Source organism: Anguilla anguilla, chromosome 18, assembly GCF_013347855.1.
Source record: "Anguilla anguilla isolate fAngAng1 chromosome 18, fAngAng1.pri, whole genome shotgun sequence".
In the NCBI taxonomy this organism is placed as follows: domain Eukaryota; kingdom Metazoa; phylum Chordata; class Actinopteri; order Anguilliformes; family Anguillidae; genus Anguilla; species Anguilla anguilla.
Window position 1 is genome coordinate 14,985,593 of NC_049218.1, and position 144,179 is coordinate 15,129,771.

The 144,179-nt window shown below is 39.0% G+C and overlaps 4 protein-coding genes across 10 annotated transcripts in view; 2 read left to right on the forward strand and 2 right to left on the reverse strand.

Moving 5' to 3' along the window:
- Window positions 1–4,932: 4,932 nt before the first annotated feature.
- Window positions 4,933–106,187, reverse strand: hpse2 (heparanase 2). Of its 4 annotated transcripts, none has more exons than XM_035400902.1 (12): window positions 105,786–106,187; window positions 99,064–99,218; window positions 94,096–94,257; window positions 57,931–58,104; window positions 56,564–56,735; window positions 42,382–42,429; window positions 36,886–36,970; window positions 31,791–31,897; window positions 31,089–31,203; window positions 21,560–21,714; window positions 15,427–15,573; window positions 4,933–7,126 (listed from the first exon to the last, which is right to left on the reverse strand). In XM_035400902.1, the coding sequence occupies exons 1-12, from the start codon at window positions 106,049–106,051 to the stop codon at window positions 6,964–6,966; spliced, it is 1,749 nt and encodes a 582-aa protein (XP_035256793.1). In that variant the 5' UTR covers window positions 106,052–106,187; the 3' UTR covers window positions 4,933–6,963. The 4 variants fall into 4 exon arrangements, with proteins under 4 accessions (XP_035256793.1, XP_035256792.1, XP_035256790.1 ...); XM_035400901.1 differs by having other exon boundaries at window positions 21,560–21,705; window positions 36,877–36,970; XM_035400899.1 differs by having other exon boundaries at window positions 36,877–36,970.
- On the forward strand, window positions 46,834–52,130 carry LOC118218310. 3 transcript variants are annotated; one of them, XM_035400896.1, is made up of 5 exons: window positions 46,834–47,098; window positions 49,329–50,415; window positions 50,521–50,676; window positions 51,125–51,217; window positions 51,545–52,130. In XM_035400896.1, exons 1-5 carry the CDS (start codon window positions 46,989–46,991, stop codon window positions 51,869–51,871), a joined length of 1,773 nt encoding a protein of 590 aa, XP_035256787.1. In that variant the 5' UTR covers window positions 46,834–46,988; the 3' UTR covers window positions 51,872–52,130. The 3 variants fall into 3 exon arrangements, with proteins under 3 accessions (XP_035256787.1, XP_035256789.1, XP_035256788.1); XM_035400898.1 differs by having other exon boundaries at window positions 49,593–50,415; XM_035400897.1 differs by lacking the exon at window positions 46,834–47,098 and adding an exon at window positions 47,105–47,186 and having other exon boundaries at window positions 48,880–50,415.
- Window positions 106,188–119,854: 13,667 nt separating the features above from the next.
- Window positions 119,855–129,436, reverse strand: got1 (glutamic-oxaloacetic transaminase 1, soluble). The gene is made up of 9 exons (XM_035401112.1): window positions 129,145–129,436; window positions 125,860–126,041; window positions 125,218–125,341; window positions 124,643–124,755; window positions 124,411–124,515; window positions 123,592–123,742; window positions 122,457–122,622; window positions 121,514–121,656; window positions 119,855–121,194 (listed from the first exon to the last, which is right to left on the reverse strand). The coding sequence occupies exons 1-9, from the start codon at window positions 129,251–129,253 to the stop codon at window positions 121,055–121,057; spliced, it is 1,233 nt and encodes a 410-aa protein (XP_035257003.1). The 5' UTR covers window positions 129,254–129,436; the 3' UTR covers window positions 119,855–121,054.
- Window positions 129,437–142,937: 13,501 nt separating this feature from the next.
- The window catches only part of nkx2.3 (NK2 homeobox 3), a 7,778-nt gene continuing 6,536 nt past the window's right edge, over window positions 142,938–144,179 (forward strand). For both annotated transcript variants that reach the window (XM_035399712.1, XM_035399714.1), the window contains exon 1: window positions 142,938–143,075. The gene's annotated coding sequence lies outside the window, so the exon portion shown is untranslated. The remainder of the gene's footprint in view (window positions 143,076–144,179) is intronic.

Consider the following 144,179-nt stretch of genomic DNA (forward strand, 5'->3'; position numbering starts at 1 on the left):
ATATTTTTGATTGATAGTTAGAATCATGCAGATTGTATTTTATATTGGTGCGTTAACATGTTATATGATAAGTTGCTCTTTGGCTGACACTTGCTGTTACTTGCACTTGCTTTAGTCTTAAACTTGATGGGCAACGTGGTATACAGATCTAATCATCCACATCTGGATTGTCATGGAAACCAATGTTCATTTCTTAAGTAGGGACTTCTAAAACTGGGTAATGCAATTAGATATTAAGCACAAAAAGACCATAGATTGGATATGCCTGGATTAAAACAGAACATTTGCATTATCCTCTTTCCATCTCTGAATAAATATTTATGTCTTTTTGAATCCCACTTTGGTCAGAATTCCCATAATGGCTGCAAGAATCCAATATTGCTCGGCATTTGCTAATCTGCTCAATCAGTTTAGGGCAGGGTGACACGCATGCGAGCCATATTGGAGCCGACTACTGTATACACTGTGTAAACATCGCAAAATCCTCCATCTTGGCTGAAGGCGGAATAGAGCCGCCATGCTCTAAATGGTCCCAGAATATAAACAGTTTCACGCTAGCTTTGGTTACAGTTATCATGGTTAAGGAGAGTTTGTCACGCAATGGTAGCTTGACTCTGTGCAGACCTCTAGACTGAGGCACAGTACTGCTTAATTGTCTGAAGAAAAGTCAAGCAACAATCAAGAAAAGTAAAGCAACGATGACAAAAAACAGAATGAAACGATGCATGTTTTGAGCTCCTGTGTCTTAACACAGGCTTTGGCTGGAAATAAATTTAGACAATTCATTAGTGCAAGCATGTTATGCCAACGTGTATAAACTCTGTACGCTTTCAACTGAATCAAACTACAAAATGACCAGGACAGTTCAATGTACTCATAATCATGGCTTTGGTTATTACATTTTATTGGTTAATTTATGCAAACGAGAAGAATATAAATAAGTAACATTTATGGAGATTATCATGGTTATGCAATAATCTCACATTGATGTTTTCGACAGTTCCAATCCATCGCATAGGGAAACATTTACTGATAATATTTTACTGAAATAATATTACTAGTTAACCTGAAAGTTAAGATTACACATACAGTTCCATTGAAACTTGATTAATATGACATTTTCTCCAAAAAATAAATGTAAAGCATTTACATTTATTGTTTAGTTTGAAATATTAGTGTCTCTGATGTCAGGTATCCAGCAGGAATTTGGTAGCAAATTGGAAATTGTTACAATGATAAATAATACATTTTATGATTTATCATTGTAACAATTTTTGTATTTATTACCAATTTTCTACCTTTCTGTGGGCCCAAGTGCAGAGACAAAAGGCAGGGACCACCATTCACCATAAATGGTGAATGGTGATTAATTAAGAAAAATAAACACAGGAACTAAAACACAGGTGAAGAATAAACCAGGATACAATGAAAACTACAAAATGACTGGAACTAGAAAGTTGAACAACGAGAAACTTGAGAAATCACAGCAAGCAACCTCAAGACAGAAGTTGTGAAGACTGAGCTACTAAGGAGGACACAGAGGCAATGTAAATACTTAGACAAAGAGCAGGTGAAAACAATAATTACACAATCGATCACAGACACAAAATCAGTTCTGCCCTCTGGACAAAATGCATTTTTTGACATGTCTATACTGGTTTTTAAATATTGATTTGAAAAACAATATTTTGACAAGTGGCTCTCTAGATTACAAACTAGTGGGTTATTTATCACATTGAGAGGATGTGCGCTTTGTCATTCGGTGCATTATCCTGCTGAAAAAGGATCAACTCAGGCCATAAAGAGATAGACATGGTCAGCAACAATGCCTAAGCATGCTGTGGCATTCAAATGATGGTCAGTTGGTATTAAGGGGCCTAACATGTGCCAAGAAAACAATCCACACACAATTACACCACCAATTCTAGCCTGCACTATTGACACAGGATGAATCCATGGGTTCATGCTGTTTGCGCCAAATTTTGACCCTACCATCTGCATGTCACAGCAGAAATCAAGATTTATCAGACCAGGCAATGTTCTTCCAATCCATTCATTCAATTTTGGTGATGACATGCCCAGTGTAGCCTCATCCTCTTGTTCTTAGCTCACAAGAATGGAACCCGGATGATCTTCTGCTGCTGTGGCCCGTCCACTTCAAGTTTTGATGCATTCAGATGTCCTTCTACACACCATTTTTGGAAACAGCTGTTATTTGAACATTTGTTGTCATTCTGCTATCTTGAAGGAGTCTGCCTGTTCTCCTCTGTCCTCTCTCATTAACAAGGTGTTCTCGTCCACAGAACTACCATCCACTGGGTGTTTTCTGGTTAGCACACCATTCTCTGTAGAGACTGTAATGTGTGAAAAGTTTCTGAGATGCAGGAACCACCATGGATGGCACCAACAATTATACCATCATCGAGGTCACTCAGATAACAGATCTTGTTCATTCTAATATTCGATCAAACAACAACTAAACCTCTTCACCCTGCCTGCATGCCTTATATATTGAGCCATATAATCTGCTGTTTGGAGACCAGGCTATTTGCATTAGTGAGCAGGTGTACCTAAAAAAGTGGCCACTGAGTATATATACGTATATAGTTTCTTAAAACTGTGTTGAGCCATATCTTTCGGTTCTGCTCCTTGATCCCTCCCCCATCCTCCCATCCCTGCTCTGCCTCTCCTTGAACCCGTTTCTCTTCTGAGACACAGAGATGAGGCTGGTGTGGGTTACCCTCTCTCCGACTGGGCCCAGACTTTGGGAATTTCAGAAACATAGCTGCGGGGCTCAACATGCGCGAGTGTTTCTCATCAGCACTGGCCTCATGACATTGCCCTGACAAGACAATGCTTTCGCCAGCCACAACAAAGCCTGGGCGCAGCTGCCGGGAACATCTGCTGGGCCCCAGCTCAACCCTTGGCTTTCCGGATGGACTGCTCTCCCGCCCCCACCCCAGCACCAGGCCAGCAGACGGCCCCTTTGAAGGCTCTCTCTCAAACTGAAGGGACATAAAGCCTGCTCTTTGAGTTTCTGATTGCCTCGTACTGTCACAGTTTATTTCTGATCTGCTTTATGCTGCAGCGCAGGTATAAATCACAGTATTGTGCTCTCCTTTTATCCTTTACTTCTCCCCCTCTGAACATGTGCTCCGACGTACCGCTCCAGCAACCCCACTCCCCATTAATCCGCTCACGTACACCCCCACTCCCTAAAACACCTCTCCTGTATCCACACTCCCCAGAACACTTTTCCCAAACCAGCACTGCCCAAAATGCTTCTTCTGTAACCACCCTCCCCAAAATGGCTCCCTTGTATCCTTACTCCTGTAACCCAAGAGATTGACATTAAGCCTGGCCCATGACAAAAGGTTATAATGCGGCCACTAGAAATACAGCACTCATTGCCTGAGTTGGACACCAAATTTTCTCTGTCAGAAACATTCCACAAACAGACATTAAATAAACAAGCATGTCTACTAACGAAATCATATGTGTATAGTATTCCTGAAATGTAAATCTCTGACCTCAGACTGCATTTGTGTGCCATGACTGTCAATTTGGATGAGACCCAAAGTTTTGGAAATTGATAAATGTTTTGAAAAGTTGTGGTAATTCATATTTGTTTGTCTATGATTCAGCTGGCAAGCATTCATATTTGCAAATAACAGATGGATTACTTTTTCTTGCCAGCAGATGTAATGTGCTTTGAATGTGTAGCATTTTGTGTGAATGTTTTTGTTTGTGAATATCAGAAAGTCTTGAGAGCATTTTAATTTCACCACTGCCATAGCTCCATGAAGGACCATAAAGTACAAGTGCAGTGCTGTCTTTAGTATTTTTGCCATATGCCATAGGAAGGGTAAGCCTATGCAAAATTAGAAAAATAATAAAATCACATCAGAATTCACGTTAATTTTGCAAACTTTGTGCATATGCACAGATTGTGTATACTAGCTAAGCTACTGTATATAGTCTGTCATCTAAAATAATTTTTTCCTGGCTGTAAATATGTTTGAAAGTAACTTGATATGCACTGAATCTGTATTTGAATGCATTTTGGAGAAATTCAGCAACCGTTTCCAGCAACGAATAAAGCCAGGAATGAGCCTATTTTCTGTGGATAAAGTTTGTGATGTAATCATGAAAAATGAAATGTGTTGAGGTTGTTCAAGTGCGGTTATGAATTTTTATATTTGGCTTGTTTTATGCTTAATGATTGCTTTCTGGTGGTATTATCAATGTATACAACACTACGCATAGACTCCCGCAAATCAGAAGGCTTCTGATTGGTCAAAACATTAATATACTAATCCAATCAAACCATGTTACATTAAGTTCTACAGTACATAAGCCAAAAATATAAAACAACAGACCATGATCTCCAGAACTGTCAAGCATATGAAATATATATATATATTTTGAATCTCTAAATCTCTTGTAATCACAGCAAAAATGTATTACCTCATTGCTTGTTGTCAAAGAAGTGGTCATTCATTGAAAAATTTTGGAATTTGTCAAAATGTGAATGAATAAGTTCTGAATTAAAAAACTGAAACTTGATCCACAAAATTTTGATTATGGCCACCAAATTCAACGACCTGGTGGCCTGGGTGGCCAGTGGAAAAACATCTAAGCGTCTAACTCTGACCCGCCTGTTCATTTCACCGTAAGTAGAATGATTTGTCCGTCAGAATGTGGAGTGCACTTTATTGTTCTCACCTCAACGTACTCACATACAGAAACATTCTCTGAGTTTCCCGTACTCCCTATGATTTCTCTCATGCTTTCATTTATTGCTGTACACTTTATGGGAAAAATGAAACTGAAGGTCTCGTGTAAAGATAAAGACTTAAATTCATGAAAATGTTTTATTATGACTGTATACATTTTTACAAAAAATAATTGTCCACTCATAAATTTCCCAAAATAAAATAATGTTCTTTGAAACAGAAAATATGAACAACTCCACATTAACAATAAAAATATTCAGAAAAGAAGGATGTTCACCATTTAACACATTTGAATGCAAAAGCTCTGCATTAAGCTGTCCCTTCCCCCCTGACAGACAGCTCAAAGTAAAATCCATAACAATGGAGTTTGCTGTATACATATATACCCTCATTTGAAAGGTTAGACAATTTGAAGTGGAATTTAATTCTCTCAAAAGGGTAGAATCAATTTCACCATTGCTTAGAAGTTTCAAAGCAAGCAGTAGTGTAATATAATGGTTAGGGAACTAGGCTGGTAACAAAGAATACATATTTTATTCTGGGGTAGGATACTGCCATTGTTCCCTTGAGTAAGGTACTTGACCTGATTTAAGTCAGTTTTTATCCAGCTCGATAAATGGATACTACGAGCAAAAAAGTAGTGTAAGTCGCTCTGGATAATAGTGTCTGTTAAATGCCTGTAATATAACATAATGCATCTGTCCCCCCAAAACAATTATTGTATAAACATAAACATTTATTTAAATTAAAAATATATGAAATTAAAGATTTCAAGCACGCATCTCCCATCTATTATATGCTTTTATATACAATACATATTTTAATAGGATGATACATGCATTAGAAAAAAACTGTACAAAAACAATTTATACTTAACATTTCATACGTACCCTTTAACGAAAGCTAGCAGCACCGAGTAAATAAGCAGGGGCTGTTACTCTGGGTCTGAGTAACAACGAGAGCAGTCATTACAGTGAGTTACAACTGGCCTCATTAGCCGTGTAGCTCTGGTTAGCACATACACATACATATGATATATACACAGATATTCTTAAAGCTTTTTTTGACTGAAATATAATTTAGGAAAACCAAACATTTACAGCATTTGAGGAAAAAAAATCACAGAATGACAGATGTCCTCTTTGTCCTGGGTACCCAGGCTTCTCTTCCACATTCCATGCCCCACACCCCCCCTGAGGCCTGCAGAATTCCCATCTCCAGGCTCCAATCAGTGGTCCGTACTTCAAATACATAATACAATTCATTTGAAAATACAAATATTTAAATTCCCTTACTATATTTGATCTATGTTTGCAACATACACACAGAGCAATTTTCCCTCACTTTGCATCTGAATGACTCAGGACCTATGATGTCATCAGCTGTTTTCTGTCAAACCAGCTCACTTCAACCCTTGGAGCAAGGACCACCTCCCATAACACCCTGTTTGAGTTTTGTGTGGTATACATACGATTATGCTGTCCTTAAACAGATGCAACATCATTAGGCTGGGACCACACTGCAGCTTTGCGCTTTGAAAGCAGAGCTCAGTCCACCACAAGTAAAGAAACATTTTTCACAAAGAGAGAGGGGAAAAAAAGTAAAATATAGTTTTCAGTGTCATATCAAAAATAATCATTTTGGTGCAAATGATCATTATTTAAAAAGGCTTGAAAATTTAAGTGACAGCTGTTGTGCTAGACAAAGCCGGGATGTACAGCGCTGAGAAAAAAAAGACGAGTGTGGCTGCTGGTTTTCTTTGCAGGCTGATGTCCCCTTCTGCTCCTGCCAGAGGGTCCTCTGGAGGACACTGGGAAACTGAACAGCTTGGAGGGTTTGCATCCTGCAAGAGCAGTATCCACTTTAACAGCCTCTTTCATTCAGCTGGGAGTTACAGTGTGGCTGTTTCTGAGGCACAGTTAAATGGGTATCTGCGGCTTTTTGTCTGCGGTGCGCCACAGAGGAGTTGAGCAGACTGGTTAAATTTAAAGAAAAACTAAAAACAAAAAAAAAGAATGGAGTGGCCGGTTGTGATTGTATTTACCACAAACAATGGATAAGGCGGAAGTGACTTTCGACCTCAGGATGTAATGAAAACATTCACCAGACTGGCCCATGTTTCAAAATGCATTTAAACACATTTACGGAGAGAAGCAGGACAGTGAAAAGGTACTCAGTGCAGCCCTGGATTTGCATGAAGGGCAGGCCTTTCTCTGTGTGGATGGCGTTATCGGCGGCAGGCATAGGCATTGATGTTCTTTATGACATAGAAGCCGATGGCCATGGGGGGCAGGGCTATCGTCCGGCCGGTGCGCAGCATCTGTGGCTTCAGCTCAGGGAACGTCTCATCATCCAGCATGACTAGAGGCTCCCCATTCAGCTGCACAAACCTGCACAGAGACGGACAAGAATACAGCTCTTCATTCAATCAATCAACTCGTCCATTTGAATCTGCCTGCACAGTACAGTTCTCCATTCAACCAATCAGCCTCTCCATCTGAACCTGGCTGTGTGGAATACTGGTGTAAGGGTATTTCTGAGAAGAAAAACACATATTTTACTGTGCAATGACCATTTTCAAAGTATGAACATCCACAGGACTGGGGAAAGGGTATAATTCCATTTTAAAGTACAGAATGTCCTTGACCCTCATAAAAATTGAGTTACATAAACCTGAACACAGATGAACTGTGTCAGAGAAACTGGAAAATAAATATGGAAGGAGGGAAAGATCAACGTGAGGTAATGTAAGCTTACAGAAGAGGAGTGGGGACTTGGGGAAACTTGAAGCGACTCCTAGCAGGTACAAAAACGAATAATATTCAAGATACAAGGTTTCACATGCAAGCATGACACCCCTGGGCGAATTCGTTAACACAACCCAGGAGCGTGTGCTCTCTACACCAGCCGGCGCAGCCGAGACCAATCCGCTTCTCCGGTGGACCGAATGCTACACAAGGTCTTCACAGTACTGTGCTACTCTGTAGTACTTCACAGTACTATATGCTTACTTATGCATTTTTACCCAAATATTGTACAAATATTGTGTTTATCAAACAGTTATTATTTCAGCTGTAAAATTACTTTACAATCGTTTTCATTGATCTATAATATAATTTCTTGCGACCAGAAATTTCTTTGGGTATGGAGTAAAATAGGGAAGACACTGCTTTAAGAAAAATGTCAATTTACTGCCAAATTAGAACATATTTTAGTTTAGTATTTATACAATGTTAATACTTTTTTTTACAATTGAAAGCCAATTTGCTTTCAGGAAGAATAAATTGTAACAGTGGGAAACTTTGTTTTTGTATCACAAAAAAGAAAATAAATGATTCGTTCCCCATTATTTGAGCAATATGCTCCCCTATCTGGGGCAAGAAGCTCCCTGGGGTAAAAACTGCCACCTGGTAATTTTTACAGACTTTATATTTTAAATATTTGGTTATTAACAACATGTCAAAGCTGGTGTTTACACTTACAACAGCCAGTATTTTAATTGGATAACAAAACAAAAAAATAGCAGTGAAAATATTTTCAAAAATATTATTAATTTCATTTTTATTGAGTGTGATTTGTAATGCCGAGTTCAGCATAGTACAATATATGCTTCCCCGACAGGGAACAAAAATACATTGCTGGGTCTAATGCGTCTTTGTGACTGTATCCACAAGAAAATCAAACTAAATACTTATGGTTTATTTTGACTGAAAATTATCCCAGGGACTTTTTGGCCCAAATCATGAAACTTTGTTTTCACCTGAGAATTCTCTCTCAAAATTAAAAAAAAATCTTTCCTTATGAATCCTCTGTATACACTATAAAAATACAGCTTTAAATAAAAAGAAGTCAATTTTTCAATGACAAAAATGTAGTCAGATTGCACTAATATGATGAGCCAGATGAAATGTCAAAATGAAAAAGAGCAGATATATTTAATAAATGTGTTGACGTGAATCTTACCCCTGGGGTAAGAATCTTCGCCCATCTTACATTAATTTTCAACATATGTAGTGGTCTCAGGAACATCACCCCTTATGCAGCTCAGGGACTTGCTATATTAGTAAATTAAATGTTTTTGGTTCCATATACAAAGCTAAGAACACAGAAAGAACATAAATGCTTGCCATGCCAAAACCTTCTGGATTTGAACCACAGCTACTATTATGATACAGAAAAAACGAAACACATATTGCACATCTCTCAAAATAAAATTTCAACTACAGGCACATAGAGAAATCAAATTAGTTTTGTATGGCAATGATCTAGGCCCTTGTGATTTTCATCCATATCTCACTGGAGGGCGCTATTATCGCAAAATTAGATTTTTCAGCAGAAGACATCATTTAGCAACATGTATTTTACATTATAAATCCCTGAAGCAACTCTGCCTGGTGCAGTAGCTTAAAACTGCTAGTTTTTTGTGTCTCAAATATCAATTTCTAATAAATAAAACTGGTCATTTAAAAATTGACCAGGTCTATTGTTCCAGTCTAAAATAGACATTTCAGTTAATATAAATGGTGTACTATCTTTTCATGAACAATGAGTTCATACAACTAAACATTTTTACAATGATTAACACTCTGAAGTGAAAATTGCTGGTTTTTCTGGCATATCTATAAATAATGAAAGTGCACAAGCTGTAAATACATGCTCAATACAACCTTAAAATGACCACACAATGCCATCCATTGATAACACCGCCATCCTATCACGGTTCTCTTTGCAGATAAAGACAGACACACAACCCATCACTGCCATGTGCAAAAGTAATACAATTTGTCCTTTGATTCACTTAATTTAACCCTGCTACTCCCATCTTTCAAAAAAGCCTGCTGATAAAAGCAATTGTGGAAATATGGAAATCATGACAATGAATCAGTGGGTGCTGTTGCATCTGCACATTTCATCTGAACGTACTCACTGATCTTTCCGATAGGAACACAAGACCTACAGTGTACCTGCTATTGTCTTAACTCTGCTCTCCAGTTTCCTCTGTTCTATGGCCAGGGATGCTGAAAAAAGTATCCCAGGTAAACATCTTTATAAACCACTTCTGACTGCTTTAGTTAGATTTATCAAACTTTGGATATACATCAAGACCAACATTTCCTTTGATCTAAATACAAGCTATGCATGTGCTAAAATTTTGTCTGGATTTGATCGACTATACTGCCGCTAACTGACGTGATCATCTCATGCTACCTGCAGTGCTCCATTGTAAACCCTATAGCCTGCTGTCCTCTGTACCTGCGTGTCCATGGTTTGATGTGTTAGGATGCTGTGACACTTCAGAAGTGACACCAAAGAGCCTGCTTGTTGATCTCTGCAGTCACTTTCTTGCTGAGGATTTATGTTGGCCAGTTCAAAGAGCCAGACAAAGTATGTAAGCACACTTTGCACTGTGCCGCGCACAGGGAAAGGGGAGTTCGCATTTCCTTTAAATATGATGTAAATTACATTAAACTCCCCTAATGGTTCCATATGTTTGTGCTGCAGCGGCCCTGGTTACAGATGTGGGCATGTGTGTGCACAGATGACCTGACAAGGAAAACGTAACACAGAGACCATAAATAGATATTTTTCTTACTGAACTTTGCAAGACTATAACATTTTTGATATAATATAGTGCATAGTTATGCAGAGAGCAGACAGGCAGAACTATAAATATATTTGTAGATATTTTTCTCTACCTTTCCTTTCTGACTGATCATATTGGCCTTCTTTACATACACAATAAGAGTCAGAATGCTGGCTGCAGTTGTATCTTGCAGGTAGTTTCATAAGTACTTTGTCAACGCTGTAAATCACATTATGAAGGCTACTAAAATAAGTATTTTTTTTGTTTGTTATGTCAACACAAAATGAGGGGGGAATTTGATTCCGTTCTCTTTTAAGTTTCTGATCGGATCTGGTCAGCTTGGTTATCTTGACCGTCTGCTACAGGGTGGGAGGTCAAGAGCAGACGAGTATAGAGCTGGAGATGAGCACTGCACACAGCTTTCAGTAATCCCCCAACATGGGGCTCTCCAGCGGGAACAAACACAAACAGATTCACTGCACTTAACGCATTGCTCAAGTGTTAATCCAGATTGCGCCATCATAATATTTCTTGAAAAGGCACAGAATGTTAGAAGGCTGTTTGTTATACATACAATATACAGGATTTTCATAATAGTGTAGAAAATTACAGTGATGATGCAGAATGGAAAATGTAGCTTTCATCAATAGCATGTGATCAGTCACCACCTGTCTGGTGATACCTGGCTAGCTAAACAAGAGACTAAATATATCATGGGTAATAACAATGGGCCAGTCATTGAAACACTGCCAAAGAGTATTTTATATTGCCTGTTTCTTCTTTTTGAATTTTGAATACGTGACCCACAAGCCATTCACAAGGAATGGTCAAAAGGTTTTTTTTTTTTTTGTATGAGCGAACAAGCAAGCAAACAGCTACGATATCATACCTGCCACAGTGTCAGCTTAATGTCCATGAATGACTGTTTAGAGGGCAGCGAGTCTAATTACAGTTTGACTACGTTTATAGTTTAGCCTCTGTTTAAAATATAATTCAGTAGTTTGCTATCCGTGATGAAAAAAAAAACATGCCGTGAAACCATTTTGATAAAGAAAGTTTATGACAATGCCACTGTAAAATGCTCTAAACAAATAAAATTGAATCATACTGACGTGATGGGAAACTTTTGCATACTTTTGTGGCATTGTACTTTTTCTACTTAAGTACATTCTAAAGCAAATATGAAATATTGGATTCAGTTCTGGTGGGATCTGTATTTATGTTTCCTTTACATCTCTATGAGTTTTTAAGACTGATACAAGGTCCCTTTCACATCACACCAGTCATTAAGTATTTAATGGGCATAAAATAAATGACAGATCAGGACTGTCAATTTTTTAGTTAGCCTTTGAAGTGTGTCTACAAACCCAGCAAAACCTCACAGTCTCTTCTGTCGAACACCAAATGTTACATGAGGACAATGTCATACTGTTTAATGATTTTCAGTCTTCACTAAATTGTTTGTTTGTACAATTTCAAACTTGCAAATCTGTTCAATACAACAGTCTCAAGTTTTACACTATACAGAAAGGGGTCCTTGACAATGCTTATGCATTTCTAAACAGAGATGAAAGAGTTCCCTGGTACATGGATTTCTGCTTGTTGTGGTCTGTTTAGGTACTCTGCTGAGAATAGTTTTTGGGGAGGAGGTTAAACAGTCACCATTTCTGTGACAAGGATTTTCCACAACTGCAGATTCTGACACACACACACACACACACACACACAGAAATTGTCATTGTATCTCTGCATTGTAAAGATACTGGTTCTTGGTAATTTCCTTATTAATTTTCTGTTACCCTTTATTACAAGTATTACTATTTATAAGTTATTAGTATAACTATTATTACAAGCACTATTCACTTCTGTTGTAGGAAAAATAAATTATCTGGTATTTTATGTTACTGTATACTTCTTTTCATTCTGAAATTTTCACAATATTAAAATTGTGGGGGTAAATATTTTTCAGATGAACATATACATTCAATTTTAAACATTAATGAATCAATGAATTATATATCTAACTTTAAAGTACATATGTATATCGCATATATTGTATACTGTACATTGTTTCACTCACAACAATGAAAAACAAGAACTTTTGAAAAATTCTATAACATATTCAAAAAAAAGTCTCAGGTACCTGAAAACATTTGAAAATTACAGCCTGGAACGCAGAATACCAGGCATCCAGTTTTCTGAAAAGGGACCTTTTGATGTTTTTGCCAGTCAGTTGTGTAATGGACAATGACAACAACTTTGGGGTCTGTGTAACACCTATCAGTTCAATTTTCTATCTTCCCCCAGTCAATAATGAAATACAAAATCGGTTTCAATTTATGGATTACTGATTTTATGACAAATATATATAGAACATTGAAAGTATGGTTTTTTCCCATTGTTTTCTTTTCCCTAATTTTAGTTTTCCCCCTTTACAATTTTTACAATGAGATCACAAAAGTTTGTCCAGTTTTCTTATCTAATTAATCCATTTGATTGCTGTAAGGTGGTGTGACTGGTGAATTCGATGTCCCCGGGCCATGTTCCAAAACAAATGTTTTCTACTTCGTACTCACTCCCCCTTGATTGGAGGGAGAATCCCTGAAGCGACTTGGATGTAAGATGGCCGTCACCACTAAGGGCATTTAATTCCAAATTAAGCGAGTGGAGGGAGGATCCACACTCACTCAGTCTCTTTATTTAACTTCCTTTAATGGAGCCAACAAAAAACACGCCTCTGAGTGGTGATATTGCCCAGAATGCACTGCGATGCGACCTTCTAAGGCTTCCAAGACTTTAATTTTAATTCACGCCATCTTTCTTGGTATAATGTCAGATAAGCAAACTTACAAATGTAAGAACTGTAGTAACATCTGGACCTTGTAAATTCTTAATAAAAGTAGCCTCTTACTTCCTCCTCCATGAATAACAGCACAGACATTCTTCTCGAGGGGTTACAGGTTCATTAATTACCATATAATCCACCTTCAACACTACAAACAACCTAAATCCTTACAGTGGAATTTCAGGATTAGGGTTAAACCTCAAAAACAGAGCCAGGAGCTTAATGAGGTGTCACAGTGAGTTCCAAACATCTCAGAGCTTATGGCTGTGAATGGCGATAAGAACATGCACTGTAGCAGTACATGCACTGTAGCAGGGAGCAGGGAGCAGGGAGCAGGGAGCAGGAACCCAAAAAAATCCATACCAGTCCTTGAAGCTATGCACAGTACGCACAAGACGAACTTGTGCATGTTTATTATCAGCTTAATATTTTGTACTGTATGCTTTTAAAAAAAATCCTCAATATAAAAAAAGAAATATTTACATCCAAAATGCAAAAATTGGATATAGATCCAAAAACTTTTTACATGCCATTTTTACTTAACTATGTGCAAAACTTTTGCAGTCATACTCTCAAAATAAAAATGTGGTGTCATCCTATTCTTTTCAAGAAATCATGTTCCCGTGGATGCAGAGATGCACTTGTTTATCAGGGGAGAAGGGACACCCTGCCCAAAGCCCAGAAGGAATGCAACCATTAGCTAGCTAATGGCCATTAAGACATTCTCAACACGAGATCCCCTATCAGCACATTGAGTCAGAAAAAAACCAAAAAAAAAGCAGAGGCACATGCACAAGCATATCTTGAGGTCTATCTGTACATGTGTCTGGACATAATTCCATATAAAATGTATTGCAATGCATGTACTGCTTTTCCATGAAACATCCTCTCTGAAATTCTGTTGCAGTCTTCACTAGCATATACTGCTGGACAGTAAGCCTCATCACTCTTGTCCATTTCCCTCTGACTAGAGGGATTTGAATAGCAAGTAAATGGGAAATGTGTCTGGATTACTTCACCTTGGGGGGTGCCATTTATTTAGAGCAGGGCTGCTCAACCCTGTTCCTGGACATTTACCATCCTGTAGGTTTTCACTCAAACCCTAATGAAGCACACCTCATTTAACAGCTAGAGATCTCATTGAGTGGCTAAATAGTAGAATCAGGTGTGCCAAATTAGGGTTGAAATTAAAACCTACAGGACGGTAGTTCACCCAGAACAGGTTTGGCCAGCCTGAGTCAGTGGGTTTGCACTTGTTTTCGTTAGCTGTACTTTGCCTTTCTTAAGATGACAATCCTGAACTATGGTCCTGTTTATATTTGCATGGAAGAATGTCCCAGGCCCTTTCCCTAAGTGATTACAGACTATAAACAGCAGATCCGCCATGTTATCTTAACCTGGGTCCTCCTCAGCCTCATTTTCAGGCTGCTCCTCTATTTAGGTCAGTGCTTGTGAAATGGGATATTCCATTAGTGCTGCAGTTTCATATTGTTTCAGAAAACAAGCACAGAGTTCTTAGGATGGTAATCAGCCCTTCCTGAGCCTGTGAAGGGTGTGATCTCCATCAGATTTGAGCTAAGCCCCCCAAATGGGATAAGAACAGAGCCCTCCCTTTTTCGCACAAATGTTCAAGTTGTGATTGCTAAAGCTGGAAATTGAGACAAGTCACGCTCGTTAGGGCCAATGATGGGAGTTGCTCTCTGGTGAACCCCAGTTCAGGCCTTCCGATCCAGTAAGAGCAGGGGAACAGAACATTATGGGCTCAGATTCACATAAAAAATTCCACACCTACACCGATCAAAACGGCTCCCTTAATTTTACTTTTCTTCCAAATTGGAATGCCCAGTTTTGCATCATGCATAGCTATTCTATTACTGCAACAATTTGCTTAATATGTCCTCAAGGAATGATGTCCTGGCTTGATGTAAAAACTGATATTTATCTTTATAATCAAGAATGAATGGTTTGAAATTAATCTGTTGGTATGTATATTCTCTGAAAACAACGCCACTGTACAAGTTTCTTTGGAGTTACTCAATTTGTATTTTCCTGCTTTAGACCACAAATCCATAAATGCCCCTTTAATTGTCTAAATTATTATTCATTGCACATAAAAACTGAGCCAAATAAAAACATACACTAAAAATGAAATAATATATAAACATAAAAAAGTCAACTATCCCATTAAACTCTTGGGTGTGGCCTGGCTGTTACAGTACCTTTTCTGTATGCAATTAGTTTAAATTAATAGATGTACTTACTTTGCCTGGAGTCCATCTGCTCCCAAGGGCTGCAACAGGTACTGATGAACTGTTTTGTTGCGCAAGGTCCCGGCTAGTTTGATTTTCTTTCGTGACCGGTGCAGATTAATGATGTAGATGGTTATGGATCCTCGCACATAATTATGACTGTGAGATGAAAAGGGTATTAAAATGTCAGCAAAGGAAAGAGGACAAATACAGCACACACTCTCTACACACACTGTTACAAGTGTCATTGGCAAACAGCTTAGAATATCCTATGTCTCTTTGAGGACTCATGCAAAAGGGCAACTTGTGCATCAGCGTCTTATTTGCATGGGAATTAAATTAACATACATGCCTTAAAATGGACAGGAAACTATTTGTGAGGCTGACAAAAGCATATAGACCAATCCATTTCACTACAGGTGTTTTACAGTCACATTACAGTCATGGGCCCATAATGAGTAGGATTTTAAAAAGTATATTCTCATGGCTGCATGGGCAGATATACAGAGAAATTGAGATTTTATTAAGCCACACCCACTTCAAAATCCTTTTTATTTTTACATCTCAGGCAGTGATGTAACAAAGGACTCAAACTAGCCAAATTACATGAACAAGAACAATGACTGATGGCCTGTCAGTCCATCAGTCATTGTAGAGGTCTAGCCAACTTAGTAACAATTATAGCAATTGCACAGCCGTTTAGTGAAATGGTGAACATAACTATCTAAACAGACAAAAGAAATACAATCTCCTTCTGATTCAGACAGAAGACCCACTTCTTCTTAGCTATAAGAATTAACCGTGCCTGATGACCACTCCCTGAATAACCACAACATAAAAATGCAAGAAGACAAAGAAGTTTATTTAAACAAAAAGAGTTGAGGGTAAATTTATGTATGAATACAAGCATATGTGTAAATGTGTGTGTAAGTAGAAAAAGTAAAAATGTCAGGACAAATATGAAAAAAACACGGACTAGCCAAGCCCTAGGCCTTGAAGGAGAAAAAACACCGGAAGCACTCGAACCAAAAAAGAAGCAACTTCCGAGGCCTGGGCATCGCAGTCTTTTAAACGTGAGGGCCCAGGTGGCTTCAATCAAATTAGGTGATACCAATCAGGTCTAGAGGAAAGACAGACACACGTAACACCTTCAAATTCAAATTTAGGGATTCCGTGCTTGGCAAAGGTGATGTTTTATATTCCATGCATTTTGGAATCATTGATACTCCTTATCATGGAACTTTAAAATTCATCACCAACTGTAAACCATTGCACCCTGTATGCTCGGGTTGCCTGGCCTGTACTAGGCACCCATAGAAGTCACTGGTACTAAAATTATGACTAAACTATCTGAAAAATGATTTGAAACTTGCTAAGCTGATCTCTTTAAATATTTTTAATTAAAACATATTGTGCAACATACCATATTTATGATATTCATTTTCACATTTTTGCTGTGTTTCGATGTAGGTTTTCTGTTTGTAACTTTGTGCATTTGACTTGAGGCTGCTGCTGATGATCAGCACCATGCAAGCCAGCTAGTTTTGAATACCAGATACAGTGAAATAAAAATAGGTATAATGTGGAATAAAAAACTTGGCCTGTATAGTAGCTTCACCTGTAGTACTAATGCGAGCCAGCAAATGTTCACTATTATCATAGATGTAGTGTCTCTAGCTATGGTCACTCAACATCTAACTCACTACAAGTTCTCCTTAGACTACACCTCAATCTTGTGCACATCCCAATTAAATAATCACCTGAAGGCCGAACAAAAGACTCAAAATTGTAAGGCCTTTGTGTCAAAAAATTAATAGAATATTCTACCTCTTCCATCTCCATTGTAGGATTCACCTAGTTGTACGATGGAATGTAGCAATCTCACTCTAAGGACTAACTTATGCAAAGTCAATTTTTCATTTCAATCAAGTTTTTGAGATGGACGTGGCTGATAATGTTACAAAAATGAGTTAAACTCTGATTATATGCATTTATTTTTTAAATGGACAAAATACAATTGCCAAATAATTTTCCCACACATTATTTCACTGGGAGTGCTAACTTAAATGCTGAAACTAAACTGTCGAAATTCCCAAGTAAATCTCCCCAATTCTTCCTTCCTGTGGACCACATTTGGCTGGAGAGAACAGGCTGTTCATAACGCTTCTAAATGATTCTGCGAACACAATGGGTGGCGTAAAAATCTGAATCCCCTTAATTCCAAAAGAACATGCGAGTGTTATTCATAAGAGAGAGAGAGAGAGAGAGAAAGAGTTTACTCAAACTTGGACAAGTTCCATACATTCCAATTGCATCCAGTGATCTGTTATAACTTCCTATAATGCTAAACCTATTCTTTATTTTTGGAGCACAACAGCATTAAACATTCAATCTGTGGTATTTGACAGTTTTTCTTGGCTGTACTTCTTGCAAAAAAACTCTCTTGTCATGGGCACAGAACATGCTGCTTTAAACCAAGCACTGCAGGTTCAAGCTTCATCATGTTTAAGGGTTGATTGTAGCAATGAGATTGGCAGACCACAGCACTTAAATTACATAGACAAGAGTGTCTGAACCGTGCTCTGCTGTTGAAGTGTTGGGGACTATTGGGTATTAGATAAAGATAAATATCCAGCAGAAGATAAGGCAAACATGATAAAATCCAATAAGGGCTCTTAACACAAAGGCAAGAAAAACAGTGCCGTAGTGAATACCACATGTTTTGTGTGGGACCAGTGAGTAAAAGGTCACAGCTTGGCTTTTGTCAGAGGGGCCAGCTCGTAATCTCTCTCTCCGAGAACTAGCACCCAGGCCAAGCTACTAACACTCTGGCAAATAGCAAGTTTCAAAAGACCTCAACAAACTCATAGGTAGAACTTAGGAGACTAAAACTGAAGGTTGAAAACACAGTCAATCGAATAAACATTGCTTTTTATTTCCTTCTATTTCATATCCTGGATTCATGTAAAATCCTATCCATATATCTAAAGCAAGGAGAGAAAAACTTTAAACCAAATGAGCCTTAAACATTAGCGCTAGGCGTTTAAGCACACATTAAGACTAGGATCTGTATTAGTAAAATGTGTAAGAATTAGATTATAATTTTAGCTCATTGCAGACAAGGTCATCTATGATCCCAGATAAGCACTCTTACACTGAAAAGCTTTAGAAAAGCAAATAAGCATGAGGGCCTATTTCATCCAAAGATGACTTGGGAGCTGGCCGGGACATCAAGATCATATCTCCGAACTTTTCCATCAGTTTATTCCTGACTCTACGGGTGGCTGTTGGAAAGAAACACATTTTCATTTGGGTTGGATAAAGTGAGGGCTGTAGCCAGCAGTGTTTCTGGGTGGTAGACTGCATGAGGGGTTTGGGAGACGACCTTTCCCCACTGATTCTTCTTATTGTTGACAGCTGTATGGCTACAACACCAGCTTCCAGATATCCGCAGGTGCCTGGCGAAGCACAATCTATCCCCACACCACCCACACAAACACTCCCCTAGAACTCACTTCCATTTTGGGTTAAGCGCTTGCTGCTGCCCTCTTTCTGCACAGATATGTATCTCAGAGACACATGGACAACATCTGTCCATCACACTGGTGGAATACAGGACAGCATTAGCATCACCTTGTACACAGGCATAAAAGCATGGTGTGACTACAGTAGCTTAAATTTGTTGCAGAGAGCAGCAATTAGTCTTAATCTTGCTCGGACAGTTGAACACGGAGGAGAAATCATTGTGGTGCTTTAGGATAAAGGGATGAACCAGGGAAGCTGCCCCTGCTGTAATGGAGAAGTGGCTGGAGGCAGTATGTCTGCTCTGGTGCTGACAGCCTGGCCGCCCCGGCACAGATCTCTGCGGTTAACTGATAACCTTCAAAGTGGATGGTGGCACTTTTTATCTGGTCTGGGGACAGACCTGGTTATTGTTTCCCCCAAGGCACTGGAAGTACCTGAGATGGGATGAAGGCGCAGGCTACTTTTCAGCAGTTCTTTGACATGAGAAAGAGGCTGTGCACGCTTGATAATTGATACTGGTTAAGTTTTATGGCTGTGTGTTCTGAAAGGCCAGGTGTCTGAACGCTGTTATTTATGCATCTCTATTATAAGCAGATAAGAGCCCACGCATTAAAGCTGTTCCAGACTGAGATGCGTTCTCAGGTGTCTGGGGAGAGAAATAAAGTACTGTAGTGGATGTTTGCTGGACAGGACATGGTTTTGAAAACTGCTTTAATCTAAAAGAAGACCTATGGCACATTTGCTTTGGAAAGCCGCTGAATTGCATTCCGGGACTGGAGGTCCCTCTAAAATGGAAAGCTTACCGGGAGTTCCCTGTTCTGTTTAATATAATGAGCCATTTACACTGTAGTAATGTACACAGATTTAGTAGACACACCTAACCAGAGTGACTTGTAAATATCAACAGGGGAAAGGTACTAGCCACTCAAGAAAAAAAAAAAGCTAAGGCGTCTCAAACTTTCTACAATAAACCTGCCAAGATCATTTTTTCCACAAGATAAACAGTGTATGGCCAATGAAAGCACATGGATATTATTTTCAGACTCTAAGGGCCCTATTTTCGCAGTCAAGGTGGAACGGCAAAACCAACAGTAAAGCACAATGCTTACAAATGAAGGCATATACCATTTGATTTTGGTATTTTTGTGACTAAAAACAGTTGTGCACCGGCAGTGCAGCTGTAAAAGGGGTTAGTTTAAGAGGAATAAATAACGTGGTGACAGAGAGATATAAATTATGTGCCAACGTGGTGGAAGTTTGGTTTGAAGTATTGTTTTATTATTGTTTTATGTCATTTGTTTTAATCATTTGCAATAGTAAAACTTGTTTATAGACTGTACTACTTTTTGACTTTGCCACACTATTTAAGGGACACAATGCATATTGTCAACTTCCATTATATTTAATTGAAACTCTATAGCTATTGTAATGAATAAAACCTGTAAGAAGCCTGAAACAGCATGCCATGCACCATTATGCCTTATCTATATAGCTGTGACATAAAAGGGTCTTCAAGCATCAAATCAATTTAAATCCAATAAAATAAATCTTCCATTTAAAAGAAATGTAAATGCAATCAAAATCAACATTAGGGACAAGAGGGATGTCTCAGCACTATTGCTAAATGATACAATTACAAAACAAAGTGGTGGATATAAAGTTGTATATAAACTGAGTTGTAGTGAAATGCAAGATGCACTTAAACCATAGCTATATTCAAAGAATGACAAATATGTAATCTCCCTGGATTATTGAAACAGCTGTACAGGGTTCATTAGCAGCACTTTCAGACACTTACAAAAACATAAAACACTGGAAAGGAAACAACCGATTCAAGTCTTCTGCAACTGGAGTTTTCAGAGAGCAATTTTGCCTGAGGAAATGGGTCAAAACATATTACTGCTCCTCTGATTTATATGAAACTGGATATTATTTATTTGTATGTTTTCTGTTGTACACATTTTTACTGTTTAATCCTGTTAGGTAGCATACTTTAAGACTGGGCTCTACCAATAAACTTTGCTTTCTGACAAACAATTTTCAAAAACAGCCAATCACTGAAATGGAGCATTTTCATAAAGTATGATGTTGGGGAAAAAAAACAGTTCTGAACAGACCTACAGCTGGCTTTATTACTGGTTAGTTAAAACAACAAATGCATTATTAGACACCAAAACATGCGTAGCGACCAATACTTTTATTGATATAAACATGCATTAATATAAGCACCGAACATGCATATCCTATTTTGGTTCCCAACCCATATTGACACAAACAGTCTACTGCAAACCACAAAACTATCAAACTGGGCAGGATTACATTATCAATTTCATTCATACTCAGGTACATCTGTGCAAATTTGTCACCAAAATTCAGGCCCTCAATGTCTCTGGGAATATAAATGTTTGGTTTTTAAACGGAAGATTCTCACTCTCCATGAGCGGTTTCAGTTTGCAGAAAGCAGGGAATGTGTGATCATGACACACCCAAATCTCATGTGATTGGGAGATACTGATGTTCAGACCCTAATTATGAAACTTTCTGGACCAATTCCATACATCCTTGACACTCCTCTGCAGTTTTAGTTGTATGATTGGCTCGTGTGATGGCACAGACTTACTTATGGAAGCTGGTGCAGTGTGCATATATGCGCAGTTTATCCCGGATCACTCGGCCTGGGCGTGGTTTTCGCTGTAGCCCAGCAACGTGCACCGCCAGGACCCGGGGACCCACCAGCTGTTTGAAGAGCAAGGACAGCCAGTAATCCTGCAACACCAACACACAGATAGGCCACACATTTAAAAAAATATGCTTCTCTGGGAAAATGTTTAGTGGGAAGTGGGAAGCAGCAAGCATGTACAAATGAGTCTGGACCAACTTGACTGTTTGCAGAGTAAGTTCAACAACAACAAAAAAGTTTTCCTGGATTGATTATAAATATTTTATGAGGAAAATATAAGTTATATTACCTTCCATTCAGACACACACAATAAAAAGTATGCAACTACAAGCCCCCAAAAAAGAATAAACATTGTTTCACGATAAAGATCCTTCATGCTATTATTATAAAAAGAGCTGGCAAGCTCAAGATTGAATACGTTTTTTGTTTTTTTGCACTGTGATAACAAGTGATTTTTTGTTCATTATTAGCTTAACAATTCCTTGAATGAAGGCCACAAGATACAATAGGAACACCGCTTATAGCTGAAATAATAATGCTTTATGTTGCTTTGTAAGAATGTCACACTAAATTATTACAAATTTGCAAATAAAACATTTTTGTTTAATGAAAAAACCTTTGGTTGGTGGAAATGATCAAACTGCTTTATGCTTTCATTCATTCATTCATGCTGCAAGTTCCACAAAAGTTGTATCTGAGCAGAGGAGAACACGTCTGAAAGCTCCTTCTGCCTTCACATTCGTTGTGGCTGACAAGAGGTGAAGACTGAGTGCAGAGCAGCAGGGGGAGTGTGGAGCTGGCCTGGGTCACTCTCCTGAAATAGATGAGTGATTAAGGCCTACAAACTAAGGGGGCCCCTTGGGGATAATAAAGATTACCTTACCTTACCTTACCTGAGGACAAACTGGCACTGCTGGAGCTCAAGGGCAGGCACACTGACTCAACTCAGTCATTCACTGTCTGGTTAACCTACAGGACTACTTGCTCTCGGGAGGTTGATTTTTTTTAAAAAACACAGCTATTCAGTTGAATGTAAAAACATGAATGTATGACATCAATGACATTTTAATACCACAACCCCACATAAAGCAAACTGTTAATGCTCCTTCAAAAAGGGAGACTTGTAGAAGTAGTTTTTTCAAGTGGCCTCCTTAATGATCTCTCTAACCTGGTCTAAAAATCTCTGCACTAACAGAATCAAAATAAAACAAAATGAATAACATAGCACAATTTGGTACAGCACAGAAAATAGTGTAAACAAACAAGAAACCCTTGTCAAAACTTTCAAGAATATTCTGGTGACAGGACCATGGCAATAATTTGTCAATGGAACACCAATACATTTTTACTGTTATTCAGAGATTACATTTAATATACATCCTTGTATTAATTTGATGAATGAACCCAAATATTTCACATGAAATGTTTTGTTACTATTTTATTTGTTACATTTATTGTTTGTTGTGAATAATGGCCAGGCGCCTTTTTTTCCCTCCCTTTTGAGCTATTTCAGCTAAGTGCGCTAGTCTTGGCAAACCCACCACCTCCAACCAACACTGTAATATTGTCTTTGTTAATATGCCATGGACACAACATGAATATATTCAGGGGGAATATTAACACAAATTTCAAAGAAAAATCCATTTAGCAAGGACCTAGTACACCAGAGACAAAAATATGAACAAATGCGGATGGGGATAACAAACATTTGTTTATTTGCAGCAACTGGCCTGCAAGTCACCTCTTTAGCACAAGAGATCTTTACTCTCTTTGCCTCTTACAAGCTCCCAGATTCAACACCTACTGTAATAGGGAGGTTCAGAACAACTTGAGCTTCGGAACATTCTCAGGCAGTGCTGCATATGGCAGCATTTAAAGGCTTCTTTCTTCCCCCCACAGTAGCTTTAACTTAATTTTCAGCCTAATACCATTCAAACATTGCAGAATACAGTACAGCTTGGCTGATGGCAGGGAGAAATGTATACAAGCCAAAAAATGTTTTACTTTGCATGAATATTATAATTTCATGTAGAAAAATACTAATCAAAGAAATACATGTTTGAGCAGATTGAAAAATTTCCAACCATAAGATACATTAGACTGCTCAATTATGTTGGTATGAACTAATTCATATAAGGATTTGTAATTATTACAGCTTGATAAAATTGTAAATTGTAGACCAGGTCTGAGCAGGTGGGTGATGAGGGTGCCATTCGCTGACTTGACCAACACAAAAACTGCTATGTGCTGCCCTAAAATTGTGCATGGCAAGTCTCAAAATTACCAAATGGCTCATGTGCATCAAAATCCAGAATAAAAATACCACTTCACCAGTGCAACAGCATGCAACATACCACAAGTCAGCAGGAAAATAGAGCCCAAAGTGTCAGATATAAAAGTTGACATGAGTTTCCAAAGCAAAATGAGACAATTCAATTCCAAAGAGGCTAAATAGTCTCCGCCTGAATTGCAGGTACGTTGGTCACAAAAAGTCAGAATGATTTCTAATGGCAAAAGGAGCAGTGTAGAAAACTATGACAACATATGCCAAACATGGTAACTGTCTCAGCGAAGAGGAACAGTGTTTACAAGTCAAAGCTCACCAACAAGGGATTGTGAAGGTGAAGGTAGTGGAAGGATGATGATTTTGGGCTGTCCAGGTCCTTTGGCTGTTTTGTAGTCAACCTAGATGCCTCACAATCATTGTGTCCACCATGAATTACTTTAGAGAAATTCTCGAGAGAATAATTCTCAAAAAAAAAAAGTGAGATCATCTGTCCGACAGCAAAAGCTTGGTTGAAAGTGGATCATGCAAGAGGACAATGATCTGAAGCACACTAGTCAAGCTACAACTAAATGGCTGAAAAGGAAAAGAATCAGGGTTCTGGAATAGCCAAGACAAAGCACAGACCTCGACCCCATTGAGATGTTGTAGCAGGACCTAGAGAGAGCTGTGCTTCAACAAACACCCTCAAGCATCGATGTGCTGAAGCAGTTTTGGGGAATGTGCCAGAATTCCTCTGATGCGATGGAAGAGACTGATAAAACCTCTTACAGAAAACGATTACTACAGGTAATTGCTGGAAAAAGGTTCTACAAGCTACTGAACCAAGAGGTGCACTTAATCACAGAAGGTTTCTGCATGTTGGCTTATTTTTGGTTGAATAAACTATTTGACACGCACCTCTCCTCACTGTTCAACCACTTTTCTGTGTCGCACAGCATGTGCGTGAAATGCTGTCTTCACCTTTTTCAGACCCACTTTCACTGAGTTGATCTGATTCTTTAGAAAAACATTAACACGTAACGGCCTGAAAAGTGGATTTATAATTGTGAACTGTACTGCTTTCTCCAGGCTTAGGGCAGAGGTATTCAGATGTATGGCATGTGTAACTAGATTTATCGAGACCAACACCTTGTCCTTTCAAACACAGCACAGCCATTTGCAAGAGAAGAGAAATGTCCCTTTATCTAATGGTAGTACAGCACTGTCTATTTATATTCAAGGAGACTGAAGACAGGTCTGCCTCAGCTACAAAAATTCTGGTAATATAATTCCATTTGTAGACGATTTCAGAAAGTTTCTTCTTCACATGAGTAGAAGAAAAAGGTTTTTCAAACTAAATGCACTTCTGAAGTGTCAGGTTCTTGCAAATTCAATAAAGAAAGCAGATGCTATCGAACTGAAAATCATTTGAACTATCTCTAGACTCACAGAGAGTACTAGTTTGGACCACAACATACAGAGTTCTGGAATGTTTTCTTAAGCCTGGGCAGAAAAACAAAGAAACCCAAAATAAGTGAGGTTGCAAAGGATGCAATCAAAGAACATTTCAATACATATGATTCACTTGAAGAATATTGAATTAAAAACAAATAAAGTCCCATGACCTATAACAGATGTTTAAAATACAAAAAAATACAAAAAAATAGGCACTGTATTTCCATTTCAATGCATTTTATATGAATGTGTTCATACCTAAAATACGTTTGGCAGTTCGGTCCCGAAAACTGTGAACCACTGAGAGCTGCCATTGTTGTACTCTCTGACAGTCTACAGAAGTGCCCTCCTCTCAAGCTGGTCCTCAGGACAGTTTATTGAACATCTGAAGCATTACTGCTCAACAACAGCGGAGGCATTGTTACAGTGTAACACAGCAGCTCATAACCTCACGAGTGCAAGCTGAGGCAGTTCTCCAGTGCAGAGCATGACAAAGCGTTTATGAACACAGAAAGCAGAGCCAAGTGTGCAGCCAGATGCCACTATTTTTTTTATCCTGCAGAGGACTGCACATCTCAGGCAGCTGGCGCAAACAGGCAGCAGAGCATTTGGTATTGCCTGATAAGTTGGGGATATACCCTGCAAATTGAAATCCTCCCTGGCTGATGCTACAGTCAATTGGTTTTGGTGGTATGAGTGATACACAGGAATTCTGATTTTCTGAGCTGAATTTACTTAAACAGAAAAATGATCCATTTTCAGTGACATTTGTTAACCATATCATTGTACTTTGACTAAGTAATGTTTCTGCACTCATATTTAGGAATGCCTGTTGGATTGACATCCACACATCTTGGCCCTCCTCCAGCAAAAAATAAAAAATTCAGCAACATCACCAGCACACAGTACTTGCTATACCAAGCTATGATACCAAGCTGGGTGGCGAAAAACAACACCATACTATGAACGTCACCATGCTTGACAATAGGGATGGTGTTACCTGGGGAATGGGCTGTGTGCAGATTATGCCAAACATAGCATTTTAATTTTTGGTCAAAAAAACTCAACTTTAGTCTCAACAGAGGTCTGTCACATGGCTTCAGGAACATTCCAGGCATGACCTAATGTTGGTGTATCTCAAAAGTGGCTTCCGTTTTGCCCCTCTCCCAAAGAGGCCAAATGTGTGAAATGCAGAAGAGCTTGTTGACCTGTGGTGTTTCTGCCATTTCAACCAATGAGTCCTGAAACTTTTTCAGTGTTGTAACTGGTCTCTTGGTCACTTCTCTGACAATTCCCTTCTCACCCAGTAACTCAGCTCGATAGGATGGCCCGAACATGGCATTGTCTACATTGCGCCATATTCTTTCCATTTTGTTACAATGAACAGTGAATACAATGGACAATGCTCCTAGGGAGGTTCAAAGCTATTCCAATCTTTTTATAACCTTCTCCAGCTTTTTGCCTCCTAACAACTTCAATTCGAAGTTCCACAGGCAGTTCCTTGGTCATCATAACATTATGCAGCTGAACGCAGGTGGATTTTAAATCAACACAGGTGGAGCTTGGTAACACATTTAGTGTGATCTCTCTCTTACTGAACTACAGCGATTAGAGAGACACATAGTAGTGAATGGCAGGGTACAAAATCAGACAGTGGAAAAAGCAGGGTCACAGATATAGCACATTATATAAACTAAATGTACACGGTTTTTCATGTTATGTAGTTCTATATATAACAAATAAAGATAAGAGCTATAATATAGAACTGAAGCACTGAATAATTGACTAAGCTAGATTTTCATTCATGATCAGTTGAAATGAATTCGTTTGTACTCAAACTGTACAACTAAACATCGAAGCCAGAGCAAAATGTTTATTTTTTCCCAGGGGCTTTCATAAACAGCAAGTGCTAAAGTCAAAGCAATTCCTGCTTGAATATTGCACAGAACAAGAACCAGTTCCTAAAAGATTCTGAAGACCACAGCTTTTCTTGCAGAAAAGAAGACCTGTTAACAGTCAGAGAAATCACAGAGTTCAACACAGGAACCACCACAATGGCACCCAAGAACAACCATTAATGAGTGCACGAGGAAAATACATTTGAAAATGATCAGGTTACTATTTCAAAGACTTCCTAATTTAACTCTAAGGAAAAAATTCCAGGGTGGGTAAAATGTGTTCTGGTTTTGACATCAGTTGCTTTGAATCAAAGAAAACTGGATGTTCTTTTTGTGGTGCACCCCTTTGCTTTATGACCCAACAGGAGGGATGGCACAGATACTGCTAGAGAGATACAGGGGCCGAGTGACTGGGGGGAAAAGGAAGGGGTGAGGCAGGAATTGGGCCGGCTGGCCACGTGTGGGGGGGGGGGGGGGGGGGGGGTTGGTTTTGGCTGGGTCCAGTGTTGTCCTGTATGGGGGATTAAAGAGAACAGACAGGGACATAAATTTGCCTCCAAGCTGACAGGTTGGGGCTGTTAGGAATTCTCACAGTGGGATGCCTGGCTGCTTCCTCAGACACCCAGCCATGTTAAAAGCATTGTGATCCCAGCAGGGGGAATGCTCCTGGAACAAACTGAAAAAACGGACCAGGGTGGTTGAAGAAAATGTCAAACCCACAAAATTGCAACATATCTTCATCAGAAAATAAAATTATTTTGTTTTAAAGGACTGCAACATGTACGCAGGCCCTCAGAAACATGCACGTTTTTAGCCTCACAATTTAGAGACCTCATGTTGCTGTAGATTAAGATGTTCAATTTTAACATAACCAATGCACACTTCTATTGTATTTTTACAGCTGCCATGTGAATTACAAGAAGAAGATAAGTAAAATCTAAAATATTTTCAAAACATTTTTTGTGTAAATCCCACCAGATTAAGCACACTGCTTCCTCACTCATGGCCTTGGGTTAAGTGAGACATTCTACACGTTATTTTTGTGAAGCAGAAACTCTTTTATAAATCATTTTTATTAACTTGGCAGAAATGCATTTATGCAGAGCTCTTGCTAAGGGCAGCTTACCAGGAAACTCTCTTGCATGTTTTTCCTAATAAACATGTATGCTCCACAAAGTAAGGTGCTACTACTATCCCTGCCAGGAAGTAAAAATTTGGTGTCTTGTGGCACCAAAAAAAAAAAAAAAAAACAGGGACGAGAGTCAGTACTCTGTCAAGGCTCATCAGCTTGCCTGAAGGTTAGTTTGCTTGTTTACATCATTTTAAACAAAAAATTCCTCGACTAGAGAGACTGGCACTTTAATTTAAGAGCTGTGTTCAAGCCACTGGGTTTCATGGGCATGGGCATGATGCTTACTTACTGTAAATGGAAAAAAAAGTAATAGTTCGCACACAAAAATAGATTTTCCAAGTTCACATTATACAGTTAAAAAAATAAATAAATAAAAATGCAGAGTACACATCTTACACAATATCAATGTTCAATGTCAATGACAATGTTCATTTCAGCATGTTTACTGGTTTTAACACACCAGACCATGCAAAGATACTTAGAACTTGCCATTTCACTTTTCGCAGTGTAGTTTGACAAGGATTGATTAAAAATTAGGTGAAATTAGAGAGTGCAGTCAACCACATGGCCTTGGCCTATAGCACTTCTACAGACAGTCTTTGAGAGTTGTGGCAGAACATAATTTCCACTTAATTTAGCAATAGGCATGGAATTTAGCAATAGGCATTTTTAAATTAACTTTATCTCCATGAAAAATGTATGCACCTAGAACTTCTCAGGCAGCAATAGGCATCTTGGATATGGTAAGGACTTAGAACTAAGAAAACACATCCCCACACACCTAGAGGCAATTCCTGGCATGCCTGGCAAAGTTTTCATGTGGCCAAGTTTGCAAGAATTCTGCAAAGATGTGCCTGGAAACTGACACTGACACACTACGGGAAAACTGACTACATGTCACTAATTTCAGTAGTCTCACCTCTGCACCCAAAGGAAGAGTGTGCATTAGCAAAACCACAGGATCAGAAACACCAGGAGCAATCTGTCCTTGTTTGGGTAATGGCAATGGCAATGCAGCAATATAATATCCCATTCAATCATGAAAGGACTAAAGGAGAGAGAGCAGGACTAGAAAGAAAGCCTGTGCGCTGGCTGGCTCTATGTGGAGCTCCTGCCTTATACTGAGTTTAACTAGGAGAGGGCAAAAAAACAACTTTCTCCTAATCCAGACAGTCAATCTGCTCTAGAATGTGTACAGTAATTGTCACATTAGAAATAAACTGTAGGCAATTAGTGAGTGCAGATGTATTTGTTATAGAGAGTTAAGTACAGTGGTAAAGTAAATAAGGTATTAACTAATCTGCACGATTAGCAATTTTTGTTTTGCCAATGCTCCTCCCAGGCTTTGTAGGCAGCAGTGGTGTACAGCGCACAGTCCAAACAGTTTCAATGACTACCTGTAGAGTCGATTTCAATTTCTGTGTGACCCAGCCAGTAATATGCTGGCAGTAGATGGACAATACTAGAAGTAAAACCTGGGTTTTTTTTGGGAAAGGAGGGGGTTGTGTCAGGGCTGGACAGTGACATTACTGACTGTAGGTCTTTGGTGGCTGCCCATGGAATGCTGGGAGCTCATGTTACACGTCTCTCAGCGGTTGGCTGTTCCACACAGGGGGCACACATGCCAAAGGGGAGGGGTGGCTATGCCTCTAACACAGGACTAATGTTTCACTACAGCACTCCCCAGCTCCCCAGCATTCAACACCATTAACTGGCTTTCATCTCAACCAACAGCTCCCACGGGAAAAACTGCAAGGTGCTAGAGCACACAGGCAAACAGGTAGAAGGGAGACCTGTCCCTAATCTGCCCTGACTGTCTTTACCTGACCATGCCTCTACGGCACTGGGACTGTTGCTGCTTATTGAAGGTGACAGAAATGTTTGGTGCCCTGGCCAGAATTAATTTTCACTCACAGGTGCATGCATTATTTTTGTTTTGGTGTAAATTAACAGGGTGAGCGAAATGAACAACAATGTCAGAGCAAGGATAACAATACAAAAATATAAATACAATCTAAATATAAATAGTGTGTAGCACAAATACTATACAAAATATTATAATTATTATAGGTTGGACCCCACAGGCTCTATGTATAAAAAAGTGCTGTAATTTCTACACTGTGACACCAAAATGTATAACAATACCCTTTAATAAAAGATAACAATCTGAACTTCAACCACATGTGAATTGTTTGATTACAAATCTAAAATTGTGTAAAGTTTTGAGACCTTGAAATGGATGAACTGGAAGGGAGCATAAACTTTTGCACCGACCATATTTATTCTTATTTCAATCTGTGATATTGAACAAATAAAAAAGCACCATAAAAATTTACTGAAATACGTCATGTTTAAGTTTGTTCCCTGCAGAGGTTGCGCTGACTTCTTTTCACCGAAACCTTTGTATACAGAATTTAAAAGATGATATCTATTTTTTTAAAAGGAGAACAGACGGTCTGCTCTCCTTGTGTATTTCTTTCTGTTTGTTCAGATGGGGGAAAGCAGAAAGCTACAGATAAAGATCAGCTCAGAAAGTGCCATGGCGGGAAAGTGAACCAGCAACCACACAGGGAGATTCCCATTTGAGCTGACAGTCAGCCACAACTTAAGACTTTATAAGGCATTTAAAATGTGAATTTAGGACAATTATAAGACTTTAAAAAAAGACCCACAGAAACCTAGAATACTGAGTCTAATAGAATAATAATTGAAACTCACAGGTAAAGGATTGAAGTGCTGGTCCACTAGATGGTTGTACCCATAGTCAAAGAAGGAATGTCGAAGGACAACATCAATCCCCTGCATGGCAGCCATGCCTAGAGTGTTCAGCCATCTGGATGCAAGGAGGGAACAGACAGCATGAAAACACAAGACTGAAGAAGCCTAGGTGTTCTGGAACACTTTGTGTTTTAAAGGGATAATTCATTTTGGTATAGCACAAGTAATTTTGTGGAGCTTAGCCCATTGTGTTTGCATACAGTAGCATGAGTACTAGCAACATCGGCTGTCCCTGCTGACTGTTAACAGAATCGCCGTTTCCTCCCAGTGGTCTTATTCCCAATTCATTCCCATGAATGTGCTATACCAAAGTGAAATATCCCTTTAAGGCGTTGAATATGAGTACTGAGTGTGTGCAGGCTTGGAATGAATTCACCAAATAAAACAGCAGTAGTACTGCAGTATAATGTTTAGGGATGTTGTATTTGTGATTCCCAGGGAACACACTGCAGTTGTATCCTTGAGCAAGTCATTAATGTGAATTGCTTCAGGAAATACCCAGCTGCATAAATGGATTGCATTGAAAAAATGTCCTAAAGCCATGCAAGTCAATCTGTATAAAAGTGTCTGCTAAATGCTAAAACCTGACACACTGAATTCAGTTTTGATGAGCAAGTTTAGGCCCCAGGGTGTGGTACTCACAGAAATCCCGCTGCGTATGTATCTGAGAGATTGTTGGTGCCCGCCGCCCATGCTGGCCCCACTCCACCCAGCCACACCTTCTTACCAGGAGTGTGTGTCTTCACAACCTGGGACAGAGGACCAGTTCACATTAGCACACTATCGTTGTCACGCCTACCAGGTCAAGTCTGCCAGGTCAAGCCTAAAGAAACTCAAAGAAATAGTTCACCTATGTTGTATGTCTATAGTCATGCCAGTCACATTAAGCCTGCAGTAGCTTAGTACAGTTTGGGCCGAATGTGCCTCATATGCCTCATCCCAAAGACTGGGCTGAATTTAATCAAATGAAGCTTGTATTTTTTTATTTTGCTGGAATATTAGTATAGTAGTCTGACATTTGCAGGTTGTACATTAGGATTTTTATGCTTACTATCCAACTTTTGAATGTTATTGCAGCACAAAGAAACTTTATACTGTATATACAGTGTGGTGAGATGAACATTTTAACCGGGGATGATCTTCATGAAGCAGAGGTACTGTGGCTAACTATTTTAACCAGGTTATTGTAGAATTAATTGCATGAAATACTGTTACCCAATGACATAGTTAATTCTAATGTTAGCAGTTGCAACAAATTGAGTAAGATGATATTCTTCTGTTTAGTAAATTAGGAAAACAGATTAATAAAGTGTAGGTTGACTGCTGGCCTCAGCCACTGTTAGGTCTTGGAGGCACAAATATCACTTTAAATCCTGAATGCATACTTTATGTTAACACCATACTTCTATTGAGCACTGTCCACTAATGCCACTGACATCCATATTTTGATGACAAGCACCCTCGTCCATGCCCCCACCCATTTACCCGGACTGACCCCAGGAAGACCAAGGGGATTAAAAGGGGAAAAAAACACAGACTCAGACAAGGTGTGACTAAAGCCTTGTTGAAGCCCAGAAGTGGCTGTGGAAAATCAACGAGCACTGGCAGACACTAGCTCCCCTTGCCATTAGCACAAGGCTATTCAGCCTAATGTTTAACGGCTGTAGGAACATGTGAATGTTTTATGATGAGAACTGGCTTTCCAGCCCACCTGGACTGACAGTCAAGCAGAAAATGAACAAAAGCTCATGGAGAAGCTGTCTTTGTGGTCAGGTCAGCTGCTGTAACAGAAATTCTAGGTGCACCAGCACTATGAACCGTACTACAAATTTTAATTCAGTGCATATTATGATGGGGAAAAACTGTATGAATACGAAGTCATCTCACAGCTTCAGGCCACAGGAAGTTGTGTATGCCCCAGCGCTAACTCACGGGCTTACTTTATTGGCTTGTAACTCAGGAGTTCGTTCTGGGCCAGCACTTAACCTGGGAAATTTATTGTGCTCTAAAACCAAGCTGACTGAGCAACTAGAGCTCACTGTAAGCAAGGGACAAGCTGCTAGAGGCCTATACATGTTCCATTCGGGAGTTATGTGCCTTTTTGTGATACACCACGCCCATCGCCACAACCCCCCCCCCCCCCACCTCCCTTGGTCAATCGGCCTGAAAGTTGCTCAACTCTACCTTTGGTCATGACCAACGTCCATGCCAAATTTCAGCCTCCTGGGGCGAGAACTGTGGCCGCTACAGTGTGGGACACTTTTGTGGACCAACCGACCGACTGACAGACAAACAGAGCTATAGAGCTGCGGTCGCAGCTAATAAATTTGAAATTATTTCAGTCTCTTTAAAGTGAAAGTTCACTTTTTAACTATTATTTCATTTTTAGTGCATGTTTTTATTAAACCCAGATTTTATGTGCAATGAAGGATATTTTACATATTTGCTGTTTAATGCTGTCATATTTACTGGCTATCCAGTGGGTGGTACAGTATCAGGGAATCTGTGATAAATGTTTTGTTTCCAGAGGTTGCACATATGAACAGGTTAATTTTATGATGTTTCTTTCACATTTATAAACATTATTATCATTTTTTATATTATACTGGTAGTTCTATCCTTCTCAGGTTGTGCACAACATGGGAAATGGTTCCAACTGAACATAGGATTAAACTTTATTTTTGTAGAACAATCAGATCAGATCATAAAATCATTGTACAAGCTAATTTTGTTACTTGAAATATATTTTTGTTAATTCCCCAATACCAGCATATCATCAGAAACTTCTGATGATATGCTATCTAAAATATCCTTTGTTGCACACAGAAACTGTCTGGACCAAGCCAAAAATAAAAACGCAAAAAGGTAATAATATTTACAAAACCCAAGAAAGGGGAATATCAGTTTTACAGCATTGACAAGGAAAACTGCAGATGTTTGACAATTTCTCTTTTTGGTAGCTAACAGTACAAGTACCGACAACAGGACCGTGAAACTCAGATTTACACCTCTCCTTCTTTACGACACTTATTTTTCAGACATGTGGATCTACTTGTATAAAATAACAGCGCATTATCTTCGAAGAGAGCCCTATGAAGAGAGTTTATGCGCTGCAAAACCTGGTGCTGCTCATTAGACGAGTACACAGTTTCCATTCCCATAGGCCAGTTAGGGGTGCGTAGGCAATCCTGTGGAGAGGCTTGTAAACCCTCCCTCCCCTCCTCCCTCCTTCTCCACCTTTCCATGTCACAGGCACCGATCACTTCTCTTCACTTGGCCCATGTGACCAGGCCAGCCTGAAGCTTATTAAGGCCTGGCTTGGAGCTTCCCGCCGGCCCTTAAGGCAGGGATAATAAGACTGAGCATTAATGAGAGCAAGACAGAGTTTATTACCTCCATAGCCCGGACGCACTATTATAATTAGCCTACACTGAAGCCTACACTATGGCGCTAGGGGGCCAACACCAGTAAAAATCTGATCCATCACCTCAGCTTTTGTTTTTGGATCCTGAGGGCAACACACAGGAAAGAAAATAGAGAAGAGGAGACGGCATCCAAATATCCAAATGATTTTTTTCTTCAGTGAAAAAACTTGGCCCTTAAATAAGAGTAATGAAATTTAACCTTCCTGTTGTCCTCAGGTCAAACCAGACCCTTATCTGAGTTTAACAGCAGTGAAAACCCCCAAGTTAAACATTTTCAGCATAAAATTTGAAGACTTTTCCTGGAGTGACCCTACCATTAGAAAAAGTTAAACATTTTTATATTTTTATAAAAAGCAAAACACCATCAGGGTACAAATATTGTCTCATGGGTATTTATTTATTTGTTAATTATGTTTAATATATAAATTTGGTACCCATGGTGGGTAGATGTCCAATTTTTCACCCAAATTTGAAATATACAATTATCTGCAATAGGGTCCAGTCGCGTTAATGCATGAACCCCACTGCCATTTTGGGAGAGTGTAGACATCCACGGTTCTCCTCCAAAACAAGTGGTGTTGCCAGCTGCTTCTTTTCCCACCGCAGCCTACAGCCAAGCTTGCACAGAGTGAAGCTGGAAGAAGACCTTACATGTGCAGCTTTGAAATGCATTCCATGGACACTCGATCGACCAGCGTGGGGTTGCTGGAGAGCGATGAAACGCAGACCCCTAACTGACGGAACACTGCCATACCGTGGCCAAAACAAACACCAATTCTGTTCTGCCTGATGGAGCTACTGGCCTAATGGGAATAAGCCACCCAGCAACCTGTCTTCTGGGTATTTTTTTCACCCTGCAGTTATGAAATGAATTACAGACATGCACAAACATGCATTATACCATAATAGGTTTAGGTGTCATCTTCAAAAATTCACTAATCTTCTTTTAATTTTTTTGAAGAACGTATACAAACTTTGAAAAAATTTAACAAGATTCAATGACCTTTCAACATCCCACTCCTGAAATCAATGCTTCCCTATGGTTGCTTTAATTTTTAAAACAAATCTTGAGTCTTCTAGGCCAAGTCAAAACACAAGTCATCTTGGCCAAGTCGAACATCAAGTCCAAGTTACGACTTGTCTTTCTTGACTATCCAAGTCAATTCAAGAATTTTGATAAGCCAAGTTTCAATTTGTCAATTTTGATAAGCCAAGTCTCAAGTTGTCAACTCAACATATCCAAGTCCCACCCTAATTTGGAATGTCCAATGAACTATTTGAGCAAAACACGTGGTGTACACCAGCCTGCTTCTTTTCAAACTGCAGCCCACAGCCAATCTTGCATAGTCAGCTGAAGACATCTCATATACAGCTTTTGGCATACAGTCATCGGGCAAGTGATCAACCAGCAGGGGTCACTAGAGAGGGATGAAACATGGAACCCTAAGCAGCTGAACCCTCCCATACCCTGGGTGATGCAAGAGCTTGTGGGGCTCATTCAGTGCTTTAAATTAAACTTTAACATCACTTGACATGCAATGGAGAGAGAGAGAGAGAGAGTTAGAGAGAGAGAGAGAGACAGAGACAAAGATGGAGAGAGAGAAAGAGAGAGAGAGAGAAAACATGTGCTCATGCTTGAACTCAGACAAAACAAAAAATTTCTCCTGCATGTGCAGCACTCCCCTCCTCCCACACCACCTATGACTCTGTTTCTCACAAGAAAACTGTTTCCCAGCCAGAAACACACCATTTCAGTCAAAAGGAGGAGACTCCATTTCTGCCCCCCAAAGAAGACTGTAAAACACAATCTGCACAATGCGGAGAATCTACAAGAAATCAATCTATAAATCCCAAGCTTGCAGACTTGCATACTGTCAAACTTATACTGAAGAGAAATACACAGCCATATGCTTGATGCTTCCTAATGCTCAAATGCTTCCTAAAATAATACCAAACATTTAAGAATTGCTATGATTCCGTTCAATAAAATACATTGAAATCTTAATGATTTTTGTACCAATTTCCAGAGCGGGTGGGTCATTTTAACCCAGTGGACATGAGATGAAAACATAATATGAAGATTACACAAGGGTTAAGTAAATGTTTCTTTTCGGCCTCATTTCTACAAAGACTGAAATAAAAAATATTGTAATAAATTTTAAGGATAATATATCTTAGCAAGACATCTCCTTTACTCTTACTAAGCCTGTCTGTTCAGGAGATAGGGGTCATCATTGTGTTGTTATCAGCCTGTCCTGCAAGTACAAGCTCTGTCCTGTGTTGATACTGAGGACCTGACTCACCTTCAGTACCTTAGTGATGTGCTCCGTCAGTGTGTCCAGCAGCCGCGTCTTCATGAAGTCCTCCACTTTAGCCACCCGCCCATCCATATAGTAACTGAGGGAGACAGACTGCTGTAGATCTTGATACAGGCCATGACATGGTCACACAGCCACAATCAGAATTTACCACAGGAGACAACCTTGTCCTCAGATTAAAATGGCAACAATGGCAAGGCGTATTGAGAAATAAATTCAGAAGGCCAGTTGAAGATATTTAATGGAAAATAATGTACACATGAATAGACTAAATAAACACACCTGGACCTAACTTTTAGCAAAAGTAATTCACACAAATAGGATTACCAGGTCATGAAGGTCACTGTTCACTAGGTTCAGAGCAAAAGAAAGGTTATATTTACAAACCAGTGGCAAATCTTAACCTCTGTATTGTTGTAGTAAACGAGGCATCCTTGCTTTCCCACCATTATTCTTATATAATAACAAAGGAACCACTGGAAAGCCTTTCATATGCGTTACAGAATGGAACAGTTCAAATTTTGATTAATAACAGATTTAGTCTGTGATGTGAATTAAGATGTCATGAGAGTAGGCAGTGACAAGATGCAGAGCTCTCTCTTCCTTTCCTGGCCAAGCTCAGGTCAAGGCAGAGATGTGTATGGGATGGAGTAGCACAGGGATGACCATCTGGAGAGGCCAGGATAGGCTCTCTCACCATGGTGACCATCCTTTGGGCAAATTATCAGAGGGCCTTGTGAGTTGTTGTCCTCCCGAGAATTGGGCCCCACAATTTACAGTTCTACTCAGGCTTCAGCTGCACAACTGCAGAAGCAACAAATCTCTCTCTTTGGTTCTTGTTCTGCAGGAAGTCATCCTTCGCTCCCCACACATTATTTTTAGGTTGTTCCGCGAGTATCTCTATTACACATCTCAAACAAAACAATGCTGGCCACAGAAATGGACAAAAACCGACACAGAATGAGAAACCTGATCCCAGAGCGGCAGATTCTAAACATTAGGTCTTGATTTACACAAAACATTTGAAATCATTTAAAAAATGGGCTGATAATTTCTACTCTTTAGTCTATAATTATGGCGAAATAAGGAATTTAACTGGACTGCTACTTCATTACATCAGGAAGACCACAAGATCAGTCTGTCAGGAGAAGATTAAAGACAAGCAAGGCTTTGGATTCCACAGTAAAGTCACCAAGTGAAAGTGTGTCGCTCTTAACAGTAAGTGCCACAAACCAAGAGATTACCACAGTTGGGGAATCAGAGGGGAAAGACCGTTTCCCCCAGGCATCATCATATCAATCCCTAAATTTTTTTGACACCACATTTGGAGAAAACAGACTGAACTAATGATCCTTCCTTTCATCCGGCCAGGATCTGTATGTTTGGCTGTTAAGATCTGACCCTGTGAATAACCTGCCATTTCAGGAACGTCAGGCAGTCTTCAACCTTCAACCTTATGTTTGACTAAAGGACCCTGGGATCCCAGTTCATTATTGTAAATGTTGAAGTTCATTATTGTAAATGTTGATGGTGACTTGTGAGCATATGGTTTGACTTTGCCCTTGAGTGTGTTGTGTTTGTTGGGAGGTTAAAACACTCCAACACTGTCTTTGTGTGTTAATTAAGGCTGAGCTCAGTGTTAATGAGCCCACAGTTACATATCTTTTCAAGGACAGACCCATGATGAGGCTAAGGCTGTCCCTGCCCTACTACGATAGCTCAGAGACACAGGGGTTCTCTGTTTATTGCATATGCCAATTCAGTACATCCTCAAATTAGCACACTGGCTGTAATTACCCTTTAAACAAGCCTTTGTAGTGACGGATGTTGTTAGAATCAAATTTACAGGCTCATAATTTAGAATAAATAAGCTGACATTTCTGTTGCATTACAAGCTAAATGGCACCTGGGTCATTACAGCTCATTATAGGTTTGTTGGCTTACTAAAGCAACTCCAACACACACTGCAGCACTCTGTTTTCAAAGGCTGTGCACATTAATATTGCTGGTGAACACAGTCCTCACATAATAGAGGAAGTAATTCTAAATAGAAATAAGATTGAGCATAATTTCTGAAGAAAATATGTGTTACATATATGCAAAACCTCTGGAGGCACAATGGACAAGCTGCTTTGGAGTTACTTAAAGACCATCAGCACCCCTAATGCCCCTACACCAGTCACAGTAGAATCAATATTGATAATTGTGTTGCATACACACCCCAATGGGGCCACACTTGCCAATTGGGCCACTTTCACAACCCAAAAATAATTTGTATAGTACATATGCATGTCTCTTGTCAATACTGATTTAGTGTGATATGTGGTAATGATCAGTGATACGAGTGTGGTAACACAGGGATACCCTAACAGTACAGTAAGCGATCGATTAGTCAGATGCAGTCAGTAAACCCTTTATCCTATCTGTATGTCAGTGAACATTTCTCAGTTTGTATTGGATATTTTCTTAGCTGTGAATTTTGGCAAACAACCATCTGCACTTCTTCATGTTGTGAAACAAGGAACTTTAGATGACCTGCCTGAACGGAGCTCAAACAGACAGTCACAATCATCTCATTCGTCTTTCTTGAAGTTCAGTAATGAGAGCAGGCACAACAGTCTCATCTCAGGACCTGCCAGAGGCACCATCTCACACTGACCAACAGCGCAAGAGGACACCCAGCTGTACTGAGACAATCTAACAAAACGATTCATATTTTAAAAAGTGCTCTTGGTGAAATCCAACTAGGAGTCATCTCAAACACAATATATCTTCCACCAATCTGTTTTTCTCATGGATTAAAATTTTAAATAGCAAGCATAAAAACCATGCAGCGATGACACAAACTCATGAATATATAAAATCCTTTGGCGTAAAAATAAAAGCCTTTTTACCATTCTGGAATGAATTGCAGGCTTATTGTAAAAGTACAAGTGAGGCCTTGCCAATGTTTTTAAGGTATTTTGAACAATACACCAAGATATAATCAGACTTTTAAAAAATGTTTCCCATGGTGAGGCACTTGAGCACAAAATGAATGCCATTTAACCAAACTAAACACAAAACAATGCATCTCCCTGCACGTGCCAATTTTAAACAGGACCTTCAGGCACCACTAGGGGATGCTACACAAGGCTTACAGAGGCCAATTTACAGAGAGATGGGTGCCAGTTCTTTTGATTCAAAAAACTGAGGTCACTCATTCTGGATTTATGCTCCACAAATAAATAAACTTTCCCCACCAGCAGGAAATTCCAATCAATACATTAAATGCACAGCAACGTTGAAGTGACAGCTGAGGAGAAGCTGGATGTTTTTGCGCAAAGACGAGATGCATAGACTTGGTTTTATGAAGTAATAATAATAAGAAAGGTTCTACTTATTAATACTGTAGTCCTGTAAGTGTTAATGAAATGTAATATTGTGGACTGTAAGGACAGTGTGTGTGTTTGTGTCTTATTTTTTTTTGAGGGGGTATGTCAGTTGTACTGTGTGAACTCCCTCCCTCATCCCAAATTGAATTATTGGCTAAATCACTACATGCACATGTAATATAGCACAAACATTGAGTGTACTGGCTTACATTCTACAGGGGGGCAATAGTTTCAAATGTTGTATTTGTCATTAGGAAATGCCTTGCCAAAAAAAATGATATAAATAAACACAAACAATAGTCATTTTTCTTGTAAATATCAAGCGTCTAGTTAACAGCTGCATTGTTTTCTCTGCTAAGTTCCTAAATTTCAATAGAGGAGTAACAATAATGTAACAATTACAACAAACAAACAAACAAAAAAACACAATGTGGTTAACAGTGTTTTCCAAAAAAGGAGAAAATATATTAAAAGGAGACAGCTGAAAGAAGTAGACATGAAAGAAAATGCTTACATTTAGTTTTCATTTCATACAAGAATGATAGTTTCACAGATATGGGGGCTACCTATTGTACTAATTTTCTCCCAGCCCTCTAGTGGATAGAAATGAATTGCCTGAATGGACCAAATATGGACACTTGTATAGCATGTATTGAACTATGCAGTTTAGGATACATTAACTATATGTGCCAGACTAATTCAACCAACATTTATTATTAACTTGGACTCTCAGCTGAATGCCAGTGTTTTTTTTTCTTCACAGAAGTAAAATTATTTTAACAGTGAGCTCTTAAGACTGTGCTTGTATACATAACGGAAGGAAAACCTCAATTTAATCAAGAGCCAAAGTTAAGGACAAATGTTGATTGAATCCAGGCCAAAGTATGTTAATATTGTGGTTTTCAGACATACAGACCGGACATAAGTGAAGGATGGCCCTGTGCTTTCAGAAGCCATCTGCTAAACTCCCCCTGCAGTACAGCTCTGATGCATTAGTCACACAAATCAGGCAGACCTGTTAGATAGGATTAGGCACTAGCAGATTAGCAAAGGTAATGCCTTCAAGATAATCAGATAATGGTGACTAGTTATAATAATTTACAGATTTTTTTCTCTCTCTAATACTCCCAGGAATGTACTTACATATATGACCAATACATCAAAGAAAGCAAGAAGGCATCTGCAAATTGTAATTGGTTTATAAGGGAAGTACCCAGAAGCTAAAACACCTGGTTCAATTCATGCAAGGCTACAAAATGCACACAGCTAGATGCTGGATAGAAAGGGTATTAACTTGGATTCTCAGAGTGAGATTCCTAAGGTTTTATATAAATTATATTAAAATGTATATATCATAAGATTACCTATAGATGTATAAAAATGTTATCAATTATCATATTTGTTCTCTGTCCCATTGAGTCTGCATTATTGTTGTCTCTGTCCCATTGAGTTTGCATTATTGTTTGTATTCTGCAAAGTGGCCATTATAATCAAAATTTCATATGTAATTATATTTCACAAGAGCACAGAACAGTATTCAAATTAGTTACAGTAGTTTTCAGTTCATACATAAGTAGCATATATAACAATGTTCTGTAAACACAGAATGCAAGTGTCTTATAGCTATAGAAAAGGTTAAACCATAAAATTTTGTTTTGCTTGAAGGTCTGTAGTGTACTCATGGCATGATACTTGTATAGGCTATACGTGCATGTTAATTTCAGCTAAGGGTTTTGTAGACATGAGTCAAAATGTATTACATAGAAAGTAGGGTTCACAATAAAAACGGCAATACTCTGAGGTCTGTGGACCAGACACTGACAGCCTAAGTCTCACAGGATAACTCTGCATACTATATGTTATGTTCACCTGCTGGCATTGCTCTACACATAAAAAAAACCCCATTATGAATCAGGGTCCAGAGTGGTAAAAATAAAAATTCTTAAGTTTCTAAATATTTTAGAAACTTAGTAATTCAATATCTGAAAGTTGTTTTCATGTTTCCATTAACATGATAGTTACTATAAATGTAAAATAATACAGAGATGATTATTACAGAAATAGCAAAACAAAGAGTAAAAGTTTATAAATAATAGAAAAAGGGTAAAATACCTACTGTTGCCACGTAACTGCATCAACGATAGACCCAGCATTCTTCATGAATCTGCAGATAAACAGTAAAATGTAGCTTCAGTTGCAAAACACTGTAAATTGACAAATCACAAAAACATGTTTCTCATGCTGTAACTTTACATATAGTGTAATGTGATCATTTATATACTTAAACAAATATGTGTTAGCTGTGCCCTGTCACAATATAATAATACATATATTACTTTTTATATACATTCAGTGGGCACTATTAGGGACACCTGCTCATTAATGCAAATAGCCTGCTCCTCCAAACAGCAAATCATGTGGCTGCAACTCAATATAAAGCATGCAGACATGGAGAAGAGGTTTAATTGTTGTTTTCCCAAATGCATCAGCTCAAACTGGTTCCATGTACATGACAGTGATTTCAGTTATCCAAACGCTTGCATAGTCCCCAGATCAAAATATAATAGAGCACTTCTGGGACGAGGTGGAATGCGAGATCTGCAGCATGAACGTGTGGCTGAAAAATGTAAAAAAAAACAAACAAAAAAAAAAAAACTGTTGAGTGAGCGTATATCAAAACCTCTAATTAGCATTTACAGCACCTGTTCAATCTATGCCACAAAGAATTAAGGCTGTTCTAAAGACAAAAGGGGGTTCTACCTGGTACTAGATAGGTGCACCTAAGAAAATGGCCACTGTACGTTACACTGAAATTTTTAAAACATTGGATTTTATAATTTGCAATATAATTTAGTTCAAATATAATAGGGGATCAGTGAAATGATCCTCGGTGAAATTCTTAGGCTTCAATCAAAACTGAAAATTAACTAGTTGTATAAATTTAGATATTTATTTGAACAAATCTGAATATATTCACATTGGGAAGGAAAAACTGTACAAGCAGACAAACAGTGTGGCACCTGCCTGCAAAATGTAAAGGAATTTATTTTTTATTTTCTTCCACCGTGGGAATTTTCACAGGCCTAGGGAAGGACATGCCAGAGGTCCATTTAAGACACAATAACAGAAACCTTATGCCTCCATTTCTTTGCACGTCCTCATTAAAAACCATTTACTTTCCCTGAGGCCGGTGTGAATCTAAGCAGCTATTTATGCTTCGGGAGCAATAAATTGAAGCGGCGCAGCAGTCTAAATAGCCTGCACTTTGTCAGAGCGTCTGAGGTGCTGAAGACGAAGGGCAAGCCAGGCTCAAGCACCGTCTCTCTCCGAGTCTCAGTGTTTATACGAAACTCCCTGGCACAGACAGTTATCTCTGGAACTTCATAAACTGTCTGTGAGGGGAGATGGTCAGGGGATGACACGGCCTTCAAGGGGACTGTGGAAACTCCAACAAACACAGATATCCTTATTTGGGAACAAATATCCTGCTCGCGGGGACCTCTGTATATATTTCGGCACTGACATGACTTGGTGGGGGGTGTATCTGAAAGACCTGAGCGCTCCCTAAACATCTGGTTTAAGTGTCCCTTCCAAACTGGGGAGTGGGGGGGGGGGGGGGGTTGGGAAAGAGTCTGATCTCAAAAGTAAACTGTTCTGGACAGAATGCTTATTGTCTGGTGATATTTCTCTCTCTTTACCGCTCTGCCATCGCTCTCTTTCTTTCTCTCTCTTCCCCATTTCCTTTTCTGTCCCCCAGATTTCACTTCATTTCTGCAGACTCGAAGCTATTAATCATTTCCATCTGAAAGAAGACTGGTAGCAGCATGGGGTGGCGTCTGCCTGTGAGGAAGATCCTTGCTAAAGCACTTGTGGCCATCACTCAAGCCATTCCACTCTGCCAAAGTACACAATGAGTATGGCAGGTCATGCAACTGGGAGAAAGCAGATCCACAGCACACAGCAAGTAGGGCAGGGTATGCAACTGGGAGAGAACAGATCCACAGCACACAGCAAGTAGGGCAGGGTATGCAATTGGGATAGAACAGATCCACAGCACACAGCACGTAGGGCAGGGTACGCAACAATGAGGGGGTGGAGCCAAAGCATTACCTCACCTCACTAGCTAGCTCTTCTTCTGAACTGCCACTTTGATTGTTTGCTTTGTTACATTCCCCAATGGCATTTATCTTTAACCAGGTACTGACACTGGATCATTGATTTCAATTTCTAAATGTGAAGTTACTTCCCTTTCCCTAAAGGAAGTTTTAGTTTAAAATAACCAAAAAATTGAGAGATACCAAGAAAGGCACAAAATGACACTCATGGTATTATAATCTAAGTCATACACATTTCAGAGAGTCTAAATATTGATATTTAACCAATTTCATCTATGAAATTTATTGAAATCACATGATTGTGATTTTGGAATAAATCAAATATGAATGCATAGTTGACACTCAAGTGGACAACAAAATTGTTAATCATAGTATGTATTGCTTGAATAAACACCATGTAGACTTCATACAACTTTAATAACTTCATTATTTAAATGTTTTTTTATTTTTTATTTCAGGTTCTTTTACAAAGCATGACGGTAACCACATCATGCACACCATATGCTAGCAGATCCTCTTGCAAGTCCATAACCATTTATCACAACATTAGAGAACCTTCACAGTTCAAAAAATTTGTTTATGGATAATGTTCAGAAAATAGATATTTACTAAAACATTTATAGATACACTGAATTATATATGGGGGCGGGAGGGGGGGTTACTATCAATCTTGTTTGAATGTTGTTTGAAACCACATTGTAGTAATTTTGGAATGAATATCAATCAAATATGAATGCATTGTTCATACTTCAGTAAACATAAAAATAGTTAAAAACAGTATTTATGGCCTAAATAAACATCATGTAGACTGCATACATACTTTTATAATTTAATTACTTAAATTTCAGCTTCACTTATAAAGCATGACAGTAACCACATCATGCACAACATATGCTAGCAGATCCCCTTGCAAGTCCACTAACATATATCACAACATTAGAGATTCTTCACAGTTCAAGAATTTATGCCCATTGGCTAAAAGTCTAGATAACTGTATTTAAATACTTCAAACTCTCTTTGAAAGCCTGCCATAGGAGACAGGTCAGATTAAGATGTCTGGGAATTCGTATTTGGACTCTCCGTTGAATGAATGATTCACACAGATTTAATCTGCAAGTGCAATGTAAATTACTTTATGAAACAGACAGATCCAGTCCTAGGTACTGATTGTTTAACAATCCTTCCTAGCAGTGCCTATAATCATGATACAGTAACATAAATTGCAAGATCTCAAAACCTTTAACCATAAATGCAAAAAATTACTCATTCAGCCTTCTCAGCCAAATGTCCAGATCTACAAAGTGGGCTGTCCGGTGTTTCATTAACTGATGTGTGGCGAAAAAAAGCAGTTAGCTTCAAAACAACAAAAGGCAAATTCATTCTGGCTGATAGTAGATGTGGGTGATAATGCCAGCTCATGCCCACAGTACACTTGAGTCTGCTAATTTAACACTATGGGAGTTACATTTAATACTTTCAAAGTAGGGAAACTTCAATAAAAGTGTAAATTCATACAAATGAACAACCTCAGCCCAAGTGGTAAAGCATATACCAACTTAATAAAGTACCTGATTTTGAATGGGTCACAAGAGTCACACATTTACAATGGTTTACTATTTGGCCCTGCATGTTTATGGGGTGCATTTAAAAATATTTCTTGGTGATTCTTGTGTCTTTTCATGACTGTAAAACCCTTGACCACTGTACAATGTATTTCTGACAAAAGGCTAATCCCAGACAATTTCCAAAATTATTAATTGGCCAAATGGATCTAAGACCTCAATCTCAGCCGTTTGAACAGGTGTACATTCACTATTTGTGTTCTTGTGTTTCAGCAGCAGGAGCAGCAACTTTTCAGTGTCTTCCTCAAAAGTTACTAAGTTCTTTGGCCAGGTGTTTCCATTTACCAAATAAATGAGTGACAGTTCAGTTTTTATGCTTTGTGGAAAACAAACCAGCAGACTAATTCAATTTCTGCCAAAAAACAACAATTAGGAGTGGGTGATATGCCCCCAAAGAATCATATACTTTTTTTCCAGATGTTTGGGTGATACATGATACATACTGCACCATGATATTTTGTTAGTATGATCACGATAACATAAGGAATACAAATTATGCTATTTTTTATTTTAAAATTTTAATTCAATCTTTCAGTTTCTCTTAATATATTGCAAAGTACGTAGCTTGAATAACTAACATGAATGCATTTCTAATCAGGAAATATTTATGTACAGGTGACGGTTTATACTGTACATGCCAATAAGATAAGACAATACTTTATAGAGAGATGTTTTACCACACATATCCCTTTTATTCTTGGTCTCTCAGTAGACGTGCTGTGCCAGTGTAAGGAATGAGTACAAAACTTTGATGGAAATAAAAGCAACGTGGAGCTTTCATGGTAGGGCTGGCAGGGCTGTATAAACCAGTGTTTACAAAATCAACCCACACTCAAAAAAATGAAAACTGATGTTTGTATATTTAAAGCAAATAAATCAAGTTGAAATAACTTGAATTCGTGAATTGCCATGTTTAACTTGAAATGTTATAGTCAAAAGAGCATAAACAAGACAATAGTTCAACTAACTAAAACCAATCACGTAAAATGAACAATAATGAACTGTGTTTATCCAAGTCTCACGCGGATGTCCCTACCATCGCGAGATTGCAGCTGCAGCTATGGCGCGAAAAACCCTGGAACGATGGAAAGAACCGGTAAGAGCTCGTTTCAGTAATGTGCAGCTTACAGTTGATGCAGCTGAGATTCGGTTATCAATCCTTAGTGCATGCCTATAACGCTCAGGTTTGTTGTTGTTTTCCAGGTAGTTTGAAAAGGATGAGGAAAATTTTCACTTGCTGAAATGTTCAAACTGTTAGGCATTAGCAGGCGAGCTAGCTAGTTATTTGCATGTGACGCCGAGGCTAGGTGAAAGAGAAGCACTTGTCGCCTTCTTTCTCCTGTATTACAGGTTTATGAAGTGTTAAGTATTTTTAATAGGTTAATTCCGAGTGAGATCGATTTGGTAAGGGTAAAAGTACTTTTATGTAGTTTTGTGACCGAGTACAGAAAATACGATTTTCCTGTGCCTTGATGAGCGAGATAGTGGCGCCGCGGTAAGCTGTTGTTGAACGAAAAGGTTCGTTTTTGCCTCCAGAACATTTCATTTTGGTTTTGAAAAACTCGTCATGGTAAAAAGTCGTATTCTTACTTAATCTAATATTGTTAGTAAAGGTTGATGTGTATGTTATTGAGTATTGTATGCATTGTGAAAAGTTCAACGATTTTATAAGCCTTCAGCTCATGCAATCCTATGCTGGTAATGATAGCAATGTGCTAGTTTTTTTATTTGGCGATAATTTAAGGAAATATGTGAGGACCTGAGAATCTGCATTGAAAATCAATGTTTCTTTTATTTAGTTAAGTAAACGGGAATACTAATTCAATCAAGGGACAGAATGGGGATTAATTACTGCAGTAGTACATGAACTGAACAAAGTTAGTTTAAAGGAGTACCATGGTGGTTGAACGTGACACTTCCCAGTTGTCTTCAGGCAACAACAAAACAAATGTGCATAATTTTTTTATTCTTCAGTCATTTCAATGTACTTTAAAACGTATTTTTCTAAGCCTAAATTTCCCACTATAAAAATTCACCCGAACCGTCTGGGCGTGGTAATGAGAACTGTCAGTTAGCTATGATTGACAGACCGTGCCCGGTTACCATAGCTACCCCCATGATACGCGCTCTCTTTGGGAGACTGAATTTTCACAAGCTAGCTAGCTTAGTAGTATATCAAGTATCGATAGATAGCTAAGGTAAGAACGTTGACTTATATCCAGTTATAATTTTTGCTATCTAGCTAGCCAAGTTAAGATGAAAGCACAACTATAACGTCCTCATAAAAGCAAACTAGCAAGCTAACGTTATCGATAGCATTGCCTTATGAAAGCAAACCTCCTAGCTAGCTAACGTTAGCTAGCTAGCTAAATGAATATAACCAGAAATAATCTAAAGGCACTCTAATTTAAGTTAACCTAACGTTAGTCAAATATTTGCATTGTCTGAACAGCAGGACGGTGTGTCCTGTCAGATTTCTTTACGGGGCGTGGAAATAGGAGTGGTTACTGTATTCGTGACGTAGAAAAATGACAACTTTCTCAACCGGTTGAAAATAGGATGATGAATTTAAAACGCATATTTCTCCAAAAATACAGAACGGACATATTTAATACTTTGCTCATTGTGTTTCTTCAATGCCTCTTGTGCAAATAGCACATAAAACCGAGAAAGTGTGAAAATCACCATGGTACTCCTTTAATGGAAAATGTGTTTAGCTGTGTTGGCGTAAACTAGCCTATTCGAATTTCACATTTTAATACAACGTCAGACAACCATTAATTATCACATGTAAAGGACAAGTATGGCATTTGTAATTAACATTCATCCATATTTTTGCTGTATGAAGGTGTAGGCTAATATGACACTTTCCTGCAGAAACGGACTGCGTGCTGCCCACTGTCTCGAGGCTGTGCTGTCCACGGATCTACCGGTGGACTGCCTGTTCAGATTTGTGTAGTACAGGAGAAACTGTGTTTCATAGTGAAAAGATAATGCGGGTGGTACTGGGAGCATTTCCGTTCTTTTGAGCTAAGGACATGCCCGACTAGGGAAACACTTTTAATTGAACACAGTGATTTGGCAGATGAATACCCTTTGGCAGACTACTTTGTTGGATCACAACGAATGGTGACATTGAAAAGATACATTCACATATAATGTCATAAATCATTTAAGCTGAATATTGCAAAACACCCCCTTAAAGATTAGTGATTATTCTATTTGACTTTCCAGATTAGCACCAATTTAGAGTTCTCCTTTACCATTGTTGTGAATAATTTCAGATTGCACTTTGCTGTATTACACTATTTCCATTATTTTCACAGACACACCCATTATAAAATGGCTGCTCCAATGAAGCTCAGGGTGATTCTGGGACCAAACAACTCTCAAAAATTGGTCCTTCCCAATGGGATGCCTCCGTCTGTTGGTGAACTTTCAGACGAAGTAAAGAAACAGTGTGGAGTAGATGGGGACTTCAGGCTTCAATATATGGATGGTGATTTCGGGGGTGAATTCATTAACTTGCACATGACATCAGATGTGGAGGACAAGGGGACCCTCAAAGTAATTCTTACTTCTACCACCAGCTCTGATAGTCCTGTTGCACTTGGAGAGCCTGATGACATCGTAACCCTATCCCTGTTACCTCCTTCCCAAGCAAGCACCACATTCCATTTTTTGAACAGCTCCCCATCGGTGTCTGAGTGTGACACAAATATACTGTCTTCTCCTGAATCCACCTCATCATCACACTCCACATCTTCAAGGTCCGCTGGATGGCCTAGTGGCATCTTCCCAGTGCCACGTTTTTCTTATGATGCAGAGCTGGAGTTGGAAAAGGCAAATGCTGCTTTCCAGAAGGATGGTACATTGCTTAATCCTAGGCATAAACTTAAATGTGCCATCCTTGATGGCTTAAAAGAGGAGATCTTAAAGTTTAAAATATACCCTAATGCCTCTGACTTTGCTGATGTCGCCTCAGCCCTTGTAAAAGCCCATCCTTGTTTAAGAGAGCCAGGGTCAGCCAGTGGTTATGATGGATGGAAGGTGAGCTTACAGTGGAAGTTTCCAAGCTTCAGGAGACAACTTCAGGAGCTTGAAACTCCAGAGCGTACTGTCAATGCCCTCAAAAACAAACCTGATGGCAAATGCAGTCCTGCCTACAGAGTTAAAAAACTAAGACGGGCTGAAGTCAATTACTGCCCCAATTACCCATCAGGTGAAACAACGGAGACACTGGAGCAGATGAGAGTGCTTCTGCTTGCAGAAGTGAATAAAAGACACAATGAGGAGAATGTAAAAAAAATGATGGACAAGACTTTTGCTCTGAGAAGATGGGAGATTCTTCAAGACTGTCCTATGGTTGCGGATTTTAAATTGAGGTGGCCAGCTCTATTTCAAGTGAATGAGGTCAGTGGAGCATAAGTATAGGACCATCCCATGTTTGTAATTACTGAGAAAGATTGAATGAAAATACATTTTGTGTAATTGATTTTCTTTAATATGTGCTTGTAGGTGGAAGCGGAGTTCAAACGAATAACCACAGTCCATCTGCAGTCCCAATTCTTTTCGAGGCTGGACTTGCTTGCCGACAGCCTGATGAGGCTGTATGCTAAGAAAGGTGGTGTTGCCGGAAGAAAAATAAGATCCATTATGGCACGCATGACCCAGGTATGGCTGTGAAACGATTGTAAAACTAAACTAACATTTTCCTTGTGTTTGGTTAAAGAAGCAGTGACTGTCAACATGAGAAATAATCCAATTGAAATTAAGAAAAAGAATGTAAAAGATGTTTTTGCTAATCCTGATCATCATAATGTACATAGTTGGTTGCTGTACATTACAGAACACTGGTGTTTTCATTAAGTTCAGTAAGTTTGCAGGAGGATTTCACTGGATTCCCTCCTAGTTATGTTGGTTTTTATCTAACTAAATCTCAAAAATAAACGAGAAATTGAAATGAAAATCCAAGGATATGTCTGCTCAAATCGTTCTGCCCTGATATCAGAATCATATCAAAAAGCATTTGGAATATCATGAAATGAAACCAATTGTTGACTTGATTGACATTGTGTCCCTGATGTTTGTTTCATGTTGTCTTTTCACTGCTCTTTCCTAGAATGAGACCATTAACATCAAACATGAATGCGTCCTCCGTGGTCTTTGTGTTTACTTGAATGAGGATCCAGAACACCTTGTGAAAGAATACAAGGTGTGTTTACCAAATTTATTTTAAATTATTCTCTAATTTAATGCATCCATTTTCTTTTGTGTTACCACAATAATATAACCATTTTCACATTGCATTGATTGTCATGCTCTTCATAAAATGTAACATGCAATCATGCAATGGTCTTTGTAGAAATTGAGTTTCCTGTGTCATGGGAAGAATTATGTTAGTCTCAAATAGTCATATGGTGGAAAATGTATTATTTTGTGATATTTACTATAGATTCAAGTCCACCTAATTGGCAAGTGTTGCTAAAAACTGCATTTGATTGGTCACATATCTTAAACAAAATAATTATGTTTGCTTCAGGCTACTGGTGAAGAAGACTTTCCAGGGGAGATGGCAGAAATGGCCATGGCCATTTTTGTCATTACACACGAGGGTGCAGAGCCCGGAGATAACCCAGAGAACATTGGAATCTTCATGGAGGGGGTGGAGGTCCTTAGTGAGTTGAGCAGCCTGCCTTTAGCAGTAGCCATGTTGCTGGGTCTCACATATACACTTAACCTGAGCTACCCATCAGAGCACAGATACACCTTTGAAGCTCTTCAAAAGGTTGTTATGCAAACAGATGACAAAAAACTATCAACAAAAGTGCAGACACTAAAAAACAAGCTTTCCTGGCAATCACACTAGTGATAGGCATACTGAAACACTATGGCAATGACCATGTAATTTCTCTGTTTTATTTTCTGTCATTCCGGCATCATTCTTAGTTTAGCTCAAATATGGGGGGAGGGGGTGATTTTTTTTGTTGTTGCACTTTTTAAACTTGTAAAATTTTGTAATACTGATGTGTAAGAGACACTTTCCAAATGTGCATTTTTTTCAGTGGAATGTTGAAGGACATGCAATGCACTTTGTTTAATTTAATTTAATTTAATTTAATTTAATGAAAAGCAGATTGAGATTTAGTTTTGCTTTTAAAATGTTTAAAATTCCATGTTTACAGAGAACATTTTCTATTTAAATGACAGAATCTGTCATTAGTTTTTTACATGTTTATTGAATGAACCACTTATGTCTTGAAGCAGTTACGCGTGTCCATTTATTCTGTGATTTTTGAAAATACAAGTTGTCTGCAGCAAACACTGGTTATCATGTGCTTTCCTAACTTAGGCCAAGTAGGTTGTAAATGGTTTCAGTTAAGTCTGCAGTTTTGAGTTTTATTTTCTGTCATTCAGGCATCATCATTCTCAGTTTAGCTCAAATTTGGGGGGGGGGGGGCAGTGAATTTTATTTTTTCTTTTTGCACTTTTTAAATTTGTAAAATTTTGGAATGTTGATGTGTAAGAGGGACACTTTACAAATATGTGCATTTATTCTGTGAAATGTTAAAGGACGTGCAATGCACTTTGTTTAATTTAATGTGAAGCAGATTGACATTTAGTTTTGCTTTAAAATGTTTCAAATTCCATGTTTACAGATAATATTTTCCACTTAAACGACAGAATCTGTCATTGGGTTTATACTTGCATGTTTATTGAGTGAACCACTTATGCCTTATGACACTGTGCACTTGTGCTACTTGTGTGCGATGTAACCTACCTCATTCTGCTGTGGACAGAAGCACTTTGCAAATGTGTCCATTTATTCTGTGATTTTTGAAAATACAAGTTTTCTGCAGCAAACACTGGTTGTCATGTGCTTTCCTAACTTAGACCAAGTAGGTTGTAAATGGTTTCAGTTAAGTCTGCAGTTTTAGCAGTTTTGAGTTAATGCTAGATTAGATTCATTTGTTTAATCCACATTATCAAATTGGATCACTGAAAGCTGTAGTAACACCACTACATTAAGTTACATTAACATTTCTTCAATAAGTCAAATAAACCCTTGTAAAAGAATTTGGAACAACATGGATGAAATCAGTTCGACCTACTCAAATAAATCAAGTTCATCTAACTTGATCACATTAGATTGTAGTTACCACAGTGAATTACATTCATTTAATCTGCATTAATATTGTTAGATCAACAAAATTACTTAACTTTGAAAGAACATGATTTATTTTCATGGAAATACTTTCCACAATTAAAATGCGTAGATGTAACAATTTTTTTTTTTCAGTGCAATATTGCTTTTTATTGAGCCAATTTTCCAGCAAAATTTTCTCCAGACATCTTATTGCCGCCTGCAAAAAAGTCAGTAATTACAGTACGTCATTAAAAACTGTTGCTCCAAAGGTATCGTAAAGTTATAGTACCTTTCCGTAAATCATACTGGTACATTTAAGATCATATACCGTATGTGTGATCTAAAAAAAAAAACTTCAAAAAAACGAGGCAATCCTGTTGACTATCCCATGAAGCACATCCAGCATAAAAAAAGCCAAGGGGAGAGAGAGTGCTGGTTTTCTTCATTTTCTTCAACTCCTTGGACTTACCTAGGCAGTGCTTTACTGCAAGGTAGATTGCTTGATGTGTTCATTCAGAAAGTCAGCAAGGTCAGACTTTTACACTGTGAAACCCACCAATGATGTCAGTCAGCCTACAGAAAGCCCCACCACACCATGGCGGGAGGGGTAGAGATGAGATATTTTCACTGCACACCCCCAGAACTTGCAGGTGGGAAATTGCTCCATCAGGCTGTAAATCTAGAGACACTTTATTTAGCTGACAGGGCAAGTAAATTGTGCCTCTGCCCTGGGATTAACAGTCTGCTTGCTGGGAGATGAGCACCTCCTGTCTGGAGCAGAGCAACAATCCTGGGAACCCATAGCACTCTATAGCCATTCACCAAGCCATGGAAACATGATCAATTCAGCATGTACAACTACAGCTAAGAACCCCTGAGGATGTATACTTTCTTTGGTCTGAGAACCACATGCCTTTTCTAATTTAAATTTTACTGTGTATTATATACATAAAATATATGCACACACAGAGCTTTGAACGTGTAAAATACTGACACCAGTGCTGCCAATTACTACCATAACATTTTTTAGTCATGTTGTTGGGCATGTTTGGGTTGCAGACATTTGAATAGAGCAATTTAATGGTTGTTATTTTGTATTTTTTGCTGCGCCTTTTAAAGTCTACAATACTGGTGACCCCATTATTCCTAATTACTACCATATTTATCTGTTCTATATTTGGTTTGTATATCATACCAACATGTGGAGGACCATCTATAAAAACACAAGCATCTGTTCTTTCAGTGGATGGAACAAGAGTTGACATGTAAATTAATTATGCACCCAATGCAGATTGTTGCTTTGAAATATGTCCTTTATAGGATTTGCATTTTGAATCTTCACAAATCTACTTTACTGAAGGACTTGGAGGCTAGGCATGCCAATTGCCAAGTTACAGGTTCATGGACATACCCCATGCAGCACTTTCAAGGGTTTACCACAGAAATGACTCTCACTCTGTGCAGACATGAACTTCTGTTCCCTCTAAGCTTATGTAAACATACGGGACTGAGATACAATTTCACACAGCAGCAAAATAAAACTCCACACTTATTTGGTGGTCTTCTTTTTTCTTCTTCCTTCTCCTTCTTATTCCTTCTCCATCCTTCCTTCTTCTTCTTAATCTTATTATTATAATCATAATCATCGTCGTCATCGTCTTTTCAAAATGTCACAATGACAGGCAGAGAATTGGGTATTTCGAGAACTTTGGCTCTTGGTGAAAGATGATAGCTGGATAGAATGGTCAGCAACAAAACTAAATACTTGTGCCCCAGAAACATTTAATCTATATTTAAGTGCCTGAAAATCTGTTCTTCCTGATTACTATTAAAAAATTAAAAAATAAAAATCTCGAAAAATCAGACCCATCTGAAACAAGCACAAGCATTTAAATGTTCAAACTGCGCATTTGACGTATTTATCTTTATGAATGTGTGGCTGAAAACTGCTTTGAGACATCCTCCTGGAGGTATCCACGTAAAAAGGGCCGATCAAAGGGATGCACATGGTCAGTAACAATGCTTAGGTATGCTGTGGCCTTCAAATGATGCTCAGTTTGTAGGAAAGGGCCCAATGTGTCACAAGAAACATTCCCCACACCATTGCACCACCACCACCAGCCTGCACCATTGACACAAGGCAAGATGGATCCATGGATTCATGCTGTTTAACCAAAATTCTGACCCTATCGTCTGAATGGGGCAGCAAAAATTGAAATTAGTCAGACCAGGAAACGATTTTCTAAACTTCAATCATCCAGTTTTGTTGACATGTGCCCACTGTAGCATCATCTTCCTGTTCTTAGCTGATGGTACCCCTGTGGTACCCAGCGTGATCTTCTGCTGTTGTAGCTCGTCCACTTCAAGGTTTGATGCGTTGTGCGTTCAGATGCCCTTCTGCACAACATTATTACTTTGAACATATCTGCCTGTTCTTCTCTGGCCTCTCTCATTAACAAGGTGTTTTCACACCACTGTCACTGTAAATTTTAGAGACTGTAATCCAAGGAAAGCAGCAGTTTCTGAGATTTTGGAACCACCACGTCAGGCATCAACAATCATACCGTGGTCAAAGTGGCTCAGATCATATTTAGACAGTTTCTACTATTTGGTCGAACAACAACTAAATCTTTTCACCATGTCCGCACATATATCGACTTGGAGCCACAAGATTTTGTATTTGGGGAAGCAGGCTATTTGTGTTAATGAGCAGGTATACCTAATTAAGTAGCCACTCACAGAGTGTATACTTCAATACATCTTTTGATTGAATTAAAGAAAAACAGACACCTACAAATGCACGGCAAGCTACTGCCAGTTAGTGCAAAGTTGCAGGCATCGTCCTTGAGGCTTCAGAAACAGAAGACAAGCACTTTGTCGGTTTTTGTGGAATAATGAACAGGGGTGAGTGCATTTCCTGTGGTGCTCAATACCTGGAGTACTCGGTGCATAACTGCATATATGTTTCCTTGTTTGATTTTTCCAACAAGTAAGGAATTGTATTTCCCACCACAATATCAAAACAAATTTACTTACAAATCTGATGGTTTTGATTTTTATAGGTCAAAACACTAACAGTCAGTGCACTGAATCAGTATGGCCTGTCTCTTTCAAATCAACATTAGTTGTCGGTGTGTCACCAGATTATTAGGCTATTTTTAGATTCAAAACAATTAGCTCACATGCAGAACTCTATCCCCACCCACGCCTACGAATGTTGACCAGTCAGCCGTCAACAAGTTCCAAGTGTGGGCTACCCTTAAAAAACTAATCAAAACAGAGTACTGTGCTAGTGTGCTCTTTACATGAGTGAATGTAAAGCCAGGTCATACCAGAAACAGTATAATATAAGTTATCCTTCAGGCTGGGTCCCTTCCTCTGAGCCTGACCGAATCTGCCCTCAGGCTGACTTACCCCTCCAGCAGCAGAAGGGCGTTTTTCCGTGGCCGGCCAATGTTGGGCCCGTACAGGCTGGCGCGGCTGTAGAACCGCACAGACTGCAGCAGGGTCCTCAGCTGGATGTAGTCCTGCGCCAGCTGGCTACTGTTGACTGTGCGGGCCACCATGGTGCGGTAGCTGTTGGGCTCTGTAGGGAGAGGGGCTGCTTTAAGGGAAAAAGTCACTGAACATCTCAATGTAGTTACTTACCTTTATTGTGGGAGTAATGTATACAAAATGTAGCACAAATTGTTTTTTTTTTTTTTTTTTTTTTACAAGTCAAATGAAACCTTTTACTATGTATGTCGGAAAAACCAGTCTTTCCTTTTGGCACAGTAATGCAATTTCCATCAATCATTTTACCAGTATTTCATAGGTATTATAGACATTGACTATGCAATGAACTATGGGAGGTTGAGGCATAAAAAGCTTGAAAAGTGCATACAATTTTTCAAAATAAAATTTGAAAGCTAGGAAAATGATATTGGCATCCTAAATCATTCAACTGACAAAATACAAGTACCCTCACATTTACAGAGGACTGATTTTAAATCATACAGATAATAAAAAGTAACTAGAGAGAGACTAAATGCTGATGTGCATGTACGTTTGATATAAAATAGGTGCAGAATTTGTGTGACTTGTCAAATTTGAATGAACCCACTCTTCTCAAGCAGGCTAATGTATGCATCAGGCACTGGGTGTTTTTACTAGTGTCTACAGATAGTAAAAATACATTTTTGGGTGATTTTCCCCTTTCAGCTTCAGAGAGGGAAGAGACAGAGCCCTGCAGTGCTAAGAGGTATAAGATAAGTAAGAAATCAGTATTAGAATAGAGAAGAGAATACATGCCAATAGACTGGAATGTACAGGGGGCCCCTCTAAATCCATTGGGAGAATATCTCTCAATACCAGATTGCAAAGCTTAGTTCTCCAGAAGAATATCTGCAGGAGGGATCAATTGTACTGTTGCTGTTGGGAGTAACCTCTTCAGAGGCTTTTTGCAAACCCAAATGGAGATATCATTGTGCCCTGTAAAAAAATTGTAAATCACTATTTTTTTCTATTTAATCGAGAGAGCATATATGTCACCTCCTACTCTTGAAATTCTTATGAGGTTAATATAATCTTCCCAGCAACCACATTCTACGGTAAGCTAACTAGCAGAAAACTCTTTCAAAAGAATGTCACTAGGCAATCCCTGAACACAATTACTGAACTTTACATTGCGTATGTTTATTTACATGTGTACATCATTTACCAATGTACGTGGCATCTGTTCCTCGTGTCTGCGTGGGACGTGCTGATGAAAGCTTCTCGTGGCAGAGGCTCAGTAAACTCACCATTGCCCAGTTCCCAAGAGATGTTGTATTTCTTGCCAGCGCTGTACTTGAGGAGGCTGAGTGCACTGGAACCATTCCAGGAGTTGTCAGGATTCCGATGCAAGGCATTGAGCCCAAAGATCAGGTGCAGGCCGGCACAGTCGGCAAAGTTATAGAGTTTGTCTAAAGACCTGGCTGGGAAAAAGCGAGATGCAGTTGTAACTTTGTTTCTTTTAATTCCCTCTTTTAGTCTCAACATATCAAAATCCATCACAGATGCACATTCCCTCTATTGGAACGCACACAGCATTCCCCCAAAAGTCCAAAACAGCTTGGATTAATATTGTACACACCATTAACCAAGTTCATAGTGGTTCGAGTATATTTTTTCAGTTAATTTTTCCATAAATAAATTAGTTTTTTATGATGGATTGTGAACACATAGCTCTGAAATCTCATACTGTGAATGTGTTCTCAGCAAAAAGCATAAAACAAAGCATTTAAACACACATGTGCACACAGGCACACACACGTGATACTGAAGGTAAATTTCAGCAGGTTCAAAAAAAAATTAATAAATAAATCTCAGCATGGGCTCTGTCTGCATTTTTTACTGGGGGCGGGGGTGTGGGCGTGGGCAGCGGAGAAGGTGGGGGTGACTGATTTCTGCATCATGGATCCCTTGAGGCATAACCTAAGCAATGGCTTCTTCAAAGCTGCATTCTTTTATGACCCACTGTTGTCTCTAACTGATTCCAGAGGTAATAATAACATGGACAGGTCTGATTTACTGTATTCTCGGGACTCTTCCGTCTGAATTAGTGCTTTCACCTGCCCAGCTCATGGCTGGACACAGGAGGCAGCTAAATAATGCTGTCTGTGCCGAACGGTGACAGCTGTGAAGCCCATCAGTCAATCAACGGGAGCTCCGGAGTCCTGCACCTCCGCACCCCGCACCCCCACCCCCTCAATAATAAACATGTCAGAAATTATAATACAAAAAAAACTAACAGCACTAAAGATGTACCCATTATTTTATATGAAAAGCAGGTTTAAAAGAGCTGCTTATTCTCTCCTGAACCATGAAAATATATGGGGATATGAACAAAACATAAAACAGAGTTTTGGAAATCTGGAAATAATTTCACAATAATTATATTTCATAACTTGGATGCCCCCACTAACTTAAAAACACCACTGGATATTTTCAGGTAGTGAGAAAGAATGGTCTAAGTACAGAAAAAATTATCAGCTGAGGTCTCACCACTGTTTCACCACATTCCCACTCTTAATCTCCTGTTAGTCTTCTGGTTAAAGAACAAGAGGTTCACTGGATGTGTAATCGGTCGCACTGATGGTTGTACATGGTCTCCAGTACAATACAATGTTTCCATGCTTTATTTTACTGTATCATTGCAGGTCATATTGTTTGTGTATAAATTGCATAAAAATTCATTTATTTTATGCCATTTCTTCTTTATACATGCACAGAAATTCCCAGGAGAGCTCTACTATAGAAAGCATACAGAGGGATCTTAGCCTACATTCAGGCCTGACCCTATTAACCAGCCCCTCTTGTTTTGAAACGCTATACGTTAAAAGCAGAGCAATAAACATAAATATTGCACTGCACTTTGACCGCATTTCCTGTAACAAAAAAGAAACACATTCAAGGTCCAGATGGGCTAAAGTATTTTGGCTGTTTAAAGAGTTGTAAACCTGTCAGAAATGTGTCAAGGGCATTAGAAGAAAGGTGTTAAATGGAGCAGTCATATTTGTCATTTTTTGATGAATGATTTGTGAAAGCAATTTGACATAGCGGTCAAGTCCTTGATGAATACAAGACAATTATATTCATCAAGGTGAAAATGTGATTACGAGGTGGAGAATTTGCCATAGGCCTGTCAAACGCAGTCTGGCATACTAAAGTGATAGTCATACAAGGAATTTTTGTATTTCTGATTTCTTCTGTCATCTAAAGAAACCCGTATAATTATGAGGCATATCCTTTCTAACATACAATCATGCTGAGGTGAATGGAAAAAATAAAGCGCATGAAACGTGAAACACCAGGAAATGTCCATGAATGGCTTACAAATTCAGGCAATCCTTTTGTCTGGGTTTTATCTTCTCGTGGAGCTTTTCAACAATTATGCATTTTGTAAAGTGTTAACAGGAAATTGACATGACATTAAACTTGAAGTATTACTTCTAGGTATCTATCCATCTACACGGATCATGAAAATTTATAGGACTGTAAAAACTGAAGAATGTCAGCTTAAATTATAAGTCTGTCCCCACATTTCATGAGCAGACATGTAGAATTTAACATCACTTGTCAAGGAGGGCAAAGAATCCTTTTAAGTGAACTGCTTCAGTAGAGATCGTCTGATTCAAACCAGTTGATGCAATTTGACTTCTGCAACAGACTGGTTCAGATAAATGCATAATAAACTCAAAATGTTTACCATAATATGAGATTTTGTTTGAAAACAATTCAGCAATAATGCAAGAACGAAGTATTTTACTTTTATTATACGGTTTTATTTTCACTCTCTGCTTTCATGTTAGTAATGTCAACACGTGGCCAGGCTCACTTTAACACAAATCTGGTGATTTTTTCTTTAAAAGATTTAACAATTTTACACAGCGGATTACAGAGCAAATGAGATGTGTGTGTGTGTGGGGGGGGGGGGGGGGGGGCGGGGGGTGGGCGGTGGTCAGGCGGCAAGAGAGGAAGTTTCACAATATTTATTTAGACCAGAGAGAAACGTGCCTCTAACTGGCCAAACAACAGCTCTTCCAGAAGAAGTTAATTCTTCCAGGAGGCACCCCATCCAAGTACTAACCAAGTTCACACCTGCTTACTTTCAGCAGTTTGACATGAGGAGTTTACAGGGTGTTATGGCTGCTGGCTTTTCAAATTAAGCCTGTTTCAAGGAACCCCTTCTTGAGGTTTCCCCAGATTCAATCAACTTTGTTAATAAATGTGAATTCTTACTTTAAAATAAAGTGCAAGCAAGTTGCAAAACTGTGATTTTAAAGAATAAATTTAAGATAGAGGAGTCAAATCCAGGGACGTGTGTGGATTGAATCCAGCAGTTAGTGCTTTTACTCTATACAGTAGCAAAATGTAGTTCTGTACTTCATCATTAGGCCATAAAACCTACTTACTGTATCATAATCATAAGAGATCAACACCCATCATGACAAAAGACATGACAGTATTTTACAGCTTATGACCAATATAAAACCATATTCCCAGATGTGACTGACAGTAAAAAAAAATGTTGATTCCCAGCTTCTCTGTTGGATGACTGTGGATTAAAGAAAAGGAAATCATTTGGAATAATTAGGAAATAATTTGTGCATAATTCTGGATCATTCCATGTCAAGTGTACAAGGTTTGCAGATCGTCCAAGAAAGATTTACATACATATCTTTTCATCTGATGAGTTGAGGGAGATAATTTGTAAATCTGTATTATTTTTTGCAAGCTGTAAACTTAAAGGGGCAGTTACATTTCTGGGTTAATATATTATTTATGTTTTAGTGTAGTGTCATTTTATCCGTTTTTTATCAGCCCAACCAGTTTTTGTTCACAGTAAAGGATATTTTAGATATTTACAGACATTTCTGACAACCTGCTGCCTTTACAATTGCTGTTATGGGGCATTTGAGGGATTGTGGTCCAATGCAATTAAATATACTTCAATTAACTTCAAAGCAGCTCCTACCGCAAGGTTATGCCACCAGAGATTGTACATGTGTATATTACCTAATAATTCTTTGATGTTAATTCTTATTTTCAGTCGTAACTATTTCCTCTCACAACCTGAGACTGCTGCAATCATGACTCATTTTTGCTGGCCCCTAAAAGAGGTTTTTCTGCATAAGCCTACAGAATATTTGTGTTCTGACACCCCTCATGCAAGGCATTGTAACTTAAACTTGCTATAAAAACTTGCTGGGAGGAACATATTCACGGCACCTGCGTCCTCCACAAGGTGAACAGTGGGGCTGAAGCTGGAATACAACTTGCCATTTCACTTTTTTTCTGGAAAATGCAAGACATTCATAGTCAGCTTGAAACAACCCTGGGCATCTGGGAAGAAAAATTTATTTGGAAATTTTATGATAAAATGCAAGACACATTCTAACTGCAATTAAGTTCTAACTAGCAAAATCCAGTCAACATTTTTATGGCAAACATTTTTCATTGAAAGTGATGCTCTTATTCAAAGTAATTATTTGTGGTCCGAGGTGTTTAGAATCAAATGTGTTATTTTACACAATGCAACTCAATTCCTTTTCTGTTGGACTGAACTTCCCAAAAGCATTCCAGTCTAAACTACTGGACAACGTTGCTACTAGGGAGGGGGATGTGGAGAGTGCTGTCTACACCATACTGGGGGTCTGTGGTCGCTCCCTCCTTTTGCATCAAGGGTTGACATGAATAAAAAAATATCAAAGGCAGGTGTGATGAGAAGCAGGGCCTTGCTCTCGTAGAAATGGGGAAAGGAGAAACATATGTGGTTGAAGGTTTCCAGACTTGCACACACCTGAGCTCACTTCTCCCCAGTTCTACCCACTGGACCTCTGGCCAAACAACTGTAAGGACATTATGAGTTAGCTAGGTATTAGGCTGACCTTGGCCAAGCTACATTTATTTAAAAAAACACGCATTTCCCTCATAAATGCCTGACTCCAGTTTGACTTTGACCTGTATCATGAATGGGTGTGTGGTTCCCATCAGTCTTTACTGAAGCTTAGACATTTCAATCTAAACAGAACTTTTCTCTGGTTTGTGTTTTGGACAGAGAAGAGCAACAGGTCCGAGATAGAATGATACCTTCCTCTCGCTGCTTCATTTCAGCTGGCATCAACACTTTTCTTTTACATCACATTACAGGCATTTAGTAGACGCTCTTATCCAGAGCGACCTACACAACTTTTTACATAGTATTTACATTGCATTCATTTATACAGCTGGCCATATACTGAAGCAATGCAGGTTAAGTGCTTTGCTCAAGGGTACGACTACAGTGTCCAACGTAGGATACGAACAGGCAACCTTTAGGTTACAAGACCAACTCCTTGCCCATTATACTACACTGCTGTTCACAGCTATCTGCACCCAAAGTTAAGATTTACAGCAGCAAGTTTTGAACAATGCTGCAATGAATTTCTGAGAAACAGTTTCAGTCAGTTATTATTATTCCAAGTGACATTTCACCCCTGTGCACAGGTGAGACGCTGACGTGCGGCACAGGAGCAGCAGGGAATGCTGACATTGGGAAAACCGGCCCAAGCATTTCTACATCAAGATCATGCATGGGGACTTCCAGAGTGAGGTTTTGTGGAGCAGACACTGAGGAGCACAGAAATCTCTAATGCCTGCTCACTACAGCCAAAAAATGCCACAGTAATCAAGACAAATGGCAGAATAAAGCCCCCAAATCCAGAGCTGCAAGAAGCCAACTGTTATTGTTGGAACCTTTCAGTATTAGACTTATCAAATTGGGCACTATGATACAAACTGGACAAATTGGACACCAATGATCGCCAGTGCTATGTTTCCCCATAAGTCCTCAGACTGCTCTGTGTATGTATGCAAAAATCAGCAAAAGTATTGACATATGTACATTTTCAAAACATTATTAATTTTCCACCTGGAGTTTTTTTTATTTATTTATATAAAAACAGTTCCTGGGAGTTTGAAGTTCTTATAATAAGTTGTTTTCATTCAAATAAATGACCACCAAACCCAATGGGCCAGCTTCACAAAGATTTTTGTATGCTTTCATCCTGCAAATATGAACATGCAACACATCTCAGGGAACATAATTTCTTCATCGGGTTTTTATACCTCTAACTGCAGAATTCCCCTGTCGCCTGGCTGTAATGGAAACAGTGGGGTCTGGAGACTGTCAAAGTGGCTATCTGATCCAGGCCCACCAAAAGAATCAGTCCCATGCACCAGTGCGCCTCTACGGCTCATTTCCGTACCAGGAGGCTTGGTCTGAAGGACGTGATTACTTACCACAGTGAGGGATTGAGAGAAATTATGATTTAGTACATAAACACTCTCAATCCGAAAAAACCAAAATCCCTTTTAGATTACATTTTTAAAAATAAAAACTCACCTATTCTCCAACAGTTCCATTTCTATAATAGACATTAAAATGTTTTTTGATAAGCTTTGAGCCTTCCTAGGAGTACCTTTAAGTCCATTGCCACAAAATGAAAAAAACGTTGAAACGTTGTGAAGGGGTGACTACTATACTTGCTGAGCCAAGGATTGAGAAACCAGTCAAGAAAAAAAACAGTCACGTTTCCAAAGGAGTGTAAATCACAAAATCATCCTGGGAAGACTAATACAAGTTTAAAAAAAATTCAATTTACCCACTGTGCTACACTCCGTCTACGGAGTGTAGCACAGTGGGTAAGAAACTGGGCTCGTAACCGAAAGGTCGCAGGTTCGATTCCCGGGTAAGGACACTGCCGTTGTACCCTTGAGCAAGGTACTTAACCGGAATTGCTTCAGTATATATCCAGCTGTATAAATGGATACAATGTAAAATGCTATGTAAAAAAAGTTGTGTAAGTCGCTCTGGATAAGAGCGTCTGCTAAATGCCTGTAATGTAATGTAATGTAATGTAAAAAAAGCCGGTGGTAATGAGAGCAATTATATTGCAGGAAGTCAGAAACAAAAAAGTAGGTCAGGTTAACCCTAACACACAAATAGTATGAAACGCTATGAAAACAGACTTATTTTTGACTGCTCTCTTTGCTATTTGGCCACTTCTATGGGCTGTGATGAGGCTGAGGGCATCCACTGTATGGAAGTTTTTGGAATGATGTCTAACAATGTGAACAGTTCTGAATCATCAAACCACATACTAACAGTGAGAGATTTAATGGAGATCTGGATTTTGGAAAAACAATCTGCAGTTCCTTCTGAAGAAGCATGGAAAACAGAAAGCGCCAACAAAGGAAACTGTTTTGCCCTCCAAATAAACCACTTGCAGATTTGAAGAGTCTGGCATCAAAATGACCTGGATGTGTTCAGCTGATCCATCAATAATATTGCCTGATGTGCCTTCCAAAAAAGTACAGAGTGTGTGCAACATGGCGTGAGAAAATTAGAACTCAAAGAGAAAACACTGGCGCTTCTGGCCCTACACACCGGTGAGATTTAAACAATACACACATAAATCATCCTACAAACATACATAAAATACTGACATATTTACAGTACAGCCTATGCCACACCTCAGGTTTTAAATACTTCACTCTCCCTAGGCCACCTAACACAGAACCTTTAAATAGTGTCATCTTACAGGTAATGCACGCATAAATGGAAATGAGGGACCTGAGTCTTTGCAAAGGAGAGGCTACATAAAATTCTGGACAGGCCTGGCTGCTTATAATTATTGCTATCACGGCTGAAAGAGGACACCTCAATGACGCTGAAGGTGAGGCTAGTGCTGGGACATGTTTAGCAGACCCTGAGACTCCTCAACTTTCCCGTGTTTCACAGGCAAAGGTGCCTGACATGGAATTTAATGGGATATTTCTGAACGACCTCTTGAGTGTTTTACATTTCTGTCATGTGCAAGTTGATTCACTTTCTTGAGGAAGAGTGGTGTCATATTCCTCCGGCAGAGTTGCAGACTCTGGTAGACTATCACATGGTGCGTAAAGGTCATGCTACCCAGAGGTAGCGACCCAGTACCCTAATAAATGTATTACCTGGAGCTGCAGAGTTAAATCACACAAAATGCCTAAACCACAAAATACAAAAGGGCAAACCGCCCTTCACATATACATGTAGCTATATAAACTCACAAATGCAGTATTGAAAACATGGTATGATGGCATAAATGATACTACACTGAATTATATTACAACACATACTTGCCACTTTTCAGGGTTTCCTACAGAAATAACCACAATGACCACAGACTCTTAGCCTTTCAGAACTTCTGTATCTTCTGACCTCTTGTAAATAGACAGAATTCACAACAACTTCACACGTCCACACAATAAAGCCCCAAACTTATGGGATTTTGCATTTTTTCCTTCTTTATCTCTTTCCTACTGATTACATCATCACAAATTCTCCAGTGGCACAATAAATAATTCTCCCCATTGGACATTTAGCTAAATCAGTCAATAACAACATCAGATACACATGCAAAATGGACATATAAGTGCACATGTCTTTAAAAACTTCGCATTTACGATCTTTGGATGGTGTGGAAGTTGGCTTGCTTGCTAACAAATAATTGCCAAAAAATTTAAACTATTGCTTTTACAGCTGTATAATCTTCGTGGGAATTTATTTTTCTGATTTCTATTTTTCTCATTTACATTTCTGAAATCCATTCTCTATTATTTCACGTGCAAACTCCACATAATATTTCTTCATGATTGGGGATAGGTACCATTCATATTTTGATGAATACCCTGCTAAAACAATACTTTCTAAAACTGAAACTGTAGCCTACTTTGCAAAAGCACATCCCCTTGTTTGTTTCCTTATGGATAAAATACAGCGACCTTTTAGACAGTTTTTCTTTCAGCATTTTGACTGAGTTTAATGTTTAATGAGTCGACAGCAAGTATATAACGTTAGTACAGAGGGCACCGAAATTAAGGACTGAAATCTACGTTGCGATTCAGTTCAGTAGGTAACATTATTAGTTGTATAGGAACCAGTGTCTGCTACCAGGTTTTGGTGCCAAAGCCTATTCATGACTCAGACAGCTCCATGACTACAAAGTAGGCCCTAAAACATGCTGCAGGCCAGCCATGGGGCTTGTTCTGCAGCAACAATGTTATACATGCATTAACCTAAATCATCAAAAGCATACAGGCAAGGAAATTTGCTCAAAGGGGAAGGCATAGGCTATGGATTTCATGAAGGTTTATCAATTTTCTTTTCCCATTTAAAAATATGACAATCAATTTCATATTTTTGTTATTCATGGTAAAAGGAAAATGTCTGAATCCATACCTATGTGTTTCTTTGATCTAGAATGTATGTGCGTTTGCAAGTATGTATGTGCATGCATGACTCTCATAACCTACATTCATACGCATTACTATTATCAGTTTATCATAGCAACAGTACAAAAAGAAATCTGAAGAAAAACATGCCAGGTTACTCACACATACAAAGCGCTGTCTATAAGTAATGAATTCAAACCCGCAAAATCTAGGCCTGCCATTAAAAGTATTGATATCACAATTAGGCCAAGTTACAAGAAATTGGCCATCTTAGCTCACACAAATTTAACAAACTGCTTTATCTTCACCGGCACACCATCAGCAGCACCTCTCCTCCCATGCCAGTGCAAGGTGAGTCACCAAATTACAGATCGGACTCATGCGCGTCAAAGTCCATGACAAAAATGCTGCTTCATCAGAGTGATGGTTTGTCACATGCCAAGCGTCAGTCAGACAGAAGATCCCTAAATCATACATTCATTTGGTAGGGAAAAGAACACTAAATAAGAAGGTTATTAATAATAACAATTAATAATTAAGTTTGATCTCAGTTCCCAAATATTTCAATATTCAATGCACATTACAACTTACATTGCAACTCACAGGCAGGTTGACAGACAGGCATTGCCACACTTGCCCACCAAGGTTGCCTGAGATACGGAACTGCAGGGAAATGGAAGGAGGTGTGCTCCTGGGTGATCAGCCAGAGGCAACAGGTTACAGAGATGGCCTTTGGTATCTATATCAAGGGAACAGGTCCTACAGCAGTCCCATGGCATGGAGGCCAGCAGCCAGCATGGGGGCTCAGGCCTCTGCATGTGTGAGCGCTGTGACAGTTTAATAGCCTGCAATTACTGCAGGTATGCAGAGAAAACAGAGACTCCTGGATTTACTCCCCAATACTCCCCCCCTAGCCCTATTCCAACACTCCTCACTCTCACACCCAGGCACAGCATGGCGGACTCCATAGTAATGCAAAACAGGGGCAAAAAAGAGAACAGCCCTAATTGATTAGCTAATAATGTGGTAAATATATACTTTTCTCCCCATCCATCTTCTTAGATTACTTTCTGAGCCATAACAGAATGAGATCATTATGCCATTGCATCTCAAATGTTGAGCTGTGAACAGTGCACTGAGTTGTTGAGGAATTTAAACTGGTGCCTATTACAACTCAAATCAAAAACAGACTACAATAACAATGGACTGTTTCTCATTTATTGCCTTGTGCTGGCTCTAAGAATAACCTGTAGAACTGCAAGCTGGAGCTAGGAGGAGGAACACTGCGGGGATGTTGAAAGCGTGAGGGTTTCTGCAAACCATAAACAGAACAGAGATACAGGGAAGCCTTTTAAAAGAATGCGCCAAATTTAGCACCTGAGAATAAGAATTACGTGCTCATACTGAAATCAAGGGAGTACACACTCCTACTCTATAATTGTTCATACATCATATCTATAAGCACAATAGCATCGTGAACATTATTTTAAAATAGAAATGTATCTTATTAATGAGGCATTCATATATTCACTACATATATACAATACTTTGCAAAGGTATTCAGGCCCTTGTACATGCATGTGTATTTATAAGATGGCAGGGTGGCCATTACTTAAAGCATCTCAAAGTCTGCCTTTGCAGGACAGAACGAGAGTAATATATCTAAAATGTGGGGAAAGGGTTTGTGGTCAGATTAGACTAAAGCTGAACTTTTTAGTCTTGTGGTATGTCTGGTGAAAACCTAACACTGCACATGCCCCACTTATCACCATCCCTACAGAGAAGCAGTATCATGTTATGGGGATGCTATTTTTTTGCAGTGTCTGGCAAACTTGTCCTGTACAGTGCAAACTATAAGCAAATATTGTCAGATAGCTAAAGCCTTGCCAGTAAGACAACAATCCAACAAACCTTTCAGCAGGACAACAATCCAAGGTACATGTTTCATTTTTCTTTAAAATATTTACTGGCATATAACTGATTTTGCCTTTAAAAATCTTTTGTTTGGGCATGTGAGTTTTGAATCAAAATACTAAATGAATGGAAATCTGGATGCATTACCCAGCAAATTTTAAAACTGAAACAAGGTCTGAATAAAAAATAAATAGAATAAAAACTTACATAATGGTGAATATTTTCAAACATTCTTCAATGGTATGGCATGAGGCTATGTATTTTACTATGAAGTATAACAATAAATACATTATAAACACTTTATTTTGTCTTAACTGATTTGACTATGAAGACCCATACATACCAGCCCAACATGCTTTTGGTCACATTAGCCCATGTAACCTTTCAATAATAATAATAATAATAATAATAATAATAATAATAATAATAGATGATCAATACTTGAACACATGGCATTTCTGTAAAAAAACTGAATAATTGTAAATACATAAGTCTGAACAAAAACAACGATCCTGTAATTATTTCATTTTAAGTTTGTGTGATTCTCTCTCACACACTCTCTCTTATGGTTCTGATCTGCTCAGAGATGCACAAACTTCCTAAAGGGCATGGCAAATATTCCAGACTGCTCTCATTTTGAGGCAGATCCCCAAGAACGCAGAACTCTTGTGGTGAAGCGTTCTGGTTCATTTTAAACATGCTTCAAAAAGAAGCCTAAGGGGCGGGGGGGTGGGGGGTGGGGGGGTGGGTTGGTGGGGGAAAGTGTACTTCCAGACAGGACAGAAGACAGGGGGAAATTAATTGAAAACTTCAAGTTATTTTTTTTTTACTTTTTATGAATTCAGTATGAGGTTTTTCCAGGGCGTGCGCTATGTGTGCTTTGCAACTGTTATCCAAACATTCTTCTAGCTTGTGCATCGTCTATGGTGGAGCTTGCTGGTTGCAGCAGACAAGGAAATTAAATGTGTTCTTGAACTTGCATATGGGGAAGATTGGAGCTATATGTACCTCAAAATAAAACCAGTTCACATAGCATATCAGATGTGCCTGAGAAGTCATAATCTTGTTTCCATTCCACCATGTCATAAATCTTGAGACAAAATCAGATAGGATCCTTTCATACCCAGCAGTATCTAGCTGGGATTTTGAGCCATGGTTTGCCAGGAAACATCTGAGGACCTGTGTTAGAGCCTAACCACACCATTAAATAGAGTACAGCTACAACAGTTTCGAGCAATAAAAAGTATGAAAAATATATTCCAGATCACCTCTTTACCGACAGCTCCAATGAGATTAAGCGATTGTCTATAATTTCTGGTGTATTGCTATGAAAATGCAAGCTGACTGTAAAGCCAAGTTTACTGCAGACTTTACTGTATCAGGTTATCTGATCTCTGAACTTTGTGGAAGTGTGTCAGGACTTATAAAAATATAAATGTGAAGGATGAGAAAAAAACAGTGATGGAACACATTTGCCAACTTCATGTGCCAAAATACTTTCAGGAAATTTTCTCTAATGATTTTATCACATTGGAGATTACCTGAAACCATTTTATCACCAATTTACTTGTCTTCATAAAGTTTGTAGCTGATGATCATTTTAGTCATGCTGTGTGCAATTTTACTGCTTTGAACTGCAGACATCTGCCAATCAAGTAATAAATCTAGATTTCCTTATGAATTACTGTGGATTACTGCCACAATGACAGAGTAATATCCATACTACTCATTCAACAACTTTCCAATGCCAAGTGCTTTGCTGACTGTCAATTTCACACAGTGTTACTACCGTTCTACCTAAGGACAATTCTAAAATTTTCACAGCTTAAAAGTATTAGCCAAGTTAATTTTTAAAAAATTATTATTGAGAGCCAAGAATGCTGGGTGGCTCATCTTTTAAGGCACTACTCCGGTGTTTGGACAGACCCCACAAGTATTAAATCTGGACTGTGCCAGTGTGCAGACCGGCAGCCCCACATGAGTGGCACAGCTAGGGAGGTATTCTGTCAGGCACTGTGCCAGCCACATCACTTACTAGCAACAGGCACCCCTGGTCTTTTAGCTAACGCTGCACATTAGGTGCCTCCTTCCGAATCATGTCTATGCAAGCTCAACTTGTGATCTATCATGTAATGAAAACGAATAAAATAAAAATGGCAGTGCTATAAAGTCTTTTTTCTGAATGCATTAGTGCACTTTTTAAACACAAATGCCAAGCTTGGCACTTAATGAAAGGAAGTACTCTGGCCTCCTACACAGGAAAGATATAAAAACTGCAGTCAGACAACATACCAATAAAAAGTAAATACATTTTGTGGATAATCAATTTTTAAAAAATTGGCATTATAAAGTGTGAATTACTGTCTCGTAAAAATGTGTTCTCAGGATATATAATAAATACAGTTAGTTCCATTGCTACCAGTCATAACAAACTAAATATTTCATAATTAAAGATTACATTTTAGCCAGCAGTTAGACTTTTGTGGACTGCCCAATCCATAAATTATGTTACGGTTACGTCAGTGGAATAACAGTGGAATTTGAAATTCTGAATTGTAACTATAGAGAGCAGTGGTCTCCAACCATGGTCCTGGAGAGCTACAGGGTCTGCTGGTTTTCATAGTGACTCTGCACTTCATGAATCAATTAGAGCAGTTGATTACACAGTTAACTCAACTCACCTGGTGTCTTGGGTCTCAATTGGGTGCTGATTTTAAGGTGAAAACAAAAACCAGCAGACCCTGTAGCTCTCTAGGACCAGGGTTGGAGACCACTGATATAGAGGAAAATGAAACCCCCTCCTCTACTACACAAAGCTCCAGACTTCAGAAGCTTCTTTTTAACAAGTTCCAATAAGTCTGTTAACAGCATTCAGGCCTTTCCAGCCCCAAAATCTCAGCTCTTGGTGAGAGATTTGGAAATGGCCCATAGTGTGCTATGTCCTGATCTTCAGATCTGAATGATTACAGGCCAATCATGATGCACTGCTAACAGCTCTGGAGATACATCAATCTACATGGCATTACATCATTATATGACACTAAAATGCCCTCTAATGACAGCAACTTTGGAAATAAATTTGCCATAATTTAGTGTTAATGAGAAAGAATAACATCCATGACAGATGCCGGGGCAGTGTAAAAGTCCACCGATGCAGTGATTTGTACAATCCCACCCCCCACCCCCCCTCCCCCGGCCCCAATTGAGTTTCAAGATGCTACTTAGACTTACAGGATAACAGCATGAAAATAAATCCTAAACACTTCTTATTGATCCACTTGATTTCAATTTCAGCAATAGACTAAATGTAGTTCTGCAGTAAAAGGGGTGAGCCTCACTCGCCAATAAATACAAGCGCTTGATCCATAACGAATGATCACAGACTTAATTAAGGCACTGAGTAAAACAAAATAAAGTATGTTCTCACTGACTTATTGTACTCTGTACGGAGTGGCATGGGTAACAAGGAGGGCAATGTGGTTCCAATAGACTTGCTCTGCGCCTGTGGTGATCTGCTAAATACTGTAATGTCATACAACCCAAATATGCTCATGTTTATAAACACAAAGGTACATATAGACCCACCCTTTCATAGCCCGTGTACAACATTGAGAACTGCTCAGGTCAAACCACTTTTGTATTAGGAAGAATGTGAGCTATGCAGGCACCTGTTTTTGATTTCATAGGGTGAGGTCGAGCGGCTTTTCCACATTTCCGTGTGTGTTTGTGTTGATGTGCCTTGTGTGGCGTTCCCGTTAGCACCGTAATCCTGGCTGGGGGAGAGAGCGGGGCTCAGCGATATGTTAACATCTCAGCACACACTCCAGTGTATATACATACGCACACGTTCATATACACAAATCAGCCCTCCCCAGAGAACCTGCTCCACGCTGCAACACAATCTCTGAGAAATAGAGGTATGCAAACCGGCGTTAGGTTTCCTCTTAGTGTCAACAGTCCTGGGCGGTGGGCTGAGTTGAGCCACGTTTGACGAGGACAAAGACACGAGGGCATGCCAAATTACATCAACTGGTTTCACGTGTTATATAAGATCTAAAAACAATTGCAGTGGAGCCAGTGCATTGAGGAATATTAACCACTGAATGCAGGGAGGGGGCTGGTGGAAGGGAGAAGTGATAAAGCCATACATTTTCTATGTATCATTTCCACACAGAACAAAATCTGTCTTGAATGTTTTAAGGGAAGCAGTTATTTCCAATCAGAGATACTGTACAGCCAGAATTATGACATCAGTGACAGTCCTGACTTGTGTTTGTTTGAAACTAAGCAACAGGGCAGATATGGGAACTTTAAAAAAAAAATTACATTTCATGGCAGTCTGATAAGAAACTGACATTTTTTGAAGGGGGGGGGGCTTTGAATCTTAGTCCAAGTGACACAACATTGCAGAAAACATAGAGCAATACATTGCAGAAACATTTTCCATGCACTTTGATAAAACACAGCCAGGACATGTGTTCTCCATCTTCAAATTAAACAGGAGTCTAAGAGGCAAACCCGCTTCATAGGCACTGCAGTTTCCAATGTGAGCATACTGTGCTCAAAGTCACTCTTTGCACAAGGTACACAACTAGAGCAACCAGACCACACAGAGCAAGAGTCAAACTCAGGTAGCATAACATCCAACCGCCTTTGATCAGCACTGGACCTCATTGTTTCTGGCTCTAAATTATCTGGATGAGTTTGCCATTCAGCTCAATGTGTGGAGTGTGGATGAAAAATGTTATCACATGAGAAGCTGACCCCAGTGTGTTGAGGTGAGTTCCAATTCTGATGGGTACCCCCCAGAGCTACATATGTCAGAGATTAGTCACACTCTCAGGTTCAAAAAGCCCTCTCTTAAATCTGTAAACGCCAGTGAGAATTAAAAAACAATCCCTGTGAGCTGCTATTACTGACCCAGCTAATACTATAATTGACCCTTTGTGAAGCCCCACCCAAGTTTCATTATCCTTAAGTTACTAGTTTAAACTCAAAGAGAAAATTTCTATTGGAAATAAAGGAAAAGCTACAGAGGATTATCACAACCTGTATTGTAATATAATTAATAAAAGTAATCTCAAACAAATCAATGATTGTAAGGGGCACATTTTATATTATTACTATAATCTTTTCCTTATCTGTAGCGATCTATCAAACAAGTAGTTACACTTGCATCCCAATCAGACAGGCACCATTGTTCTAGTTTTCAACCAGCATTAACTAAATTAGAAAATCATTAACACGTTCACATCAAGATCATTGACGATTTAACTATTAGCAAATAAAAGCTTTAAGTTTTACTTTACAATTACTGTAGTCACTCTTGCAACTACCCCATGTGCACTGTTTTCAGTCAATTACATACCTGCAAGTCCCATGAGACATCTGGACATATTTTACAACTTTCAAACCTATATAGCTATTAATACATCAAAAAATACTGGCTTTTTAGATGGATCCAAACATGACTATGAGGATTTGACTTTATATACAATTCATTTAATTTTTTTTCCTTCAAAAAGAAACATACATCTGATGACACAGCCATGCATAGTTGCTTGATATATCCTAGGTTATGTAGGTAGCAAATGATCAACAGATAAGATAAACAATATCGGTATGTTTCTATAAAATGATGCCTTCGTTTAACAATATGTGCATTGTGTAAATGCCAGATTTTAATAATTGGCAAGGATTCTCCTTTTCCATGTGTTCTCTTTGTCATGGTACTCCTAGCAAAACAGTTTGGTCTTAGTCATTTATCTGTTCCATTGCTTCTTGGCATGTCCTTGTGGCAATATTATGAAGTGACTTCTGCTGCTATAATTGCTAGCTCCAAGCCCAAATTTAACTGTGCCAGCACCAGAACTGAAATTTGACTGTTTCTGAATTGGGTCTTGTCAAGGCTGTGTGGGGTTTGTACAAATACAAGAGCTGAGAAATTGAGCCAAACAGGGATCCTGCTCAGCTCAAATATGCATGATGTGTATATGAAATGAAGTATGCAGGCCCAAGTCCTCTGCCTCTAACGTGAGACATTTATGTTCTGGAAGTCATTTCCGATTAGTCATTAAAAAACACAACCCTTGTTACAACAACTAAAGCTTTGAGTGAAGTCTTCAATGCAGGGCTCTGCTATCTAATCAAAGCCAATTGCTCAGGTAGCTGACAACATCATCGGGCGTGGTGAGGATGAATGGGTCACAGGCATGGGTCCTGCCCAACTGCTTTACCTACAGACCAGGCGGGTGTTGGCGGTAACGGGTTCTGACAGAACTGGGTTACATGTTGCCTCCAGGATCACAAAGCATGTTTTTACCAGATGTGTTCTTATAAGCACAGGGGTTATTCTCCTCTCCAAACATTCACCTCAATAAATAACTTCCAAAGACGCAAGCCATCAAATCATTTTACTTCTGCTCAAATGTAGTCTTTTTGAAAAAGCATGATTATATAGTTAAATCTCCTCCACCCTGAATCTTCAGTTGTCTCAATGCACCTGATACCTACTGTTTTCTCCCTTTCATGTTCAACAAGTGCAGCAATTTGTTATTTGTTCTTCAAAAATAACAAGTAACAAAAACAACCACCAGCCCCTGAACTAAAGCAAAATCAAGTAATTCTCAAAGTTCCTGAGTATACTGAATTCATACTGAAAATTAATACATTTATCAGTATAGGCAGATAAAGGCCTGAAAATTATACACTGCTGATCAGCTGATAGTATTTATGTAAAACACAAGCTAAATGTAAACACCGCTCAATACCTCTAGGCTAACAGCAAACCATAAATTAAAATTCAAGTCCTGTGGAAAATGCAAACAGTAGACTGTGCTGACCATTGTGACATGATGCAGACAGTGAAGGGGGCTTCACAACACAGGATCTGTGGCACAAGTTGTATCCCTTGCTGAATCAAAGTGACTGAGCAGCACAGAGGCTGTGGAAAAAGGTAGCCAATGAGTAAGGACAGTAACCACCTCAGGGGATTTTCTTCCCCCCTAAGTACACATTTGATTTTGAAGGTCATAAAAGTGAATAGTTTCACATTTTATATTTAATGAGATGAAGCATGTTTGGAATAAAATATCTAGATTTATTCTAGCTGTTCCAAGTCACTTTTTATTTATTGATTTTTTATTTTTATTTTTACATGTACCTGTTGGTTTAAAATTCTGTTGCAACATCACAATGGAATTGTATGTTCAGTGTATATTGTTCAATATGTGAATTAAATGTTAACCGAATGGCAATGAATAGGTCACTATGACCTTTCAATAACAAAATTAAACACCGATGAAAAAGGCATGGCCACATTTTCTGAGGTTAGGTCCCGACTGTGTGAGTGCCAACTGTGGCTGGGAGCTCCAGGGTAACAGGGGTTAAGGCAACAGGGCTCCGCAACTCATCGCTCTCCAGTGACCCTCACTGATCGACTGGATCCCTCTAATTCCACCTGTTGGGCTGAAGCGTCTCATCTCTCTGAAAGCCTACTTGCAGGCTGTGGTGATAAGAAGCCTTGCTTAACATCACATGATTCGGAGGAGAGCAGGTGCTTGTTTTTGTTCTCCCAAACCAATAGTGGGGGTCCAATTAGGAGTACTGATATAAGGGGAAAAAATGCATAATTTTTCACTTCTGAATTCCAAATGACCTCCCAATAACTTCATGCCTGCCCATGTGTTCGCAGAGCATATTCTGTAGACGGGGTTTCATTGTATTCACTGGAATCTAAAGGCTAAAGCCAATGCACAATGAAGTCTGAAGCCACTCGAATTTACAAACACATTCTTCACACAACAGCGGCTTCACTGTCCCTATTGTCATATAACACAGGACAAAATGTATCCCCATCAACACAAAACAAAGACTGAATGCAAAAATATCACCCATCTGAGCTGTCCATTCAGCACCATTTGCTTTGTTTGCTGCACAAACTTATTGAGCCAATTTCCTTTCACCACAAAGAAAGGATCTACCAATCACATCCATTGACACAAAAACATACGCGTGTTATTTTACCTGTTGCATTACAACTGCAGCATGATCAATATTGGAACTCAAACACAGATAAAGTAATTATGCAACCCTTTAAACAACTGTAATTCAAGTTCAATACGTACTTGAGCTTTTTTTATTTTTTAATTTCCAAAAACTGCATTCACAATTTTCCTCTGCTTGAATACCACGTTTTACTAAAGTGTAACCTCCAATGGTGCAATAACCACTATATTTATGCAATACCTGATCTGTCTCTTGATGTACAGCAAACCAAAAACCAAAGCAAACCAAAGTGGTGTCTGGCCATGTTTTAAATCCCATTAGCAGTAAACCATGCATGTGATCTTGCTGATAATGGACTCATTCAGAGAGAAGATGTGTGCATTTCACCCTTAGCTCTACTGCACATCCCAGGAAAAGAAAATTCTGTCCCCACAAACAATACAGGGTAATCCAAAACGGCACCTGAAACTCTTGTCTGGTGAACGCAGTAAATAATCAGGCCAACAACTGAGCTGGAGGCTGTTCATTCTTGTTCTGACAAAAGTAAAAGGAGAATTGTTTCGACACTGAAAGCACGTCCTCACAAAACTACTTGTGAGGAAGTGAGGAATGCAAATTTTCTCAAGGAATGACACTTTGTAGAACAAAGGACATACCAAAAGTGAAGACTCTGGTACTCTAAAGGTAAAGCATAAAGTAATGTCAGTGGTGTCCTCAGTTACAGAGTAGGGATATTATCTGTGAAACATTCAGTCTTATTCAAATCAAAATGAAAGGGTTTAAAAAGAAAAACTAAATATAGCATGTACAAAAATTACTTTGCACTTTGTTTAGCTAAATATAGTATAAAAATGTCCTAAACTTAAGGATCAATAGTGCTAAAACATGATATTAACATGATCCACAATATTTATTACTTGACAATGCTAATCTTTTAAAGGCACAAAATAATAATAATGTGCACAATTTAAATATTCTATAACATAACTTATTTTCAATCCAAGAATATATGGATGGGAATAATGAGAATATTGTGATTGAAGCAGGTGGTGTGATTGTTCTTATCCTGAGAGAATACTTCCTTATTAACTGATAGATATATATTAGAAGTATTAATCTATTACATTTAAAAGCAACCATATCATGCTATAGTGCTGAGAACAGTGTTTAAAATATTTGTACATTTACTTATGATTTATGGATTTTCACACTTTCTTTTCCTTAAAACATAGACAGCAAACCAACTGGTTCCCCATGTCATGCACATTGGCAGTTTTGGCTTCTTGGATGAACTAATTTAGTGTTTTACTGAATAAAGAGTAATCCATGAGAGCAACCAATGAAAATAATATCATAAACATTTTAATTGTTGTTTTAGTCTTTAATCTTTTTTCAGCTCAATTTATTTCTGTACATGAAACTGTACTATCACGCAACACATTTTTACACTACTTACAGTCACCCTATTGGGGCTCATACCTAATAGATCCATTTACAATAGGGAAATAATATGTCCTATCTAGGCTATAGTCATATTTTCACTCAGATCCTGAAACTAACATCTGTGAGCACTGGATCTTTGACATACAGTGGAAAGAGTCACTAAAAGAGACATTCGTGAACAAGAAGCTGGTGCAAGCTGATGAGACCAAAAAGCATTGACACACCAGTTCAAAACACTACCCCAACGAAAGAACAGTTGAACTGTTCAACTAGCAACCTAATGATTGAGGGATCAATCACAGAGCCAGGAAACTGAAAGATTCAGGACAGCATCTCTGTATTAAGGAAATATAATTCAGGGAAGCAAACTGATTAGTGGGTGTTGGAGGCTTTACTCCGATACAATGAATCTGATACAAAGGTATCAACCCCACCTTTTCTGCAGCATTGTGGTTCTGTTGTTGTTGTTTTTTTATTTTTTTTGCAATCTTGGCACTGTTTCCTTTGTGCACATCCTGTGATCACTCTTGCCTGCTAAAGAGGGGGCTGGACCAGAGAACAAGGATAATTAGGGTAGTAATGAGGGGGGAGCTTTGAAGGGCTGCTAGACTTTGTCAGAAGGGCAAACAGACTACAGCAATCCCTGGCTCTCTGGTAGACCCAGGAAAAACTTAAAGCAGGGCCTACATCTGGTCCTGTTTAAAGGTGTCAGGTCCCGTCAGTCAAGTTCAAGATTAAAAAGACCAGGAAAGAGGTTTCTTTTGGCTTCCTTCTCCCAGAAACATTCTACACCCCCCTCCCCTCTCGAAAGAAGCAGAGGTCCTTATAACATACCGCAGAAAATTCAATTTTACTTTTCCGTTCCATGCTTCCGAGACCATAGCAAATTTCATTACACACTTATGACAAATGAAATTATTTCAGAAAGATAGTCTTTCCCCCAAAATTTCTGCAAAATCAACATTTATAAAATCAACATGTGAACTAGATAAAAGCAGATATTCTTTTCATATAGTATACATTCTGGTACACTTGTTAAAATGTGCATCACACAGGAGTTTAATTTAAGATTCTTTGAAATAGCTACATTTATACTTATTTAAATATTGAGATATCAAAGATGACTTCACATAATATTGTTCCCTGATTTCAGATTATGACATCTCATCATGTACCACAATATTGGCCATGAATTTTTCAAAGAAATTCTACAGGGGTACTTATCAAATTTTGGTGCCCATTAAAACCTCATGTAAAATCAGGTTAGAGTGACAGGCTAATAAAACCTCATTGGCCATATTTTAATCCTCAATCCTGCAATGGTGACTTTTCCTATACAAATTTGTGTCAACAAATTTTGGGAGAAAGGAAGGTTTCAGTATATCTTCATCATAGAAATCCCATAGAGTTCTTAGAGTTCATAGAGTCCAGTTCACTGGAGTACTGTACTCTCCTTATTTCGAAGATTTAAACAAGCTTCCCAACTTTCCTCCTTCAGTGAAGTATACAACGATGGATCCTTTGCAGAAGCAATTTTGGCAATATAATGACTGGAAGACCCACAACACTTTGTTTTGAAAAATTAATTGAAAGCATGGCAGAAAAGTTGATGTATAACTAAGGAGGAAAGGAATGAAGGATGGATTTATTTTGTAAATTTATGTGAATAACAATGACACGTCACTACAGAAATGTATAAAAATACATAAACAAATAGATTGTTTCCATGGAGACATAATAGCAAAAAAGTTAAATAAATAAAAGTAGCTAAATAAAATATTATGTTCCGGTGTTCAAGCAGACAGAGATTAGAGTATTTCTGGTCGGTTTTTTGCTTTGTCCAGGAGGGATTTGGCAATGTGCATGGTTTTCTCAAACTGTTGCTTTTAGGCCAGTGTGGGCTTATTGTGATGTGTGTGAACTCCCACATTTCAGCAAATGTAACTGTTTTCACTTGTACTGGAGTTCACTGTCAGAGATACGAGTTTGCTACTCCATGTCTAGGTAAGTCTTCTTTTATTTTGTGGATTATAACTGTAGACATAATGGTGTGATATTTGTCCAGCTTGAAGCATGAGCTTGAAGCATGTGCTGTAGTTCATGGTAGAAATATAGTCCTCATTGTTCCATGTAAAAAGATCAGTTGCCACAAGCTGCCACAGTGCGTCAGGGATCACAGATTCCTTGATGTTTGATGGGCAGCATTCCAGACAGGTGGGACATTTTCCAACAATATCCTTGATCCGCTTACACATCCTTGGCCAAAATAGTATGTCAACGTCTCTGTTTTCATGTCTCCTTACCCATGTGACCGGCATAGATGCATTTAACAGATCTCCTCTGAGTGAGGTGAGGATAATGATTTTCTCTCTAATGTCATGGGTCGGCAACACCCAGCCTATCCTCCCCATTTGTCGGTCTCAGTCTCTGTTCAGATTTCCTTAATTTTCGTGTCACTCATGGGCAGGGCAATGAATGTCGGAACAGAATAACACACAACTCTTTCTCTATCTGTGCATAGCTGATTTCACTGTCAGTCAGTGTCTTGGCAGCACAGCCGAAGGAAGGGCTGCATCTCGTCCATATATTGACACACACACTTGAAGCATAAAGCGCTTTTCTGGGTTGTAGTTGGCATGTACTGGTTCTGGATCTCTTGTGAGGTTGTTCATGCTCTGGAAGGGTTGGTCATGCTGCTTATCCCAGGCAAACACATGTGATGGTTTTTCGATGCAGCAGGATGGTAGATGCAGCAAGGCATTGACATCGGAGGCACCAGGTGCTAGCATGAGTAGTTTACTTAGCATTATCACTAACTCTACGCAGTTATGCAGGGGCTCTATTCCTTGTATGGCATTCAATCTTTGCAGGGTCAGGTTTCATGCTGTTCATCGTGAGGTGATGTTTGAAGTAGTTAACCTCTTGTAGCAACAGAATACATTGTATAGGTATTCTATATTGCACTTGTATCGTTATCTTGATGTTGTAGGTCTATCATATCTTGTCATACCTCATTCTAGTTTGACTTGTCATAACTTTCTGATCTAGATTATGCTTACTGTGTGAATAGGACTTGATGTTGATGGCTATAAATAATTGTTACATAGTAAGTATTTTACCTTATCGGACCTGTGTTTTGTAGTTGTCCGATAACCTTCAGTATGCACTTATTGTTCGTCACTTTGGATAAAAGCGTCTGGATTAGCTGTAGTGGTTTAATCACAGGCAATAAGACCAGCAAAGGAAATTGCCATAGTCCAGAGTTGAAAGAACCAGTGTCAGTAGAGTGGAGGAGAAGGGATGATTCCTTTGCTTAAAAACAACATCTGCATGTCCAACTCAGCACAACAACATGGAAGGAGAATGAGAGCAAATTAGCATATACAATATGCTGCTTTTTGCAGGATAAATAAGTGAGCCCTTCTGCAGCATCCAGACTGAACAAGGGAATATAAAGTTTTAACCAGGTTAAGCTTCAGGTGACAGTCTGGCATCCCGCTTAAGATGTCCTTCAGGTAAGCTGAGAAGCACTGTGAGATCTAAGTGTCAGACTGAGGAAAAGACAGGAAAAGCTGAGCATCAGTGTAAGTGGTATGAAAACCCATAGGAACAGACTGCATATGTGAAAAGGGAAGAGGGGCTCAGCACAGAACCTTGGGGGACACCTGTGGGAATGAAGCCACCATCCCAGGAAGGTCCAGGTAGGAATCAACCCACTTAAGAGCGGTCCCCAAGATCTCCAATGTAGTCAGGGTGGAGAGGAGGAGTGTGTGATCAGATCGTAAAAATATTTATTAAGAAACTTTTCAATAATTTGAAGGAGAAAACATCTCAAAGTACCCAAACAGCAATCGTTTTGGAATGTGGGAACATACGTTGTTTAGTAATAGAAATAAGACCAGTTGTTATTAGAGATCTGTTTCTTGTAGTAATGTGTGGCCTGTAGTGAGTAAAATAGTCACCAGCTGGCACTCCTGCAGTCCTGTGTGGCAAGAAGTGCATTCAACAGTTACAGGCTCTCCTGCAGTAGTGTGTAACCTTCAGAAAAAATGCACCCCCTTGAATTTTTTCCACATTTCGTCTTGGCTCTCCTTAAAATTTTTATGCATTGAAATATTTCTCCCTTCACAAACACAATAAATCCAACACATTTATCATGTAAAACATTTTTATTCAACATTTCTTTCAAAAATGAAAGACATTCTCATTTTCAAAAATACCCTTTCCCCTTCTCTTCTGTCTAACCTCTCCCAAAGAGGCCAACTCCATAAAACAAAGAAGATACTATGTCTGGACAGTTTCTCCCATTTCAGACATTGAGCTCTGAAACTCAGTAAATGTTGTAGTTGGCCTCTTGGCCACTTCTCTGACAAGCGCCCCTCTTGTCTGGTAACTTGGTATGAACAGCTTGATCTTGGCACCTTGGCAGTGTCTGGGTTGTTTTTTCCATTTTGTTACACTGCACTGGGTTGTTTTCCCCCATTTTGTTACAATGCCCCTAAGAAGGTCAATATTTGTCAAGGTTTTTAAAAACTTCACTAGGTTTTTGCTTCCTAAAAACTTAATCTTGAAGTTCCAGGTAGCTCCTTGGTCTTCAATATAGCACGATTGATCTGATCAGCTGTTTTAGTTGTGAGACCTCACAGACTTGGTATTTATTCGGCAATCTTGCAATTAAACACAGGTGGATTCAAAATCAACATAGGTGGACCTCATTAATGTATTTTGCAATATACGTCAAGAAAATGGAATACACCAGGGCCAATTTAGGGCATTAATACAAAAGGGATGAATATTTAGTCAAGTCATTTTCAGGTTTTTATTTTTAATAGAATTCTGAAGACATCTTAACACTATTTCTTTTTTGACTTTATGGAGTGTTACTTTATAGAAGTAAAAGATTATTTAAATAATATTTTAGTCTTTCATTGCAAGAGGGGCGGGGTGGGGCTTTCTGAAGGCACTGTACATGATACGTACCCATTAGTTTAATTGCACTTGTTGTTACATGAACAATCACTCACCCTTAATCCCATTTAATCCCAATCCTGTCTCTCAAAGAGTGGAAACCAAATTAACTCAGTGAGGAGCTACAAGTTGATAAATCACCACTGACAAGTCCTAAAACATCAAAACAGCTACCGACAAAGAAATAAAAATGAAATAATATGTAACTCACAGGTGGTAACATTCAACAAGTGCCACATTCTTGCACACTTCATACGTTTCCTGGGCAGATTTAATATATTTTACTTTGCTTGAAGAGGACCCACTGAGTCAAATTTCTCCTTTGGTTGAGTTGGATGTCCACTGGCAGGACCAGGACAGCTGCAGCTGCAGAGTATAAAATAAACCTGAAAGATGAGGGGAAACCTAATACTGTTTCGAGTGAGAGAGCCATTCAGCAAGATTTTTGTGCGCCACAAATCTCCCCCTCCACCTCTCAAAGCTTCACCATCCAGCTGATGAGAGCACAGAGGGAGTGAAACACAGAGGACTGCGGGAGGAAGGGCTGCCTGCTTCTCAGTGCTGCTCCTTGTGAAAGATATCAAAAGTCAGATGCAGTGCACTGCTTTAGCTGAAGGTAAATGCAGCCACTTAGAAGTGTTGATTAAAACTGCAGGGGGCTTATAATGGGCAATGGAGCCTGTGAAAGGTCTTGAACCAAAACTGGAAGTTTGGCTCTGACCACTGTAAAATTTCATTGCAGAAGGTTGTCTGCTCGCTTAATAAAGCAAAAATCCTTATCACTGGAAAAATTGTGTTCCCCCAGCTGAATAACGGTGAAAATGTGTAAACCATGCAGATTTTCTGCGTTTCCATTTTTGAATCAGAGTAAAAATGCAATAAAAATACAAGGTAGACATTCGTCCACTAGACCTGCAAAAACCATTGAAAAATGTATTCATATCTACAGATGGATGCATTTTCTGAATGTTTGTGCCATGGTGAAATCTCGTTCAATCCTAAATGTATGCTTAAAAAAAATACTCTATGAATACCAAGTCGCTGGGGACACTATATTAACTGAAATAGAGGTTCTGACATCCATACTGTGTTCCAGAGGACAGAGTTCAAAGCGCACACTGCAGCACTAGTGAACTAGTGGGACCAGACTGCTTTGAGACAGAGGGTCAAACCAAATCCCTAAAGGCTGGGAACACTCAAACTGCCAGGTGAAATCTCCACGCTCATAGATCCTGCTGCCACCCCATCTCGTCACAATCGCAGGCCTCCCCGGGATTGTTATTAACAATATACATAATTGTGGCAATTCCTCAAAAAGAGGAAAAAGAAATCATCACATTCCTTCGGTATGCTCATAAATAACTCCTGACAGCCTGAGAGTCAAATTAAGGAGATGAAACTCGTCTGCCCATAATGAAGGAGGCATGTTTCAGCCCAGGGATCTGGAAACTTGATTTTGTGCAAAACCCTGAGGGTGACAGAACCTAAAGCCAGCTCTCTGGGTGAGCTTTACTCCTTTGGAAGCTGCAAACATCAGGATCTGGAAAAATCACCCGTGCTCTCCTGTCAGTTCTGCACAAGGCTCATTTGAAGCCAAAACATCAGTTTGCTTGTTTTCCAAGTAAGACGTACACTCCCCCTAAAATTTGCACAAACTACACACAAAAATTTCCAAGGAAAACATTCTGTTTATTTTAATTTAGGATGGTTATAAATGAACATTCACATGAGTTTTGACACACACAGACAACCATATTGCAAACACATGCAATGACATATTCAGCTAGTTGCTAATAAACACTTTAGGTATGTCAACAGTTTAATGGTAATGACAAAGACCATGTGCACTGACTGGTGACTGCTGGTCAATTAGGAGTCCTGCAGCTCCACTACAGCTCTGTGCTTCTGTGGCCAGAACACGTCTCGGCTGAACTGAATATTGGTCAACAGGAAATAAAGTAAAAGTGCATGTAGAGCCAAAAACATATTTTGTAAAATGATAAGCATTCATGTGAACTGCAGGGGTGTTTATTTCACTGTACATGCAATTCAATTTGAAGAAATGTATAATGTTGAGATTTAATTTTGACAGTTGAGTTTGGCCGTTACCACTTTAACTGATTTGTAGACTCTCACGTGATGGTCCTGTAGTTCAACTGCAGAAAAATTGTCAAAAGGTCCATAACACTACAGTGCAAAACCAGTGGATTTAACTGACAAAGCCAAGGGTCATGCTTCCCATTCAGTGTCACTGAAGTTACTGCATCTTAATCAGATAAGGAAGGAATTTTCGACACACCTTTTCCATGATTTTCCGTGAAGATATCAAGTGTAAAACATACACAATATAACACCCTATTCTTATTCATCCATGCACAGTTAATCTTTGTAGAATTAGATGGGTACAAGCTTGTTCTGTGCAAGTAAGAGAGCAAGCTAGCTACACTAGTTTAAACAAGACAGAGATATTGATACCTAGACGACTAAGCCAAAACCATAATGCTGATACTGGCAATCCATTTATTAACTGTCAAGTTTGAAATATATCAATCCCACATTCAATGCTCAAATTAAGGTAACACGGTAAAAAAGAAGCTGACAAGATAACCTTCTTAAAAACAAAACATGCTATTATGCAGCACCGAATTGGCGAGCTAACTTTAACAGACTCGTCACTGTACTTTGTGATCAGTGTTGAAGGTCATTTTACATGTTATTTTACAAATTGAGTGAAGACCTCTTATTGCAGAGCCTGATCAAATGGTACAGTTTTTGTTAAAAGACTGTTAGTGTTTCAGAATGAATTGTCTTTAAGTGTTTCCAATTTCAAGTTCTTTGTGCTGATCGCATATTAATTATTTCCAAGCTTTTCAGGGGCATACAAGCAGTATCCAAAAGATTAAAACTCTACAATTCCCTTTTCCACGTCCCAAAGTGCTTGTTTTGGAAAGACTGGTGGCCACAATCCACTTGCTCCTTCCATTCTTGTTTTGTTTGTGTTTGCACACATTTTCTACTCAACAGGGATAAATTACAGGAAATAGCCATTAAATGGATTTTCACTGAAGCATTTAGGGGCTAAATTCAATTTAGACATTATTGGATCTAGTGCTTTGTTGATCTGCTGATAGCACAAGGCATAGCTTTTTATGATTTCAAAATAACTGCACCACTGTTAAAAAAAAAAAAAAAAAGAATCAAAATTATTATTGATTTAAACACATTGCCCTCAACAGCACTGACACCCTGATCATGTAAAGAACGCCCTTTAGCAGAAGCGCAACTAGAGCTGAGATATGATCACACATGAATACTGAATTCCCCTGATTTTGTTTCACTGTGGTCCAACCAATTCAGCAGATTCCTTTGACTGAGATCAACAACTGGTTTGTGTAAATCACACACACATTTCAATCAAACCAAAACAAACCATTCCAGATTAAACGGGTGCCATTAGGTCATCAGGTCATCTTGCCCGCCTTATTGAGATAAAATGTTGGAACTAAGAGGCTACTGATACTGAAAATGAGTTTTCATTGAATTACTGACCCCTAGGGTTGCAACTTATTGGTCACAGACAAGCAAAGATACCTGCCTTCATGTGATAAGTATAGTCTGTTTGAGTCACACATTTTTAGCATGCTAAATTCAGCCCAATGATTAATCTCCAAAGCACAGCATTGGGAATATACAGTGATGTGAAAAAGGAAGTAAGTCCTCTTTCAATTCTATGGTTTTACATAATAGAACATAACTAACTCATCTAGTCCCACCAAGTCCTGACAGATAAATCCACCCTCATGTGACTCATAACACACACATTTTACTTTGTTATATTTACTCATCCAAAAACGAGTCAAGATGCAGAAGCCAAGCGTGAAAAAGTATATCAACAAAGAAACCGCTTCCCTTAAAAAGAATATTGCAGCACTGCTTAGCTCTGCAGAATTGCAACTCAATGAAGCACAATGTTTCCGGAACACTGTTCTCTGGACAGGCAAGACCCAAATGGAGTTCAATACACAATGCCACGTTTGACAAAAACCAAGCACCGCATAACACGGCAGGAACCTCATGCAAACCTTCAAGCATGGTGGTGGAGAAGTGATAATTTGGGGCTGTTTTACAGCCACAGGACCTGAACGCCTCACAAACATTGAGTCCACCATGAATACTCCATACCTGTGTATTCTAGAGGAAAATGTGAGACCATCTGTCCAACAGCTAAAGCTTGGCTGCAAGTGGGTCATGCAACAGGACAATGATCCAAAGCCCAGCAGTAAATCAACAGAATGACAAAAAAAGAGAAAAGAATCAGGGTTTTGGAATGCCCAAAATCAATGCCCAGACCCCAACCCCATTGAGATGTTGTGGTGGAAACTTAAGAGACCTGTGCGTAAACAAATGCCCTCAAGCATCAATGAGCGGAATCAGATTTATAATGAGGAGTGTGCCAGAATTCCTCTGATGTGATAAACTCACAAAGAAAACGATTACTGCAGGTCATTACTGCTGAAGGGGGTCCTACAAGCTACTGAATCAGGGGGTGAACTTACAGGCTTCTGCATGTTGGCTTATTTTTGGTTGTCTAAATAATGACAAAGTAAAATAAGTTGTGCTATTTCGAGGTTTTATTCATTGTTAGGACTTGGTGGGGACTAGATGAGGTGAGTTACATCCCAATATGTAAAACCATGGAACTGAAAGTGTACTTTCTTTTATGCATCACTGCATCAGACAGGAAAAACAGATAGTTGCAATTTCAAAATAAGGTTTTTAAATTTTAATTACAGAATACAGCAGTGCATAAGGTTTTAAAAATGGAAAGAGAATAGCCTGTTTTCACTGGTTCACATTTCTGTAAGCCTGTCATGCAATACATGGTTTGTTCACCTTGACACTTTAGCCGCACAACCACTGAGAGCACTGAGCTGTGACACGTCTGAGCTTCAACTGAAATGTTTCTAATCAAAGCATTAAATGAAGGAAAACATAATTACTATGGAAGTTGAATCATTACCCTTTCTCAAGAATCTGTTTAGAAATTCTTGTGTGTGTGTGTGCGTGCGTAGGCAGTAAAAACAGTGGAAAATGTGATTATGTAGCATAATTTACTGCAAGAGATACTGACTCTTCAACTACTAAATGCCTCTCAAATATTTTAAAATATATCTTCTCATGTTTCTCTTTGGACAAAACAACATCTGCTTGAAACTCACATTTATCAGTTGAGTAATACTACATCTCTACACCGGGCAAGCTAGAGTTGAAAAAAGCACACATGTTTTGATCGCACATCACAACACAAAATGTTCTTTGGATTGAATCTACTGAAGCAGCAAATGTAATGTGGAAACTTTCCTTATCAATTTACAAGTACGACTAACTTCCCATTTCAATTGTACTGAACCTTGACTGCTACCAGTTTTAACATTTATGGCAGAACATATTTTTGGAACCTGTATTTTATTGGGGATCACATGTTTAACATGCTAGAAAAAAATACAGAAATTACCCTGACCAGCTTAAATCAAATGTAGCTTCCTTCAGCGCAATTTAAATATAGATGGCCAAATAGCCTCTGAAAAGCCCCCATACAGTATGGAAATGGTCAAGATCTTTTTTTGTCAAGCATCTGGAGAAATTTAACAAAACTACAAGCATTTAAGGCTGACAGGAAGTCTACAGGGTGGACAGCTTGATTCCCCCATGTGATAAACGTGGTGGCGTTTCTGCACAACCCCTGGCACAACTACTATCTTCACAGCAGCTTTCACTTGAAAAAAGCTTGAATGATCATGCAAAATCTGAGAATGCAAACATGTTACTGCTGTTTAAAATGAAGGTCCAAAGGTCACCATGACTAAAACTAAGCTCCTCTCTCTGGACAATTTCCTTTGATTTGCCTTTTGAACTCTGGAATAGACAGGAAACTGCTTATTATAAACATCCCTAAAATTCATTTCTGCAATGCAGAATTTGAAGGTTAAAGCTATAAAATAAGTCCTTGGACCTGGCCAACCCCTGGTATGGATTCTCTCAAGGGTTTGGAGAAGGAGGGAGAGAGACAGAACAACAGAGAATCAACTCTCAAGGGCAGGGAGGAGGGAGAGACAGAGATAGAGTTAGTCAGAAAGATGAAAAGAGAGATGGAATAAGGAGTACGAGAAGTGAAATGGCCTGTGATCACGATGTGCCAATCCCTCAAGTTTGGGACTCTCATTCCAGGCCTCAGACAAAAACAGATCTGGAGGAGGCTCAACTAAAGGACAAAAGCTATACGGCTGTTCTTTCCTTTGCAGCAGGTCAAGTAAAATTCAATGTCAGCTTCAATTTAGCAAATCACACAAATCATTTTCATTATCCATCTGTTAAAACAAAAGAAGAAAAATAGAAAAACTCAGATTCAACACCCACGATCAATAAAAATCAAGGTCAATAAGAGCCAATGAAGTGGTTAAAGCTTATCCACAGTTGGAGGTTATGGCATCCATAGTTCTTGCACAGTGACCAGCCACAGCCCTTCGGGAATATAGGCAAAACCGTAGCAAGATAAAGGCAGGCCCGACCATGACTGATCAACATTTAAAGACCGATTTCTGCAGACCGTTCTAATGAGCTGAGCTCAGAAGGGAGTCTGTGGTGACGAGAAAAGAGTAAAGGCCAATGTTATGAATCTGTTCTCCCCACCTGCCAATAGTCAAACAGGGGTGGCCCGATTTCTCTGGGGAACGTCAGGTCCATCACTAGGCCCATGTGCATGGAATCGTTCTGCTGCTGTAACAATTTTTTGCAGAAGTTTGGAGGTATGAATCCTGAGTGAGGCACTGCAGTTGTGTCCTAACTGCAATGTATTTAAGATGGACTGTATTTAAACTGTATGCAAAGTTTTTACTTCACCATGCTAAAGGCAATGGTTGGCTAGTTGAGTCAGGGTTTGCTTCAATGTGAAATTTTCCTCGATATATTTCCAAATAAATTGCTCCTCACTAAGCAGTTGCAAAATAAATACCTTGGTTTTGTTTTTGAATCACATTCCAGTGTTTTCATAATCAATTAAATGGTTCCGTGTAACTTGCATGGGAACTTAAAAATAAATACAAGGGGTTCTTGCTGCTCTATGAAAATGCATTCTGTGAAGGCTTTCCATAGTAAATCAGATGGCTGGCCCCAGTACTGAGTCATCTGATTTGAACTATGCAAGCTGTTTATGTTACGAGAATAAAACAATGGCACCTGCTCAAAAACAGCAGATTTTACCGGAACAACCAATTTTTTTTCCCACCAAATGTGTTACAGTGTAGATAACATTGTTTTCCAGACACTGTACTGATTTCATGGTTTCTTTAAAAAAGTTTTTTTTTTTTTGCGGTCCATTGACAACCCAAAAATTGCAAGTAAAGCAAAAAAATAAAACATATTGCAGTCTTGAATTGGCTCAATATCATCTTGTCAAAACTGAGATCCAGGACCAAAGCACTTTCATTTTCTGGTGAAGTCACTCCTAAGCCTTATTCATTTCCATATCTGAAGCAGTTTTCCAGATCATAATTCAACAAAGGTAGTTGCAGTCTCACCTCTCTAGGCCGTATGATTCCATATGATTCACTTTCATCTATTAATAAAAAACACAGGGCACAAAAAGACTATTTAAGGCATTTGAGCTAGATGAAGAATGACCACCTCAACCTGGCAAAGACTGAGATTCTGGACATCTCTGCCATGTCTTCCCCCCACGTAACCTCTCTCATCCTGGGCGGCACCACTCTACTAGCTTAATGTCCCAAGAAACTCAAAGTGATACTTGTTGACAAATGACAGTGTGGTGGTGAAAACTGATTAGTGATTGCTTTTTTGTTTCAGAGTCTGTAGTTTTTTGCCATTGTACATTTAATGAAGTTTAATGTTCATTTGAGTAGTTTTCTTGTCTGTATAAAATAAGGTAGATGACCAGAATCTAGTTTGCACTAATTGTAATGGCTGTCTCTTTTGGGACTACAATTTCCTGGCACCGTATTTCAATAAGGGCGACTTTTCTCACACAATCTCAATATGGTGGTAGCAAGAACTTCAAGGCGAGAAAAAAAAGTTGCTATGACTGACAGCCATGTTTCCAATTAAATGGTCAGACCAACTCAAATGTTAGGCACATGAGTAACCAAAATGGTCAAGGCAGTAATCAACCAAAACTTGTTTCCTCCTGCAATGTTTCCTCATGCACCAAAATATGAGTAACACTACAGTCACTGACAAACAAGATGAGATTGGAGAGCTCTCAGATCATACAGTTTACTCTCTGCCTGTGTTCCTCAGAGGGCCGTTCGGTTCTCAGACTATGCAGGGAGGCAAACACCACACTCTGGCAGTTCCAATTAGGCATATCAGTAATGACAGCATTTGGCGCCACCTGAACTTAGCTCCCCTCAACACAGCCTATGTAGCCAAGCATAACATGCTGCCGAAGAATAGGCCAAAGTGATATGGCATAAGCTCAATATCACTGCTTGCCATAGTGTTTCAGCAGAGAGCTTCAGCTGAGAGATATATTGTCCATACTTTATTAGAAACAACTGCTCCGACTCAATACTTTCAGAACCAAAGGAAAAAGATAAATGTGCGTGAGATTATAATCTTTTCATATTTTGCATTCTATTGATCCTTAAAGACTGTCATGGCTCAGAACTGGCTACCTTCAGCACAAGGAGAGCATAGGTGTAATAGTTACAGAACAAATAAATGAATAAATAAATAAATACATAAATGAAAAATGGACCCTGCTGCACTTGAAGGAATATCTCTGGTGCATCTTATTGATGCCCTGATGTACTGGTTTGGCCAAAAACAGCCAGCCCAGAATGGGGAGCTGATAAGTGCACTCCTACACACATCCCTGGGAACATTAATTGGCTCCAGATAAATGTTACAACACAGTCGCACACTATCTACTGTGTGCATCATGCATATTCAAAAATGGCATGTGGGTGGCTTTAGAAAATCACATTTTTACAAATCATTAACAGCTAGCATTGCTGTTTAATGTCACCTTTCCTCTACACTGTTTTATTTGAACCAATTCCCAGCGTTTCAGACCAGGCAGTCTCGCTCACCTTGACTGCCCTCAAAAGAAAGTACAAAGAAACACCGCTTTCACATCCTTCATGATTAAAATTTTTTTTAAATTTTATTTATTATTTGATAAAATCAACTGCAATGTATAAGAAAGAGAAACGAATTCAACTTCAAATGAACACCACTATGGGTGAAAGCTCTTTTTTGAATTAGCCAAATTTTTCCAGCTCCACTGTGTGGAGGTTAGACTCTGCAACAAGACAGCCTCAGAAAAATGACATTCTGACAAAGCCATTCACAGTATACTTCAGAGTCCGTCTTGCTCAACTGTTAAGAAGCCACTTGCTAGATTTATCGGAGGCCCCAGGCCAACATTCTCTGTAAATTACATTAGTCTTTTGAATGGGATATGGTTTACAACAATTGCTCAGACACTGCTGCCTAACTAAACAGGCAAATGTCCACAACCTGCCCTGCATCAGCCAAACCCATGACAGTGATGCAAAGGGCAGAACACAATTTAGGCTAGGAGCATACACTGGAACAGCCTTTTGCTACAAGCAAACCCAGCAAATGATGCCATTAAGCACTCTCAGCCATTTGAACGAACCACTTCAACAAGAGGAGCCTTGTGTGTTTTAACCTCCAGCTAATTATTACTTACAAGGGAATTCCAGCCAAATATTAACATTAACATGTTGGTCCTCACTTTATAAATAATTATTCACCCCATTTATAAGGTGTCATGTAAGTTTAACCCCCCCCTGCCAAAATGAAAAGCACAGGCCCACCCCAAATAATGGTCATACACGTCATACATTACAGGTTTATTACATTAGTCGTAACCATTACTAGGATATTCAAGTGACACAAAATAAGTGTACCGATGGTTTAGGTTCATTTAAATAATTACATGCTTCCTGTCTTTACAGGCAGCTCAGGGGCCCAATTGCAAATAACTTGTAGTTAGTAGTTAGCAAGATGGTTGTTTGTGAGGTAAATTCAGCTATTTTGCTCCATTAAATTTACATGGTTTCCACAGTGTAATGCTGTAATATTACCCATCTCCAACATGGTTTAAGCTGCAGTATACCTTAAACTTGGCCAATTGCACCTTTGCTTCCCTAAATTGCCAATAGCCTATAATCATGGCTATAGCCTCACCATGTAAAATTATGCACATTATTACAAAAAGCATGCCATTACTGGCCAAGGTTTATAATTATGTGAGGAATGTGTGTGCAGTCAGAGGGGCAGAATTCAGTTAAATACTGGAACAGCCTTTTGCGCAACATATAGAGCCACGCCCAAACAATGATGTTGGTTGGGTATAATGCCTCTGCATTCCCCCATTGTATGCTGAAATTCACATAAAATTAAAATATTAATCCAAATGTTCAGTTATGTCCTAACTATTGTGATTGTGAAAAATGTAAAAGAAACAACAGAATTGTCACAATTCACAGTATTCACAAAACACCGCTTAATTGATAAGAAGATGAGTTATATCCCAATGACATCACTTAATGTGGCCTTTTGCAGATACTAAAGAAAGACTTGGTTTTGGCGCAGTGAAATAAAATAAAGCACACTAAGTGTTTTAGGGTGATATATAGAATTAAATAAATTATGATTGTTGGGTTGAGCTCCCCTATAATAATTAGTGTCATTAATAACAAGTAAACCACTGGAAATGGATGACCCTTCTAAAGGCACTGCTGGTTTGGAGTGCAGAACGGTGCGCACTGCATGTGTGTGTGATCTCCTACCTGTTATTGTAATGTTGCTGTAGATGTTAGAGAGCTGTTCCTTGAGGAGGACCAGTTGCATCTGGGCTGCTTTCTCTCTCTGAAGCTCCAGCATCATCTCTGGGTGGTTGGCCAGCTTGCAGCCCTTCTGCTTGTCCAAGGCAATGTCGCTCCTCACAATATCTGTAGTAGCAACAAGGTGATATTAGGTTTTGGTTTACCTGCACAGCGATTAGCCCAAAGACTCTGAAAAGTCCATTTATGAACAGTCAGCTTTTCAGTTTCTCAACTTTATTCAAAACAAGTTCACTAATCACAGAAATTAATTGTGATAAAATTAATTTTTAAAAGAACTATCGCTTTAGTGAATTAAGTTAGGTAAATTAATTCACTAAAGCAATTCACAATAAGATAATAGGCTTACAACTGAAAAAGAATTCTTCTCAAACCCCCCAGCTAGATTCATGCAGTGGTACTCCGAGTACGTGAGAGCACACGTGCATGTTAATTTCCATTTTGTTCAAATCAAAAGTTTGAGATGAAAACAATCATGTCAAGTTACTGAAGTCTTAAAATAGTTATTGGCTTTGGTTTTAAATCAGTTGCACATCAGTTAAAGTAGGCTACTAGTGGTGCAATGACAAATACAGGTGCATAGACAATAGATTTTCATTAATTAAATAGTTTTGGGGCAATATGATTACCTTCAAATGTTGATTCCCCCCAAAAATACAATAATCATCACAATTTCTTAATTGTAATTAAAACAATAATTAAAAAAAAAGGTTTATATTCACTCATTCTATGGCTATGTATACAAAGTGCTGTAATTTCAACATGGTGAAAACAAAGTGTATAAAAACACCGTTGAATAAATTCACTTTAACCACATGTTAATTTGTCTGATTGAAAATCTAAATTTCTGGAGTACAGAGCCAAATCAAAAAAAAAAAATTTGTCCCGAACATTATGAAGCTCACTATGTATAATGCATTAAAATACAATAATATATTGTGAATAATTACCTTTTTATTTCCAGAAGTTATGTTGCATTTGGTCTGTCAAAAACAGATGCAGAATCATGCCCATTTACACAGTAAACCATGCCCATCCTTAATTATAAGCCTATGTACATATGAAACAGAACAGAGAATTTAAGAATCCTCCATGCAAAATATTCTAATGAGATCTTCATGGAATATCAGGCATGGCATCTGAACTGGAAAACCACAGTACTTGAATGTAGTACCTGTGGCAATGATGTTAGTCTTGTCTGAATATCAATACACAAAAATAAAGGAAAAAGATCACCTAAAAACATAAATACATTTTTTTATTATCTGCAGATATTACAATAACCCAGTATGTGACATGTGTAAAACCAAGCTTGACAAGACAGCACAGTTGATGTAGGTTGGAAGACCTTGAAGAAGTTTTATATGTACAATAAATTAAAAGGCGTATGTACATCAGGCTACTTGGCTACTTTCCATTACCTCTATTATTTCAAAATCAATTATCCAGACAAATGCAGGTTCTTCAGTTCCTCAGTAAACTGAACAAATTTCCATGTCAATACGATGTTCCTATCTTTCCCATACCTCAAGTTCCACTGCCATTGCCCATGATGTTTGAGGTGTTGGTGTAACATTTGATGGGATTTGAAAAATGTGGAATCATGACAGAATTTTAGAATGGTACAATTTGTAACTTACAAAAACAAACCAAGTTATTTTTGGCTAGAGTACCACCACAAAAACAAAAGTAACAACATACAGATTGTATGTGTGTGGTGAAGAGTGGTGAATGTTCCCTTAAAAAAAACATCCAAAGAAGGTAAATATTTTCCCCTGAAAAACCAGAACAGATAAAATATCTTATTTGTTGCAGAAATCCTGTACTGTAGAACTACACATTCTAGGGAGAGTGACATGCTCTTGAGACTTGATTCGGTGGATTTTATTTGGGTGTATGCGTTTCTGTGACTGTGGTTAGGAGTGCTGCGGGGCGATTGGTCACACTGTTGCCCAGAGAGGGAGGCTTCCAGTTAACAGGATAACTGCTGTTAGCCAGTACCAACTCTGGGCTTCTTGGTGGCCCTTCCTATTAAGGTATAAGGACTGGGCACCATTTTGGATGAACTGGTCAGTCTGACATCACAGCAAGAAAGATTGATCGCATGGTGACTGGGTGCAGCACCTCCTGTCCTCTCCTGAGCCCACACTTCTCTATTTTTTGTTTCTCTTTGCTGCTCAACAGGAGGGATGTGCACAAGGCATGGTCTCTAAAGGCACAGGCCTAAAGAGAGTAAAAGCCTGTCTGTAAAGGAACACATGTACAGATTCACCATCGCTCTCGAGTTATAGCCACAGCCAGCAGTTCTAACTAAGTAAACGTGTTATCCTGCAAGTAAGCTAAAGGAAATGCACCCACACAGGATCAGTATATTTATTAACTTTACATGTTCCTATGATTCTGCAACATAGCAATGCACCCATAACCCACATTTAGCACAGCTTCCAGGCTTCCCAAAAGGATAGAAGAATCAGCAAAAAAACAAACAAAAAAAACAGGATGGAGACTGGCTTTTTTAAAGACAGCGCAATGGAGATCCAGAGACGGTGCCCAAGTCAGAGTTTCCTTGGATAAACAAGCCATGCGACCAATTGCAGACCCATCTGCGCTCCAGAAATAAGACTGACAAACATCCAGGCATTAGCTTAAGAAATTTCCGTTTATTCTTTATTTTTCCTGAAGTATGTTATCTATTGTATTTAATGTTGTGTTTAGAGCATATCACTTAGTTGGCTACAACTGCTAGCCCACATAGCTAATGTATATACTGCATTACTAACATTAGCTTACAGTCCGCCTTCCTTTTAACTGAAATATGTGCATGCGATCTCTCATGCACTAATATCTACTCATTCAATATATGGTCTTGTATTAGCTAGATGTAGCAAACTTCAGAAGCCCTTTGTACTTGTTATTCCTCTGGTTTCCAGGCCATATTTCGCACCACATGCTAAAATGAGAATCTTATTTCGCTCCCTCAGAGGAGCCTTTGTTCTCTCCTGCACCACGAGTACTGGTGAACACACACACGCACAACTAGACACACACGCAACACTCTAGTCACCCTTTCCATAACCTCTCTTATTTAGCCTTTAATGATTTTAGTTTAGTAATGTTTGTTTAATACATTTTATTATTAAACCTTGTTGTGGGTCTAATTTATTTGGATAAATGCTTGAGCCTACCACCTCAAAGAACTTGTGTGTTACATTATTTAACATTGAAATTCGTAATCATGATTTAATAATTTTATGAGACCGATTAATTATGAGACTGATTATACTGCACCATTTGATCACCGCATGAGGTAATAAACATTTATATTTCTGCATTACTTGGTGCCTACTTGATGAGGATCGTTAAAACAGACACATTTTAATTATCTGTCCTCACTATTCTACAATTAGTAGAGGCATTTCCCCTTAAAAAAGGCAATGTTCTCTACACTATCAGCTCTGGACTAAGCCAGTGCCAGCTGTGGCCAGAAGCTGCTGTAGGGAAGGAAGGGATGTCAATCCAGGGGTGAATCCAACCGCTTATTTTTCTCCTTTCCTTGTCACCTTTCCTAGTATGGAAGGTCAAATGGGTCTCCTTGCATCATTTCCTTGCTCCTAGCCGCACCCATCGGAGGAGGCAAGGAAACGAAGCAAGGAAAAGACTTAGGAATGGAATCGAGGAAATGTGTATAACGAAACGCACCCCATGTCTCATCGCGCACCCGCAAACCCTTCTGGTTAATCGCCTACTGTAGGCACAAGCTGCATGTGACGTGCGCTCCTCAGAATCAATGCAATTCTGTAATTCAATTGAACTGCAGAGTGCAAAGATGCAGCAACTTGGCACCACATATTTCAGAGAACAGCACATGTTTGCATGTGCTCTCCAGAATTAACAAAGGCAGTGGCAGCAGTGAACTGCATCCTTGTAATTGTATAAGAAGAGCAATGGGACAATGCAAATTGGCTACAATAAATTGCTCAGCTGATAGAAGGCAAAGTGGAAACACAATGTACTGACATAAGAACGTTACTTGTATAGCACCTTCTGTACAACGTATGCCGCCTACAGTGCCTCACAGAAAAAGATAAATAAATGTGCACCCTCTCAAACTGCTGCAGTGATGACACTTGCCTATTGTTACAAGCAGACATGCCAAATTGAGTGAGAAACATAAAATGGGAGAGACAATAAATAATGTAACGAGCTTTAAACACGAATACAGAGAAATAAATGTTGAGAAAACACATCCAGCAGCTCAGGAGACAGAGAAAAACAAATTATAATCCAAGTACAGGCCCAATCACGCTCGACGTAACCCATTCACATGTGTTATTTGAGAGGCAATGCTCCAACAAACTCTGACTGTAATGTAACTGGAAGCCCACTGCCTATCTCAATCGACGTAACAGGTCCCAGCCTCATAATTAACTGGATAGAGTTACAAGGTTTGCAGAGAAAGGTCCACCGAGCGCTACCTGACTGCAAGCCTAACTCACGATACAAGTGCTTCATCTGTGTAAGGAGGCTGCAGGGACTGATCTGACCTTTGATGACACTGCAAATCAAGACAATATTCAGGAGGTAACACAGTTCCCCCTGGAAAGAGATCAAAAGTTTGCACAGACCCTGAGTGTACTGAAAAGTTTGATCAATACGAGAGTGACTGATTTGGATTCCTACATATTTGGATATCGGTTTATTATTTACTTAATGTTTAGGGTTAAGCCAATTCACTTTTGTAGAATGGAGGGGCTCAGTCAATTAAATTTTTAAAAAGTGTTTTTTTCACCCAAATGTTAAATAACTGGCAAAGTGCTGCCCATAAAGGATGCCTCCATTTTTGGATGACATATCGGATGTCCCGGACTGTCAATCCTAAAACAATCTGTGATATACGAAGAAAGCATTCCTCACCATCCTCATAATTCTTCAGGTAGTAGTCTGGGCCTGGTCCTCTGAATTTAGCCAAATTCTTTAGGTTGTGGAACTGAAGAAAATCTGTTCTCTTGCTTCCAAATCTCAGGTAGGCTGGTGAGAGTCCACGAGCAAGTGTCACCAGGCGTTTGGAGCTGAAGGGAAAAGGAAAAGAGAAGCTCAGGGCAATGGCAGAATATGTCTGGCTGGTCTCAGGAGAATGAATATATATATATATATACACATGCACACACACATATATATATATTATTTTTGTTGTTGTTTAAAACATGAACAAATTGCACAGCCCAAAGCATAACATGTTGAAGTGTTCAACACCTGGTCCTCGGTGGAATAAAAAATCCTCCACAATCATTGTGATAGCATTCTTCAACACATATACATAAATCAGCAGAGCAAAACAGAAAACCAAAAATACTTTAGAATACATACATACATATACACACACATATATATATATATATATCTACAGGTTATTCCATTTAAGTGAAGTTACTCAGAGTGTCTTTGTTGAGATATATATATATATATATATACACACACACATTCATAAATAGTAGAAGCTGAGAATCTGCACTTTAGTCACATTGAATGTATACATACACATTCACATGTATCAGAGTGATGGCAAGAGCAAAGTGTGTAGGCCAAAAGGAACAGCCAAGGATGCCCTCCCCCCAACTGCGAAACGTGGTTGCGGTGTTATGATTTGGGTTTGTATGTCCAGCACCCCCGTCTTCATTGATGATGTAACTGCTGATGGCAGCAGCAGAATGAAATCTGAAGTCTAGAGAAACAACTTATCTGCTCAAGTTCAAGCAAATGCCTCCAAACTCATTGGACGGCGCCTCATCCTACAGCAACACAATAATCCCATACATTGTTAAAGCAACAAAGTTTTTCAAAACCAAAAACTGGAAAAATTCTTGACTGGCCAAGTCATTCAACTGAACTGAATCCAACTGAACATGCGGTTCATACGCTGCAAAGAAGACTTAAGGCAGCTAACCACCAAAACAAGAAGGAGCTGAACATGGCTGCAGTACAGCTCTGGCTGAGCATCACCAGAGAATATACTCAGTACATTGTGATGTCTATGGGTCACAGACTTCTAGCAGTCATTGTATGCGAATGATATGCAACAGAGTCCTAAACTTATCAACTACCTTTTACATATCATTAATATTATTAATTTATATTTTTAAATGCCCTTAAATAAAACCTGAGGACGTGCAGCTTAACCACATGTGAACTGTTTGATTATAAATAAAGAATTGTGGAGTACAGAGCCAAATGAAGAAAAAAATTGTTTTGTCTTTGTCCTAAATATTATGGAGCTCACTGGATACAGAAACTTACACAAAGACGCAAGGACGCATGCAAAAGTATTGGGACAGAGGCACAATTTTGTTGTTTTGGCTCTGTACTCCAGGACATTGGATTTTAAATATAACTATGAATATGAGGTTAAAATGCAGACTGTCAGCACAGTGGGTGTAATGTTCAGCTACACCACTAAAGGGACTGTTTTATTAGTCGATTCAATTATCGGATCGCACTTATTTCGCGTTTCCACGATCAAATGACAGCTGAGCCTAATGTTACAATTCAGCTGTGTGCGACGAGCAAAAGATTCAAGTCGAGCAAAACTGATGACAATGTCGCAACGAGAGCAAATTAATCTAACAAAATTGTGTTTTACGAAAAGGTCAAAGAAAAATAACGACGAGAAAACCACCATGAGCAGATCGCGTTAACAAGTGAGGTTAGTAAATGACAGCCAAGCTAGCGTTAGCGGGAATGTCAATGAAACTGGCGGTATAGCCAGTAGGCCTAGAACTCGCTGCAACTCTTCTCCCCGTTACCACCTCCCAGCAGTCCCCCAGTCCATCTCGCTCTGTATCTCATCATGAAATCGACGAAGACCTGTTGCATCCACCGCTAACAGCGGCGCAGTGGGTGACACAAACCGTGAGGTGTCCGCTAAAACCTTTCTACCCAGCTCTGCTAAGTGTGAAAGAGGTTTCTCTGCGCTCAGTGACAGTGATAGCAAGACCCTAAACCGTTTATGGGAGCAGAGTTCGAGCGCACTTCTGTTTTTGGACACTAATGGACCTCTATTGGAATTTCAACCGAAAACCTTTAGCGAGGTAATGGCTCTAGACAGGCCATCGTCTTTCAGATTCGTCGAAACCTGGGAAGGTGCCAATAAGGAAAAGAGGCTACTTTGAGACTAGCCTAGAGGCGAGCGATGACATTGGCATTGCTCGTTGTGCAGTGGTTGGATTGTAGCATGGCTCGCTCTGATGATTTAACGTTACCAATCAATCAGTCAAACTTCATTTATATAGTTCCTTTCATACAAGTGAATGCAGTTCAAAGTGCTTTCCATATACATATAACAGAAGTTATAACCCGCGCAGATTATTTATTGTTCATCAACAGGCATATTTGCTCTGACGGCGTGATTCATTCACATAATCCTCGTACCCGACTGGTTGAAGCAATTTTGCAGTAAATATCCGTGTAACAGCCTATTGTGTCCGAGTCGTCATTTTTGGCAGTGGGAGGGTGGGCACCCCCAAAAGCTTCGGGGTAATTCGAACACTTGTAGTGGATGACCGAAGAATACTTTGTATTGTGAAGAAACGTTACTTTCTATCTGCATGACAGCCCACTAAACAATATGGAATCAATTTCGAAAAATATTCTTTCAAGCTTAATGGACCTGTGTAGCCATGATAATACGCACCCGTCTTGATGTACATATCAATAAAACCATTTTAAATGCCCATGTACTACCGTTAAACTGCAGAGGGGACAACATTTCCACTAAAACATATGTTTTACTTCCCTCTCATACAATTCCAGCATTAGTTTGAACAATGTATTAATGGCCACAACACTTTTGGCCTGGAAGAAAAACAAAGATTCAATTTGCCAATCCATTTGCCTCAACAAGAGCAAGCCTTATGAAACAGCATTGCCAATTGAACAGCTCTTGGGTTAAACATACTTTTATTTAAGTGTTCAATAGCCTGTTTGCCTGCATTTGGAGATGGAGACTCTTTTGTAATACTGAATCCCACTCAGTGGTCACTCAATGCTCATGGCTCTTTCTCTGTGCAATGAGCAACTTCAAGACTCAGATTCAATCTGACTAATGCACGTTCTCCTTCATTTTGAATAAGGGCATAAAGTGAGTACTGTATTTTCTGTGTTATGTACATGGCTTTTAAAAATATTTATTTGAGGAATAAAAGTGTATGTACATGTAATCATATGCAGGATCCATTTGCCCTGTTCTCCTGAAACATGTTAATATGTGTCTAAATAAGTTGGATTGTTCACATCGCCTATATTTTACATCACTGTTCATACAATTAATACCACATACAATTCTTATCACACGATAAAATATGCTAAGATCTTTCCTGTAAACTACAGTTCCCACCTTTGCAGCAACTTAAATTTTAAATAAAAAAACTGACTAATATTCAAAAGCTTTTCTACTTACATTAATACTGAAATGCCATGCAAAGTATACAAATGTGTTGCCAGGCCTGTCATTCAACAAATCAAAAAAAATTATTCAACATTCTCGTTGATATTGCTCACAACGTGAGAATTTACAAACTCACAATCTGTTCGAGTGAAAAACAGTCTACGTAAACTGCTTCACATTATGAGAATGAGATGTGCAAATTTCAGAATTTATACCCGCACCAACCCCGCAATTTTGTTAAAGATTATCTGCAGTGCATGCTGGACATAGGATGTCCGCGTGACCTTTGTGTGAAGAAAAAACACTGACGTTTGGATTACTCCCTCTGCAGGTCACATTTCAAGGTCAGCCGTGATTCACAAAAGCAGGAAAAATATAAAAATCGAGTTTACACTAAGAGGTTCTCATTAATTAGTAAAGGACAATAACCTTAATTTATGAAGCTTTTTTAGATTGAAAATCATGTCGTTTCGTTCAGTAGAATCTGTAAAACCATACGAACGCGGTGCAGCATTGCATAAATATATTGCATTTAGTTTGAGGTTTCAGAATTGTAAGTACACTAAAAATAATGCGAGTACAAATGAAAAAAAAAAACCATTCAGTTCACGACCATGTAGCGTGTAGCCTATTTGTGAAAACAGGTGTATCAGTATAAGAAGAGGACTCGAGGGGCTATATGTAGTGGTATGCTCACCAGACTCGCTGTGGAACCGCAACAACGCCTATACCACTTTCGACGAAACTGTATATTTGAGTGGCAATCTTAAAAATGCAACTAAGTCAGACTCGGTGTAAAGGTATTTTTCTGCAGATCACTGGGGTATCGGTTAGTCAGTATTCAAAAAAAAATATTTTTTATTTTCCATTTTCTGTACGGCCGTTACGGCCCTCAAAAAGGGCTTGTTGCACAGGATTGATCAAAATGTCAAACTGGACGCTAGCATTAAATAGTTGTGCTGATATGGGGTCATCTGTGTTTCAAATCTTTAAGCCTATACAATGGAAAATATTTTTATTTTATGGAAATAAAATAGTCATAGTTATAGTCTACAAGTTTGTATCGTTGTGGAAAGCTAAAAAATCTATTATAGGCTATTGATAGTGATTGGGAGTGCAATTTAAAAATGTAGTATATAAATACAAGCGAATAAGAAGCTAATTCATATATCTTATGATTGTGTAATAAATCACACGTATTAATAGCTTATCCTGCCTAATGATTTTAGTCAGGGATATCGAGTTATTTAATTTGTTAAAACAGCGTGAAAAGTAGGCCTAATTATTTCTTCTATTTGGGTCGATATAGGCCCAAATAGAAAAAATAAACAATATAAGAGATGAGGGTATGTTACCATTATTATACAGTTAATTAAAAAGCTAAATAAACTCATTGGTAGATTCACTTCCTACTTAGCTCGTTAAGAAGTAACAAAACTTCTTTCTAAAAATGTAGGCCGAAATCTAAGACTGCCACCGCCGAAATGTCATTTTCCCTTGTACGCAGGATACTCCATTTGTATCCAGATTTTACTCAATTGTAACCATTATTTTTCGCACGGGAAGCAAGTGTGTCGGCATAAATGGCAGGAACCATAAAGCATTTAAAGGCTTTATAGATAATGCTTTTGTTTGAGTGAACAAAATAACATATTGCGTTTACAGAATGTGTAAATACAGCGTGAGTGCACTGAACGTAGGTATAGCGACCATTTATATTTATTCAAGAAAAACAAAGCCATCAGGCATCATGGTTAGAAATAAACAATGTGAACTACAATAGCTGTGCAGAGAGAAAACAAAAAATGTCAGAGTATGTCACTAACAACCGTGCCAAACGCTTAGCACTAAGAGGCTGCGATCTTCCGCTATATTCTGGGTACAAATAAGGGAAAAAATTCTCCGAAGACCATGTCGCAACGCACTGTACTGCGCCTGGTACTAGGAAGGGAACGTGCATACACGTTGTTAAACTGGCAACATTTACATAAAACGGAGCACTATTTACTCACCAAAAGTGGCGTTTAACTGAACATTTGCGTCGTGTAATCAACAATATCTCGCTTTTGCCTGCACGTTTCATTAGAAAAAAAAAACTTTATTAGCGTAAACCGATTGGAAGTCTCTGGAGGCTGGATTGATTTAGGTAATTTATGAACGACCAAAGTACGCATTTTGTCGATTATATGAAAGAATCTCAACAGCATTGCAATGAAGACTTTGCTTGTATCAAGTTTGAATCTATTCACTTCCAGGTCGTGATTTACATGGTTTTTCCATCATTCACACCAAATTTCCTTTCTCTAACCTTAACCGCTCATAATCGTTTTCATCACTTTGAAAATGACCTATCGAATAAACAATCAAAGTAATTATCGCAAACGATATTGAAGTTCAAAGGTCATGCCCCCTCCTCCAAGCTGCGTCTCCCAGTTGTAGCAATGTTGGAGCTTTCGTTCCATCCCTAAATGCAAAGCTAATGTCACAGGGACTTCAGAAGGAACTTAATGGTAGTAAAAGTAGCCTTTGCTCCTCCACCCATTCGTCCCAAACCCCGTGGTTTCTATATTCCATGTATTATCAGTATTATTATTGCCAAGGCATTACGATGTGGCAAAACAGCCTACTATAAATGTACTCACGGAATGTCCTAATGTTGTTAGCATTTATTAAATATTTGCTAGGACGTGTCCATAAGCAAGGACTGTAGGCTATAAAATTTTTAAATGTCACATGGCGATAAAATAAAATTCTATCGTCAACACGTCAGTGAAAAATAGGATTTTAAAATAGGCTACCGCATAGGAAACGTATATCATCATAGCAGCAACCTTCAGTCAGTTTAAAACGGAAATCTGATATATAAGGACACATTTTAAAATGTCCCCCAAGGACAATTTCGGGCCTACTCGGCAATTTTATCACATTTCAGGCAGAAGCGAAATAAATTTAAAAAACTGTTTGGTTTGTCTATTTTTATTATTTTAAACCAACATGTTTAAACCATTCGATTCAGCATTCTCGAAAATGTTTAATGTCCAACTTTCTTCATGCTTTGTTCAATCCCATCTTAAATCCTTCATAAGCATTGCATTTCTGTTATTAAAAACCAAATCCGATAATATCAGCAGCATAAAATATTAGCAGAAAAACATATTTGCGAAGCGTGAAGGAAAGATCGATTAAGGCTAAATACCTTAGAAAGTCCAGCCATCCGTCTTTAATGATAGAAGGATCCAACTGTAAGGAAAGGAAGTTTTCATTCAAAATCTTAACTGGACTCCGAGTGTTCACATCTAGAAGAATTAGTGTTCTTTCCATAAAGCCCCGTCTTTTCCCTCCAGACGTAGGTCTCCTGTAGGTAGCAGCTGTAGATATCAAGGGCTGCACCATCAACGCAATGGATGCCAACCACAAAGAAGAGCCGAAGATGGGGAAGAGGTAGCGTTGCGGCATCTTCATCTACTGAACACCGGGCGGAGCTCTGAGACCGATACCCTGCTGTGTGGCTTTAGAAAAAAAAAGTGAGAAAAAAGCTACCTTAAGTCCGAATGTCCCTCTCCGTGAGCGAGGATATCTGTTTATATCTTCCTTTCTGTTTTTCTCCCTTTCCCCCCCCCCCCTAGAGTTTTGGAGTTGGTGAGGGAAACTCACGCCCCGGGCCAGCCTCTAGTTTGCTGGTGCCAGGAGCAGTGCAGACCGAGCACCGCCCCTCTCGGAGAAACAGCGCTTGTTCTTAAAGGTAAGGTGGCTCACATTTTACCCTGGGGGATTTGGAGGAGAAAGATTGTATGATCAGGACAACCATTACTCATGTACGGGGAGTCAGGATAAATGCGCATTGCGCAGCTTAATGATCAGGTTTCCAGCCCTGCCCAGGCCGTAGTGTTTTACGACATTCTGACAGCGCTAAATGAACCAGTTCAAAAGAGGCTAGAGTCTCTCCTGTCTCTTCTTGCTTGAAATTAACACCTCTCCTAAATATCACCTGTTTATTCCAGCTCAGTTCTTGACTTGGACAATAGACTAGTCATTCAACCATTCAACGTAAATGACCAATACTGTCTAACTTTTAAAGATGGCTGGTTAGGCTACATGCTTACACTTAAAACAAACTGTGATATATTGACCTAGCCTACTAGGCTACACTCAACACTTTATAACATAACTTTAAAAAAATGTTATGAATGTACATCTTTCAGTCGATGACGAGCTCAATAGTGTAACTTAACTAAAACTAAACGACGCTAATACGAATGTATAAAAAATTAGCTGTGCGATTAGACAATTTCATAAATCATTTGAAGACTCGTTATAACCTGGTAATGTGTCGTTTGAAATAGACTACAACTCCACAATGGTCCACTGGTAGTAACAGAATCGCAGGCACAGTAGTTTGTAAGCAGAACATAATTTGGGGTTGTAGACTACAAATATCTGACAGTAGACCAACCGTCAAAAAATTGCATATTGGCCAACCCACGCGCGTCAAAAAATAGCAACTGGCCTACGTTGTGAATGCATCCTGTTAGTGATCAGTCTATTTCATGAAAGTGTACTGGGAAAAGCACAAATATTTAACCGAAGAAACCATACGACGCTTATGGTTCAAAGTTATTATCTTTTGTAAATCTGTCACACTGGAAACACGCGGCAATAAAACGTTCGAGTGTAGCCTGCAATATAAGCCAGTTGAAACAAACTAGTCCTCATCAGTCCAGTAGAATTGTGACTTGTGATCAAGGCCATACCGAGTGAACCGGCATTCCATGGAGCATGTTTTTAAAGAAAGAAAACAACTACAATAATTCAATGCATTCGCAAATACAGATATGTGGCTTATATGTCTGCAAACTAGCATATGACATAGGAGACAATCTCCAACTTTCTGTTTGAAACAATGAAAAAATTATTCATGGTGGGAGTTCACCCTGTTTTGATAATTGTTAAAATGTATGCTACATAATTACCAACTGTTTTCAAAGGTAGTCTAACTCACCACACGGGTGTCTCAATTCATTTACCTTATATAGCCGCGTTGTTGGCGATATATACTATTTTAGCAATTGAGCTTTATAGAGAGCTGCATTTTTTGCAAATGCCCTCCAAGATACTTTCACATTATACTTGTAGCGTACTCTTCCATGCGCATATCTTTATAAAAAAAAGTTCTACTGTTGGCTTGTAAAATCATAGGCTACAACATTCTATACTCCATTTAAAATCCTATACATGTTCGATATGCCTCGACTTTCTATTATAGAAAGATATATATCAAATAGCCTAAATAAATAGGCTGTGATGGTTATCATGTTGATGTTGCTGAAGACGACCTCAAGCCCCAGTCGTAATCTTCATTTATTAGTCATAGGCCTATTTATGTAAACGTCGTGGTTTAGGAGGGGTTTAATTTGGAGAATTTGCCATTAAATCAAAGGTTGCATTGCAATCTTTTAAATGGCTGGTTCCGGAAATTTTTACTTGAGCAAAATGAGGCCATGACTGGTGATGTAATCACACGCAAACAGGAGGGATACCAAGACAAGACTAGCCTGCATGTTAGCATAATTACAGCAGATACTTCAACAATGCAGTAGTCCTTCGCAAAAAAACTTTAATAACTTGTAATATAGGCCTATCCTATATTGTGAAGTAACGACCTAAATATGTTACTCATATTCTCATTGCAAAGTACAGAGTTCATTTAACAAATCACAGCAATGGCCAAATGACACGGACGGTCTTTTATTTATTTATTTATTTATTTATTTATTTATTTATTTATTTATTTATTTATTTATGTATTGTTTGGACGACTTAAAATTAGCCTACTTGTGATACACAAAACGATCTAGTGTTGGTTTTTCACTTTGGCGAATTAGGCCTACCTGTTTAACCGAATATTAGGCTATTAGCTGTGTATTTTATACAAATAACCAACATGGCCAGCACACCAGTGTAGCTTATTGGGCTCCACACGTCTAATGTTAAATCGATTCGCCTGTAACTAAAAACTGTTTTTTTTTCTTCTTTTTGACTGCTAATACGGGATAATATGAGCCAAAACAGCTGTTGTGATATAGCCGTAATACGTTTTAATAACGTTGAAAAATCAACGTTTTAAATCGCACTAAAATGTTTTTTATGTACAAATATGAGGCATATAACAGTGTTAATATGGTGATATGAACCCTGATTTTAGGTTTGACGACTAAAAACCCGTCTTAAAAATAAATATATAAATAAATAACACAGGTATAAATCTTTTTTTAACCTTTCCAGATTTTAAGAGACCGAAAACCATGGATGTCGCAAAACGTGGGATTTTATCTCCCAGAGGAAGACCTTATAAAGCACTAATCGTAGCTTGTGTTCTTTGCCTACAAAGGTGACAGGAAACCAGTTTGAAATCAGAGCTATCTAAAAATGCTCTTAATACAACGAAACCAAAATGTAAAAATAATGGAGTTTTAACTTGTCAGAAATCTTTAATAACACAAAATACTTTCTTATTTGCATATTGGATTCAATTCCCCTCGGTTTAATTGAATCTTTAATGTTCTCGTGCAGCGAGCCTAAACAAAATTGTGTAGCCTAGGCTATTTGAATCATTCAGTTCCCAAATTTAAGGCATAAAAAAATGCAACTTCAGTCACTTTTTTGTTCTTTCGGTTTATGCATTTTTAGTCGCACTGGATTTGTCACGGCATACGTTGCGCAACAAATAATTGATTGCAAAAAATTACAAATAATCATAACCGCACTATAATCCACGATTTGTAGGTGCTGGTTGTGGAAAGTGACTGAAAGTCTGATTTTCTCTGGGCACGTAAAGAATGAGGAAATATTTCGAGAAGTCTGCATTATACATTCCCCCAAAATATGTACTCGTTATTTTTAGCCTTGTGCTCATTAGTGGGCACAGCTGGGCCTGACCGGTTAAATAGAAGCAATTGTCGCGTACTGAACAAAGCAATTCGGTGTTTGTTTTGACCAATATTTCGAATGGAACTTCTGGTGAAAACTAAAGATGTTAATAACAATACACAAAAAATTCTATCAAAACAGATGCGTTAAAACACATAACATAACGTGTCGTTTTTTATCGTTAAAAACTACTTCGCAACACATATTAACACACAACTCCGTGTCTAGTTGAGGACAACACATTTGTTTTACTGTTTCGCTGTCAAATATCGATCAGTTTCAGTCCCATCCATTTTGACAGGTTGCAATTGAGTTTTGCGACTGGATTCAATTATGTATTCTTGCACATTTACCGTAAAGTAACGGAAAATTTTTCGCATAAATCAAAGTGTTTGCTGCAGTGCGGTTAGATTGAATCTATGGACTAATATTAATAGTAATCATTTTAATTATGCCCTGTTTGTGTCCGGACGCTCCGTTCACGAGCTATCATTCAGTATAACTTGTGGTGATATAGGATTTATGTGCAAATTGTTAAATAACTACTTCGCAACACCTCGTATTGTGTGACCTTCTCGTGGAATCCGATGGCGCGCCAGACAGCCAGCAGTCGTGTTCTATGCTGGAGCAAGAATACGCACAGGCTCCGCATTCAGTAGCCTACCTAGTTAGGCTTTGATATCTACCGCGCCCCATACACGGTTTCAGTAAAGATGACAGCTGCTATCATTTTGAGTCGTTCAAATGAACTTTGACAGGGCGGCACAGTGGTTTATGAACCCCAGGAAAATAACAAAAGTATAGGCCTACTTTTGAAAATATTCGCGTACATGGCATCGGTTCAGAAACTACATTTAAACCTCCATTTGAAATACACGGAGATAAAATAGAATATTAAAATGTGTTCCTCAACCACTTCTATTCACAGTCTAATTCACAGTCTTTTACACACCTTGTTCCGTCCAATAACACAATGTAGGCCTACTTTGTCTACAAAGCTGCGGCAACTGTGGTTGAGCAAAAATACTGGACTGGACTTTGGAGTGTACGTTAAGAAAATAAAAGTATGGGGATTGGAACCGGACCAATGTAGTATGTCGAGTGTAACGGTTGATTGGCAGCGCCTCGTTTAAAATAAATTCTCTAACATAGCCTAATATTATTAGGCCAAGATCGAATCTTGATTGTTGATTTCAGCTCTCGGAATCCTGGGAGCACTGTTTTCAATACAGCAGGAAGAAAAGCTGTAGGCTATCTTTCAAGCATCGCATGTTTTATTGCCCGTTAAAATACTAACTCATAGTTTTTGCAAGTTCATTATATTCTTTTTAAGAAGGTCCTTCATCTGATATCCGTCTGATCTTCTGCTACCTGGGGTACGGAGACGAAAGCCGTTGGAAGTCTACCAAACAGTCACCCTTTATCTTAACCCCCCACTTCACTGCCATTTCAGAATAGATTTATTCAAGCCAAATGCCCTTCTTTTTAGTAGTCTTTGAATTTAAACGAAACATCCCCTGCTTGTCTATACATCGTTTATCATACTCGTGTGAAGTAAAATTTTTGTAAAGAGCACAACGTTGCCTGTCAAGAGCTACGGTTCAAATGCTACTTTTTAGTGATTTTGGATGTACCGATAGCCTATTTTAAAACTTCAAAAGACAATGAATCCTTAAACTGAAGGCTACAAGACAAGTAAGCACGTTTCTGAGCAACCACTGACAAGGAATATGGATTCCGATGTCCTAAATAAATAAAACTATACAGATTTAACGTTTAGAGCACGTCGGTAAAATAATTTAGGCTACATAACATGTATTTCTACTGCACTGAATGATTCTGTAAAATGCTAGAATTATTCGCATTCATTTTAGAGTCGATTATTAGCCTGTATTTTCGGATTTTAAATTCACAGTACTTCGGGATAAGACACTGACTGCTCTGCAATTAACGATCCGTTTAAAAGCTTTTAATCAAGTTTACGCTAATATATCAAATTTAGACAAAGTTAGAAATATGATGACCTATACATTGATATAACGAATTACAAATGTAGGCAAGTGAACACGAAAAAGCTGGTAATTCGTCCTGTTTTAGTTTAGTCTATATCCTACAATTAATTATTGTTTCGTTTTGTCCATTTTCCTAGAATTTAAATTCCATCATTGACTGAATTGTCCAATTCTGACTTGGTTTTACAACTTAGATGGGCTAATTGCTTTTGTGGCGCATGGACTTCATTGTTAAGGCAAAACACTGCGATAATTATTCCAACAAAATGAGCCGTATTCATATTTCTGACGGACAATACAATTAGAACAAAAAATAGTCACGGTAAAAACCTCAAATAACGGCAAGCCTATTAGCCAATGAATTGTCAAAAGCATGTCGACGCATTTTAGTAGCTCATAAATATAAAATAAGTGTTTCTGTGCTTATTGAGTTCGGAACTTTAACACACACACACACACAAAAGAACTACTGTGTAAACTCGATAATGCTAGTAAAACGATATTATTCACTACATTTACATAATTATGATTGGTTGAATAATCGGAAGAATTATGAGTGGTTGTCACAATAAAGAACGTGGAACACGTTTTTGCTGTAATTATTAGTATGCAGTATATAGCCTATTATCTAAGGTAGGCCTACTGTTTAGTCCTTCCATGTTAATAACGTGCAACAATGAAAAGCCTAATTCAAATTAAAAAGGCAAAGGAATACTAGTAAAAGTATCGAGGTAAAATGAATGCTTGTACAGGCTGATATTCATTAGGCAATAGGCTACACGCTATAAACACCACGCACACAAAACCAAATTTGTTGGTAGTATCAAATTATATATTTTCTAACAAGAAAAACAACAATAGTACGCTAATAAAAATATTAATCTTAATACTAACACAAGGCTACTTACTACTACTACACGTTTGGTCGTTGATATTCCTTCAAATTGAAACTAAAAATGACACAACTGAGTCGAAACTGTGGGGCTACATTGAAAGTGATCTCCCAGATACATCCCAGTTATGCCACTTCTGCAGCATTTGAATTAGGCTACAATAGGCTAAGTAGGTATATTCCGGAGTAAAACGCTGATTTAACTCGGGTTTATTTGTGTATACAACATAGGCCTGCTCTATCATAATTCATTGAAAATTTTGACTTTGGACAGTTTACTATGTCTTATAGGTAACAAAACAAATGTAAATTCAAAAGATGTTAATTTAGATGATTGTTGATGTCAGTCCCTTTTAGTACCAATCTGAATACATAGGCTAATAGGCCCTATATGACAGAATTCGGAGCGGGAAAAGGGTCCAAGCAGCCAATTTTGTGTTGAAATAAATGCGTCTTTCTAACCGAAGATGTAGACCGATAAACAGTCTTTGAAAAAAAGCGCATCAGGCAAACCAATATCTTAGAACTAAGCGATTAAGTATTAATTTAACTGAAAAGGTAGCATTTAACTGGCAGAAATTCATTATAAATGTAACGTCTTGTGAATTATACGATATCCTATAGGATCCTATATCCTATCTGCACTGAAAGTAACAAATACTGTTATTCCATCTATAAACTTGCCCTATAAAATATATTTTTATGGTAAGCTTTAGAAGCTTTGGGCAAAAATTCCTTTAGCAATAAAATATAATTTCCTCTTGAAGTAACGAGCGAGATCAAGCAGTAGCGGACGATTAATTTTACAGAATCACAAACGGGTTAAATTCTCGTCCCGGCAGTATCCGGCTTAACATACCAGTAACAGACTATTTGAGAGCATTTTATCTGGAGCCAAGAAATCATTCGCTCAAGTCTGTTTTATTTATGAGCGAAGAAAAGGTTACGGTCTAGATGACTGTGCTTTATTTATTATGTGTGATATTGCAAAGAAAAAAATAATATTTTTAAATAATAGCTCTTGATTTACAAAGTGAGGGCAAAGTTGACCTGAGTTGACATTAAGTCTCCACGTGAGCCAACATGGCCAAGAAGCCCTCAAAAGCTGTCTCATCTTTTCCCCTTTAATTTATAAATGTCAACAATGTAGGCTACTTTTGATGCGTTATGCAGCAAACAGTCAACACCCAGATTTAGGAAATTCGTGGTCTAATACAAGAAAATACTATTCCAAAAATAGTTTATACAGTAAATCTGCTTCCAGAGGTTGTGCATATGGATACACTCATTTTATAGGGTTTATTCACAATTCTAAACATGAATATCACGTTATATCGTGCCGATTGTTCTTGAGCATAGCTGTCCCATGTTGCATTTGCCATAGGAAACAGTTCCAAACGCAAATAAGATTAAACGTACATTTTTGAAGGATATTCGTGTTATTTATACGCTTAGCCTACAACCTTTGAAAGCCTAACGTCGATTTTAGAGCTACATTGGAGTTACTTAGTGTATTCTCTTGCTTTACACGAAGAACCGATTAATGCCCATCCTAATGCCCTAATACCGGTCATTGTAAAGCCGGCAGAACATCTATAATATCCATCGCACACAAAAACAATTTAAAGTAGGCCTATATACACTAATACTAAAATAATATTTTGAAGACCCCAGAAAGTCAACTATCTCTTTAATCCGGACTCAAAGGAAGCCAATTCAATTTGGCGCATAGACTGCCACCTTGTGGAAGGCGTCATGTTAATAATCTAAGTATATCCAGTCGTTCTTCCATTTATTTTGCGGAAACCAGAGCATTAAAAATGCCATAGCAAGTCAACCAAATCCGTCCACTATAAGAGAAAGCGTGAGGGCCTTTTCAGAGGGCTCATTCTTGTGAAATGTTTATTAGCTGCACAGTAAATGCTTACATTGAATGTCATTCAACTTGCAGCAGAAAAAATATAAAATTTACCAGAAAAAATGTGAATAATTTTTTATCGCTGTACAATGGCAGTAATTAGAAGCCCACCAATAAATAGTGATTATTCATTAGTATTTATTAATCGCAGAAAAAATCTTAAGTATAGTCAATACAACAAAATACAACATTTACTTGCCTACCTAAGTATATTGTACATACAGTTTTCACTTTATAGAACATGTCTCCATTTGAGTTTAGCCAGCAAAATTGTCCCATATCTCTGCTGCTTATTTTCATCCTGTTTTTGCCAAGGTCAGCCTTTTGTTTGCTGGGGTTCTGTCCAGAGGACAGGAGAAGAGAGCTGTCCGTAGAAGTCAGGGTGCTGAAGGCTATCTACCAAGGGGATGCATTTTCTGCTGCCTGTTTCCTATGCAGAGCCGTCCCTTCCACTAAGCAGATAAGGCACTGCGCCTAGGGCCCCACCATCTCGCATAGGGCCCCGCCTTCTCGCCTTTCTTTGACATCAGAAGAGTCAGAAGGTGCAAATGTTTTGGAGGGACCCCCAAATTATTTTTTGTCTAGGGTCCCTCGAAGTCTTGGGACGGTTCTGTTCCTATGCAGCATCCAAGCAGGGACTCAGCACTGTGAGCGGTACAGCCAATGCAGCCACTGCTCCATGGATTGCACTTAATGAAGAGCTGAGTGGAGATGGGCAAGTCGGCTCCAAGCACAACTAGTGTGTCCAGCCACAGTTCAGTCCTGGTGGAGTTTCTCGCTAAATACCTGCGCAGAGGGCAAAAAACCAAATATTACTGGGTGTGTCTTTGATAGAGCTGTGCGGAAGTACTTTGGGACCATGGGACTTCTGGCTTGCATTGGTGGTGCATTTCTCCAAAGCTGAGAGGTGGCTCCAGGTGGCATCTCAGCACTGCTGCTGGGGCTGTCTGCATTCTTTTGCAGGTTTAACATCAGCATGCTGGTCTTTGGTCCCGTGGGGTTGCGAGTTCTTAGAATGTACTAAGGAGCAAGTATGCTGAAAAAATTAATCGGTCATAAACCATGGAACATGGTAGCACAACCTGGTGAAGGGAGAGCTGAGCATCATCCAGTGTGATCTAGAGCTCAGGACCAAGACAATGGAAAATGCCCTGATGCTGCTGGCCTCAGACACCATGTTTGAGTTCAATGTCATGTTAGTAATGTAGAGTGGATACACCCTGATCCCTGTATAAGGACAAGTGGTCCAGCATCGTTGAGATTATATTTTTATTATTAATAAAGTATTAATACATTAAAACATAAATGTATTACCATCATAAATAGTAGAAATATGAAAGACTAGGCTACATATGTAAAATTATGTGAATAATGTATGAATGGTGAATATGGCATATAGCCTAATGGTGACAATATAACAACACATAATAAGTATATGTTGGCCGTACATAAGCCATGGATATTGCTGCAGAAAATAACTTTCCACAAGCTAGGGTTTGAATCTGTTTGTGGAATTCCACATTATTAAAATGTGGAATCAAACGCGCTGAAATTGCTAGCCAGCATATAATATAATTAGGAATAGTAGGCTACACAATTAAGCTTAGCTTTATACATAGTCACCGGACAAGTTAACTGTGTTAATTGCATATTATTTGGCTTACTAGCTAAATAGCAGTGTAACGGAGCGAACCATCCATTCATTCAAGACACTATTTAAAAATAAAAGATCGGGTTTTAACTTTGCATCTGCTTTTGGTAGCGGTTGTTTGGTGCGAGTAGCCTACGCTGTTTTCATAAATGTAGTAGTGCGCACCATTTACGTTTGCCGGTTTGTCAACTCAAACACATTCGCTACTGTAGCCTACATCTGTTCACCACCATAATGTACTACAAATAACTTAAACATACACATCTGGTTTCAAACATTAAATATATTTACTTTAGTATACCGTGTTCAATAAAGGCAATGTTAGGAGTTGCTACCAACCGTTGTTTGTTGTATTCGTTCCGTGTTCAAACTGGAATGACGTAATCCGATTCAATTTTATTGGAAGCGCTGGACAAGAAAAAATGGCTATTTTAGTCAGGGGGAGACCATAGAGTGTATTCAGTAATATTTTATCGTACACCGGTGTTCAAATTACGGCGGGGATTGGGGAGGTCTGACCCCCCTAATTAAGACTTGGACTCCCCCAAAATAGGTAAAAACAACAGGTCGGGGGGTCGAAACATTTATATATTCTTCTTACCTGTAATCCTAAATATTACAATATAGTTCCCATCAGTCGCGTCACTAGACACCAACCCTAGTGACGCCACTGATGGGAAATATATCGTAGGCTAATATTTACGATTACAGCCTGCTGCTGGCTCGGGAGAGCTCGGGAGAGGGGAAAGCCGCTTCTTTTCACCGCAATAATAGTGTTTTGAGTCCTTAAAAAAAAAAAAATCCTGAAATCATAAAAATACCAGAAGTAGGAGAGCTGGTCATCTAGGGCAAGCCCTAGGCTTTTTGCAGTGGAATAGCAGAGGTTAGGTTGGCGGTACTGTGTCATGTCCACGCATGCATTTATGGCCTTACAATCTGTTCTCAGGTGTTTACTACTCTACTGTTCTGTCTATTGCATATACTGTGCAAACAGTGTTGAGATTGCAACTAAGCAGTGTATTTCCAGGGACTCATTTGAGACTTTATTGCATACATATGTTAAACACCTCTTCATGATGGGATATTATTGTGAGCTGCAAAACAAGGCTTGGAGAGCCTCATGTGGCCCACCAGCCGTGTAATTACTATCAGGCCCTTGGTTGGATTGAAAATGGAAAAGAATTCCATTGACTCAAATTCAAAACAGAATACTTCTGTATCATTTCATTTGGGCACGAATCCAACTAATTGCCATGTTCTGCACCCCTACCCCCTTGGACTCCCGATATCTGTCGACTCAGCATCGACAGATATCGGGATGATCCAAGGCATATTTCCAGAGTAGCAAATGCAGTACGTAGGAGCTACTCTGCTTTGAGAACCAATCTTCCTGGAGAGAAAAAATCCACAGTTTTCAATATGATGCCTCCAGAGGGAGTCTGTCAGCTTCCAGTGCATTTCCTTTTGTGTTCCACTGTTGATTGTTTTATCTACAGTTAGAGCTAAGTGCTTAATCTAATTTAACACTATGCTTATATTTAAAAAAATAAGGGACTGTACAGCTGAATGAAGAAGGAAAACTTTGGACTATAACATTTTCCACCAACAGCTATTTCCTTTCTCCACCATCCATGAAGATCCATTATTTGTTTGCACAAAACCCACAGCTCTGTGTTTTTAAGAAATATGTTTTCTGCTCACAAATTGCCAATTGCAAAAGATGTCACTGTCTTCTGACTGAGAGCTACCTGACAGATATAGGCTTACTGCTCACAGACATCAAATGAGGTGACGACAGCAATATGATACCATTGGTCACCTGGTTGGACAGTGGCAACATTTTTCACATTCTGTTCTTGAACCAAATTTTACATGTATTTTACAAGTTTTTTTTTGTTTTTAAAAAACTCCATACGATTTCAAAAATGAAAGCCTTATCAGGAAACAAAAGTCTAAAACATTAAAAAAATAATACCAGTAGCTTTTTCAACTTAACATTGAGTAGTGACAAAACATTAAAAATCTGAAATTTGTAAACGTTTGGGGATAATGAGAATATTAAAAGACTGCTTATGGGTACAATATTTTTGTAACAGTATCAGAGTGCTGTGCTATACTTTTCAAGAATGCCAAGGACCAAGTAATGCAGGCTTGTTTTAATGCTTTCAGAACTGCCAAGAGGCCATTCGTTTCCATGTGCTTCAGGTTGCTGGTGTGCAGAGTTACACCAGTGATAGGCGCTGTGATACTGGAACCCCCAATCTGCTTATGGTGGTCAGGAAGGGCCTCTCGGTCCTAACATTGCACTCAGGCTACAGAAAGCAAAAACAGCTTCTTCTAGTACAAAGTGCTGACTGTCTGTACTGAGAACACACACTGGGAATAGGCGGAAGGAAGGAGGAACAGCTGGTGTACTCCCACATTTGGCTCCAGCCTCCTTAGCACGCAAGCCCACACACACACATACAGTCTTATTGCAATATGTGCAGCACTCGATGCATACATGCAACACGTACACAAACCAGAAATGAAAGGTTAAACAAAGGAGCAATTGTTTCATATCTTTGCATCTTTTCATATTGTGTTTAGAGATAAAGCTTTGAGATTTATAGGTTTGCATTTAAAGTATTTTTCAGAGAGAAACTGACATAATACTAAACTATTGGGCAATGCAGTACACATTTCCCAGTAGAAGGCTCAAATTAATTCATGCTTATATATTTTGTTTCCGTTCTACTTGAGAATTCTGTTATTTTTATTTCTCTTCACCCTTCATGTTTACAGAGTGGGTACAGCCTGTAAGATACTTAGGCCACCCAACTGCGTTGTCCACCACTCAATGAATATACCATTGTGCAGTAATACAATCACAACCTGCAAAAAAATAAACAAATATGTAAATAAGGGATCAGTTAAATAGAACCTCTGATATATAAAGGTATCAAGAAATGTTTGCACTTCATGTTTCTGACTCAATACTTGTATTTTTGCATCAGTAATAATATAGCGCTTGATCATATGATGGCCTTTAACCACAGAAATTACACAGCCTCATTCTGTCAGGTACAGCTACATTTTCCAGGTTACTTTTGTTACAAGATTAGCTACTCCACTGCCACCTAAAATTAACAAAATTACTTCACTAACAAAGAGTGTTTTTGTATCTAATGTATCACATGTGGGTGGAAGCAAAACAGAGAAACTGGTTGGAGATAGGAGTGGCCAGTGTAGTTCTCACCACTGTAGGTGACGGCCAGCCCAAGCATGTACTCCCCCTGTGAGTGACCAGTTTCTGCTTACCTTTATGGAAGTAACTTCTGAAGATTTTTTTAAGGTTGTAATCATCAAAAAGCAAAACAAAATAAACTTGGCCAAGCCACAATAGGCCAGCCGCAAACTGTCAAGGGCAGTCAATCTCAAGAATGTTTGCCACCAAGCAGTATTTGAGGCAACCAGGCAACCAGGAGGTAAGAGCACTCAAAATGGGCCTTATATACCCTCTCCTCAGTCACCTGACTGCTCACAAAATGGCTTCTTCCCATGACTTCAAAATGGGAGGCTGCACCACCTCACAAGCCAGCAACAGGGAAGGATAGGATAGAAAAGGAAGGTTGAAGTGTGTGTCTACGAATATACCCTTCTATCTTAACACTCAAAACCCAATTTATTCCTGGGTCATATGACTTCCAGCCTCACATGACTTCCTGCCTTCTCCCACTGAGCTTCTACTGGCAGCCTCCTGTGAATGGCAGGGGCATTTTCAAGAAGCTGACTGGCTTGCAGAGGGAAAGCAAACAGGGCCACTCAAACTGACAAGGTTCTGAATGTTAATTTAAATTCTTTCACTCAATAAATACAACCAAACTGTGTCCATTTATAATTTATTTTTCCGCTTAATTTATTCCACATTACTTACAAACTTAAAATGGAATGAGATTGTATTAGGCATAGACATTCAACACATGAACAAATCTGAAACAAAGTCTTCACAAACACAGCAAGGTGCATAATGACACAGGAAGGTGACAGTTAAAAATTAATCAGTCAGTGTATAGTATAGTCAGTGGCCATAAAAATAATTTTTCAGTGTTCATGCATTAAGACATGGTGACACAGGAACCTTTTGTGCGTCAAAAACCAGAGCAAGTTTATGACATTCAGACAGTGGGAAATGGGTTTAAATGATCCTACTCAAACTTCACAAAACACATCTTGAGATAACTTCAAGTCTTTGTGGATAAAACAATGGTTTCAAGTAATTATGGGTAAGACTAATATTTCAATAGAATGCCCACTGTGTAAAGTGCATATTGTAATAATTTGTACAGCTTTCTACTGTCTGACAACTATAAGATGACACATATTCCTATCTTCATGATTACAAGGTTAAGCAATTAAAGTCATAGGAGGCATAAGACTTGTATGTGGTACATACTGAAAATCTGATCTCTTTTAAATGTCCAAGCATTAAACAACCCCCATTTGTCCAGTTGGTATTGACAAATGGTATGCAGTTTTCATGTCAGCTTAGGTAGCCTTCAATTGTGCATGGTGTATTTGCAGACTAATTAGCTGGCCTCAGTTTGTATATGCAGTTTTAATGTCATGTTGCTAAGACAGATAATCCATTAAGGAAAGAAAGGAAAACCAATATTAAAGGCTAAAATGGAGGACCATATGCTCAGAAATGAGTACATGTTAAACACACGTCTGCTTGTTTTCAGATCTACCAGTCCAGCAACACCCAAACTGCAAAAATGATTGAGTATGTGGTTCTGTGGAAAAAATCACCTAGTGAAAGGAATACCATGATGTAAGTGCTCACCTTATGACAACAAACTACAGGCCATTATATTGCTCACACAAGTACAAATACTCCACAGGAAGAAGAAGATATACTAATTTTGTTTTGAACTACTACGCATCTAAATTATCCCAGCAGCATGTGCTGGTTGTGCCGGAGGGGTGAGACGACTCGGGAGATGAAAGGCCTAGCAGCGCCCCCTGCTGCATGCCATGCTCAACTGCTGCTCGGATGGAGATGTTGGGTTCGATGGGCGGGCCCTTACTGGACCTGTGTCACAGCCTCATGGATGGACTCCGCAACATAGTCGATATTCTTGGTGGTCACACCACACATGTTGATACGACCGCTAGCCATCAGGTAGACGTGCTTCTCCTTCACAAGATATTCCACCTGTTTGGCTGCAGATCAGAGAGAGTAAGAGTAATGAGAATGGGGAGACCATACAGGTGCAAATGCAGTGGCTAAGCTATAGTAGAGCTACCAGAATGTGGTATGACTGGAGCCGTTTGCTGGGTGTAGCGACAGCATTGTGGTATGGTTGGAGCCATTGGCCTGTTTGCAGGAAGTAGCTATGAGCACTGTGGTATGGCTGAAGTAGTTTGCAGGATGCAGCAATAACATTGTGGTAAGGCTGGAGCCGTTGTCCTGTTTGCAGGGTGTAGCTACAAGCATTGTGGTTGAGCTGTAGAAGACAGCTGCGGAGCCATGGTGACGTACGGTTGAGGCCGGTGAAGCTGAACATGCCGATCTGTTGGGTGATGTGCTCCCAGGTGCCAGGCGTGCCAAGGGCCTGAAGTTTGGCCTTCAGCTGAGCTCTCATGAGCAGGACCCTGTCCGCCATCGTCTTCACATTGTCCTTCCTGCAGAGAGACGGATGAAAAAACTAAATGCAACCTAACTGAAGACATAGCATCTAAAGAATAAACAAAGACAAAAGTGAGAAGAGCAGAACACCATAGTTACTTGTAGCAATTACTAATCACCCTACCTTGTTAAAACTCAAACATACCAGCCAGTTTTACCTGTCCATGGATTACATGTGAGTGAATAGCTGACCAGCTAACTAGCTGCTTGGCCCAGACAGGTCGGTAACACATTTTGGCATTCAAAAAAAAAAAAAAAAAAAAAAAAAAAAAAAACCCTGAACATAAAAGTCACCTCTCTGCTCTCTGCTTTCTGATTAGATTTCATTTTTTACAATGCCCACTGGCTGAATATTCCTCTGACTGGATACATCTGAATTTGATGCACTGAATCAGATTACAGTGTGATAAGCCAAGAATGCCACTTCCATAAAATATTTTTTATATATCTTTTACTTTCACACGAACGTTTCGGGCAAAATGCCCTTCTTCAGCGTGTCAAAAGTAGCAAACTGAATTGTATGTCATCAATCAAATATCATTCACCTGGCACAACAGGTTAGATGACAGGTTAGCAGTACACAATAGGGCCAATTGCGTGCAAGAAACCAGCAATAAACAAAACAAGCCTCATTAAGGCTTTTTGGCATTGATTTATCATATAATGAATCCAAAAGGCTTCTCTCTCGATTACTGCCTCTATATGGCATCCTAATAGCTTCAATGCCCATGTATTTAAGTTCACTCAAATTATGTTTAACCTAGGATTGAGCTGAACTACTAGAGGGAATACAGACCACTCTTCAAAGAGCTCGGGGGTATTGAGGGTGATGGCGACTAGGCGGGCCCCCTGGGACGGGGGGTTGGACCAAGTTGTCCGCACGATCTTCTCCATCTGGGACAAGATCCGGGTCAGGTTGTCATTGTCCTTGGCAACAACGGTGAGGTTCCCCACCCTCTCATCTGTGGAGAGAGAACATTCTGTCTCACATGCGAAGGCCAAAGATGGGATGTTCTCCTCTGATTAATTGGTTTTCAATTATATAAATGTGTCCAGGGCAACTAGAGCTGACCCATTCTTATCCAAAATTTTGATTTATTAAAATGAATGTTCAAAAATATAATTTTGTCATATATATACACTGGAAATATCACCTACTCAATATTTCCAAATGTTATCACTTATCACTCAATGATACTTTTTCCACTGGAGAATAACCAATCAGGTTTTGAATTTCAAAAACATTACCATCAGGTTCTACAGATGTCGATGATGATTATGATGTATGAATAGCTAGCGCACTACTGTACCAATTTACCAGAATCTGAAGCAATTCAGGTAATTAAGGGTACAACAGCAGTGTCCTACTGAGATTCAAACCTGTAACATTCAGGCCAGTTTGTTCTTATAGAATTCTAATGTGTGATCACTTTTACTGAAGTTAAAATACATAATCTAGACTTTAAGTCAACTTTATTTATAAAACACATTTTAAAACAATGGCCATTGACCAAAGTGCTGCCAAACTTCAAAAAGTGCAGTCAAACATTTCACAAAGACAATGCACCACTATACAGAGGATCGGAGCCAGGCACAAAGGCCAAGGAGAAAAGATGGGCTTTTAACCAAGAATTCAAAGTGTCAACAGAGGGGGAAGACCTATTCCACAGCCTTGAGGCAGCAACAGCACTGGCATGATCCAAGCCCGTGGGACAGACAAAAACAACAAAAAGCATTTGAATTATGACGCGTCTAGTTAAAAAAAATTTTTTTTAAATGTTTACTTCAGGTTACAAGCTATACTATTGTCATTCCATTAACGACAGCTGCATACTTGGAGCACCAAATACACGGTACCTACGTCTGTAAATTTCAGAAAAGCCTATTATTATGATAATAAAATGCATGGACTGCAGCTCTCAGCTACTCACTGTACAGGCCGAAGTTCTTGGAGAAGGACTGGGCGCAGAAGAGCTCAAAGCCCAGGGACACAAAGTAGCGCACAGCCCAGGCATCCTTCTCCAGGCTCCCGGAGGCAAAGCCCTGATAGGCCGAGTCGAAAAAGACAAAGAGCTTCCTCCGCTAGAGAGAAAGAGATACAGATGGAGACACATAGAAAGAAACAGAAAGAGACAGAAATGACCAAACCCATTACCTGAAAGCAGACATAGGGAAAAGTCAAGTATTTCAGGATAATACAAAGCTATTTCTGAACCTCAACTTCAAAACAAAACCTCAGTATTAAATTCAGGATCAATGGAACAAGCTGACCATTGAATCAACAAGGCTTTTAATGTTAGTCAATTATTTGACTAAGTCTGTGCTGATGCGAACAGAGTGTCCAAGCCAAGAAAAACTATCCCCCGTTCATAAATGATAAAAATACAATTCAGCATTTTAAAACTTACTTTACCTAGATTTAGCAGACTCTCTTATCCAGAACGACTGACAATACATACACAAAGCAAAGTTTCAATATGACAATAAAAAACGATGGTACATATGAAGTGCTAAATCAAGAAGTGGCCATTGTATTTTTAATGGTACTGGCTACTCCTTGATTTATATCATAAATGTGTGACAGGGTTGAACACCAAATTCCAGACACAGTGGATTTTTTCCCCCAGTATAATTTCACTAAATCTGTGCTGATGTATACAGACGGGTCTTCATCAGAGCTCACATCCAGACATAATCTGCAGCCTCCCCAAACAATCATCCCCGATGATGTCATCCTTATCATCTCTTACCTTCATAACATCCGCGATCTGCATCCACTCCCCCTGGGTGGGGTCAGTGCCTGTCGGGTTGTGTGCGCAGGCATGGAGTACGAAGATGGAATGTTCAGGAGCGCTCTGGGTAAGAAGGAAAAAAAACAAAATGGATGTGGTCAAATTAACTGCACGGTCAGAGAAAAGTGATTGGTTCAAAAATGGCTCTGGCCAATAAAGGTTGCCAGGGCATGAGATTGGGCTGCCTCACCTCAAGGTCTCCCAGGAAACCAGCCAGATCCAGCCCACGATTCTCTGCATCCCAGTACTTGTATGGGCGGACGTCCTTGAACCCGGCATCAGCAAAAACAGCGTTGTGATTTTCTGGAAACCATATGGACACAGTGCACAAATGGAACAGTGTTGGGTCTTGCATACATCATCCACACGGTACAGCTGGAATGCATAATGGTTCATTACTTGTGGCATCACCAAATGTGGCTTTCATCTTATTTCTCTCCATAGGACCACTGCAGCTGAAGGGTGTGCACTCCCATACACTCACCTGCAAAGCACTGCATAGTCTCCACTCTACAAGCCACACAGTACTACACAAATTCTATGACTCATTCCATTTGAGGGTCACTGGTCTGAGCACAGCATAACAAAAACAAGTCAGTGCACTGCTTCATTGGAGCGCTTTCAGAAGTCAGGAACCTGAGGGCAGTCCAGTCTGAACATCACCCAGGACTTTGAATCCAAATGAACAACAACTGGCAATCGTGTTAGCATTAGCAGCCAACAAGAATTTTCTGTGCTTTTTGAAATGTGCAGGGCCTCTCTCACCCCAGGTTGGTGCGGAGACATAGACCGGTGTGGACGTGTTATTGATGCCGTTGTACCAGCGGCGCAGAAACTCAGCCCCAATCTTTAGAGCTCCAGTCCCACCCAGACACTGCACACCTCCAACCTGCATGGGGGGGAGGAGAGGGATAGACTTCAGCTCATGCGAGTAGCTGAGACCGTTTCACATTGTGTTGAAGGACACAACGAATTGTGCAACTCTGCAAACAATATGGCCCTCTTTTTCTGTCCACTAACAAAAAATATCAATCCTATATATCAGACAGAGGTCCTCCTTGATTACCGACACAGATATAGTCCAAAAATGCAAATATTAGCCTACTATATTGGTCGTCCATTCGTCTACCATTGAATTACTACTTAACTTATATGGGTCCATGAAATTAAGTTTCTGTCTTCAGGTAGAAAGGTATGAATCAGATATGAATCACCAGGAAAATAATATAGTTTTACTTGTGTCCAAAAAATCACCAATAAAGTTTTACAGTCTCATGGAACAACGCTCGCTGCTATATAACTGCTGGTTTATTTAAAACTTAGTTGTATGCCATAGTATTTTCCTTCAGAACCAAAACTGTTACCAGCCCAAGTCCCCATTTACAGGATCAACGGGAAAAGGCGTACCCTGTTTTGCTGGATGGCTGGGCTGTCGTCTCCTAGGGCAATCTTGGAGGCGCTGGAGCGGAATTCTGGGAGTCCCAGGATTGGCAGATACTCATGGTTCAGGGTGTGGTCCTCCACAATAATCCTCTCCACCTTCTTCACCACTGGCAACACCCACGGCTGGCTGTCATCTGTCCTGTAGGCTGATAAGGAAAGGGAACAGAAGCCTCAAATGTGAACAGATGATGTGTTTGTGTGAACACACCTTGAAAGACATCCACCACACCAAAATAAGGTTTACTGTATTAAAACAATTGTCTCTTAAAAAATTAAAAACGGAGTCAGACCAAAAACTTCCAGAATATGCAGCCTAACCCAAAACTCCATAATTATTAAATATCTCCTAGTGTGTGTATTCAACATTGCCTTTCACAATAGGCAAACTATGCCATGACAAACTGTCAGATGACCTCAATGTCTGGAACAAACAACTTTTAACAGGACAGGATTAGGCCCAAACTGCAATGGTCGATCAGACAGAATGCGTGTAAGCCAAATCATAAGCCAGGAGTAAACCATTCATTTTCAATCGGCAGTTAACTGGAACTCCTATATTGGTCAAAAGGAGGATTATGTGCTTACCAGGGAGTAAAGGGACTGTACAAGGGAGATGGGGGAAGGGTCTGAGAACAAACTCCGCTCAGCACCGGAAGCATTTTTTAGATTTTACATCTGGACAACCACAACCCATTCGTAGATGGACACCCACATGAGCAGAACCTTATCCTCCAGCTGCACCAGGTTTATGTAGTCCCTTCGGCCTTATTTTTAGTCACATGTGACAAATCCTAATCCCACGGTACTGGGACCTTCAGATGGCAAGCTGCTCCAAAGGTCCCGTTACAGCGCACTGCAGCACTGAGGGACCGCGCACGAACAAAACGATATATTGATAAGGCTCATTGCGGCACGGTTTCAGGAAACAAATCTGCAGCATGCGCACGTGCCAGAAATCAGCTGGCAATCCTTGAATGTTCAAAGCGACACAGACAAGTGGTCAAGTGTGTGAATATTTACCTTAGGCCTGACGGCACTGCACAACCTACGAAGGCCCTGTGCTGAACCCCACTGACGTGATCAGGTTGTGAGTACACACTGTCCAAACCTTCTGACCAGTGATTAAATAAAGCAGCTAAATGTTTTTTTTTTTTTTTTAATCATTTCCTTATCTATAGTAGTGCTGATAAAGTGAGAACTGCTATCTGGCCAGTTAAGTCAATGGAGGTGTCTTTCTGTAGCTGCTCCTGATTGGAGGAAAGGGAGGTGTGGATATTACTTCATAGAATGATCCGTTTTTTAATCATAGACTATTTATAGACACGATCCTCAAATGTGCATCTACAATGCTCACACCTAAAGTTAAGGTGAACAAATTTATGGGTACAAAAATAATATCCTTTTGAGTCCCATCAAAAAATAACATTCCAGTGTTTGTAAATCTGCATAAACCAAAGTTGGATCCACAGCTTAACAGCTGGCATGAAATTGCCAAACCATCAATGGGCTAACAGTGCACGCTGCAGATGAGTTGGCATACCAGCGTCAAGCTAATGTAGATTTGTGGCCAAAATGACTTATTTAGGCCCAACATCATTTGCCAGCATTGGGCCAAACAAAGTGTTGACGTCTAGCCAACTTGGCCCGACATACGCTTTGGTATGCCAGCAATGGTATAACCCAAAACACAACTTCAAGCCATGCAGTTATTTCCTTGCATATATCCAAAAACATGCTGGTCTTCCCAAATGAACAATGTAGTCAAAGTAATCTTGCTTTGCAACTTGATAAATTAGCGAATGTAGCATCTGATCTATTTATTAAGATTTTTTTCCCCCGTTATGGCCTGCTTTACTGCCACTGACAACTTATTTGGTCCTCATGTTGAGCGACAACAGCAACAGACTCCAAATACAAATTCCACACCGAATATCAACTCTAGATCTTTTGTTAGCTTTCTTGTGTATTAAATAATGAACCAACAACACACCGTTGGCCAAGAAACAGCTGAGCAGCCAACAGTCCAATTAATTTTGGTCCCCCAAAGTAGGGGGACGGTGTATAAAAAGGGCTGCATTTCCCACATGATTCACCCCATCTGGATGTAAATATCCTCACGTTAAAGCCGTCTGAACTTTAACCTCACATTAACTGTTTAAATGCAAGTACAATGTGCTGGACTATAGAGCCAAAACAACTAACATTTTGTCCAAATATGCAAGAACTGCTACTAATTTTGGCTACTAAACAAAGTGGGCTGAGGCATATCCGATAGAATATCGTATTGTGCTACATCCTGAGCTTGATATTTCCTGGGGGTCACTGACTGAGGAGGGAATTCAAGAATGAGGTGTCACCAGGTGTTTTCAAAAAATTTCCCAATATAAACATCTTTGCCTGTGCAGACAGTTTCACTCACCAAAAACATGGCTCATGAGGCTCATGTCACTCAGTTTTCTGATGTACTAACTATGACCATCATCCATTACATTCAGCTGATTATCGCTCTCTGCCAAAAGCTTGACATTGAAAGGTGTTTTTGTGCACCATCCACAGACTAATGCCCCATCCTCCCCTTCTGCCACCAAAATCTGCAGTCTTATCTGCAAGTAATTCAGTTGCCTCCTTGCCTTTACCAGCTTCCCCCACAGATTTTAGAGAGTGATGCTGGGGTGTATTTTATCATATGAAGATAATACTTGAATAACCAGTTTTGATTATTAAGGCTGTGGTTATTAATAAGTCTGTGAGGGACGAGTGTTTTTATTTTATTTTTTATTTAGGTTTCTAAACACATATTTGGCAAAGCCGGTATGCAGTAACAGCACAGACTTTTTCCAAAGAATGAATTTTGCCATAAAGCCAAATTGCTGCGGTAACAGGATCTGTCCAATGTAAACAAAAAACGTAAACGTGTCACAGTGTTAAATTACATGTAAACATATAATCATTAATGCAGGTTACAATATCTATCATGAGATGCAATGAGATTTTTATTAGCGAATTAAACTGCATACATAATTTAACTGCTAGCTACGGTTACCTCAAACCACAACATCACTCATTGCTAAGATGCATCCCTAAAAACAATACGTATTGGCTATTAACAAAACAAAAATCATCCTATTCATTCTACAAATCACCTAAGGTAGAAATCAGCTATCAAGCTAATCGCTGGTTTGTGCTTGCTCCTACAAAATAAGCTGCTACCAGTAGTCTATGATAGCTACCAATATTCACTCGTCTTACCTCCCACTCCAAGGTTCACCTTGTTTGGGTCCTTATCCTCTCTGAAATCTGCAGTCAATTTAAAGACTGCCACCGGTACGGCTTGTGGAACCTCGGTGAACACTGACATGATCGAATGTAGCTAGTTAGCTTCTAAGATGTGCTGAGAGCGAACAGTAGTGACAGCCAGCCGATTTCAGGATGCCGAAGAAGAGGGGTTTGTCACCTTGAACTCGTACTGAATCCAAATGTCAGCTGAGCTCTCTATACCACTAGCGGACTCTGCCCTAGCGCACTTAGGTTACGTACCGTAACGTTGACTTTACTGATCAGCGTCATTACGTCATTTCTGCAAGGGGGCAGGGCTGCGAGGGTACACAATGCGCTGAAGTGATGGGACTTCGGACCTCATATATTTTTTCTCAAAATTTAATTAATTCCAACGTCTGTTCCTCCGTCAGGTTTAACAACACACACCAAAACAAAAGCTGCTTGTTAAACTGATATGAACACACGTGTGACAGACATGTGATGATCCTCTCTGGGAAGAGGATGAAACCATCAGGGGCTTTTATCACAAAGCAGGATTACTGAGTTAGCGAGATAACTGCACTAATTTGTCTCTCTTTTTTTGGCATTTATGTTGTTACATCTTTTCTATGATTCCATGAAGTCTTTAAAAAAGCTGCTTTGACATTGCATACCAGAAAGTAATCACCATTCCATCGGCCCAATTCTGGTACATGGAGTCAAGCCATATTTTATTTGAATCTCGACCCTGCTCCACGCCAAATTCATCGGCCCAGATGTGGCACCCCGTACATTGGCCACAGCTGCCTTTGATCGGCCAGACTCGGCCCTTCAGTAATACAAGAGATGGGCCAGCACTTGCCCTATTCCAGTAATATTCCCAACCAGGTGCATGCATGCATATATAAAGTATTTATTTGCTTTAAAAAATATGTCAAATGTACACTACATAGGCCATATGTGTGTACATGTGTAAACACATCTTTTTAGCTGTAGGAGACTGGTAGAAATGAATCAAATACTTAAACATTTCCTCCTTTTGTTTTGTGTATGTGACAGAACTAATGTCAATGAAAAAGTAAATTAAAGTATCACATATGATAAAGAATGGGCTCAATACAAGTCACTGGTTTTTTGATTATGTTTTTTATTTTCTAAAAACATGTTCCCAAGGCTTATCAAGTAGATATTGAATAAAATAACCCTTTCATGTGTAGTACATAGTATTTTGTGTACAGTTGGTGAGGGGTATAACAAACATTAATTCAAACATATTTATAGCTGTTAGAAACAGTAATTTGGCAATTTTGGTACAAATACATTTGAAAAAACACAGAACTGAACAGATATCAACTATTTAACATTTGTTGGAGGAGATAAGAAAACAAGCCAAAATATAGGGAATACTAGTAACTATTACCCAGGCTTTCTACTATCGTTGTGTTTGGAACATTAGGGACCATGCATCCTTACATCTTCTGGAAATCTTTCCATCCACCATCCCTGTCAGGTGCCAACGGTAGCTATTGTGTGGTAATTGGGTGATATTGGGTGATATTCTTTCAGTTTTGGCCAATGGTTTCATTTGGCCTGGTCAGTTTTACATTTAATGTTTCTGATGCTCAGCCAGCTTTGCAATGGCTGTTATAAGGACATTTTGGGGTTCCAAAGCAGAAAATACACATCAAATAATTCCAAAGCAGCTTTAACAATGATATGTTTCCCAAGAATATACATATGAACAGATTTTTATGGTGTTCGTTCACAAGCATATAAATATATCAGTTTTCAAGAAAACCCCAAAGTGACCTTTCCCTTTCACCTCCCTGGTTAACTCCATCACGACTGTACCAATTTGAAAGAAACATTTCATTTGAGCCAGGTTGGTCTAGAGGATGTCTATGATTTAAGGGGCTGGACATTGTTCTTTTTTTAACGCTTTCCCCCATTTGGAAAGGCCAATCAAAACAGCAGTCCGAGGAAGATACTTGATGTGCAGCTTTAGCGAGCAGATCACATGCACTCAGTCTGCCAGCAGAGGTCACTAGAAAGCAAATAAGACATGGATCCCAACTTACTGAACCCTCCATAACCCAGGGAGATGACAAAGCCAATTCTGCACAGTGCATGTGTAGTCTGCAGCTGCATCTCCTTTCATTTTCTAAAAGAATCTGATGAATTAAATAATTTAGAGCTGAGAGACAGGCGCTCGTTGTGCACCTCAGGTGTAAAATCCTCCTTCGGCTGGGCGTTTTGGTAGTGCCACGAGGCCCCGTAGGGCCTGTGATGAAACTCATGTCTGATTTCCTACAATTCATCAAATTAACTCTGCACTCACTCCTCATTGTAGATCAGAGAGTCAGTGGACTGCTTAGAAATGCACAAACAGACAGGATTCCATGGCAGATCTTTCAGGGCACCTTGTTTTTCAGCCCCTACATTCCTGGTGCTGAGTGATCTAGGTCTGAATTGCATGTATGCGATTTGCTGTCTACACACGGTGTCATCGACTCCATACAAGGAACTCATCACAGCTACAAAGGGGCTTAACTTCCCTAACTCACTGCTGTTTGTGCTAATAGAACAAGACAGGACATGTATGCACCATTTTAGATTTTGTGAAAGAGTGGATCAGTCTGTATAAACTGATATATTGACTGGTATATGCTGACCCACATATAACATTTAGGTTATTGATATTGTCTTTATATAAATTACATTATCCTAAAAAAAAAAAAACTTTTTTATATTTGGAATGTCATTTTTGACCATTTAGCAACATCATATTGTCCAAGGGGCAGTAATGAGGGCTTTCTTTCCCTGATAATTCAGTGGGACACTGGTTCTAATTGAAGTTACTTTCTCAAACAAAAAAAGGGCGGGGAAGCTAAAATCAGGAACTTTAATGACTGACTGATTGATGTTGTGTTTAGTCAACTCTGACTTCACAGATCCCAACTTCTTCTGTACACAAAATTTGAAACAATGACAGGAAGTGGCAATCTTGTGTCAGTGTTATCAAAACCGATAACTTCCCAGCAGTAGCTGTAGATCTTGGAGGCAAAAAAGAAAACACAACCAAACATCAGCTTCAACTTCACTCCAAGACTTTGCTCCTTACCTGGTTTGGAAAATAGTAGGAAAACATTCATCACAGCAACAACATCCACACTTTATATAATAAGTATAATACAGCTAGAAATAGCTGTACAAAATAAGTAATTGTACCTTACTGAACCCGTGTTCAGCAGTTGTCTACGATCATGAAAATGCACTTTTTGTACGTCGCTTTGGATAAAAGCGTCTGCCAAATGAATGTAATGTAATGTAATGTAAAGTATTAATTACCCATCAAAATTATTTACTTTTTAAATATGTTAAATACTTCTCTATCTTTTCTCCACTTTACACTGTATGCTGTACAGGACACCAAATTTAACCCACGGCTGTTAAGTTAAAAAATAAAATATTTTAAAATGTACTAAAGCTTAATACTGAAAAAAATAAGTATGTCTTAAAAATAAACCCCAAGGAAAGTATTTACAGTAATTTGATAAACAAACAGCAGTTAATGTCCCTTATCAGACAGATTTATAAATAAAACATTTATAAATGCTTGGATACACATTTTCCCATCTTTTTTTCTCACAGAAAAACAGATGGCCTTTTCTCATGTTGAAGGAACATAAATTCTGTTTCCACTAGAGGGCAGCTGAGACAATATAAACTAGCCTCCTAACACTTGCTTGAGAATAATGCAACACAGGCTGATATTCTAAAGGCCTTAACAGACATTGCAACACTGTATAACTGAAGCTTTAAAAATGAAAATAGACTAACACAAAAAGTGTTAAAGCTAAAACTAACAATTACACATATTAAACTCAAACTACATTATAATATATTGTACATATCCCCTCTGCATGTGGACTGTGGCCATTGTTATGAGTAAGGAAAGATGCTGATAGAAAAACAGCAAGACTTAAAAAAGACTGCTGTAATACAGTATGTCAGCTCTTGTAGTGAACAGGGGGTACGGTACATGCAACATGCAAAAAAAAGCAAAAAACTACATGGTACATATTAGTATGTTCATGATGCCTAGTAAAGCCTTTGGATGAAATTAATCTCTTCTAGCATCATTTTTGCTATTGTCACCATGTTAAGTGTCATGCTTGTTATGAGAGTTGTCATGCTCTCCTAAATAAGTGTGAAATGTGAGCTTCGCTCTCCTTCTCCTTTGCTTTGCCTTTTCATCAGCTTTTTCTCCATGGCCATTATGTCATTATTATGAGTTGATGCTGGAAGACAAAGGGGCTTGGTCCTGAAGATGGAGGCACTTCAGGGTGATGTTGAGACAGACAGTATGACGGGCCATGGAGGGCAGCCAGCTGTCCGTGCTCCCACACACATTGGAAGGAAGCACCCATTTGTTCTTCTTCAGGAAGGTCAGAGTCCAAATGGGTTCCCAGACCTGGGTCTGCCCTGGCCAGGAGATTATCAATACACTTTGGTTCTACTGAACCCAGCACAAAACAGCCCACAATCACATTAGAAAGGAAATGAAACAAGGAGAAATAGCGTGCATCTCTTATTTACAGCGATGACAGAGTTATGAATGAGACGTCTTGCCTTTCCAAAAACAAACTGTCATTTTGATGGCGGATGCCACCAGGCGTTCGGAGCAGCATGGGTTGTTCTCAGGAAGATGTTTACCCGAGGAGGGGTCAAGAGTCAAGCCATGTGCATCTTTACACTCAACAACACAATAAAACCCTCCACCCCAACCCCCCTCAATCCCAAAATTAATTACAATTGTGCTGTTGCTGAGGCAAAACTTGTGAACGGCCACCGCACCATAGCCAAATGAACTTTCCACAACCTCTCGCTTTTGTTATTGGCTATATTTATGTCTGTTATTTTTGTGGCATGGAGGAACGAAGACGGTGTGTCTCAGGGACACAAAGAGAGTTGTAGGGTTGTGCAATTTAAAGAGCTCAGGCCTGGCGCTGCCAGATCCATGGATTGTTCTCGTTTTTTGTTCTTTAGCTAGGTGACGTGTGGCCAAGAGAGGATAGGAATATTTAGGTTGCGGGTTTCCTATTTTACGAACCCTGTTGGAGATGGGGGTTACACACACAGGCGTGCAGACACATCCCCCCAGCTTCTGCAGATATAGTATATACAAACACGCACCTGCAAGAGCAAAGCAGTCTGTGAGAAATACAGCCATGTAATTTATGAGTCCCAAGGGGCTGTGCTTCCAAACTTGGCCCACTTCCTTCAGTGGACTCCAAAGGAAGTTGACTGTATATTTGTAATGGTTAAGCAACTGGGTATTGTAGCTCAGGTGCTGCAAGTTTGATTGCCAGTTGGGGAACTGTTGCTGTACCCTTGGGAAAGGTGTTTAACTGGAATCAGTCAAATATTTTAAAAGGTAAGCTGTGAAAGTTAGTTATTCTAGGTAACAGCATCAGCTCAAATTCTCCAATGTAATGTAGCCAAGCTAATTAGAGGCCTTTGGTACAGCAGGATTGACAATGCAGCACACTTTACACTAGCTTGAAATGGCTTTTACACATTTACTGATTACTTACTGAACATCCTAGCCACTATGTACATTTATTAGTAGCAGATTCTCAGATGTTTCAGCTTTTGATCAAGTCCTTACAACCTCTTTAAATTGAAAGGCTGATGAAGATTTCTCTATGCTGAAGCCCAAAAAACTCAGGTCAGGACTTCAGTAGTCAATGCTTCCAAATGAAAAGCTCATCTTTTAAATGACCTTTGTATTCCTTCTAATTATTTTAGCTGAATGTAGTTTTCCTATATTTTAAGCTGCTGTGGCTAAGAGTATCTTCTAAATGAATGTAATGTACATTATTTTATTTTCCCATAATAAACATTAAGTTTTATTTTTTACTGTTGTTTTATCAAGAAATCATTTTGAGTGGTGGTGTGTGAAGCTCTGTGTATTTAAAGTTTATTATTTCTCATTTATTATTATTTCAGCCAGCACCTTTGCCCCATTCCTATCTGAGGCAGCAAAAGCAGAATGCCATCAGTCACCCTCCTGGGTCAGGCTCAGAGGAGGGCCGGGGCTCCAGGCCCAGGGGCACAGGGAGCTTCCGGCCCTGCTGATAAGCGTTCAGGAACAAGGCCCTCAGACTGCCCAAGACTGGGAAAGGCCTGATTCTTCCAGATACCCACAGACAGCATACCTACACGCTATTCTCCACAATAAAGTTCTGCTCATGCCCTTCCCCCAAGGGCAATGTCATTCAAGACATCTAACCAGCCTCACACTGACACTGAGTTCATTATACTCCCCTCCCCCACACTCACATACAAACATGTGAATGAATATCTCAATAGTATATAAAATATCTTTGCATGAAACATCATATAAACATATCTTCAATAATCAAGTCATTCCCCTCGCACTCGCGTAAATGCGCACGCGCACACACACGCATCTGCACACACATAAACTAAAATACACACATAATACGATGTACAAAACAGATTCCACAAAGAGCACTGTAGACTAATCTTCTTACAACTTAGGTATAATCTCTCACTGGCAACACCTACAGTACACTCCGTCAAGTTGTATGGAGGTCTGCCAACAGCATTAGACTGCAAGAGAGTAATTACTAGGCATTTACAAAGCCATAAAATGCTCGGGTAGATACAATTGTGGGTTCTGGATACTTTTTACATAATCTCATAAACTCGACCCACAGCACATAATGATAGCGAACACCCAGAGTGTGGAAGATACCTGTCAGCCTTTAACAAACCTGACTCTGCATTATTCTGAAAGGAAAAACAGGAGGAAACATGTTGAAGTTTACCTATAGATTGCATCCCTTGTCTCTTAAAGAACAGCAAACAGATTGTTTTTTGAGAACGTGGGTACAAATGTTTTGTCATTGACATCATATTGGGCCACCAGTTTATTTCCCCTTGTTTTCTCACATTATACTTCAGCCTTCCGCCAGCTAGAGGTCAGGATAATCTCTGTCAAACCCCTTCTCAAATGATTATCCCATTTGCACCATCTCAATAATCTAAGTTGATAAATTGCTACTAATTAATGAAAGATGATGGCTGACTGTGATGTTTTCAAGTGACACTCACATGTTAAATTCAGTTTAATTATTTACTACCGTGGACATGCTAACTAATCATAGTCTTCAATCAAGACTTTAAGTAGAATCAGGTGTCTTAGCCCTTTTTGAATAAGATTGGACACCCCTGTTTTATGTGGATTGATTTTTATTCTTACTGCAGCAATACTCAATCCTGGTCCCTGGAGAGCCACAGAGTCTGCTGGTTTTTGTTTTTTCCTAAAGGTCATTGACTGATTCAGACTGAAGAAACCAGGTGACCAGAGTTAGTTGTGTAATCAATTGCTTTAATTGATCAATTGCTGCACTACTGAAGTTCTGAGAAACAACAAAAATCAGCAGACTCTGCAGCTCTCCATGACCAGGAGTGAGGACCACTGGGTCAAAGATATGCTTTTCGTAGCATTTAAACTTCCATCCATGTTCATTTTCCGTCCTGGAAATTTCTCCATATTTAATAAACTAATTGTCTTATAAATAAATCTTAGTTGTACAATTGTGCAGCTCAGTTATACAATTAACCACTTCACTGAGCTGTTGGAGTGCCTATGGGGACCCCTGAAGGATAACCATTGAAATACAAGTTTAAATCCCTGCAGGTCACATGATTGAGACAAACTGGTGGCCATAGTCATGCTGTAGCCCCTGAATCATAATATGCTCCATCTTTAACTTTTGAGTCACAGATTTAAACAGGTCCAGTATTTCTACAGATACTCACACATTACAGTTTAAAATAACAATTTGATTATGGAGGACAGAACACAATGCATTTCAGCTTCTGTTCTGGGGTTAATGTCGCATGACAGCCTGGGACCCACGGCCCTGTTACTGTGAAAAACTTCCCCATTCAGGCTGCGCCCTTGACCTCCCTGTCCTGACTTTCTCAGCCCGAGCTTGTGTCCGGCACAAGGTCATGATGAAGATGATGTATTTGCACACCCTCCCACCTCAGCCGCCTCCCCAGCACCGCTTTCCAGGCCTGGGTTTTGTTAGCTCCAGGAAACAGGCTCTTCCTCCCTGTAAACAGTGAGCTGGGTCAGCCGTCCTCTGGACTGGCATTGGCACGCTAGGATCGCTATCGGCATGTCACTCTGCACTGGGGGGTAAGGCGGGTCAGAGGAGACACGGATCACATAATCACTAAACGCGACCAGAGCAATCACTTGGCAGCCAGATTGAACAGTACCTAGCATAAGCCTACCCACTGGATGAAACCAGTCCTCCCTTTGTAACCGCTTTGCTCAACAGATGTTACCCTATATTATTATTCTTTAGTTTAATCAGTTGTTTCAATCATTCCTATTCTCTGCATGTGTGTTTTAGGGGAATTTGAATACACATTGCAACAGCATTCCAAATGAAACCCAGGAATAATCAAATAAGCCCACTAACCGTTGTGACTTTGTAAGGCCAAGAAAAGTTTTTGCTTTCACTAATTCGGGGTGAGCATTTCGCTAGTTGGCCTGTGTTGAGGTTATATTACACTGATTGAACTTTCTACATCTCATACTGTAAGTCCTGAACTTCCTTCAAGTGATATCGTTTACTAAATAAAGCCATCGATCCTGCGGCTAGTGACAAGGGACGTGTGCTTTCAAATGTCTAATGTGTCAATGTCGACCTTGAGAAAGTTATTACATATTTTTTTAGTTTAATTTAAATTGTTTCGTTGTCTCGCGATCATCACTGCTGCAAGAGCTGCCTAAAAAAAACGTAAAATTAAACTCGCGAGCTGAGAAGATGGCCAGGAACGAAGCCTTGGCTTAACTTGCCGTAATTAATGGCTAAATCCGCTCCAGGCTGTAAAACAGACAGCCCGGTCACGGGAGGAACTGTTTACGAGATAGAGAGCTGATAAATTCGTTTCTCTGCGGCAGTTCAGCTGTAAATGGGAGGAAGGGGAATCCTGCTGTCATTGTGTTGATCTAATAATCTTCGCTTTAACTAATTCGGAGCCAGCAATTGAACCATTAGATATAACCTAGGCCAGGCCATACTGAAGGAAACCCCATGCAGACAAGCAGTCACTAAACCATAACGAATGATGAAATTAATTAATAAAGTAAAGGTTTTATGAGTGTTCGTCAGAATATTTATTACAGAAGAATTTTACAGCAGTAACGCTCGGACAACGTGAAACGCTGCTTTGGCAATCTGTATATTAAACCTGGACCAGGTGCACGTTTTACGTATCACTACTGTGCATAAACGAATTGTTAAAATATTCAGTTATATATACAAAGAATATTTCAATGATTTGCTTGAATTGAAACCATATTTGCGGACCAGGGTAAACTTATCCGTTAAGAAAGCAGACGACATAAGATACAAAACATAAAATAATATAAATGGGCAATGATGCGATCATTATCGATATCCATTGCAGTTTTGTGACTTTTCATCTGTTTGCCTATATCTTATTCAAAAGGCCCAAGCAAGCCATATTCATGCAAGCCAGTAGCCTATGACTGGTGTCTGGTGTGTTACTAGACGCTATATACGGGCTCAGAAATAATAATTAAAACTCAATCTCAGGGGTCCTTTTCTGAATAAAATTGCCTAAACGCATTTGCCAGTTGTTTGAACGTGTCTAATGTTTCCCATCTCTTAATAACAGCGGAAACATTTACATTGTTAATTGTTTGAAATCCTTCAGTGAATTTTATGATGTTTGCATTAACGCCATAAAACGGTAATCTTCAAGGATTGAATTAGGGCTCCCTTACATCTGAATTTATACTGCTTATTTTAAAAAATGAAGCTTACAACAAAGGAGAGAAAAAGAACATGGAACAATTTGTCACAAGAATGCCCTATGCGCAAATGTACGGATTTCTTGGGAAAAGTTACCACTATATGTTTTATTTTATTAACTAATTTCCCACATTAATCATGCATTCCTGCAGCCTGTAAAACAACCATTTTTCATTTTGTGTTGGCGTGCTCCCTGACAGAAACGAGAAACAGAAGTCCAGTCAGATAAACTATTCAACGTGACAGTTTATACAAAGGAGAGTCCACATGTTGTCTTATTCGATGACCGACTGAAGGAAACTAAACGATGAATTCAATTCGTATAGTGTCAATATACAATATGATAAATATACATGAGAGTTACAGCAAGAAATATAAAAACATTATTATTATTATTAGTATTATTATTATTTCCGTTTCTGCCTTAAAAGTGTCTGGATCTCCAACGCCGTAAAAGACACATTTTCAAAATTTTTAACACAACTACAAAGCGCGCGACGGACTTTACCCACAATATTTGTCCTCAATTGACCACACGGTGGCGCTGTAATTAGCCATTTTTTACCTAACTCCCAAACCAATTCACCTCCAAAAAAAAAAGAGTATTTTTTCCTTTTTTCCTGATGTCCCTTGGGTCCAGCCAAATCAATCCATATAGGTCCCACGCATTTGCACCTGGCATATTTTCTTCCATTTTGAAATTTTTCAACAGCAACTGTTTTTTGTAACTCTTCTGACAGATCTTCACCATCTATCATGAGGATCCTGATAACTTCTGATCCTGATAGCTATTCAAGCAGATTTTTGCTATTCCAGACTGTTCATTCACAACAACCAAATAAATCTTTTGGGTGGGGGCCTGGGCTGGACAGTTGATAGTAACTTGAAATTGCAATTATTAAACCTTAATTTAAATCTCAAGAACCATATACTGCATTCTATTATGCTGAAACCTACACTACATTGGACATTTGATAAAAAAATATGTATGGTAATATCTTCACAGCAATATGATTTTTGTCATCAAATTGTATTTTGTCCAAAACATTAAATGTTTGTTCTTTTTTTGCCAGGTCTCAGGGGGATAAAGAGATGACTATTTAGTAAGTATATTGCCAACTTCATTAACACTTTAACCCAAAAGCACTGCTTCTACAGAACTCAAAAAAGGGGGAAAACTAATTGAAAATTGTTTTTTTTCTCCAGACATTTGAAACATGCTACATTATGACCAATGATTCATTGGGAGTATAAAGCATACAGGTCATGTGGCACATTGAATTGACATATATTTAATCAGCTGCTTTTCCCACTTCTTCCTCGTTGATTCTTATGAAAACCACCACATGAAGAAGAGGGATCACTTAACCATTCTTGACCAGTTTGCAACAAGGTGGTGAGTCGGCAATTAATTGAATTTGCAATATTTTATCAATGATAACTCTTGCCCCATGTGACCTAACAACTTGAAATTGTTGCCACTAGATTCTGCTTCTCACATACAACATATACTCCTCCGAGACTGCCATGTTGGATTTTCTGCCCTTTCAGTTTTTATTTATTTATTTATTTATTTATTTATTTTTATTAATGAAATTAACAACGTGTGTGTGTCAGAGAGAGACACAGAGGCGGGTTTTAACCTTTGTATACCTGAAGTTTTGCACAGCAGTTGAAAGCAGACGTGTTAGTTTATTTGTTGCTAGCCAATGTAGGAATTTATTTACAAAGACGCGCGGTTTTGTCCTGCTCAGAGACTTCACGGTTCAGCGAAATATACCTCACTAATGGTGCTATTAGCGGTCTGGCTATTTCACCGCGACTGAAACATCCCCTTGAGCGCCACTCACAGGTGAGACACAACAAAATTAGTGATTATTACATGTTTTTCTTTGCATACAATGACGTAAACTAAATCAACGGATGACGGTTAATGTTCAATATTTAAAATAGGCTGTATTTTGAACGATACCACTTGTTTTAGAATAGCCAAAATAAATAGATATTGCATTATAAAATGGCTCTTCTTGTTGTGCTAACTTACCCAAGTGAAAAGAGGGAAGTTACATCGAACACAGTGTGGGGAAATAGGCCTAAGCGATATTTGCTTGAAATTTAACACACTGTAAAAGTTAAATAAATATTCTAAACAACTTCACCAAAAGCGTGCTATTAAAAATTTACCAAATCTGTGTTGGTGCAATAGTACGGCTAGCACTAGGCTTTTAATTAAAATATGTAGGCTAGCTATAAGGTAAAATGAATAGCCTAGACATACATAAGCAGGTCTATTCGCATATCCCTAAGACTTCAGTTGCTAGTCGTATTTCGCTAGGCCTTCATTACAGCGATGGGGTGTTCATATCAAAACCCAGACCAATAAAAATAATGATAATGATAATGATGATGATACAAATGATTATTCTTATCTGTTTGGCAGGCACTCTGAATGGTTAATTGGATTCGGTAGTAATAATATTGGTCAAAGCAGCATTAATTAAGAGTAGGGCCTATTAAATTATGCAATTGATATTTTGGGTTACAGTCTGTTCTCGTGCTTTTAGAAAATCCATCAAGTTAATGCAAAAAGGAAATGATTTGACGGTTTATCTGTAGGCTATATTACCGAGCATTAAATATCCAATCTGTGCCCTAGTAAATCACCGTTAAAATGGAAGAAACAATAACATTCAAAACAAAAAAGAACGTCGACTCGAATACGACCGCAGGCATTCAAATCAAGCAGTCACAAATAGGCCTATGCTATGCTAGTCTGATGATAATGTGTGGTACTCGCGATATCGCTAGTGATAGCACAAATTCTTAAAGTAGTTAGGCCTTGAAGTAAATATTTTAGATCATAGGTTGAAACTCGTGACCTACGTTCAGTGATGGTCATGTCAGGAGAGGCATAGTTCATCCAGGCTAATGCACATTTCAAGCTACAGGCCACATCTTCATGTTTAAATAACGCCAGACGTAAACGTAGTGTTCACTGGATTTGAAAATCCCAGGACACCACTCATCTTTTAACATTGCATTCAACAAACAACCTAGGATACGTGCGTAGCTTTAAAACGTTTATTTGGAGATGGTCTGGTAACGAGAAGTGACAGTGTCAATAGAAACATGGACTCGAAAAGGGATTCGCCTACCAGCTTCAAAATTCAACCAAATAGCATACAGACTCTAAACCAAGTAACTATATTAGCAGTCTGTCATTACTCAAAACGTAAACGATTCATTGTGACTGAGAGCTAAAGCGTCTTACCTCGTTAAAATCGCATAACTCTCGTAGTCCATTAAAAACAAAAACAAACGAGTATTAACATAGGCTACATTCTGTCAATAACACAAGTACAAAGACCCTGTTTACGTTTAAGGTAAAATGCCGCGGTGGCCCCTCCTTTCACTCTCTCAAATGGCCCGTTTGAAGACATACAGCTTTGAGATTGAGGAGGAAGACACTGTCCTAATATAAACAGCACTCTGCTGATGGGTAGCGGATAAGATTATCTCGTCTAGCTCTTGTCCCTTTCTTCCCTATAGTTTTAGCAGCACCCAAGCATTTCTCACTGGCGCCGATACGCGGGAACAATTGACAGCAGACAAGAGGTGTAGCGTTTCCCATTGTTGCTTTCTAAAGCACAGGTAAGGTCTGCCATGGGATGTTCAACCACGCCGAACAGACACAGCAAGCTGTAGGAGCACAAACACCTTTGCAATAATTATTCAATTCGAGATATAAACAGGAATTGTGGCCATATTATTGAGAAGACAAGGAGACAATCTCCAGATAGGCTAACAAAAAGAAGATGTGAATGTGGAGGCAGACGTCAGCGAGTAGGTTGATGACGCTCCACTATCTTTCGTTCTGTTGAGGAATAAGGCGCATTAACCAGTGACTGAGGAGAGATGGTGGAAGATTCAGCATAAAGTTGAACAGAAATGACAGTCCACGAGCCCTTGAAGGTTCATGCTCTGGTTTAAATCGGTCCCCACAGGGAAAGCTGTGACAAGACACTGGATAAGGTGAGAAAACCCGAGCTCTGGGTTTTATCCAAATTCATTTTTTTCTGCACGCTGTCCTCTTCATTTTGGTGTCAGACTGCGGCCTATAGGCCTAATGAAAGTCAGGATAAAGTGTTTATTTGTATAAATACTAAGACTAGCTGGAAGTGTTTAAATGTTGCGTATTCATCGCAGAATAAAACTTCCACAGTAACATTAGCAGTATAACTTTAATTCTAGCAGTGTTTATATGCGTCCACAGGGGACGAAAGGTAAAAAATAGACAGATCATTTACTGTGTAGGCTATTTTGTCTATACTAGTATTGCCAATACAACCACCCCCACGACAATGACAGCAACAGCAGCAGCAGCAGCAGCAGCAGCAGCAGCAACAACAACAACAACAACAACAACAACAACAACAATAATAATAATAATAATAATAATAATGTTATATGCGAACATTTTAAAGTGGAATTAAGAACGGCTCTATTTTAAAATAGGCCTATTACAAAACAGCTCAAGATCTTATATATGACTTCGGGATTTGTGGTCCAGGACTTGTGGTCATTTAAGTTTTGGTGAGCTTCCTCGAAATTCGATACGCTTTCACCTTAAGCGCCAGACAAAGAAAGGGAAAGTATGCGCCTATCTTTCGGAAAGAGAGCCTTAATTATGTTTACATTCACAATCCATAAACAATATCAGTGTTAATAATAACAATAACAACTTACACTTTCTGCGAAATTAACTGGACGTTTTAACGACATCAATTTTTACATAATTAACGCAACTTTGCATATCTCTGGATATGTTTTCAGGTCATGATTCGCATTTTACACACGCCATCGTACAGACCAACCATTAACTGTCACTCTGTCCATTTCCCTGCATAAAGACGTACCAATCAATTGTGTAAATCTAATGTGCTGAATTGACTTAATTTTCGCCCGCCCGCCTTTAACCACAGCAACGCGCAAATTTAAGCCATGTGCAACGCACTATGCCGTAGTACCTAATCTCTTATATAGAACAATCGTAGACTCCTTCTGAAAAAAGGTCCAAATCCTGCTCTTCACAGATGCATACTCTTGTAAACCCTTGGTCAAAAATAGACTCACAAA

Coding starts and splice junctions, on each gene's coding strand:
- LOC118218310 (XM_035400896.1), top strand. CDS start 46,989: ATGAACAATAATGAACTGTGTTTATCCAAGTCTCACGCGGATGTCCCT. Junction 50,416..50,520: donor CTCTATTTCAAGTGAATGAG/GTCAGTGGAGCA, acceptor ATGTGCTTGTAG/GTGGAAGCGGAGTTCAAACG. Junction 50,677..51,124: donor TTATGGCACGCATGACCCAG/GTATGGCTGTGA, acceptor GCTCTTTCCTAG/AATGAGACCATTAACATCAA.
- hpse2 (XM_035400899.1), bottom strand. CDS start 106,051: ATGAAGATGCCGCAACGCTACCTCTTCCCCATCTTCGGCTCTTCTTTG. Junction 99,219..105,785: donor GGATGGCTGGACTTTCTAAG/GTATTTAGCCTT, acceptor TTTTCCCTTCAG/CTCCAAACGCCTGGTGACAC. Junction 31,898..36,876: donor ACATCACTAAGGTACTGAAG/GTGAGTCAGGTC, acceptor CCTCTGTCCCAG/GTTGTGAAGACACACACTCC.
- got1 (XM_035401112.1), bottom strand. CDS start 129,253: ATGTCAGTGTTCACCGAGGTTCCACAAGCCGTACCGGTGGCAGTCTTT. Junction 126,042..129,144: donor GGTGAACCTTGGAGTGGGAG/GTAAGACGAGTG, acceptor TTTCCTTATCAG/CCTACAGGACAGATGACAGC. Junction 124,756..125,217: donor TGTCTCCGCACCAACCTGGG/GTGAGAGAGGCC, acceptor TATGGTTTCCAG/AAAATCACAACGCTGTTTTT.